Source organism: Notamacropus eugenii, chromosome 3 (genome assembly GCF_028372415.1).
Source record: "Notamacropus eugenii isolate mMacEug1 chromosome 3, mMacEug1.pri_v2, whole genome shotgun sequence".
Taxonomy (NCBI): domain Eukaryota; kingdom Metazoa; phylum Chordata; class Mammalia; order Diprotodontia; family Macropodidae; genus Notamacropus; species Notamacropus eugenii.
In genome coordinates, this window is record NC_092874.1 from 142,877,074 (window position 1) to 143,021,252 (window position 144,179).

A 144,179-nucleotide genomic window follows, 5' to 3' on the forward strand; every position below is an offset into this window, starting at 1 on the left:
TCCCTACTGTTCTTATAGGAACATGAAAGAAATTTCTTTCCTTCTTGTATCCCTTTTTTTCTGCTGCTATTTCAGATGGTCCACAAGGTTATCTTCTTCGTTACATTGCCTTTACTTATGTTTACAAAAACTCATAGGAACTGTCACAGCAACTATAGAAAAAATAACCTGAAAATACAGATCTTTATCAAAATTGTCCTGAATGGATAGAAATTGACCTTTTGAAATCATTCCGGCCATGAAGGATCACTTTCCCATTATTTTAATTTAGCGAAATTGTATGAAAAGTGTATAGTTATATGGCCTAGAAAAGGGTGAAATATTCTGGAACAAATGTTAGCCCACGCATTTAAAAAGCCCTTATCACAAAATGCGTAAGATTCCAAATTTTAAAATGTGTCTATAATGCAACATATGTCAAATTAGTGCCTCAGTTTCTTATATTGCAACAATTTGAGTCAACAGATAATGAGTAGGCAATGGTGAACAGGCAGTGGACCAAGAGAGTGCCTTTACTTTTGCAATAAATAACACCTGAATTATTCAGCTCCTGAGTAAGATTACTTCTTTTCTTTCCCTTCATCTATTGCAGATCTTTGTATGGGGGTGGGCAAGGACAAATAGGGGAGGAATTGTGGAGAAACAGAAGTGAATTGGAATCTCTGAAGGATTCATCATAAACTTATTAAGTATTCACATCAGAATAGAAGCTCTGTTTTCCCCAAGCTTATTCCTTTTAGAAATATTTGTTTGTTCTTAGGAACTATTGAGGTAAGGAGGCTTTACGTTTATTATTAGAGACATAGGCATTTGGGCTACATCACCCTCTTATTACAGCCCTCCCATTGGTGAGCAGTGCAGACTTACTGACTTCTAGGCACTGACCTGTATTGCTTTAGAAAGTCTCTGGGAGCCAATTCTTCTCCGAGTTTCCACGGGATTTATGTGGATATGCACAATGCAAATGCATTTTCCTAAATGCATGAACAGATTCAAATGGCCTGGAAATGTTCCAGATTTAATTTTTGACACATTTCAAGATTAGAATGTCAATGTATGTGGAAAGACAGAGTAGTGCCTCAGTGCCACTGTTCTGGGACCTGCCACTGGGAGATGTCAAGCAGACTGAGCTGGAAATGATCCACTGTGAGTGCTTTACATACTGATGGGGAAATGTTGATATCTTTTCATTTCTGCACTCAGTTAATTTTTGAAACTGTTATAGTGGTTACCTTTTTTCCCTATTGGGAAATGGGCAAGAAAAGTCATTCTATCTTTGTTACTTGGTCCTGGAAGATATATCATTTTGTCTTTGAATTCAGAGTTGCAAAACAGGAAATGAGAACTAGAATAACAATGGTGATATTTGTTAGTTTGCTAATTGCAATTTAGGTGCTATTGTGATGTTAAATGCTTCTTAAGAAGAGTCCAACCATCTGCTGGCATAGCAGGTAACCTTTAGTTTATTTGCTGCTAAGGGATTGGTGAATGATACTGTGGGAACATCCTTAATGAATTAGTATAAATGAATCTAACAAGGTGCTATTTAAAAAAAAAAAGCAGAAAGGAGGGATTTGAAAAAGAAGCATTAAATTGAGACTATCCATTATTAACTACATTTAATAGCCCAAATTGGTAGTAACAAAGTTTTTAGAGTGATTCATAAAGTAAAATATCAATAATTAAAAACATTTTTTAGTTATCTTAAAAAAATTCGTTCAAGGGTTTACTATACCATATCAATTTTTACCTTGTTTTTTAAATGAATGCTTTATTGTTTCTTCTAAGATGGTAATTATATTTTACATTTCAAAAAAAATTCCAGATCAGAAAATTGAAGATATTTTGCTTTTAGAAAATTTGATATGATTGTCACTTATTTTTTCCGGCTGAAATTGATATATTGGCTTATACTTTGGCTTATTCTGAATATAACTATCTCTTCTGGAGGAAAAGAATTGCTCAAATGAGAACAACGTCAATGTGTAGGTAGAAGCCAGATGGGAGTAATGATTTTGTGCAGTATCCAGTATTTTTGGCAGAGTAGATTAAAAATGTGCATTATCAGGTTTTTTTTTTTTTATATTTTGCAGGTTTTCCAGGAAGTGACAGGCAGTTGTTTAGAACAACTTTAGGTATAGTTTGCCTTAAAGATGACTGCCATAAGTCATGGGATAAACATTTAAAAAAATTTTGTATACTCTGCATTTATCCTTAGGGTCAACCTCAGTTCACTTCTTTTTTTCAATCTCTTGCTTCTTAGTCCATTAGATGTTGCAGCTGCGGTCTTAACTTGATTGGGGAAGACCCAAGCCTGGAAGTACTTGTGCTCATATAAAGATTGGCTGCCAGATGTGTTAACAAGGTCAGGAGTTCATTAGCTAAGTACTAACCATGCAAAGCTTTAACTCCAATGATCGACCTTAGCCTGGAATTCTTTGTGTGAAAAGAATACACTGGATGACTGCACCATTAGTCAAAGGTTAAAAGTGAAACCCAGATTCTGGATATCTGTTCAAACAAGGACAGGAGAGGTGGCAATTTGATGAGGGTAGACTTTTATATACCTTGGGGACTGCAGAGAATGTCATTTGTAGGGAAACTATGGGATCTATGTGGACTCAGTTCTAGGGAACCAAGGTAAGTATCCAGATACTAAGAATGTGAGTGTAGTGCAGGAACTGGGTCTTGGAATGAGTACAAAAGGTAATCTCAGAACTAGGCAGGAAACAAAAAAAAAAAAACAGTTGCTAGGGAACTCGATAGCCAAGGTGAGGTTGGGCCCCATGATAACAGTGACTAAGTCAGAGAGCAAATGCCCTAGCTTATGTCTTCACTGCCTAAGGTCAGTCTTGTTCTGGGAGTCTGAGATGGGGTTGACTCAGAAGGTTGGAACTGTATAAGCCCAGCTGCTAAAAGTAAAAGTGTACAGGAGTGGGGAGCCCCAGGCAAGCCATTACTATCAACTTTAGCTAGCCTAATTGCATTGTACCTGTTCCCACCTACTTTGATTTTACACACTGAAAATTTCAGTTTAGTCAGTCAGTAACATGGGTCATCTCAGATGATGGCTGCCATTTTAGATAATCCTTACTTAATACTTGATTTAACCAGTCCTCCAGCTTCTCTTTGAATAAAAATGTTGAACATGTTAGAAGGAATTGGTGCAAGGACAGCATATCAGCTTTTTATTCAGATTTTAAAAACCAAAATTCCAGCATCATGTAAGCAGTCATATCTTTTAGAGATGACAATTTTATCTTGATGCATAAAATGAGATTTAGTTTTCCTATATTTACAAAGCAGGAGGGAAAATCTCCAGGAACAGGAAAATAATCGAGCAAATACTTGTATCTTCATTCGATAAGGATCTTATCAGGTCATATTTCTATTCTGTACATCATTTAAACACTTTTCCAAAGGTGCCTGGAAGAAGGTGCTTCCATTAAGTTCCTTACTCTTTGAAATCTCTTTACAGAGAAAAGAATGCTAGTTGGGCATCCTTCCTTGAACTTTCATTTGACAGATGATTTGCTCACATAACAACAAAAGGCTTCTTTTTTTGTGTGTGCTTCAAAATTTAAAGTGAGAGGAAAAAAAACCTCATATTATTTCTTTTACAATGAACTGTAACTGTAACAAATCTATGAGATAATTAATGAATTACATCTGCCTAAAAAGAATTTAGTTGGCTAAATACAATACTGTGCTTGGGACAAATGGCATACATTTAGACTGTCCCATCCTGCAATTGCATTCTGTCATTTTCTTCAAGAAAATACAGAACATTATGATAAAATGATAAAGAGATCAGCAGAAAAGCTTCCTTTAAAAGATCCCTACAGTTTATTTACCATAAAAGGAGGTTGGTAATGATAACTTAAAAGTAATAGAATTCAGTGCCTTAGTACCTTAGTTGACTTCATCTTCAAATCTTGTGTAGTGGAAGCTAGTTACCGTTCCCTTACATCACATTAATTTGAAGCAACTCACATTTATATAGAGCTTTCAGTTTACAAAGCATTTTCCTCATAATAATCCTGTGGGGTAGTAAAGCAAGGATTATTATCTTTATTTGAGGGAAACCAGGCTCTGAGATGTGAAGTAAGCTATCCATCCAAGGGCTCCCAAGCCACCGAATGTTGGGCTGGAATGTCAAACTTAAGTCTTAACGGATTCCACACATGGTGTTGTTTGCCATGCCACCTCCTACTAGCATTCTGATTTATGATTTATAGTCAGCATTTTATATTCTCAGAGAGCACATAAGATACTTGAAAATGTAGTCCCTGAGAACTTATGTAAGGAATTTAAAATGTATTTAATTGATTAAAAAAATAATGATTTTCCTATCTCTTCTTGTAGAATGCTCTAAGCTATCACCTCCATCTCAGTTTTCCCCCGACTTCTTCCAACACTCAAGAATCAGTTCAAATCCTCCCTATTTAAGAAGAAATTTCTTGGTTTGCCCAGTACCTAAATACCTCCCTCTGTAAGAATGGATCTACTCTGGTTACTTATCTTATATCTTCCTAGTTGTTCTTAGGTTCACTCCCCTATTAGAATGTAAGGTCCTTAAAGATGAGAGTGGTGGTTTTTGCCTTTCTTTGTATCCCTAGGCATAGTATAGTATAGTCCCTTTTATAAATGAAGAAATAATGTGAGAGAAGGTAAGCCTCAGTTTCCTCATCTGTAAAATGAGAATGATAAATGTTCCAAAGTGTCATATTGAGGATCAAATGTGATAAAGGATTTAAAACATTTTGAAAATTTTAAAAAAATATGATGCCTCAAAAATCTTAGCACAATTGAAAACTGAATTTTTGGGAGATGTATAATTAAATCTTGTATCTTTTTTCCCCTATTATATAATAATCAAAATAAATATAATCCAAAATAAAATACAGAATACATGTGTATCTCTGATAGTTCCAGTGACTTTTACTGAGCATAAGATTACCAGATGTTATTACTCCAGGCCTTATAACTGTTTGTGAAGCTTCTGCCTTAGTTAGGAGGCAGTTGGCTTTAGGACAATGTGCTAGTGCACCCTCTAGGAAGCCTGCACTTTGGGCTGTCATCACAGTGTATTGTTTAGCTTACTATATTGGCAGTTAAAGAAGGACAACGTTTGCAAATGCCTCTCCGTAACCAAGTATCATTGCAGATTAGAGTTTCTGTCAAAAAATGAAGTTCAATGCATACTCAGCTCCAGAGTCAAAGTTTTCATTTTTTTTTTTTTTTTCAGCAAGGTTGAATTTTTGAAACCAATGAGCTAGTCTTTTTGTTATCCAATGTTTTCACCTTGAAGGCAGCACTAAAAAAGAACCTTTTAGTTAGCATCAATCCAGGGCAAAATTGTGAAGTAAGTGAAGTTTACTTTGGTATCACTTACCTTGTTTTTCAGCTCTTTCCTTCTTTTTTATTTGATGGTCCTCCCTGCACTTAAATGCCACTGTCATTCTGGTGACTGACAAGAGGAAACTTTCTTTAATTTTTGTATTTTATGAAGGAATGACTGAAAAGGAGACCCAATTAAAATAACTGCTTCTTTAGCATATCTTCTCTGCCATGAATCCTCTACCTCATCTTGGTAACAACTTTTTCTCCCTTGGTTCTTGATAGGACATTGTCTTATACCTCTTAAAAGTACTAACTATATCCCCATTTTAGACCATAAGCTCCATGAATGGAGGGACCATGTCTTTCCACTCCCTTTAGCATTTTGCGTAGTGTCCTGCATATATTAAGCACTTGGTAAATGTGGCATCAATTTTAAACAAGGGGGTAAGCTAAAATGTAAAGCAATGAAATTAATCATGGAGTGTGGATCCGAAAAGTTGACTGATGTGACCTGTAATTCAGCGGATGAGTTATCATCTTGGTGTATCTAAAACTGCAGATATCACTCACATAGATAGACACACAGATAACTCACACACAAATCTGTGTCTTTCTGCCTATGCATAAAGCATAATTTCAAACATAAACGTGTTTCAGGATTTGCTAATTTTCTAAGATATTGTAGGATGTAAGGTATATACTGATACTTGTTTTCTGTGATGACTCATGAACCAGTTGACATGAGAGAAGTATTACTGTTTAGCCTTTCAGATTGCCAACTATGTTATAATCATATTTTAATTAACCCAGCCAACACCTTAGTGATCTAGAAAGATGATTAAGTTGCATTATTCTTGAACAATTGTCTTCAGGGGAAAAATGAAAGGTGAGCTACTGACCTGAGAAGAAAAAGTTGTGGCTGTTATTGTCTTTCTTTAAAAAGTTTGAGTCAAAGAGTGATATCAGGGTTAAAAGTTTCCTGCTCAAAAATCATGCTGTAAATTACTGGGAGAATTGGGAGAAGAGTTTGTGAGCTGATGGCCTGTACACTGAACTACTTTTTCCTTTGTGGCTGTGTATATAATCACAATAAGTGACCTCAGGAGACCAGTGCCCTAGGCAGTGAAGCAGATGGTAGACTTCCCTCTCCATTATCCTTATAGATCAAGAGCCATAAAGCTAACTGTGATGCAAGGCTAAACAAGAGTGAATCAGTAAAAGTTTAAATAATTATATTGAATGTATTTAGGAAACTGTATATTTCCAAAGATTTCAAAATGATTTTTATTAATTTCATTCAAGCTGTTATTTTATCCCAATTCTAAATCACTCGTGCTGCTTTTGTAGCTTCTTTAAGTAGTCAGGGAATGTAACTAATTGGTAGGTAGGTATGTTTAAAACTAGATATAAAATGAGTTGTAGCAATACAACTGGAAGTATCCTACATTTTTTCATAGAATCACAAAGCTTATCATTAGAATTCATTAGAAATCATCAATCATTAAGCACCTCCTATGTGCAGTAGGCCTTGGGAATAGTATTTATGTGTATGAGTATACATATATATATATATGCGTGTGTGTGTGTGTGTGTGTGTGTGTGTGTGTGTGTGTGTACAGTCACTGACCTTTACAATCTCATAGAAAGGATCTTAGAGGATTATATAGGTCAATCACTCATTTTGCACATGATGAATAGGATCATGGACTTAAAGTTAGAAGGGATCTTAGAGATAACCCAGTTTAATGCCCTCATTTTATACTTGAGGAAACTGAGACCTAGAGGAATTAAAGTGACTTACCCAGTGTCATTCAGGTAATAAGTAGAAGAACCAGAATTCTGACTCAGGATCTCTGACTACAAAAATCATCAATCTACTGTACCCATGCTGGTATTCACTTGGGAAACCAAGGCTTAAAAAGTTGAGTGAATTGTCCTAAGTTATGTAGCTGGAACTGAAACTAGAATGCTAGTTTTCTGGTTCCCAGCCTTGAGTCCTTAATATAACACCTTCTTTAGTACCAGCAGAAAAGCATACACAATTTTATAGGGTGCCAACATTCTTATGCATATAATAAGGTATTTTGATTTTTTCTAGCAAATTTCTTTCAAGTAGCAGCTGTAAAACTAAGCCACAGTTATACCTGGTATAAATCATTTCTCTTTGAAATATTGCTGTTGTGTTTGTCTTTCATTCTCGAAGAGGACCTTGACATCAGGGAAATGATGACATGATTTGCAGTTGACTTTTGATTTGAGTGAGGGAGGGCTATGCAAGGTCACCAGTTTCACTTTCTCCTCCAGAGCCATCTGGATCCAGTGGCTTGATACTCATCGGGATGACTGGAGATAGCCCAGCATGCAATGTGGGATCCTGGCTATTTTAGACTAAGGTCTTATCAGATTCTCTTCTGAATGTATTTGTTTCTTGGTATTGCTTATCTAGGGCAAATAGTTGATGCTATATGGTGGATGGAGTACCTGCCTGGCTTGGAGTCTTCCTGAGTTCAAATCTGGCCTCAGACACTAACTGTGTGACCCTGAGCAAGCCACTTAGGCCATTTTGCTTCAGTACCTGTTCTATAAAATGATCTGAAGCAAATGACAAACCACTCCAGTATCTTTGCCAAGAAAACTTGAAATGGGGTCACAAAGAATTGGACATAACTGAAAAATAACAATACAACAACCACAATAAGTGTTTATCTAATCTAGTCACTGACTTACTTTTTGATTTTTCACTAGTCCTAGGTAGTTTTGATAATAAATGTTTTGCTGTAAGATTTGCTGTTTGATAGTGCTCTAACCCCTTGATTTCTACTTTTAAATAATTTACTTAATGTGATTGAATTTTTGTTAATCAGTATGAATTTTATGACTTTCTATATTTGATAAAGTAACCCCCTGATAATTTGATTTGTACAGAATTAAATTATAGAATAATTTGAACAACATCCTACTTTTTAATCATGTCAAAGTGAGCCCAACATGGACTTTTAATATATCTACAATTCAGATTTTTTTTCTCAAATATTTTCTCTATTGATTAACTCCCAGCTAAATGAATTTTGAAACAATTTTAAGTAAAACTTCTCGTTCTATCTTTCCTATCAGGCCTCTGTCAATATTAATCAGGAATATGCTTGATTTTGCAATTTTATTTTGTATCCTGATCCTACACTGAAACTATTGTCTCAGTTTTTCAGTTGATTCTTTAATGTTTTTTAAGTAAACTACCCTGTCATGAGCAACTAGAGATAATTTTATCTCCTCTTTGTAGATGGTTATTTGCTTATCTTTTCTTTTTATTGATATAATTTGCATTTCTCGGATTGTGTCAAATAATAAAGGATAGTGGTAGCATGCTTCATACTTCATCTTGTTGAGAATACTCTAGTCTTTCTCCATTATAAGTAATGCTAACTCTTGGTTTATAAAATGCTTTTGATGTTGATAAGCAAGAGATCCTTCAATTCTTTTCTGATTAGTATTTAACACAAATAAGAGCTACATATCATTGAAATATTTTGATAGGTATTATTTTTATTTATTAATATGATTAATTATGCAGTTGTTTACCACTGATGAACTTTGAATTCTTGGTATTAAAATTAGTATTTGGTATTAGTCTTGGTATTAAAATGTTTAAATATATCGATAGATTTTTATTGATAGTATCTTCAAAATTTTGCATCCATTGATTCATTAGTGATGTTGCTCTTTAACTGTATCTCTTTACTTCAGTTGTATGACCCTTTTCTAAATTATTTAACATTATTAAGGATCAATTTACTTATTGTAAAATTAAGGGGTTGGACTTCATGATTACAGAGATTCCTTCTCTTAATGTATGGTACATATTTATCATAATTCTAACACATCTAGTTTTGTTTTTTTTCACATTATCTTCAGCTCAATAATTTTCTTCTTGTTTTTCTTTTTTTGTTACATTTATTAAATTCTGAAAAAGGATGATTAATGTCACTTACAATCACTATTTTCCTAGGAAGATTCAATTTTCTACTATACTATATACTTGAAAATGTCTATTTAAAATCCTCTGCATTATAAACCACTATACCTAATACTAAGTAAGTACTTACTATATGCAAGGCAAGTCATTGTGCTTGGTTGTAAGGATATAAAGATGAAAATAGTCCCTGTCTCTGAGAGGTGTACAGGGTGGCCCAAAAGTCTTACTTATTTTAAAGTATTAGAGTTTAAAAGTACACTACATTTTTTAAATGAACACCCTCTATTGAGATTCATGATAATTTGAGGAAGGAGAGAGAACTAAAATTAGGAGCTTCAGGAATGGCTTCTTGTAGGAGGTGGCACATAAATTGGACCTTGGAGGAATTTAGGGATTCTTAGAGTTGTAAATGAGGAGGAAGTGAATTCCAGGTGTAAAAAAGAGTCAATACAAAAGCACAGAATCTGGTAATAAAATGCTAAGTTCAGGCACATCCTTTTGGCTAGAATGTAGAGTGCAGGAGGAGAGTATTATGCAATATGTGGGGAAGTTAGGGTAGAAACAGATTGTAATGAGTTTTAAATGCCAAGCTTCAGAGTTGATATTTTATTTTAGAGTCAATTTTGCTTATCAGTGAAGTTACTGAAGCAGGACAGAGGGCTAGTCAGACTTGTACTTTTGGCAGCTATGTGAATGATGAATTGGAGAGAGGAGAAAATAATTAGAAGGATATCAAAGTAATTCAGGGAAGAGTTGGGAAGGCTCTGGAGTAAGATTGTAACGATGTGAGTAAAGAGCAAAGGATAAATGGTAGGGATGTTGTGGATGTTGTGGATGTAAAATTGACAAGATTTGGCAACTAATGGAATTATGGGGGAAAATGAGCCTGAAAGGATAACTTTGTGGTTGTGAGCCTGGATTATTTGAAGGATAGTGGTGCCCTCAATAGTAATAGAGAAGTATAGAAGAATTGTGATTTTATTGGGAGGGAAGATAATGAATTCTATGTTGAACATACTGATCTTGAAATGTATACAGGGCCATGGAAGAGGTGATACCTGATAGGCATGTGGTCATACAGAGCTGAGATTTGGGATAGTGACATGTTTTGTAGATCTTAAAGACCTTTTTTAGGAATGATTATTGAAGTCAGACCAACAGATGAGAACACCAAACTAAAGGATATTTAGAGAATAATGAAGAAGATACAGGACAAAACCTTGAGGAACATCCGTGATTCAGGGCAGAATATAAATGACAATACAGCAAAGGACAATGGAGGAATATTCTCAACTTTGAAGAAAGTATCATGGGGGTGGGGTGGTGTAAATTAATTCCTTTTGCATTTTGTCATTTAGTATTCTAGCATTTCTTTCCTTTCTTAGAAACAGTTCTTAGTGATTGAGATTGTTTAACCTTGATATTGAAACAGTCTCCTCCTTACTGCTAATGATGTGTTTTCTTTCACATTGAAGCTCTGGAACTTGGTGACTCTTATAATTCAGTGAATTAAGCTTCCAGTTTGTTGCTGAGGGCATCATGTAGATTTTTTTCAGCTTATATATCGTGCAACTATTCTGATTTGGTCCACTACAAGTTTATGTAATACAACCTGAACTATGCCCTCATTTGACTAGACTTCCTTATCCCCTCACTATCCCACTCTTTACAGCAAAACTTCCAGACCTTTTCATCCCTCCTCAAACTTCCTGTGGTTCCCTGTCCATCTACTTTCTCACCTGAGAACTTTTGCCTTAAACTCTCCTCAATTCCAAATTCCCCTGTTACTGTTGAAGGGACCATTATCTTCCCAGTGCCCTTGGCTCCTAACTTAGGTGTTACCCTCTGCTCCTCACTATTTCTCACCCCTCCTCTCCAATCTCTTTCACGTCTTGATTATTTCACATCTGCAACATCTCTCATATATGCCCTCTTCTCTTCTTTGATATTGCCAAAACTTTGGTACAGACTCTCATCACCTCACACCTGAACTACTACAATACCCTGCTGATGGGTCTACCTACCACAAGTCTCTCTCTCCAGTAGTTCATTCTCCATTCAGCCACCAAAGTTATTTTGATAAAGCTCAGGTCTGACCATGTCACCCACATACTCAAATTCCAGTGATTCCCTATCGTGTTCAGTCATCTCCAGTCATCCTGATGAATATCTGGTCACTGGATTCAGATGGCTCTGGAGGAGAAGTGAGGCTGGTGACCTGCACAGCCCTCCTTCACTCAAAACAAAGTCAAGTGCAAATCATGTCATCATTTCTCTGATGGCATGGTCTTCTTCTGCAAGGAAGGATGAACACAACATCATGTTCAGGATCAAATATACAATCCTCTGTTTGGCATTCAAAGCCTTTCATATCCTTATCTCCCTTTTTTCAATCTTCTTATACCTTATTGATACATGTTCTTTAACTTAGTGACACTGACTTCTTTCCTGTTTCATGAGAAAAACATCCCATTTCTCAGCTCTGCGTATTTTCTCTGTCTATCCGTCCCTACCTAGAAAACTCTCCCTCCTCATCTCTGTCTCCTGGTTTTTCCAGTTTCTTACACCTTATACTCTTTCCTGTCCCACAGCCACTTTAGTACAGTGACAATAACAACCTTTTCCCTATTTCCACAAGTAACTCCATCTACATATTCAGGATGTTTTCACTGGCTGATTGCCACCTCTTGGTTACCTTGGTTTTATTTAAGCCTCAGCTAAAATATCTCTTTCTACAGGAAGTGTTTCCTGATACTTCTCCATCTACCACTTTTCCTCTATTTATTTTTAATTTATCCTGTATGAAGCTAGATTGTACATAATTTTTTATATATTTACCTCTTCCCCATTAGATTGTGACTTCCTCAAGAGTAGGGGCTGTCTTTTACCCTTCTTTGTATCCCCAACACTTAACAGAGTGCTTGACACATAGTAGATATTTAATAAATATTTATTTAATGACAGGAGAGCAGTCATACACTGAGTTGGTTTTAGGGCTGGTACTAGAATTTGGGTGTATTTGTTCTTTCATGTGATGTTTGTTATTTTTCTCCTGCACTGTGATGCCTCTTTGTTTATTATTTCCACCTCTAGTTCCAAGGACTGTTGGAGAGAAAATGAATACATGTGTATGTGGGAAGGTGACTGTCAACTGAACCATGAGGAAGTGAATCTGCCTTAAATTGTTTTCTCCTAAAATAAACAACATTTTAGAAAATCTATCTCTTTAGACAAGTATTAAATTACTTTGCAGCTCTCTGAAGCTCATAAAGTTGATAATTGTTTTCACTGGTCTGTAAAGAAACTTACTTTAGCAATTAACCCTTTATTTACATGAATGATGAACTCAACTAGGAAATTGCAGGAGGTAGAGCAAAATTAAAGATTAGTTATAGGATAAGAACAACGTACCCCAGAAATATGTGTCCCTCCCAAACTTGTACAAGGGTTAGTAGATACAACAGTAGAAACCAAAAGTTAGTGTAGGATAAACAAAACTATATATACATACACACACACATATACAGGAGTGGTTTGGGTAGAAATGATTTGCTTAAGAATGGAATGGGGAGAGTATTTAGTAGAGTGCTTTACATAGAGTATCCATTTACCAGTTCAGGGGGCAGAAGACCTGGATTCAAATCTCCCTTCTGTAGGTAACTGCTTAGGTGACCTTGTGGAAATCATTTCATTTCCTAATACTTCAGTTTCCTCATCTGTAAAATGTAAAATTTGGATTAGGTGGCTTTTTTGAGGTCACTCCTTCCTTTAAATATGTTCCATATCCCCAAGTTTGAAGATAATCATTACTAGGTGATCTAAGGGTACCAATGTTAGAGACTTTGCGCAAAGATGTAAAAGATTTTTTGATATGCATTGATGGAAGAAGTACTCATACAAACAGAAGCAACAAAAACCTCCACGGAACTGAATTATTGAAGTAAGAAGACAAAATGATTGTCATGATTTCAGAGGGGGCTAAAAGAGTGAGCACTTTCCAAATAACCTGTTTTGTAGTTGGGAACTTGTTCTTTCTGTTTTGGTGCTTCAAAGCTATCCCATTTATAATATGACTGATGAACATCTCGTCACCGGACCCAGATGGCTCAGGAGAAGTGAGGCTGGTGACCTGCACAGTCCTCCCTCACTCAAAAAAAAGTCAAGTGCAAGTCATGTCATTATTTCTCTGATGGCAGGGTCTTCTTCAGCAATGAAGGACAAACACAACATTCATATATATACATATATATGCGTGTATATGTGTGTGTGTGTGTGTATGTATGTGTGTGTGTGTATGTGCATGGCATTTTGTTTAATGGAGAAGGGAGTGTTCCTCCAGAAACAGACATTTTCAGCATATCTTCTGTCTTGTTACCTGGAAGTTTAAATGAACATTTGTGTAGGAACATGTTGTTTGTATCTAGGAACTCACTGGATCAGTACGTGGTATTGGCAGGAGGCACACCCAATCCCTAGCAAGCTTTCTCTCAAATACATATATTGAATTGAGTGCCATCTTGTTAAAACCCTGAAACAGCAATGCAAAGAATCATTCATCTTTTCTTGTTTATTACTGGGGAAAACAGTGACCTTAGTTAATATATTGTGTCATGAGTAAAGATTTTTTTAAAGAAAGGTGGATGGTCGATTAATCTTGTTTTGTTCATATGTTAGTACAAAAAGGTAGATTACTTATCTGTGATAAATATACTACTAAAAACATTTTAGCTTTTTTGGAATTGCTATTAAATGTTATGAGACTCTGGTGCATGTACAGACCCCATCAATTTCCTAGAATGATGTCCACACATATACCAGACTCCCATCACATTGGCTATGCTAGATAAACCAACCAGAAGTTTCATAATTTTCCATAATTCTAACACAGATCGCTTGCTCTTAGATAGACTAATAATTATTTAGGGATAGAGACCATGCTTGTGATTATTTTGGAATAGGGACTTCCATCTGAAATGGATTACTACTTATACTTTTGGAGAGTTGCTTAGGATTTTGAGAGGTTAAATCACTTAGTCAAGGGTCACAGAGTCAGTATGTGTCAGTGATGGTACTTGAACCAGGTCTTCTGACCCTGAGACTAGCTCTATGGCTTCTGTATCAAAAGTTTCTTTTGGTTCTTCAGTAACAAAGTCCCTTTGGATATGGTCCATGTGGACCCTCCTTATACTGGCTCCTCCTCTGTACTAAACTGTGGTGATCATGAGAAAGTAGAAAGGGTTCAGAATTTGGAATCATAGGACTTGGGTTCAAATCATCTGCTTTACTACTTAGTATTTGTGACCTTGGGCAAGACATTTCACTTTTCCTGGTCTCCATTAACCCATCTGTAAAATGAAGCATTTGGACAAGTTGACCTCCAAGGCCCCTTGCAGATAAAAATTTGTGATCAGGGGTCCAGTGTGTGTATAATCCAATAGACATTATACTGTATTTATGGAGCTTTATATAAATTGATCTATTTTGATTTTTCATTTAATTTTCTATTGCATTTAGTAAATATTAGATTTTACCTGTTTTTATAATTATCCTTCACAGTAGAACCAGTATTTGAACTGGAAATGCCTAGGTAAAGTCTCTGTGTTGAATTCGTACAATCACATTGCTGAACCAAAGAGATGGAGAACTCATGATTGATCAATGGCCCTCCAGCTGCACTGAGAATATCTTTGAAAACTTACGCTTCATCTTTTACTAGTTTTCAATCAATTTGCCTTTTTCATTACAGGTGTGTAAATTGCTCTTCTCTGCAGACTGGTTAACAGTCTGAGGAGTGAAATTTAATAGCCCTAGTACCCAGGGCTCTCATTTTGGGAAAATCTACCTTGTCCAGGTACATAATGGAAGGAAATGTTAGCTCATAGAAGCTGCCGTTCACATAATTAATGAGTAAACAAAGTAGACCAAGGTGAAGTTGTGTTTTCTGAATTTGCATTTAGATCAAATCATTTAATGAAGCACTGCTGTATGAAAAAAAAATCCTTGTCAGTGATTATCATTAAAAGGGCTAACTTCAGAGCATCCAAGCCAGGTGGAGGCTCACTGCATCAATAGAGAGTAGAGCACTTAATTGCCATTAAACTATCAATATTCGAAGTAATTTGGCATTTGTTGGGCCCCATGAAAAGGAGGTCAAAACTTAATCGTAGAAGATTCAGCCTTAACACTTTCAAATGTAGAGATGCATGACTTGCTTCATGACTGAGCCAATCATGCCTTTTGTAAAGAGGGTAAGGATGTTTGCAAACATGCAAAAAGGTGTTTTCAAAAAAAGATATGGCGATCTGTTTAGTTCTCATAATTATTCTGTGTATTATGTAAGTAAATAAATAAGTCCATAATGAGTTTTTAATGTGTAGAGAATTGAATCAGTGGGGCAAAGAGAGGTGCAAATCTTAGAAGAATTGCCTTGTGTAATAATTGAAGCATCACTTCAGTAAAATCCCCACTGAACTAGCTTTTGTTGGACGAAAGAATGCAAGTGTATTAAAAATTAATACTTCAGTGTAATTTGAAACCAGTGCTGCCTGAATTATTACGTGCCAAATTAGGTTGCTATAAACAATAACAAAATGGGTGACTGTGCAAATGAAAGCACTGAGTTATTTAAACTTGCATTAGCATGTTTAATGAGATGCAGTGAAAGTGGAAAATGTTTAATTTAGGAACGGATGACCTGAATCAATCTATCCTACAGAAGGATAGGCTTTGGGGCCAATTTTCTGTAAAGAAAATAACTTAATAATTATTACTTTTAGCATAAAATATGGTCTGTTTTATTTTATTTGCTTGCAGTCAGGGAATGGCAGATTTTAGCTGGATGTTTCTGTGACCTTGGTGAAAGCCACTGACATACATTGGCAACGTGGTGTATTGGGAAGAGCACAGAATTATGGGACAGGAGACCTGGACTATAATCCTGACTTAATTCAACAAATTGAGTTCTATCCACATTAATTATTAACTCATCACATTAAACCAAAATTGATTATTGCTGCTTGTATTTATTAAATGCTTGCACAAGGTTCTGTTCTAGGTGCTACAGGTGATACAAAGTTTATATAAAGCAGTCCGCTCTTTTAAAACTTTTATGAGAGGATATAACACATGGAGAAGGAAATATGATATAAAATAAAACATAAGAAATGCATAAAAAATATCACACAGTGTTACATGAAATGCTTCAGCTTCTCATCCCATCCAATCATCAAGCTACCTGTCTAGGCTATCTTGTCATCTACTTGCTACCATGTTCACATACCCTCAGCCTTCCCCCTCACATCTTTCTACCTCTTGTTCAATGTACAATTCGAATCAATATTACTGTACCTTCTAGAAATGGCATATTTAGTTAATTGCTATATACATCAGGTCAGTCTGTCGGTCACCACTCAATTTATTAAGTACTTATGTGTCAGATACTGTGCTAAACACTGGACTGTGTCTTCATAGACTAGAACTCCTTGCTCTGGGCATCTCTCACCTAAGTGAATGGTCTTCAATCAGATTCTTTTTCTTTTAACCTTGAGGTCTGAGACTGTCTTTTTCTTACTTGTATTCCCAAATCTCAGCACAGTGAGCACATAATGAGTAGTTAATAAATATCGTTTTCATTATTCATTCATTCATTCTTTAATCATAGCAAGAGGAAAGCAGCAATTGCTGATGGTAAGGGATCAAGGGAAGACTTTATGATTTCAGGAAAAAGCAAGGAAGGCCCTCAGCAAACTGGGCAGATTTCCCTTATGGAAAACTTATAGGGAAATATGGACAAGAAACACATGGAATAGACAGGCATGAATGAGTTGTGAGAGCTCCCAGATTGATGAGACCATAAATCCTACTGAGTATGTGAAAACTGTGTGAGCAAAGGCATAGAGGGAGGAAAGCACTGTATAATGAGTAGTAAGTTTGTACATGGAAGGGATGAGCACGGTACAAGGAGAAAAAGGTAGAATGGTTTTATATTGTAGAGAACCTAGAATTTTAAGGTAAAGAATTTAAACTTTTATTGCTAGATAGACTTTTAAGCAGAGGAATGATGTGACCAGATACATGCATAACAAAATTTAGTGTAGCACTTATATGAATTGTAGACTGAAGAAGGGGAAATTGTGGGTGTATTATGATAGTCCAGGAATATAATGAAGGCCTAGGCTAGCATGCTGGTAGTGGGAATAAAGAGGAAAGGGTAGACAGAGACATTCTGTAAATAGAATAAATGATAAAATATATAATTGAATGTGGAGAGACTGGGTGAATGATGATGGCAGTAAGAAAAAAGTAAAGTCTGAAGTCAGACTGTAACACCAACTTGCAAGTGTGAACTTTGTGAAGTCACTGCACCTCTTTAGACCTCAATTTCCAGTTCTCTCAATTTCATTCGGATCTTTCTAGTTCTCACACTGTATGGATCTACATATGTCTTCCCTCACCACATGGGGTAAGGGAGGGACAGAAAATATTTCTTTCTTCCTTGTTGGTTGAGAGGTTTATAATATGATTAATTAAACATCTGAAAGTGTATGGATGCTTGTCATTTTGATTAGAAAAGCAACCCTAAAATCTACTCCTTGCCAACTGGCCTATTTCATTCCAGGGAACTACCTTCTTTCTAGTCACCCAAGCTTTCAACCTTGTTGAAATTCTTAACCCTGCTAAATTTTGTCATTTTTACCTCAACAAAACCATTTGTTTCCCACTCTTCACTCACACAGCCAGTACCTTAGTTCAGATCCTCATAACCTTTGAGGCTCAGAAACTGTGTTACATTATACATAGGACCTTTCCTGGTTCTCTTCTGAACCTGAAGTCTCTTGCTCCTCCCAAAACATCTTGTGTCTCTCTCTTTTTATTTTCTGTGTGTTTTGGTATGTGTAGTCTTCCTAGGCTTGAGTACTCCTAGATTATAAGCTCTAAAAGGGAAGAAAAAAAATTCATTTTTATCTTTGTTTTTCTGGTGTCTAGGACAGCGCTTAGTACACAATAAGGACTTAATTCACAATTCATTGAAAACAAAAGTCTCCAGAAAAATATTCTTCCCCAAATGGTCAAAATTGTTTCACAGTATAGATACTGCACCCATCTTTCTTCTCTGGGATGAGGCAAAACACAAAACACAAGAGTTATTCAAGGGACACCCATCAACAACTTTAACAATATTCTAAAATTTCTTAGGTTGTCAAGTATTAAAATAAAAACCCTTGTGAACAGTTAAAATGGAGGAAACCCCAGCTCCAAAAGGGGGGAGCTAGAATGAGCCAGAATTCAGTCATAGTCAAGGTCATAACTGCATTTATTGTCTGAGAAGAAGAAGCTTGCAATCTGGAGCGCTGTGACAATGTTTATATCTGACCAGAGAGGAGTGGGAAAGGGTGAGGCACTTATACATGTCAAGTGGGAAGTGGAGGGTGTGGGGATGAAGATGTATGTAAATATAATAAATTAGAGAGCAGAAGGATAGCTGCTCTTTAGGTACGTCAGAAACCAAGATGTCTATTTCCACTTAGATGAATCAGAAATGGAGATTTTTTTTTCTGCTTTGAGCTGATCAAGAACTCTCTCCACTGGTTTCAACAATTGCAGTCAGTCATCTCTGGATTCAGGTATAGTTTACTTTGCAAAGAATCACTGATATGTCTAACAACCTTGGGTGTCCCGACATCCTTCTGATTGGCTGTTTGTTGGGTTACTCCACTGTCTGGTTCCCAGGTGAAAAAGGGAAGCTCTAGAGTATTAATTAGTTATTACAAGCATTACAAAGCCTATGTTCACACAAGTCATTCGTGATACTATTAATTATTGACCAGGTTTCACTCTAATTAGTATAGCTCTGTCCCTATTCCAAAATGTTAAAACAGTATGAATGAATACATGAAAATAAGAAGCTGCAATCCATCATTTAAAAATGAAAACTAAAAAATATGGACACTGTTTTGACTTGTCTCCAGGGGTGTATCTTTTGTGATACAGTCATTTTATATATTTCTAATGGATCCTAAAAATGGACAAAAAAGTAGGAGAAAGTGACCTCTAGTATCTTTTATAGTAACTTTCTTGTATATTTTTGGAAATGAACTTCTGGTCTCTTTAGTTTTAGAAATACTAACTCTGCTTCTCTTTAATAACTGGATTCTGTACAAGTTTGAGAGTGGCCAATTTAGTAATATTCATTTTTAAAAAGTGAATTATCTGGAGGTTCCACACTTGCTAATTCCTAACTGGTAATTCTCATCAGCAATGAGCCTTTAACTCTTAACTAGTTTAAGTCCAAAAGAACAGCTTAATTTTATAATAACTATACAGATAATTTTGAGTACTCTGTGACTTCGAGAAATACTAAAAAAAACCCAAAAACCTTTTAAATTGAAAACAGCTGCTTAGCATACTGGCTTAAACAAGGAAAAGAACTGAAGAGAGGGTTATGTATGAGCTTACTAGTGCATTATCTAAATCAGGGAAAACTTCTGTTTTTTGTTTTTTTTTTTAAAGTAGTCTTTTATTCCAAGAAGCCTGGCCTTGAAGTATTGTGTAAATTTCTAGGCTTTAATTTCATTCTTGTAAGAAAGAAATTTTTCCAGTTTACTCTTTAAAATGGGGAGACTCCAGTGTATTAGAGTTCATTGTAATGAGTCTGAATAACAGGAAAAGTAAAAAGCATTTATTGTTTTCAGTAATGGCTTCTAGGCTTTGAATAATAAGGGAATGCAGATTTTGTCTTTGTTGCATAGAAGTGTTACTCTGGCTAGACTACAATAGTAAGTGGGGAAGAGGGAAGGTTAAACATTAATTTTGGGTGTGCAGTACAAAGGAGAGCTTTTTTGAATGCAAAAGAATCATAATTTTCACATAAAGTGTTCTGGGTATAAATGACTTAACTGGCATACACCATTTTAAGCTATAGAAACATTACAGAAATGATTTTGCATAAGTCACATAATATTTGACTTGCGCAAAAGGAACTTGATCTTTAAAAGAGTCTCAAGGTGACATTTTTTGGGGAGGGAAACAAATAATTTTCTTCTTTTTCAATTTACTAATTTATCTGTGTTCAGTTTTCAATAATCAGCTCTATAAGTTTCACATTTTCTCTCCCTACCTCCCCACGATGGCATGCAATCTTATATGGATTTTACTCATACATTCCTATTAAACACATTTTCACATTAGGGATGTTGCATAGAAGAATTAAAACAAATGGAAGAAACCAAGAGAAAAAACAAAGTATAACAAGAGAGAAAATAGTCTGCTTCATTCTGTGTTCCAACTCCATAGTTCTTTCTCTGGATGTGGAAGACATTTTGTATCATGAATCCTTTGGAAATTTTTAGGTTGCTGCATTACTGTGAAGTCTAAGTTTATCAAAAACACTGTGGCTCTTAATATGTATAATGTTCTCCTGATGCTGCTTGCTTCTCTCAGCATCAGTTAGTATAAGTCTTTCTAGGTTTTTCTGAAGTCCGACTGTTCATTGTTTATTATAGCACAAAAGTATTCCGTTACATTTATATACCATGACTTCTTTAGCCATTCCCCAACTGATGGGCATCCCCTAGATTTCTAGTTCTTGGCCACCACAAGAGCTATTATAAACATTTTTGTACATGTGGGTGCTTTTCCCATTCTTATAATCTCTTTGGGATACAGCCCTAGAAGAGATATTGCTGGATCAAAGGATGTGCACATTTTTATAGCCCCTTGGACATAGTTCCAAATTGCTCTCCAGAGTGGTTGAGCAGCTCCACCAATAAGGACTTAATGTTCCAACTCTTCCACATCATCTCCAACATTTATCATTTTCCTGTTTTGTCATGTTAGCCAATCTGATAGGTGTAATGTGGTACCTCAGAGTTGTTTTGATTTGCATCTCTAATTAATAGTGATTTAGAGCATTTTTTTTCATATGATTGTAGATGGCTTTAATTTCTCGCTCTGAAAACTTTCTTTTTATATCTTTTGACCATTTATCAGTTGGGGAATGGCTTGTATTCAACAAATCATTTTTAATTATTTTATAAATATAAAATCTTAAAATGATAGTTTAACTGTCATTTTGCTCATGAAAAAATCTCCTTGTTAAAAAAAGATGTAAGTCAAGATGGTAGAGAAAAAGCAGTAACTCATATGAGGTTTCCCCCAAATCCCTACAAACACCTTTAAATAATGCTATAAAATAATTCCTGAAGCAAAAGAACCCACAAAAGGATGGGGGAAAATAATTTTCCAGCCAAGACAGCTTACAAGGTCAGTAGGAAAGATCTGTCTCACCTGGGTGAGAGTACAGTCCAGCACAGACCCAGCCCTAGCAAACCAGGAGCAGATGTTGAGAGCCACTGAATCATCATCATCATCAGCAGCAGCAGCAGCATCATCATCATCATCATCATCATCATCATCATCAGCAGCAGCAGCAGCAGCAGCAGCAGCAGCAGCAGGTGGAGCAGCAGCAGCAGCAGCAGCAGCTGCTTCCAGAGCTGTCAGCCCACAGATGGTAAGGGAATTGAACAACTGGTCACAAGGAAATTTCAGGGGTCTCTTTGCTAGCACTGAGGCAGGACTCTGTTGCCTTTCCCATACTTGAATTTGAGTTACACACACACACACACACACACACACACACACACACACACACACACATACACACACAACCTGAAGAAAATGACATCTTAAAAAACAGACTAGGCCAAATGGTGAAAGATGTACAAAAAGCCAGTGAGAAGAATGTCTTAAAAAGCAGAACTGACCAAATGGAAAATGAGGCACCAAAATTCACTGAAAAAAAAAAAACTCCTTAAAAAGTAGAACTAGCCAAATGGAAAGGGAGGTACAAAAGTTCACTGAAGAAAGTAATCCTTAAAAACTAGAATTGAACAAATGGAAGCTAATGATTTATGAGAGATCAAGAAAGTTAAAGCAAAAGAATGAAAAAAAAAATAGAAGACAATATGAACTATCCCATTGGGGATAAAACAAAAACAAAACAAAAACTGACTTGGAAAATAGATTCAGGAGAGATAATTTAAAAATTATTGTACTACCTGAATGCCATGATAAAAAAAGATCCTGGACAGCATCTTTCAAGAGATCATCAAGGAAAATTGCCCTGATATTCTAGAATCAGAAGTTAAAATAGTAATTGAAAGACTCTGCCAATGATCTTCTACAAGAGATCTCAAAATTAAAAGCTCCCAGGAATATTAGAGACAAATTTCAGACCTCCCAAGTCAAGGGAAAATTATTGTAAGCAGCCAGAAAGGAACAATTTAAATATCATGGAGCCGTAGCCAGAATAACACAAGATTTAGCAGTTTCTACATTAAAAGTTCTGAGGCCTTGGAATATTATATTCTGGAGATCAAAGGAACTACCTAGGAAAACTAAATATAATCCTTCAGAGATAAAAATGGTTATTCAAGGAGACAGAGGACTTTCAAGCATTCTTAAAAATTTTTTAAACTTAGCTTAGAGACATTAACTGGGTACAGGTTGTAAAGAGCTTTAAAAGCTAAAAGGAAGAATTTTTATTTGATTCTATATAAATCAACTAGATTTGATTGAGTAGAGGAATAATAGTCAAATCTGTGTTTAAAAAAACACTTTGATTTAATAAAATGGGGTTTAAGAAGAGAAAAAAAACTTTGGCAGCACAGTAGATATGATTTAAAGAAATGGGATGTGACTCAAGACAGACAATGAGGGAGACTTGCCATAATTCTAAGGGATAGGTGAAGAAGGCTTGAAATAAAGGGGTTACTTTGTGAGTAGAGAGTAGATGTCAAATGGGAGAGATGCTGTGGAAGTAGAAAAGGAAAGATTTGGCAACTGTGGCTCTGTGGAGTAAGGACACTGAGGAGCTGAGAATAATGCCAAGGTTACAAATGAGAAATGAGAGGAATGGTGGAGCCAATCAAAAGATATAGGAAAGTTTGGAAGAGAGGTGGATTTGGGGGAAAACACAATGAGCACCATTTTGGACATGTTGAGTTTGAGATGTCACCAAAACATACAATCTGAAATATTAATAGCCTTTTGATGATGGAAAAAAAGAAAAGAAAGGAAAAAAAAACTTTTTAAATGATTGCTCTGTGCCAGGTTCTGGGCTAAGTATTTTACAAATAGTATGTCATTTGATTCTCACAATAGACCTGGGAGGTAGGTGCTGTTAGTACCTACATTTGGGAGGCAGACAGAGCTTCACTGACTTGTGAAGAGTCATATCACAAGGAAAATGTCTGAGTTTGCATTTGGACTCAGGTTTTCCTGATTCCAAGTCCAGCACTCTACTGCAATACCTAGTTTTTGAAGCTCAAGGGAGAGACTGAGGAGTTACAATCTCCAAGCACCCTCTCAGCTCTAGATTCTATGCTCCTACTTGTACTGCTGATCTCATAGGACTGTTGTGGGGAAAATAATCTATAAGACAGACAGCACTATATAAATATATACTGCTGTTTCTATTAAAAGCTGTTATTGACTAACTCAGAAGTTTTTTTTTTTTATGTTACTACTTCCTTGAGATTTTAAAAAGAAGTTACAGTAAAATTGCTCATTTGGGCTAATTAAAGGTAAGGCCACTTTCACTTACTGAAGATTATGAATTACTTTTATCACTCTTTTTGGGTTAGAATCATGCTAATTTCCTTGAGACATTGAAGGTATTTCCTAAATTAAGGTTATTTATGTCCTTTACATCCTTCAAGTTTCTGTAATTACAGTTGGGAGGACCAGTTTTCTCATGTTTAGAATTAAAAAAGTATGAGTTCATGCCTTTGAAAAGATATGAAGAATTATCCTCTGAATAATTATCTTGGTATCACATCAGCATTACAAATCCTAACTGAATTTCTTACAGGTTCTAAAAAAAATATCCTTATGGAAATTTAAAGTCTCCAACAATCTAATTTAGCATTAGCCCTAAACCTACCAGCCTAGTTGAACTATGTCATATCAGTGGCCAATTTTTTCTTCTCCTTCCCATGTCTCTTAAATACTTCTCTCTCCTTCAGATATCATCCCTACTTATTCCTTTTTATGAGCATTTCCACTAGAACACCTAGGTGACTTATTTGAATAGGATCCTGGGCCTGGAATAAGGAAGACCAGAGTTCAAATCTGTTTTCAGACATTTACTAGCTGTGTGACCCTAGGCAAGTAACTTAATTCTGTTGGCCTCCTTTTCGTCATCTTAAAATGAGCTGGAGAAGGAAAAGGCAAACTACTCCAATATCTTTGCCAAGAAAACATCATGGACAATAGAGTTCATGAGGTCATGAAAGGTAGGACACAACTGAATGATAACAATAAATATCCACTAGAATTCATCTTGATAAAACACGTCAGCTATTAAAATTTTGTCCATGTTGTTTTAGGTATATCAGAGATATACCTAACATACCTGTCAGAGATATCTCATGGGACCCACAACACTCATCTTGGCTGTGTCTGGAACTTTTCCCTTTAGATTTTAGATAATTTAGATAAATTCCTCATATAAGTTTAATATCTCAACATTCCGTTTTAGTAGATAAACCCTTCGTTTGACACTGGTCAGTTTAATTGTACTATCACCCCATTCAGACTTATTCCCTAAGCTAAATCCTATGTGTGGGCCTAATATAGAGACTTCTCTCATACTCTTGAATGATTTTCTAAGAAGCAGTGATTTGTAAGAGTCTAAGAAATGGTTTTCTCTCAACTGGGTAAATCAAAATTAGTCTGTTTTTCTTCTCCAATCGTGTTACAGGTTGGCAGATGCTGGCATGTCCTGTTGATGGAGCCCTACAGTATTGGAACCCCTGACACACAAATCCTTTGTTGAATTCAAAGTTACACAGTACACCTTGGGGTACCACTGTTAGTGAGGCATCACATCTGTATAAGATTTTAATTAGAAAAAGAAGATCTTGGGAAGCTCTATCCCCCTCCCCCAGTATAATTAGTTAATGACTTTTGCCATCATCCTTACATTCAGAAAAGAAGGGAAAGTTCAACCAAGAGATATTGCTCCCAGGGAATAGTTTGTGGGCTTGAACAAATGAAGCACCAAATTGTGGAGCAAGGAAGCTGACCTTTGGTGCCACTCACCTTGAAAAAGGATATATTTGTAAAGCCGCTTGACACATACCAAACTGTGTCAACACAGAAAAAAATGACAACATACTTCAGGTTATGGCATTGACTTCCCTAAAAGTGTTAGTTTGGGAAATAATTCAAAACTGAGAGTTGGGAAAAAGAGGGAAGAAATAAGGTCAATTTGGGGCATTACTCATCACTTTTATCAAACTTGACTGTATTACACTTGCCTTTATTATTTAATAGAGTTTTTTCTACTTTGCTCTTGCATATACAGTTATCAATATTTAAGAGAATGAATAGCTGTTAGTAATGGACAAAGCAGAGGATAATCTGTCTATGCAGGTAACACATGTCTCACTAAAAATATTTTTCTGGATGAAAAGATAATGAGTCAGGTAGCCCCATGATATGTACCTATTGACCTCTTAGTGTTTTCTTCAACAACTACTTCATATTCATTTAAGAACAAAAGACTGAGCCAGGACAATTCTTTGAATATGATTGCATTTTACCTTTAGACATTATGATTGCCCCAAAATACACATTGATTATGAAATTAGGGATTTGTGACATAAGAAACTAAGCAAACTCTTTTTCTTCTTAAGCAAAATGTGGGTCAATGAAAATAACAAATGGCTTCAGGATTTAAGGGGGGGATAGTAAGGAATACAGAACACTAACTGATGTGTAACATGGAGAAAGGGTATAAAGAGTATCTTGTTAATTGAGCCACTATGAAAGATAGCAAAGCACATATTTATTGAGAAATGTTTCTAATTTATTTGATTGCCTTTGTTGTTGTGTTTTTTTAACTCTTAAATTATCATCTTGTTCTGTCACAAGTTCTAAATGAAGTAGAAGAACATTTTAGGCAGTAAAACAATGTGTCCAGAAATCTAAGCATGCAAAACCAGCACTTAAGGATGAAAAGGGCTTTCTAAAAATTTCCTACTTTTGTGATGTGAATTACTCACTAAATGAGGCACAACCTACTAAAAAATAAGTACATGAAGAATCCAGACAAATTATAGGTTGCAGACTATTAGATCTGTTGCTTGCTTCTAGGATGGCTTTCTTTTCCTCTCACTCCTTTAACTGCATTTCTGGATTGGTGTAAGAATGGAGCGTTGTATCTATTGTGATACACTTCGTTCTCTTGTTTTCTGTTATGTTCTGAGCTAGTGCTATGAAAGGTAGAGTCATTTATTGTTTAGTTGAAATGGAACGACTGCAATTCCACAAACAAATTGTACCTCACTTAGGTGCGCTTTGTCATAAATAATCTTGGAGGAGATTGGATTTTTCTCCTTGCTGATGTACTTCAGCTGTACATTAAAATCATAGCATCTAAAAGAAGACTGATTTATTGCAAAGCTGAGTGATCACTAAACAATACCTACCTGTCCTTGTTCTGCTGTCTTGTTGCCATTTCTATTTCCCTAAAGCATATTCAGCAAAAGTTTACGGTAAAGTAGGGCTCTTCACTTTTAAAATTCATTTTGGAACTTTTCTCCCTTCCAATTCCTTGATGCACAGTCTTCTCAGTGAATAATTCTTCACAATTTGGAAAGAAAAGCTATTTCATAGATTGGCTAAGGGTATTTGCTATGGTTGGGTCAGGCGGAATATATATTTTTCCCACATTCAACATTAGGGCATTTTCAAATTTAACAGTGTGTTACTGCCAGCAGCTAGTAATACCTCAGCCCATTTTCATTGACTTGTGAAAATGTTTTTCTCTTCTATTAAAATGTATTCACTTCATTTTGTTTTCAAATATTTGGCCCCGTATATCATCAAATCGTGTGAAATCTGGTACTGTCTTGTTTTTTTTTTTAAGAAAGGTTAATGCTTGTGGTGATCTCCAACTATCTAACCTGCTACAGCAGCAGCTTTGCAATGATTAAACTTGCTTTTGGTTAGCAATTCAACTTCTAAAACATGCTGGTGATGCTTGAGGCTTTTTTGTGAAGAATCTGCAATCATGTTAAGTAGCATCAAATTATGTCCTGTAGCTTTACTGATGTATAAGCATTCCATAAATTTGGCTAGACCTGTAGTGCTCAACTAAGAAATCCATGACAAGGTGAGAATAAGTCATTTGTTTCTTCCTTGACTTAAAAGATGCTACTATTGTGAATTAAATTGGGCAGGCATACCTCATGGCTTATAAAAGTGTGTGTCCTGCCAAGTAGTCTGTAAAGGATATTTTTTTGTTGTTGAAAATCCAGTTATGGGCTGAATGTGTTATTTAAAAGTAACAGTTGATTAAACTTTTTTTCCTTTTAAATGAAACATCTCTTGAAAATATTACCTTATACTTTATCAGTTTATGAGGTTTAACTTTGCATATTACTGAGTTTTTATAAGAGATGGAGGGTAGCTAAAGCAATATATTGCTGTAACAGTAAGGAATATATTACAATTAGACAGGCACACATTAATGAAATGATTTATAATCTTAGTGGATTCTTGGACAGAGGAAATACTTTAAATAATTATTAATGATTATATTTATGTCTTTGTATTTTTGTTGTTTTTCAGTCTTTTTAATCATGTCTGACTCTTCATGATCCCATCTGGGGTTTCTTTGTAAGGCTAATGGAGTGATTTGCCATTTCCTTCTCTAGCTCATTTTGCAGATTACAAAACTGAGGCCAACAGGGTTAAATGACTTGCCCAGGATGATGCAGCTAGTAAGTGTCTGAGGTCAAATTTGAAATTGGATCTTCTTAATTCTAGACCTGGCATTCTATACACTGCACCACTAGCTTCCCTGTGTCTATGGTTGTCTGTCTGTCTCCATATACATGTATGTGTGTGTGTGTGTGTGTGTGTATATGTGTATATATATGGATATATGTTTATATGTATATATCTAAACACATATATACATTTATACATACATTTATATGTATAAGTAATATGTGTGTGTATGTATGTGTATACATACATACATATATATGCAATTAAGGCTATAAAATGGAAGATTGTAAAGTCACAATTCTTTCTTTAAAAAAAGTATACAGTATTACTCTTCTGTCATTAACACATTTAGTATTTTATATTTTGTCAAAGTGTTTATGATTCATATTTTATGAGCTTTTCTGGATTCATTGTGGCATAGTGGAAATAGCGGTGCCTCTGGAGGCAGAGGATCTGAGTTCACATTCCACCTCTGACACCTGTGTGATAAAACAGATCATTTGGCCTTTTTGTACATCAGTTTACTCATTTGCAAAAAGAGGGGTTTGGAGTAGATACATCCTGAAGACCCTTCCAACTCTCAATTTAGGATACACTATTTAACTGTCTAATCACACATGAGTATATTTGTTCATTTAGCTTACGTGATGTTGATGAACAGAGCAGTGTAGAAGAGGCTCCAGTGTTGGAGTGGGATGATGGGCTGAGTAGTGTTTAATTGCTCTGACAGCATCAGACTTGTATGCTTCAGAGGAAAATTTAACAAAGGTAATTGGACAGACTCCTAATGTAAATTAACATGATAGCTGGGCCTACAGGTATTGGTTTTCATAAAAGACTTGACATCAACACAGATTTGTTGAAAAGAAGTGGAACCGTCTCCAACATGAAATAATGTGACTGCCACAGAGATGACATGTTGTGGTGCTTCTCTTCTTGTTAATTACCATATCAGAATGAAACCAATTCTTTTTTTTTTTTTTTTTTTTTAACAGCTGGGCCTTCTTCATTCTCATTTGCCTTGACTGAATCTCACACCTCGGGGGTTTGAAACATGACAGACAACAGGTGCAAATTTGTATTTAATAATTGACTGCAATTCCTTGCTTCCTTAAAGAAAAAGGTTGTAAACATCTGTAACGTTAATAAAAACATCCCTTTTTTTCTTTTGGAGGAAAATAATTTTAAAATCATGTTTAGGCCCTACATCTGAATCAAATCACAAAGTTAAAATAACAATCAAACTATTATCCCAGTTAGAGGAATATTTAAAATAATTATGAGTTCTAGTCATCTTAAATACATCTAGCAAGCACTGTTCATTCATCATAGTAAATTATGGTACTGAATTCAAGAAGGAAATAAAAACATAGCAGTAGCTATGCCACCACATAGAAGTAGTATATTTTGTATTCCTTGATACATTGCAAATTTTCTTGAAGATTCCTTAATGGAAACCAGATTTTGAGTATAGTAATAGAGAAATCTATCCATCAGGAAAGGCAAAACATTAGTAAGGAAACTTAGAAGGATCCAGTCTACTTTCCTTATGTCATAGATCTAGAAAATCATCCTCTAAGAAGTTAACTTAGTAAAAGTCAAAGAGGTGGCCATTAGGAGAGTTGAGATTTGACTCCTAATCCAGTATTGTCTTTATTATGTATGTTATTGAAAAAAATAAGTTGTGAAATTCCTGTGTAGAGTGATTATTTCATTCTTCCTTAAGAAAAAAATATATTGACACACAGACCAGACCAGCACGACTAGGGCAGACCAGCACAACCAACATGGAGCACAGACCAGCATAGAGCAGTAGGGACAGGACCCAGAACAGGATTCAGGGCTCCACCAGCAGCAGTTCCCAGATTCCTCAACCCTCAAATGCCACAGACAGCTTCAAAGGTCAGTGCGAGGGTGCCTTCACCCAGGAGAGGAGAGCTCAGTCTGGACCTCTGTCAGTAAGCACTGCAACAGCAGCTGCCATTTTCAGAACCCTCCACCTAGAGCCCCTAGGAGAATTGAAGGGCTGATCTAATCTCAGCCCTGAGTGGCAGCCCTGGGAGACCTCCAGCTAAAACCCCTGGGGGAATTGAACCACTGATCTGATGATCTGATTCTCAGCCAGATACTTCACCCAGGGGTGAAGAAGAGCACTGGTGGTGGAGCTGGAGGTTGTTGTGGTGAGGAAATTCAATTGCAGATTCTGGACAGAAAAGTTTTTGGTTGCTGCCAGACCAGTGTGCAGTTCAGGAGAGGACTAAAACCTCTCCCTTGATTGTGTTACCTTGGAGGAACTGAGAACTCACAGGTCCCCAGAATATACTCTCCTCTTGACAAAGGTATCAAAAGTCAAGTAACTGGCTGGGAAAATGCCCAAAAAAGGGAGAAAAAATAAAACTATAGAAGGTTGCTTCTTGGTGAATAGGTATTTTCTTCCATCCTTTTGGATGATAAAGAATAAAACATAACATCAGAGGAAGTCAAGGCTTCTGCATCCAAAACCTCCAAAATAAATATGGTTTCAGCCCATGAAAGAGCTCAAAAAAAGATTTTGAAAATCAAGTAAGAGAGGTAGAGGAAAATTTGGAAAGAGAAATGAGAGCCATGCAAGAAAATTGTGAAAAGCAAGTCAACAGCTTGCTTAAGGAGACCCCCCCAAAAAATATGCTGAAAAAAAAATAACACCTTTAAAAATAGGCTAACTCAGTTGGCAAAAAAGGTCCAAAAAGCCAATGAGGAGAAGAATGTTTTAAAAAGCAGAATTAACCAAATGGAAAAGTAAGTTCAAAAGCTCACTGAAGAAAATAGTTCTTTAAAAATTAGAGTGGAACAGATGGAAGCTAATGACTTTATGAGACACCACGAAATTACAAAACAAAACCAAAAGAATGAAAAAATAGGAGATAATATGAAATATCTCATTGGAAAAACAACTGACCTTGAAAATAAATCCAGGAGAGACAATTTAAAAATTAACAGACCACCTGAAGGCCATGATGAAAAAAAGAGCCTAGACATCATCATTCATGAAATTGTCAAGGAAAACTGCTTTGATATTCTAGAACCAGAGGGCAAAATAAATATTGAAGGAATCCACAGATCACCTCCTGAAAGAGACCCAAAAAGAGAAATTCTTAGGAATGTTGTAGCCAAATTCCAGAGTTCCCAAGTCAAGGAGAAAATATTACAAGCAACTAGAAAGAAACAGTTTGAGTACTGTGGAAATACAATTAGGATAACACAGGATCTAGCAGCTTCTACATTGAGGGATCGAAGGGCTTGGAATATGATATTCCAGAAGTCAAAGGAACTGGAATTAAAACCAAGAATCACCTACCCAGCAAAACTGAGTATAACACTTCAGGGGGAAAAATGGTCATTTAATGATATAGAGGACTTTCAAGCATTCTTGATGAAAAAACCAGAGCTGAATAGAAAATTTGACTTTCAAATACAAGAATCAAGACAAACCTGAAAAGGTAAACTGGAAAGAGAAAATATAAACAACTTTCTAAATTTGAACTGTTTACATTCCTACCTGGAAAGATAATATTTGTAACTCTTGAGACTTTTTCCAGTACTTGCGTAGTTACAGGAATTACACACACACATACACACACACACACACACACACAACACAGGGTGAGTTGAATAAGAAGGGATGATACCTAAAAACATAAAATAAAATTGAGGGGTGAAAGAGGAATATATTTGGAGGAGAAAGGGAGAAATGGAATGGGGTAAATTATCATGCCAAGGAGGCAGGAAAAGTCATCTTCTTTGGAGGAGAAAAGGGAGGATGTAAGAAGGAAAAAGGGAACCTTCTCTCTTCACATTTGGCTTGAGGGAATGACATGCTCACTCAGTTTGGTATGAAAGTATATCTTACAGTACAGAAGGGTAGGGGAGAAGGGGACAAGTGAGGTGAGGGGGATGATAGAAGGGAGGGCAAATGGGAGAAGGGAGTAATCAAAAGTAAACAGTTTTGGGAAGGAGCAGAGTAATTAGAAGTAAACACTTTTGGGGAGGGACAAGGTCAAAAGAGAGAATAGAATAAATGGGGGCAGGATAGGATGGAGGGAAATATAGTTAATCTTACACACCATGACTATTATGGAAGTCTTTTGCAAAACTACACTTATACAGTCTATATTGAATTGCCTGCCTTCTCAGTGAGAATGGGTGGGGAGGGAGGAAGGGAGAGAAGTTGCAATTCAGAGTATTAGGAATGAATGTTGAGAATTGTTTTAGCATACAACTGGGAAATAAGAAATACAGGTAATGGGGTATAGAAGCCTATCTTGCCCCACAAGAAAAGAGAGAAGAAGGGGATAAGGGAAAGGAGGGGTGTGATGGAATGGAGGGCATATTGAGGGAAGGGGTGATCAGAATGTAAGGTGTTATGGGGGGAGGGGAGAGATGCGGAGAAAATTTGGAACTCAAAATTTTGTGGAAATGAATATTGAAAACTAAAAATAAATAAACATAAAAAATTTTTTACTCCTGATATGACCCATTCTTATGCAGGGCTTTTAAAAACACACAAATCAGCTAATACTGCAGTATTATGATGAACAATAAAATTGAATGGTTGGCAATCCTCCCCCTACCCCATTCTTCAGTTTTTGTTATTCTATGAGTAGGGCATGCCTCGATTGCTTAATACATGTTGGGCCCTTTCTAAATTTTAAAGTCATCTCTAAATAGCAGCTATTCTCATTTTATAGTGAGAAATAAGGAGTAAAAGGACTATTGGGATACTGTTTTGCTGTTTCACTGATGACTGTAAAACAAAGTTCAAGATCATACAATGTAGTTTTGTGCTTACGTAGCTGTTAATTTTTCAACTCTTTTTGATTCTTCACATGATACAGTTTGACTCTCCCTTGTCACATGATTTGATAACCCTAATAAAATAACTTAAAATCCTATGTATAAAAGGATATAGGTTTTTCAGTTCCCTAAAACATTAAGCTAGTCACAATTTAAGGCACATTTAATAGTGATACTTTAACGGAGAGACTAATATTTACTTACTGGGAGTTAGATTTGAAGATATATTTGTATTTTAGGAAACCATCACATACCTTTTTATAATATATATTTCGTGGTCCTATACTCCACAAGGAGATAGTTTGATATGTGACTTGGTATTTATTAAGTAATTTTTATCACGGGAGATAAAAACATAGGCAAGTAAGAGAAGAAACCTTTTCTTATTTTTTTCTTTCTTTTTTACATTCATTTTTTAAGTATATTTTTCCAAATTACGTCAAGATAATTTTTAGCATTCATTTTTATAAGATTTTGAGTTCTAATTTTTTCTCCATTCCTTCCTCCTCTCCCCTTTTTCTAGAATGGTAGACAATTTGATATGGATTATATATGTGCTTTCATGTAAAATGGATTTCCATATTACTCACAATCGTGAAAGAAGAAACAGATCAAAAGAAAAAAAAAACACAAAAAAGACCAAAATATGTGAAAAAGTATGCTTCAATCTGTAGTTAGAGTCTTTCAGTTCTTTATCTGGATGTGGATAGTATTTTCCTTTATAAGTCCTTTGTACTTGTCTTGCATCATTGCGTTCCTGAGAAGAGCTGAGACATTCATAGCCGATTGTCACACAATGTTGCTGGTACAGTTTACAATGTTTTTCTGGTTCTACTCATTTCACCTTGCATCAGTTCATGTAAGTCTTTGCAGGTTTTTCTTAAACCTGCCTATTCATCATTTGTTACTACATAATAGTATTCCATTACATGCATATACCATAGCATGCTCATTCCAGTTGATGAGCATCCCATCAGTTTCCAATGCTTAGCCTATGAAAAGGCTATGAAAAGGGCTCAAAGAGTATGCATTGCTTGGTTGCCCTTTGGGTAGAGTCCCCAATTGTTCCCCAGAATGCATTGATTAGTTTACAACTCCACCAACAGTGTATTAGTGTCTCAGGGTAGAGGGGGAACTCTCTCATTCTTCTTGTGTTAGGGGCTGCATGTCCAGGCTGTTTACCTGATGCAATACTGATGTTGCCCTCAGGCCTGGAGGGGCCCCTTAAGTGTGGTGTTATGATGAGGAAATGGGTTAGGACAGGGCTGGTGCTGCTGGAAGCTGTAGAGGTCTGACAGCTTACCTGGTCCTGAGTTGGTATTTATGTCTCTCATGTGAGATATTTCTGTGCTTCCCAGGAGTACACCAAAGTATGTGGTGGTCCTGCTGCTGACAAGCTCTCTGTTTGTCCACGATTGTGCTGAAGTAGTTGGTGGGTAGGCAGCTCCCTGTTTTCTTAGTTTACCTATTTTCTAGGCCTACACTGAAGTACATGGAGGTTTTGCTACTGGAGGTTGCCTGTTTGTCTGGGGTTACACATGGAGATTCTTGGAGCTGGAGTGTTCCTATTTCCCTTTTTATGCTGAGGCACTTGAGAGTGGGGAGGGAGGACTAGTTTTGGTGTTTGCTTATTCAAATATACTGGAGCTCAGGATCTACTCCTGGTTTGCTGGGGTGCTTCCTGTCCTGGACTGTTCCCCTTTGATCAAAGTGAAATAGATCTTTCTAGCTGATCATCCAACTTTTCCAGGCTCAAAGATTGTTTTTTCTGTATTTTTGCTGGTTCTGCTGTTCCAGAATTTGTTTTAGAGCACTTTTTAATGTTTATTTTGAGGTGAATATGGGTGAGTTATGGTGATTTACTGCTAATTCTGTCATCTTGATTCCCAGGGCTCAAAGAAGCTTCTATTCTAATCAGATAAATAACACACAAATAAGTAAATGGGAGCTAGAGAGGGTGAAGTTATAGTGATGATGGGAAGTGTCCTGGAATTTCTCTGAAAGATTAAGTGAAGGATCATGTATCAGAGCCTGACAACCCTGGGGAAGAAGTCTGAGAGAGATCAGTGAGGAAGGAGTAGGTAAGGATAATGATTGGAGTAGGCTAGCATGGTTGGAAATGGTGGCCAGCAAGTGACATGAGGGAGATATTTTTGTTTGTAAATCCTAGGTGTCTCATGGCACTAAATGTAAGACAGTCTGATTTAAATGACATCTAAATTTATCCTCTCTACATCTCAGTTTTTTCATAAGTGGGTTCCTAGATGGCCTCTCTGTTACATTGTTGTTTTTAGTCCTCTGATATAGAAATATGAAAAAGAAATGGTATTTAATTAGACAAGAACTATATAGAGTAGACAGAAAATAAGATTTTGAGGTTTTATTATGATATTTTGTAATAAAAATGTCCCCAAAAATGTAGCATGTAGCTTCAAATAATACTATGGGAATATTTGATTTGGTAGGTAATAGGAAAATTTATCCTAGTAGTGTTCCTTTTTTTTTTTTTTAAGGTTACTCATGTGTAATCATGCAAAACAGATTTCATGTAAGTCAATCTGTGAAAGAAAGCTCAGACTAAAAGACCCAAAGAAAAGTAAACATAGTAAAGAAAAAGTATCTTTGATCTGCATTTAGGCTCCACTAGTTCTTTCTCTGGAGATGGACAGCACCTTTCATCAGAAGTCCCACCAAATTCTCTTGGATCATCGTATTGCTGAGAACAACTAAGTTAGTCATAGATCATCCATCATACAATATTGCTGTGTACAATGGTTTTCTGGTTCTTCTCATTTCACTTCGCATCAGTTCATGTAAGTCTTTCCACATTTTTCTGAGATCACCTGCTCATCATTTCTTAAAGCAAATAGTATTCCATCACAGTCACATACAACAACTTATTAAGCCATTCTCCAATTGATGGACGTCCTCTTAATTTCTGATTCTTTGCCACCACTAAAAGAGCTGCTATAAATATTTTTGTACACACAGTATTGTGTACCTAGTAGTGGTATTGCTTTGTCAAAGGGTATGCATGATTTTGCAGCCCTTTGGGTTAGTTCCGAACTGCTCTATGGAATGGTTGAATTGGTATACAACTTCACCAACAGTAAATACATCAGTGTTTTAATTTTCTCACATCCCCTCCAACATTTGTCATTTTCCTTTTCTGTCATATTAGTCAATCTGACAGATGTGAGGTACAGGCTCAGAGTTTAATTTGAATATCTCTAATCAATAGTGATTTAGAGCATTTTTATATGACTATAGGTAGCTTTAATTATTTGTCTAAACACTGCCTGTTCATATCATTGCCTATTTATCAATTGATGAATGACTCTTATTTCTACAAATTTGAGTCAGTTTTCTATGTTTGAGAAATCAGGTCTTTAGGAGAGAAACTTACTGTAAATTTTTTTTCACAGTAATGATTGCCAACTATGTATTTCACTCCATTCTGTTTTTCCCATTTATCTTATTCTATCTCTCCTTTTACCCTGTTCATTTTCAAAAGTATTTTGCTTCTGACTTTTACTTCCCCCATACTGCCCTGCCTTCTATCATCTCCCCTCCACTCTCTTATCCCTTTTCCCTTCTACTTTCCTGTGTAGTAAGATTTTTCTACACCAGAGGCTATATATTATTCCCTCTTTGAGCCAGTTCCCATGAGAGTAAGATTCGTGTTCCCTTCCCTTCCTCCCACATTTTCTCCTCCATTGTAAAATCTCTTTCAGACCTTTTTTATATCACACAGTTTATTCCATTCTAACTCTCTCTTTCCCCTTCTCTTACTTAGTATGTTCTTCTATCTTGTCCCTTAATTTATTTTTTTAGATAATCATGCCATCAACATTCAACTCACATCTCTGCATTCTGTCTATGTATACTCCTTCTATCTGTCCTAAATAATGAGAAGGTTTTAGGAGTTATAAATATCATTTTCCTATGAAAAATGTAAACAGTTTAACCTGATTGAATCTCTTATGATTTCTCTTTTCTTTTTGCTTCTTTTATGCTTCTTTTTCATCTTGTATTTGAAAGCCAAATTTTCTATTCAGCTATGGTCCTTTTAATCAAGAATGCTTAAAAGTCCTCTCTTTCTTTGACCATCCATTCCCCTACCTCATCCCTCCCCTGCTGAAGGATTATACCATATTTTAGTAGGTAGGTAATTCTTCCTTGTAATTCTAGTTCTTTTGTCCTCTGGAATAACATATTCCAAGCCCTCTAATCCTTTAATGCAGAAGTTGTTAAATTTTGTGTTATCTAGTCTATGACTCCATGATATTTGAATTTTTTTTGGCCACTTGCAGTACTTTCTCCTTCTTCTGGGAATATGGCTGTATATTCCTGCAAATTTTCATTTTGGGAATCTCTTTCAGGAGGTGATTGGTGGTGGATTCTTTCAATTTCTATTTTACCCTTTGTGTCTATAATATCAGAGAAGTTTTCATTGATAGCTTCTTGAAAGTCTACATCTAGTCTCTTTTTTATTGTGACTTTCAGGTAGTGCAATAATTATATTATCTCACTGACTATTTTTCAAGTCAGTTTTTTTTTCCAGTGAGATATTTCACATTTTCTTCCATTTTTTCATTCTTTTGATTTTGTTTGCTTGTTTCTTGATGTCTCATGAAGTTATTGGATTCCACTTGTCCAATTTTTACTATAAAGGAGTTATTTTATTCAGTGAGCTTTTTTACCTCCTTTGCCATTTGATCAATTCTACTTTTTAAAGTGTTCTTCTCTTCAGTGAATTTCAAATATCTTTTTTCGTTTGGTCATTTCTGCTTTAGGAGGCATTCTTCTCTTCAGAGTATTTTTATGCCTCTTTTGCCATTTGGCCTATTCTGTTTTTAAGGTGTTGTTTTCTTCAGTATTTTTTGTTTTTGAGTCTTCTCTACTAAACTGTTGACTCTTTTTTCATAATTTTCTTGCATCATTCTTCTTTTTCTTTCTAATTTTCCCTCTACCTCCCTTATTTGATTTTTAAAATACTTTTTGAGATCTTCAGTAGCCTAAGATCAATTCATTTTTTTTTTGAGCCTTTGCATGCAAGAATTTGGCTTTGTAGTCTTCTTCTGAGAATGTTTTGGTCTTTCTTCTCACCATAGTAAATTTCTATGGTTAGATTTTTTTTTCTGTTGTTTGTTTATTTTCCAGCCTATTTTTTCTTGACTTTTAACTCTATGCTAAGTCTGCTTCCCAGATGAAGGGTCACTTTCCAAAGCCTCAGACCTTTTTGTAGCTGTTTTCAGAGGTAATTCTGGGGCCCTGTAAGTTTTGGGCTCTTCCAAGGTAGTATGATGTAGGAAGCAGTGCATTTACTACTCTCCTCTACTGTGTACTTATTCGTGAACGTCCATAAGCACTTTTTTTCAACCCTGCAACTGTGATCAGGGTTCTTGCCACCCTGCAGCTTCAAGCTCTGCTGTGCTAATGTTCCTTCTCACATTAGGACTGAGACCAAGGACTGTAACCCAGATTCAAATATAGGCAACAGAGTCCTACTCCTGGTGCCATCAAATGGACCTCTGTAAGTCTCCTTCTTACCTGTTGTCAAATCACCTTATCATCTCTTGACTGAAAGATCTGAAATCTGCCACTGCTTCTAGCGGTTCAGTCACTCTGTGACCTGCTTCTGGTTTGCTGGGGTCCAGTCTGCTCTGGCATGGCCTGTGCTGCAGTGTACTCCTCTTTTACCCTGGAGCAACAGACATTTCCTAGTGACCTTCTAAGTTATCTTGGGCTAGAAAGTTGTTTCACTTCATTTTTTTGTGGGTTCTGCCACTCTAGAATTTGTATAGAGTAATTATTTAAATGTGTGTGGAGGGTTTGAGGAAAAATCTCAGGTAAATCCCTGTTTTTACTTCAACATCTTGGCTCCTAGTATTATTTATTTGTTAGGAAAATGACTGTGAACATTAAAAGATGGAAAGAATGTGGCAGAAAGAAACTTAGAATGAAAGGAGTTTGTAAATGACAGATGGAAATTCGAATAGGCACAATGGAAGATGTCAGAGGATAGAATCTGGGAAGTATTAGGGCTAAATTGAATTGGGATGAGAGTGTGGGAAAGGTAGAGGGGGGAAAAGGAGCTTTTGTCTTTCCCTGAAGGTGACTATGAATCACAAGGATCAAGAAAATAGCTTGACTTTTGTAGCCAGTAGAAAAAAAAAAAGAAAAAAATTGCTTAAAATATTCAGTTGGTCAAATGAGAGGAGTAATATAATTGATGGTAATGGCAGGAGAGAAGAAAGGAAGAGACTGGATTCCAAGGCAGTGCTTCTGAAGATATGTTTTTTGGCCATAGAAACTTTCAAAAACTATCTACTAAGTCAGAAAGTGATTATGATATGCATCCATGGGAATACCCATTCTTCTGAAATCACAAATTTGTTTAAAATTGAAACGTTTTTATGATTATGAACTAATGAAAATCATGACCTGATCATGACTAATGAAAATATTTGCATGTGGGACTTACAATATATTTTCTCTTAAGGACAGATAAACACTTTTATCAATTTCTACCTTTTACTCCTATTTCTGCTTTTTTTGTCCTTTAAGGTCTAGTTTGAGAGAATTCATGGGGAGAGTTGGAGGAGGAGTTTTACCCTAACTTGAAATCTTCTCCTGAATTTTAGTTTCCCCCCCAAACAAAAAGGGATTAGAGATTTTACTCTTCGGAGTGTGTCCATCTCACCTGTGTTAACAGTCTATAGCATTAAAGCATTTGGCCTATTTGTATGTATGGACAGTTTGAAGATAAATCTACAAACTTAATATGGAAGACAGGCTTATACCTAAAGTAAGCTAGGCACAATGATGTAAAGTTAACTAAAAGAAACGTGAAAGTTGTTACTGAATTATTCTGAATTACTCTGAACAAAGTCTTCTCATACTCAGAAGCAGATTGAAGCAAATAGTCAAAGAAGTGCAATAATCTGTCCTTACCCTTCCACTGAAACTAAACTATATGATTTGTTATGGTTTTTGTGATTTTTGCAAATGATTTTACTAAATGCACTACATTTTGGAAAGCATGCTTTTTTTTCCAATTCAAATTATTTTTACATAATTCCCTTAATTTGTTTTAAAGCCTAATTTCCTCTAGTCTGAAGAAATTGGATTTATATTATGTAAAAGAGGTTTTTTTTAAAAGATGTTTAACTGGAGTGAATCCTTTCCCCCTTCATTTTAAAAGAAATGGAATATACTGACATATGTAAGACATTTGTTCAAATTAGCAACAGAAGCAAAAGAGAGGAATTTATGTAATTGAAAAAAAATTGATATAATAATAACCTGATAAATATTTTTGCCAGATATCAAATTAAAATAACTTATATGTAAGCATATGTTACATACCTGTCAAATTTGTGCATGACACAAAGCTAGAAGGAAGAACTAATATATTGAATGCCAGAATTGGGATACTAAAAGACTCTGCCAAGCTTGAATAGCAGGCTGAATTCAACAAGATGAAATTTAAAGGGATACATGTAAATTCATGTAATTGAGTTTAAAAAAAATAAAACTGTACAAGTACAGGATATGGCACACATAACTAGAAAACAATTAATGTGAAACAGTCCTAGGGGTCTGCTAGACTGCAAGTGAAATATGAATCATTAGCATCACAAACAAAAATCAGAGTGAGACAGATGATCTTCCCGGATGCTTGTTCTTTTGTTAGACCACATGAAGAATATTTTGCCCAATTTTTGATGTCAAATTTTGGAATTGGTGTCAGTTGATAAAGCAAAATCACATTCAGAGGAAGCCTTCCAATATGGTGAAAGGCTTGACAAGAGTGCTAACAGAGAGAGGACTACAGATATAGTTTTTGGAGTTATCAGTATAACACTTGACAATTAAAAGAACCACTGTCTGTGAGATCAGGTATGTTAGAACAAACTGCTAATAGCTAAAACTTTGAAAATATTAACCATAGTTGTTAAAAGGAGAAAAAATCCAGTAAAGGAAGTTGAGATAAAATGAGAGAGAGAGATACATGAAGCAGGATGGAATAGTGTCATGGCAACTAAAAAAATATATACTTTCAGAAAAGTACTGACTAGTCATTATTATCTGGTGTAACTAAGGAGAGTTAATATGATGAAAAAGTTTTCGAAGAAGACCAAAATGACACTACCATGATAAAGTAAAGTTTCAATGTGTCCAACTGTGTCTGATCAGATAGATATGAGCACAGAATGCTCTACTTGCATTTGACTTTGTTTTGAGTGAGGAAGGGCTGTGCAGGTCACCAGCCTCACTTCTCCTCCAGAGCCATCTGAATCCAGTGACCAGATATTCATCAGGATGACTGGAGATCAAACAGGATGAGTCAATTGGGTTTAAGTGACAGGCCCAATGTCACATAGCTAGTGAGTATCAAGTGTCTGAGGTGAGATTTGAACTCAGGTCTTCCTGACTCCTGCTTTGGTGGTCTATCCACAGCAGTACCTAGCTGCCCCTATTCCATAAAATAGTCTTTTTTTGGCAAGTGTACATTTTGCATTTGAACAACGTGGCCAGCCCATTGGAGTTGCACTCTCTGAAGCATAGCTTGAATGCTTGGCAGTTCACATGAGCGAGGACTTCAGTGTCTGGTAACTTACTCTGCCAAGTGATCCTCAGAATCTTCCTGAGACAGTTCAAATGGAAGTGATTCAGTTTCCTGGCATGGTACTGGTAGATTGTTCATTTTCACAGGCATACAACAATGAGGTCAGCACAACGGCTCTGTAGAACTTCAGTTTGGTAGTCAGTCTAATACCTCTTCTCTCCCAAACTTTTCCTCAGAGACTCCCAAACACTGAGGTAGCTATGGCAATGTGTGCATCAATCTCATTATCAGTTTATACAACCCTGGAAAGTACCCTACCAAGGTAAGTGAATGTATCCACAGCATTCTAAACTACTCCATTTGTTGTAACCAATGGTTCCACATGTGGATAGTGTGGTGGTGGCTGATGGAGCACCTGTGTTATCTCAGTGTTAATTATTAGACTAAACTTAGCACAGGCAACAGAGAATTGATCCATACTTTGGTGCATCTCAGCTTTAGAGGCTGCATTAAGTGCAGTCATCTGCAAACTGAAAATCATGCACCAACACTCCCTCCTCTTTGGTCTTGTCTTGTAGCCTTTTCAAATTGAAGAACTTATCATTAGTATGGTAGTTGACCTTGATGCCTTGTTCATCCTCATTGAAAGCATTTGACAATATGGCTGAAAACATCATGCTAAAAAGCATGGGAGCAAGCACACAGCCCTGTTTCACTTCATTGGTAACTGGGAAGGCATGAGAGAATTGTCCATTATCCAGAACCTGGGCAAACATGCCATCATGAAATTGATGTACAATACTGATGAACTTCCCCGAGTAGCCAAATTTTGACATAATTTTCCATAAGCTCTCATGACTAACAATGTCGAAGATCTTCATCACATCTACAAACATTGTGTACAGAGCTTTGTTATGATCCTGGCATTTCTCCTGGAGTTTTCAGGCAGCAAACACCATATCAACTGTTCCTCGGCCTTTTCTGAAGCCATACTGGCTCTCAGGTATTTGACCATCTTCCAGGTGAAGGATCAGCCTATTAAGGAGGACTCTAGCAAGAATTTTACCAGCAATGACTAAGAGAGAGATCCCCCTATGATTGTCGCAAGACAATCTATTCCCTTTACCCTTATAGAGATGGGCAATTGAGGCATCCTTGAACTTCTGGAGGATAACCTCCTCTTGCCATATAACCTGGAAAATTTTAGTCAGCTTTTGTAGAAGCTATGGTCTCCTTACCTTGTAAATCTCAGCTGGAGTAGAATCAGCACCAGGTGCTTTGCCACATGAAAGGAGCCTAATGGCCCTCAAAACCTCTTCTTCAGTTGGAAGTTCAACTAAGGATAGATTGACTTCATCATGAGGTAAATGGTCAATGGCCTAAGCATTGATGGGTAATAGTATGTTGAGAACACTATGGAAGTGTTCAACCCATCTCTCTACAATTATGTATCCTTATCACTAATCAACGTGGGTCCCTTGGCACTGAGTAGTTGTGATGCCCCAATAGGTTTTTGGTTCATAAATAGCTTTCACAGAATCATTAAGGCATTTTGGATTGTTACTATCAGCAGAAAACTCAATTTCATTTGTGTTCCTACTGAGGCAGGAATCCTGCATCTCTCTAAGCTTTGCTTGTACTTTGCTTTTGATGGAATTAATTGCTGCCTTCTTAGAGGTAGATGAATTATGCTGCTGGTATAGCCTGTGGAGTTCTCATTTTTTGTTTAGCAGCTTCTGAATTTCTCCACTATTTTCATCAAACCAGTCTTGGTGTTCTGACCCAGATGAGCAAATGCAGTGCTGTACACCAAATATCTGAAAGCTGCCCACTCCCCTTCTGCTCCATTGTTGCCAACTATGTGTTGCCTCAACTTTCCCTCCAAGTTAACGATAAACTGTTCAAATGCAGAGAAGTGCTCTAATTTGTTGGCATTGATTCTTCTGGTAGTCATTTTGCCTTAGGGAGGCACTTTTGTTGACTGTGAATATTTACCTTGGAAAGGACAAGTCTATGATCAGTCCAGCACCCTGCACCATGCATTGCCTTTGTCACTCTCACATCTTGTCTGGCTCTTCTCCTTACAATCAAATAGTCTATTTGACACCAGCGTTTGCTGTGAGGGTGCATCCATGAAGTTTTATTGCATTTAGGTAAACGTAAAACAATGTTGGTGATAAGAAATTCATGTGATACAGAAGTGTTCAGCAGCAAATGACCATTACTATTGCTATTTCCAACTCTATTCCTCCCTAGGACTCCCTGACAAGTCTGGTAGTATGAGCCTACTCTAGCATTAAAGTCACATAGAATTACAAGTTTGTTCTCCTTTGGCACATTGATGATAAGGGTCTCTAGGTCTTCATAAAATTTTTCTTTGGCTTCATCAGGGTTGGTCAAAGTGGGAGCTTAGACACTAATGATGGTGGCATGCCATTTTCCTGCAAGTGGCAATCACATTGTCATGAGTCTGTCGTTCACTCCTTTTGGCAGGCATACCAGCTTGCTAACTATATTAGTTTTGATTGCAAAACCCATGCCAGTTTCATGGCACTCCCCTTCATTGCACCCACTCCAGAAAAATGTGTATCCAGTTCCAACTTCAGCAAGCTGGTCTTCATTTGCCAATCTTGTTTCACTCAAGGCTGCTATTTGGATGCAATACCTGTTGAGTTCTCTTGCAGCAAGAGCAGTTCATCTTTTAGATATACTGAATTTTGTGTGGTCTCTAAGTGTACACATGTTCCATGTGCTGATGGTGAGTGGAATCATCTTTGCAGATATTTTTGTACATTTTGTACATTTTTTTTGTATTTCAAACATGTAGTGGGATTCCCTGCCTGCTGTGGTAATCAGGCCAGGATTGGGTAAACAGACGATGGTTAGGGCATTTTTCTAGCTCCTTCTCCACACCAGGAGGAGAGCAACACATTACTTAAAATGCTGCTCAGACACCCAGAGGGCTGCAGAGTCCTATTGCTGCTTCCAGTGAGAAACAACTCTGTGGTCTGGGCCGCCTGTGTTCAGGGTTGTGACTATAGCTCCCAGAGTAACCTCACCTGCTGCTTTATAACTTGCCTGTCACCACAGAACTTTGAGGCATGGGTAATGAAAATAGTATGGGTAATGTCTTTTGATTCATGCATAAATGAATTTTAGTGAGGCAGAGTTGCACGAAGTTATCAGCCTCACTCTCTCCTCCAGAGTCATCATTGTCCTGTGGCAGGACAGAGTCAAGATGGCTGGCAGTGGCTCAGGGTGCAGTGGATGACCTTGGAGTCTTTGGTGTCTAACCAAGCTCTAAGCACTCCACATCACCTGCTTCAGCTGCCTTCGTGGCCATTGGAACAAATTGTTCTCATCCTTCCATTCCACTACAGGAAGTCTTCATATGCTTGGGGTAGACACTCCCCTAACTCACCAATGAGTTTGAGACCCCTTGGTTACCCTCAACCTGGTTTGGTCTGCTTGCCAATATGGTTTACCAGGGTGTGGCCTCTGCACATGCTACAACTTCTTGGAGCCATAGGTGAAAGTTGGGTGCAATAGGTGAACACCAAAGGTGGAAAAAGTCCCAAAAAGGGCTCGACCCATCACATCAAGGTAGGTGTTCTTTCTGAACACACCCTACACCCCAGTGTGTCAGTAAAAAGGCAGGAAAAAATAGTAGATTGAGGGTTGAGTTAAATCAAATGGGAGTTTTTAAATTTGATCTCACATTTATCAGATTCTTAGACCATTCAGTATACTGTGCTAAGTAGAGAAAAATAATTTGAGATTCTGATAATAAAAATAATAATGCAGACTCTCAAATTTTCTCAAGGAGTTTACAATGTAAGAAAAGGAAGAACATATTAACAATAATAAGTAATATAAAGCACTTAAAGATTTATTGAGTGAGATATATATATATATATATATATATATATATATATATATTCTCATTTGATCCTTAACAACAAACCTGAAACCTAGGTGCCCTTGTTACCATTTTATAGATGATATAACTGAGGTTCTAAAAGATTAAATTTTTTAAAGAAGTAGAAGGAGGGCATTTGTAGGAATTCCAACTAAATGCCAGGTACCTTGCTTAATTTTGGATACAAATACTAAAAAAGAATAGTCCCTCTTTGCAGTTATCCAATAAATATTTATTAAATCACTACAAGGATTTTATGTGCTACTGGAAGGTCAACATATACATATAGAGCATGAATGCTCTAGCTCACTCTCAGAAGGGCAGGAAGGCTACATCTCCCTCCCAGGGTTCCAGGGTACCTTGAGGATTTTGGGGTAAGTTCTTTTTCTATTGTCATTGGCTTAGATCATCTCTAGGTATATTCTTAAAGATCAGTCACTAGCAAGCCAGTTCTATTTAACCACTTGATTAGCATCAATTGGTTTTTACAAAAGAATATTAGTTCAAAGTTATTAACTGGATCAGAAAAATACAAATATTTTCTCTAGCACCTCCAAAGTATTCTCTTCTCTATACCATCTTGGATTTCAGTGAGTGGGATAAAGTAGGCCCAGTTTAGCTTAATTTCTACACAGCAGTAGTCCCACCTGGTTGATTTTGTAAGGCAGCATCTCTGCTGGATGAGTCCTTTCCTCAGCTCCTTTTGTTAGGAAAACTAAATGTCTTTCTTGGGGCATTGATGCTGGTGCCAGCAACACTCCACCTCTCTGATCCCTGTGTCTTATTCTCAGTTTTGAAATTCCCAAGATCAGATTCATTTCACTGGACACCATGGCTAAAGGAAGAAATCCCTTAGATTCCCTGGAACCAAAAGAGGCAAGGATACAATATTTGAAGATAGCAGTTTATTTTTTAATTCCTCTAAAATCAGAGTCTCCTCTTCAGTATGTGACCAGAACCAGTTATGACATATCAATGAAGTCTTTTTTTCCAAGATCTTTCTCTGATGTGTGTAATGGTCATTTAAAAGGGAAGATCTTTCTCATTCATTAATAGGCCCATGTGACCTGCTTAAATCATATGGAAGCCTAAGTAACATGTGGTAGGAGGAGCTTGTTGATTGGGTAGAATAGCAAAGATGGAACAGAGCTGGGAGGAAGTTAGTAAGAGCAGTTAGGGTGGAGGAGAGAGGGTAAAGGCAAGCACAACTAGTCTTGTGAGTGTTTGCTTGAGGGGAGGCCCCACAGAAGGGGAGGGTAGGGTGGAGTTTGGAATAACTTTGTCCCTTGCAACACTAATGTGAATTGACTTCTTGGCTACTATGATGGATCTGGCTTTCTAGTGTTGGGATTTGGCTTTCTGGTGTGTGAATTAATGTTTTTCTTCTGCCTTCTATATGGAAAGTCTGTTATACTTTGTGATTCAGAACTTCACTGGCATATTCATAGTCACTGTTGGTATTATGAATATTGCCTTGGTGATACTTTGGTCATCATGATCCTCTAAATGTTCCAGAAGTAACTTCTCATTTTTCTACATGGATAAATGCCATCCCAGGTGCAACCTATAGGGAAATATAGACTATGCAACCTATAGGGAAATTAAATACAAGGTAACATTTGAGGAAAAGATATTGTTTTTGGGGAGAATGATGATAGGAAAGGCCTCCTATAGCAAATGGTGTTTGCACTGAGTCTTGAAGGAAACTAGAGGTTCTAGGAAGTAGCAGTATAGAAGGAGAGCCTTCTGGGTATAGGAGACAGCCAGTACAAAGGCATGGATATGGCAAATGAGATATTTGGTAGAAATTGTTGAGTACAAGTTGTTTTCTGGACCACTTTTCTTGGCTCACCTTTATCCAGTTTTCTAGTGACCTTCTGAATATTATACCTGATATATGCAAGCAATCCAATATAATTTTTACTTGGATTTTAGCATATTAATGGGGGTAGATTACAGTTGTCAGTTTTAATATTTATTTATGGTGCTAGTTCAGTTATTGTCTAAGTCAAAAGGAGATAATGCTGATTTATTAGTCATTAATTTTAAGCTTCACTTGTGGAGGTAATTAGCCGTAGGTGCCCTATGAGTACTTAGTGTCTCTTCCAATTATATCATGTTTATTCCATACACTGCTATGGAAATAGTATTCATATATGACTTACAAAGGCTATTTGCTATAAAGTTATGAATGTTGAACAGTTGTCACTGTTGTGAAGATGTACTTTTACAAAAATCAGGATTCCCTATAAGAGTCCAGGTCTGTATAAAATAAGCATTTCCAAGTTTTCCTATATTGTTGGCTACAAACTCTGTTTTGCATTAATATTGTATGTCTACAGAGGAATTACAGGTTAAGGTAGGATGTAATAATATAAATGAAATGACCACTAAAAGGAAACAACTCAGAGTTGTTTGAAACACAGTTCAGATAATGTTGCTGCCCTCACTCCTCATGGCCAAGAGTTAGAGTACTACAAGGTTTGAATGTTTTCTATATTGTCAGGAACTACCACTTACACAGCTGCTATATGGAGAATGGATTAGAGAAAAGAGAGACTAAATGCAGGAAGCTCATTTAGGCCATTGTGAAAGTCAGGTTGAGGAAAACTTGAATTATTAGATGCAAGATGTTAAAAAGATGGAATTTGCATGATTTGGGCATTTGCTAAACATTCAGATTGAGGTGGAGTGAACAGTCAAGGAAGACCAATGGGATCATTCCTTCTTGGCTTTCATTTACATTTCATAAGCATCTCAAATTCCTCCTGACCAAAAGAGATAGCATTTTTAGCACCCTAAAGTACCATATAAATGCTAGCCATAATTATTATCACATCCAAAATAGAATTGTAAGAATACTATTTTGCACTATGAATGTGACCTAAATGTTTTAATCTGAATTGTGATTTTCCAGATGAGATGATTTCAGTAATTTTTAAAATTTGTGACTTTGGTCATTTTTTAAAATTTTACTACCTAAAACCATAACTTCAAAAGAAAACAACAAAAAAACTATAGCTGATTTCTGTTGCAGTGCATGCTTCTGTGTTCTGTTCAACACAGTACTTCAAACCAACTCCAATGGAATTCCACTTTGTGGTACTAGTTATTTTTAGAATCTTTTTAAAAAAAGAAATATCAACAACAGCAACAAAAACTTTGTACCACAAGCTCTTCGTGTTGTCTTTAGCTTTTGTACTTTTTTCCCATTCTTTCCTCTTCCTCTTCACAGTTTAGCCAGAATACAGATTGAAGGAGAAGAAAACAGATGCTCAAAACATAAATTTGAAGTTGTTGTGACTATATTACTTAAGCTTTGGACCTAATAATACTGTGATCCTAGGAAAAATTGGGGAGTAGTCAGTGATTGCCATCTGTGCCCTTCCATTGCCCTTTATGTCCAAATTTAAATTTGATGTTCTAGCTTTCCCAATTCCCCCCTACTTAGTACAACCCACTATTCTTGGTTGCCTAAGGTTCCTTGTTATTATTCTAGATTCAGAATACCTAGTTCCATATTCCAAATCTCCACCTCTGCACAGAAAAACTTACACAGTTAACCTATAAACTTCAAAAAAGTGGTAATGGCTGTTAACAGCTTTGTAATTCAATGAAAGAAACACCAAATTTGTTTCTGCAGATGCAGAACACTGTTCGAGATAATAGTGTGTGACTCTAGGCAAGTCACAACGTTTCCGAGCTTCTGTTTCCTCATCTGTAAAATATAATATCTGGACTACAATTATCTTGTATATATTTTGAATTTATGTTTATATAGGTATGTTGTTTCCTTTAATAGAATGTAAACTCCTTAAGGAGAGGGACTATTTTCCTTTTGTCTTTGTGTCTCTAGTACTTGGAACATAGAAAGCTCTTCATAAATTCTCACTGAATAATTGATACTTACACCTGTTGTTGTAAGTCTCCATGAGGTAATATATGCAAAATATTTTGTCAACATTAACGTACTACATCAATATTAGCTGTCATTATCTCAAGTTTAAATCAGACATGGTCCTTGCCTTCATAGAAAGCATAATTTATTATGGGATATGACATATAAAGAGGATACTTTGTTGAATTATTGGAGGAACTCTGATTTTATACCTTTATGTATCCTTTTCTTTGATGTAGATAATAGTAACTTACACATTTTATGAGTTTCTAATAATAATTTTTTGTGACAGCCAATCATATACTGATAAATCCCTACAAAGTTAGCAGGGCTAATCCATGGACCATAGATTGTGCCTTGGACCATACTCAAAGTCTTTCCAACTTGTTAGGAGTTTATCTTTTCACCTTTACTACCAAATACTACTGTAAAAAGCCTCTGGTAATCCACTCCATTATAAAAAAATAGATAGGATTTTTGTAGAAAAAAATCAATTTTTATAGTGCAGATTAATACATGCTATGTTCATGAGAAATGCATGTTGTTGTGTTAGTTCTATGAGAGAGAACCTCAATGTAATTGAATGCACATTTTAAATTCTTATGGCTTATGTGCAAATCTCTATAATAGATCATAGGGAATAAAGGATGAAAGCTTCCATAATCCTTGACTTCAAGGAGCTTGAAATCTAAGAAGAGAATAGTACATTTATGAAAAAAATATGATGGCACTTTAGGTTGTGATAGGGGATATGAGAGATCCAAATTTCTCTGAGGAAGTTTGAGTGAGGAAATATTTTTCATTTTGGAGAGAATCAGGTAAAATTTTGTAGAAGAGGTGGCACATGAGTTGGTCCTTGAAGAAAGTGAAACTCTTATAGGGAAATACATTTATTAATAATTGTTCAAAACATATTTATTGATGTTGTATCAATGGACTGCCCATCCAGCTTCATGTTACATAGGTAATAGGCATTATTCACGTACTTTATGTTTGCATTTTGAATTTTTAGACTAACCTCTTTTAAAAATTTCTTCTTTGAAAGTAATTTATTTATATCTTCTATTTTTACATCATCTTCCTTTTGAAATATATCCTAACCTTCCCTTACCTAAAGAGCCCTCCATTATAACCAAGAATAAAAAAAAAGGGGAGGGGAGCATTTAAGCAAAATAAATTAATGTTATCAATTGATAGTATATTCAATATTTAACACCTGCAGTTGCCCAACTGTTAAGTGAGAGAGGTATATTTTATTCCCCCCCACATACTTGGAGCCATCCATGTATAGTTTTTTTTATAATTACACATGTAATTATAATTATAATTATAAAAAGGCTTTTCATTTAAAAAAAAGCTTTCAATTTACATTGTTACATTCATTACGTGTATATTTACCTGATTGTCTTTGTTTCACTTTGCATCAGTTATATGTATCTTTCTGTGCTTCTCTTTATTCCTCCAACTAATCATTTCTTATAGCACTTTAATATTCCTTTGTGATTAAATATCTCAACTTCTTTAACTATTCTACAATTGATAGATGTCTACCTTGTTTCTGATGGAGGAAAACTGATTATATGAAAACTACTCATGAAAAGATGGTCTCGTGTTATTGCCATGCCTCATATGTACAGTGAATAAGATCAAATTTACTCGTTTTGCTTAGAAACTTTTACAAGATTAGAACTTTTCTAAGATTGGAACTATCAATCATAGTTATTTTCAAACTCAAATGTTTGCTTTATTTAGAAAAAATGTGGGGTTATATTTCATTTTGTTTTTCATAAAACAAATGCTTATTTTTCTCCTTTAATTTTCAAACTACTTTTCCAAACCTGAGTGTTTCACATACTTCCTTTCATGGAATACGTATTTCAACTCAACTAACTTGCTTGTTGTTCAGTAAGTTGGTATTCTGTGTCTACCTCCATGCCTTGGTATAAGTGGTTCCACATGCTTAGAATATCCTCATTTTTTTGGCCTTCTTTCATTCTTGCCTCCCCCCCCCCCCCCCTTGGCAAGTCCTGATTCAGATACCATTGCCTAATGAAAACCTTTCCTAATCCTTTGATTTTTGGTCATTTATTGTTCCTCAAATTGTCTTCTATTGTCTATGTAAATGCATATTTCCATTAAAATATAAGCTTCTTGAAGGAAGGGAATCTTTTTTTTTTTCCACTTTGTCTTTGTGTTCTTTATGTGACCCTTACTATAAACCTTGGCTTCATTGACTAAAAGTCAGGTGTTTTATTTCAACTCTCTAGTTGGGTCCTTTGGTATGTACAAAAGCAATTGGAGGGTATCTAGGTTCTTTGCAGATGGCTCTAGCCCTCCCAGATGGTGTTCTCTCAAGCGTAGGGGATGGTCTTTTACATCCTAATTCCATTTAGTCACTAATAGTTAGATTAGTTTTTATAGAGACATATTTATTTCAGAGGCATAATCACAAATACGCAGATATACTCCCCAACATGTGGAGCATAATTCTCTCCCCGTACTACCTTAGTCTCCAGGAAGGGTAAGGGCATTAGATTCAAAAGTTCCTATAAAGCACAGTCCTAAATTCCAAGTCCAGAGTACATCTTGGACTTTATTCATAGACACCTGTAACAGGAGGACCCCAACATATATAGGAGGGCTTGCTGTATAGGTTCTTAGATCTGCTTTTCTAAAAGGAAAGCAACTTTTGAGAGGTCAGCAATCTCTTTTAATCAAGCACATATGTCATTCACTTAGTTCAGGGGAAAAGTCAGCACCCTGAACTTTAGGGAAAATACGGAGAAATAAAAACCGACAAGGCTTCCAACTGTCTGACCATAAGTACATAATTACCAGAGAAAACCACCAATATCTGGTTTTTCAAACCTGGCAGGGAGGGGAGAGGGGCTATGCAGAGTCTCATCTGGCCAAACAAACACTTCCAGTGAGTAAGCCCCAAAACAAAACCTCACCTTACAGTATATATACACTTTTCAAAGCCAGAGGGCATCACAACCCTCGAGAACCAGGGCTTCACTTTTAGAAATTAACAAAAGGTGTGGGCCTTCTTACAAAACAAATCTCCCCTAACCAAACTTCCCTTAATGGGAAGGCCTATTAATGAGTGGGGAAGATCTTTAACTCTCATAATCAACATTACAACACCCTGGCATCTTGGGGATTCCCTGCTGAACTGATTGGCTGCAACATCCCTTCTGGCAGGTTGGCTCTAAGGTTGCTATTGCTCCAACTCCTGGTTCTGATGAGTCTGTTGGGGAGGTGGGTCTAGTGGAGATCACTGCCCAGTACATGAAGCTAAGAAATCAAGGACAAAAGAAATAGAACAGAAGCAGAAACCCTAACCCAAGAGAATCCTCTAAGCCAAGGGACACGAGGGAGAGTAAAGAAAGGAATTCTTTTCCTCTCTGACTTGTTCAGTTAATGGTATCAGTGCTGTGGTGAAACATGATCTTTCCTCTCTGGAAGCATCAGGAAAAAGCTTCCAGGAAAAACATGTCCATTCCAGTCTGGCAGTTTTAAAAGATATAGCATGTTCTGACTATACAGCTAATTAAAAGAGGTCTATTCCTATTCCCTTGTTTGAAGGATGCAGAATGCTTCCATGTTAGGCAATATGGGAATGCTCTAAAACCATTACTGGGCAAATCATTTAACCTCTGGGGCATAGGCAACTCTAAGACTACAAATTTCAGAGAAAGTGAATATTTTGATAGAGGGAATTTCCTTACTCATGAGTTCCCTATATCAGTGAAGTCATAGGTCCAACTCTCCTTTTGCCTACTCAGAACCTAACTAAACATCTTGTATGTTGTAGAAACTTAACAAATATAGTAAATACTTAATAATGAAGATGAATACTGCAAAGCCTTTCTTTTGCTAGTTGCTCAAGTTTAAACCTGAACTGATAATTAGTTTCTTCTCCTCTCCTTTTTTTTATGTCCAATAGATCACCAAATCTTGTTAGTTCTATGCATAAAATATCTCAAGAATGTGCTGATTCTTCATTCTGAAATCTTACTGTCTCATGAAAATTGGATATGTTTTGCTTCTTTTGCAACCTTGGTCATGCTATTTCCATGCATCTTCGGGTCTTTCACTTCCTCTTAATCTATTCTACTCTTCCTTCAAGGCCTTGTCTGAGTCTCAATTTATGAAGCATTCATTCTTTATTCCAGTTTATAGCAGTCTCTCCCAGCTCTGAATTGATAATTTATTGTCTGTACCCATCCCTTGGAATCATATGTTGCTGTCTAACATGTCTTTTGTTGATGTACTGTTATTTAAGTTTTGCATGTATATATACCTTGTCTCCCACACTAGACCATAAACTTCTTATGAGCCAGGACCATGTCTTATTCTATATATATAGTTATCCTTAACATTGGATAAATAAATGAATACCATGGACTCAAAGGAACATTCTTTTGATAGGGCTCTCATAGGAATGCTTAAGTAATGAAGAAAAATCAGCACTTATTGCCATTTCATGATTAAAATGTCTGCCCCAAGGTACACATTTCTCTTTCCACATCACCATAACAAATAAAGACTCTTTCACTGGAGCAAATCATTATTTGTTTTCCACTTGGTGAGGTTCAAAAACATCTTCTGTCAGTAGGGAAGGGAGATTATTAAAACCTTTGAATTCCTGTTCCATAAAACTCAAAATAAACTATGTCCAAACTCGCACACTGCTGTCCAGGGTATTTTCTGTAACTGCATCAAAGTGCTCAGAAATAGCAGTGAGTTAAGAGGTTTCACTGAAGCTTATATAAGTTTTGGTGTTTTAGACTAGGGATTTTCCCAAGTAGTTTAGGAATATAAAATTTTCCACTTATTGAGAGAGAAGTTGTAAGTTGTTTCCCATAATGAGTAAAAAAAAAAAAAATACTTCTAATTGCACCTTATCAATATATTTTCTATTCAAATATTGAAACCTGCATTTCATTAATGATATGATATTTTAATATAATATCATGAACAAGTTTTTCCTTTAGTAGAATTCTTGGAAAAAATCTTTCATTATTTTTTCCTCATCCTTAGTTGCTCCCTTGGAAGAAGTTAAATTTTTTATCATATAAATTAACCCTTTAAGTCAGTAGATGTCATTCAAAAAACATTTCCAGCATCCATGCTTTAAATATACTCAGCCAGTGAGCATAGCTTAGTCTCTAATTGTAATTTTTATTAAACAAACATTGATTTTATCTCATAATAATAATGCTGGTAGCTAACATTTATAGAATGCATACTATGTTCCAGGCATTGTTCTAATTAATACATTGTGCTTTATAAATATTATCTCATTTGATTCTCACAACTGCTTTGAGAGGTAGATGCTTTTATTATCTTCATTTTACGAGGAAACTGAGGCAAAGAGAGGTTAAGTGACTTGCCCAGGTTCATAAAGCTAGTCAGTTTCTGAAGCCAGATTTGAATTGAGATCTTCCCAATTCCATGTCCAGTGATCTAATTACTTTGCCATGTAACTGCCCTTAATGCTAGGAAAGGAGATATCAAGTCCAAGCCCAATTCACTAATGACTCATTCAACTATATCACCCATTAATCACCTAGGTTCTTGTGAGTACTTAAAGATTTTTTTTTTTAATGATGTCAGTCTTTGAGTTAAAAGGAAATTATAATTTAAATAGAAATAATTAAGAATTTAATTGAAAGTCCCCCCCCCCATTTTAAGGATGGTGAAAACTCATAAATGTTTTTAACGAAGTATTAACTGTCATCACTGCAGAGAACTATACATAAAATTCCTAAAGGTGATTGACTAGAAGAATTGAATGAAACCATGAGTAACAATAAGCAATTATTTCAAGCATATGAAAATATGAAAGCCTGAAATGACATTGACATTAGAAGATAAAAGAATATTAGTAATGTTAATATTTATTGATAAATTTTGTGTATTTGTATGCTATAATGTGAATAGTAATTTCCTGATCATTTAGTTAAATATAAATGCTTTTACTTTTGTACCTCTATATTTTATTTCAGACGCATATTTTAAATCTTTGGAGCAGTTAAAAATGACTTTTACATTAGGTAGTCATAGCTGTTTATTAGATCTCTAAGTGTAATTTCTATTAAATCTATTTTAAAGATTGGTAACCTTAATTACAGAACCTGTGTTCAGCTTTAACTTCTCTTATATGCCAGTAGATATAAATTTCTTGTGATTTTTTTTTTTGCTTTTTAACTATTTATTTATTTTAAATTTTCCATATTCACTTCCACAAGTTTTGAGTTCCAAATTTTCTACCCATCTCTCCCCTCCACCATGCAAGACAGTATGCATTCTGATTACCACTTCCCCTATCCTTCTATCATACCCCTCCTTTTTCTTATCCCCATTCCCTCTATCTTCTTGTAGGGCAAGATAGATTTCTATACCCCATTGCCTGTATATCTTATTTCCCAGTTGCATATAAAAACAATTTTTAACTGTTGTTTTTAAAAGCTTTGAGTTCCAACTTCTCCCTCTTCCTCACTCCCCACTCATCCCCACTGAGAAGACAAACAATTCATTATAGCTTATATATGTCGAGTTATGCAAAACACTTCCATATCAGTCATATTGTGAAAAACTATATGTCCCTCCAACCTATACTGATCCCCATTTATTCTATTCTCTCTTTTTGACCCTATCCCTCCTCAAAAGTGCTTACTTCTAATTACCTCCTCCTTCCGTTTGCCCTTCCATCACTCCCCTAACCCCACCTTATCCCCTCCTTATTTCCTGTAGTTTGAGACAGATTTTTCTACCAAATGTGATGAAAATAAGGTTCACTCTTTCCCTCTCACCTACCCTGTCTTCCCCTCAATTGAAAAAGCTTTATATTGCCTCTTTTATGTGGGATAATTCGCCCCATTCTATTTCTCCCTTTCTTCTCCCAATATAGTCTTCTCTCACCCCTTAATTTTGTTTTTTTTATATATCATCCCTTCCTATTCAACTTCCCCCATGACTTCTTTCTATATATATATATATATATATAATCCCCCCAACTACCCTAATACTTAGAAAAGTCTCAGGAGATAAAAATATGATCTTTCCATGAAGGAATATAGACAGTTCAACTTTAGTAAGTTTATTATGATTTCTCCTTCCTGTTTACCTTTTCATACTTCTCTTGATTCTTGTGCTTGAACTTCAGATTTTCTATTCACCTCTGGTCATTTCATCAAGAATGCTTGAAAGGCCTCTGTTTCATTGAATGACCATTATTTCTCCTGAAGTATTACACTCAGTTTTGCTGGGTAGAGGATTCTTGATTTTAATCCTAGATCCTTTGACCTCTGCAATATCTTATTCCAAGCCCTTCAATCCCTTAATGCAGAAGCTGCTAGACATTATGTTACCTGACTATTTCCACAGTATTTAAATCTTTCTAACTGCTTGCAATATTTTCTTCTTGAAAGGAAGGAGTTTTCCTTTTGGGATCTCTTTCAGGAGGCAATCAGTGGATTCTTTCAATATCTATTTTACCCTCTGTTACTAAAATATGAGGAAAGTTTTCCTTGATAATTTCTTAAAAGATGATGTCAAAGCTCTTTTTTTGATCATGGCTTTCAGGTAGTCCAATACTTTTAAATTATCTCTCCTGGATCTATTTTCCAGGTCAGTTGTTTTTCCAGTGAGATATTTACATTCTGCTATTTTTAATTCCTTTGGCTTTGTTTTATAATTTCCTGATTTTTCAAAAAGTCATTACTTTCAATGGTCTGGCTAATGAATTTATATTCTACTAAGGGAAGATATTCAAGAAAGAGTTACATAGTCAGAGTCATGTTTTAAGAAAATTAATTTGGCAGCTGCTTGCAGGATAGATTAGAGAGATTAATGACTGGCATTGTAGGCATCTAGATGACTCCATGGATAGAGTGCTGAGCCTGGAGTAGAGAAGATCTGAGTTCAAATCTTGCCTCAGATGCTTACTAGTGACCTGGGCAAGTCACTTGACCAGTTTGCCTCAGTCTGCAAATGGCAAGCCACTCTTTGACAAAAGCAACAACACAAAACCCCATAACAAACTGCACGGACCATATTAGTGTACTCTGATTTGCAGGGTCATGAAGAGTCAGATAAATGTATAACTGAACAACAACCACAATAACTGGAACCAGAGACCCCTATTTTGGAACCTATTGCAATAGTCTAAATGAAGTGATGAAGGCCCCAAATGGAGTATTACCTATATTAGTGGAGAGATAATGGCAGATGCGGAAGTGTGAAAGTAGAATTGAAAAAATTTGTCAGCTCCTCTAACTACATGAAGAGAAAGTGATGTATATAATATATTTGTGAAATTTTGAACCAGACGGGAAGGGTGTTTGTGCCTTCATCAAAAATAAGGAAGTTTGTAGGAATAACGTATTTTAGGAAAATTTGTTAAATTTGAGATGCCTATGGGAAATCCACATGGAGATATCCTAAAGGCAGTCAAAAATGTAAGACTATGGTTCATACAAAAGATTAATGCTGAATATGTAGATGTGGCAGTAACTAGGATGGGGATGATAATTGAACCCAAATCAGCCAATGAGATCAACAAGGAAGAAAGTGAAGAGCAAAAGGGCTCCAGCTTTGGATGTGCCCATTACATGATACATTGCCCAGGCAATATTCATAGCACATAGGGTGATTATGAATATGCCGGTGTAGTTTGGAATCAGTTTCTCCACTTCTTGTTCTATCTCCTAGAGATCACTGTTTCAACCATAATATCTTATGCAGTAGTAGTCAGGGAGGAGTCTTCTTCATTAGGGTTCTGCTCCCTGGCATAGTAAAGTAAGCACTTCTACTTATATCTGTAGAAAAGAAATGATTGTGTCTTGGAAGATGTTTTAATTATCAGGATAAGATATTTCACAAGGATACTATCTCTTACGAGGGATATTTCCCCTTCCTTACTCTGTCCATAGTTATATCAGAAGGTCACTCCTAACACTCTTCCTCAGACTTTATGCAGTGCAAATCTTTTGCTGCCATTATCATTGGGAAATGAAGAATTTTATAGATAACATATATTGAGAATCAGGTATTTAGTGGAAACTCTTCAGAGCAAGGAGTAGATTGGCCTTTGTTTATTAAATACTAAATTTTATATAGAAACTTCTTTGTTAAATGACATATGTTAGTTCCAAAAGATTTTTTTAAAAGGCAAGAAGACCCCAAATACAATGAAAAGCTTAAGTAATAGTGTGAAATATATGAGTCTCTACGTAGCCAATCTGTTTGATTCAATGTTTACCTTTTAGGATTTCCATATCTTTATTAGCAAGTTTTAGTGTGTTTGGATGGTATGAAAATAGAAGAGAAAATTTGTAAAATGAATAGTAGAAAACACATAGGAGAAATGCTAAGAATGTAGTTAGAATTCTTATATTTGGCAGAAACAGCATGAGTATAATAGAGAACCAGTCTCAGAGTCAAGAAGACCTGAGTTCAGGTACCATCTAAGATAAGTTGTGTGCACTTGAGCAGGTCACTTAACTGCTAAGTGCTCCAGGTAACTCAGTACCAATGAATAAAGAATAGCAACCACAATACATAAATAGCATTTATATGGCATTTACTTTGTACCAGGCACTATGCTAAGCACTTTATAATTATTATCTCATTTGATCCTCAAAATAGTTCTGGGACATAGGTGCTGTTATTATCCCTATTTTACAGATGAGGAAATTGAGACAAAAACAAATTAAATGACTTGCCCAGGATCACACAGCTAGTAAATGTCAGAGGTTGAAGTTGAACTCATATATTCCTGACTCCTGACTTGCTACTGTTCCTCCAAGCTGCCACCTCTAAATTATGGATATATAATAGAAAGTTATTTTCCATATCAGAAATTCCCTATGCCAATGAATTCATTAGATTTGATCCTTGTTTGGTCTATCCAAATCAGTGATTCTCAAAGTTTTTTGTCTCAGGCTACCTTTTGTCCCTTAGAAGTTATTAAGGATTTCCCCTCCCTCCAAAAAACCCCAATTTTTTGTTTGTTTAGGTTATTTCTATTTATGTTTACCTTTATATAAATCAAAATATTTTAGTATTGTTATGAAAATAGTCTTGACCTTGAAGATCTCCTCCTGAAAGGTTCTCAGTGACCATGGTCATACTTTGAGAATCATTTGGTAATTGATACCAAAAAATAAAGTTTACTCATTTTTCCATTGAACAAACTCAGTGTATATGGTAGGAAGAAACTCATATTAGATTTCCTTTTAATTTCATTTTCCTGATACTAAGCTTAAGACAAGTTTCAGAATCTGTGGTATCATGCCCTATGACCCATATATCTGCATCTCTTTCAGTGTGTGGCATGATGCATTATACATTTGTCACTTCAATCAACTGATGAATCTGTGATATCATCAAGGTGGGTGCTCCTTCTATACACAAATGCAGATCTCAGTTCATCTGTATCCTCTCATTCTATGTGACTCTTGCTCATATGTTCCTGTAAATTGTTCACAATGTGTTGGTAGTCTTCAAAAGTGCTAAAGGTCTTCCTCTAGATTTTTCAAAAGTTCATAGATACCATCAGAGTATATGAGCAGTTCAATATTATCACTATATGATCAGTCTACCTGTCTTTCCATATTATATATCTCTTTGATAAAATCATATATTAGGCACCCAGAAAATCTTTAATAAACCTAACAAAGAATCTTTTCCTAAAATAAAGTATTTTTTTATCCACTACATATTTATGGTTTGTAGGATGTAAGCTTTTCATAAGCAGCAACAATCATGCTTTTGTATTTATACTTCAAGCACTTAGGACAATGCCTCGCATGTCATAGTGATTTAAAGAGCTTTTGTTGATGGGCTAATTATCTTTAAAAATAACTGACCCATGTGTACCTAACCTAAAGGAAATCAGACAGGGTTGCAATATAATTCTACTCTTCTTTCTATCTCTTGTTGATTTTCATTAGAGCCTATTTGTCCTGCTTGTTATTTCTTAACTTCCAGATTTTGAGGATAATTTTTGGTGAAGTATGGGTAAAACAGAACAAAGCAAAACCAATAAGATAGATTGGATTGAGATTTTTTTAAATGAAGTTTCAAATGAAGTTATTTGAACCTATTAAGAACCTCATAGTGGCTTCTAAGATAATTTTTAGTGGCACTTTACCATGCCTACAATAATTAAATCCACCTTTAAACACTGAACATTAGAGGATCACTGTTTAGAGTATCAATAAATTCTTGTGCAATTTATTTTGGAGTCAGATGGGTGACTGGAATTTGGAGTCAGAGGGTGAGGATTCAAATCCAGCTTCCATCACTACCTTTGTAACTTTGATTAACTTCCCTGGGACTCAGTTTCCTTATTTGCAAAATGATGGAGTTTAGATTAGACAACCTCCGAAGTCTCTTCCACCTCTAAATCTCTGACATATGCCCTTGAGATTTAATGTGGTTCACCAGATAGAAAGATCCAGTCTAAGTCCAATGTATATTTGTGAATCCAGGGACACTTAGTAATTTAGTGAACTAGAAATAGATATGCAGAGTACTATTTATTGCATGCCTGTGGAGCAGGAGTTGAGTTCTGGTAGGTCTATGAGGGACATCCTTAGAATAAGGAAGGAAATATGAGAATCAGCCATTGGAGTTAACACTGTATTCATAGTATATTTGAGAAGGACATCTGAATGTAAATCTTCAGAACATATTCAATGCTAATTTGCCGGGATCAGGTTCTAGAGACAGATAGGAGTCTTTTCTGTGAAATTAGTAAGGTTCAGAATTTATGGGAGCCAAGATGGTAGAGTGATCAATAATTGCTATCTCACTCACCTTGTTGACCTTGAAGAGCCCAGAGAATATTTCCTCAGGAAAAATAATGGAACAGTGGGATCAGTAGAAGGAGCAAATAGTCTCTTAGCCTGTGAGGCTAGGAAAATCTCTAAGGAGGGTCCTTCTTGCTGTGACTGAAGGGGACCAGTGCAGGACCAGCTGTCCCAGACAACCCCACCTCAACAAACCAGGAGAAGATCCTGAGTCCCAGGGGGGTGAAGCCTGTAACCACAAACACCAGGACCCCAGGCATGCCTCAGCACCACAGGGGAATCAGGAAGACACTAGCACAGATGGGTTCACCAACCTCTGTGCTTGCCTATGCTCTAGCTCAGCAGAGGAGACCTCCTGTGGTCAGACAACCCCTCCCCTACACTTTATGCAGCTAGCTTCAGGGTAACTCTGGGGAAACCCAGAAAGACTTTACCTGGCCTCTGCTTTCCAGCACCAGCCAGCTAAAAATCAGGTAAGCTGCAGCATTTTAACTTCCAGCTGAAAGAACCAGAGGCCACAACACACAAAAACTCAAGTTCTAGGTACAAGAACTGTGGGACAGAGCCCCTTGTACCCCAGAAGCAGAGATCTACTTTAAAAGTCAGGAAATGGATAATCATCATGAGTAAGAAGCAAAGTAGAAAAGAAGAGACCATAGAATATTTCTATGGGGACAAGGACCAAAACATGACTGCCAAAGAGGTCAGCATTGAGACTATATTCTCATCTGAAACTTCAGAAGGGGATATGAACCTAGTCTCAAGGCCAAAGAGTATTCTTGGCAGAGTTTAGGAAAGATTTTAAAAGGCAAATTAGAGAAATAGAATAAAAACTGGCCAATGATTTTTAAAATGTGAAAAAAAGAAATCACAGAAGTATTTTAAAGGAAAACTGGACAAACGGAAAATGAAGTACAAAACCTAACTGGAGAAAATAACTCCTTTAAAGGAAAAATTGGACATATGGAAAAGGAGATGCAAAAGGTAACTGAACAATTTGATAAAAATTAGAATCAGGCAAGTAGAAGCTAATTACTCTATGAGACATCAAGAATCAGTCAAACAAAATCTAAAGAATGAAAACATAGAAGAAAATGTAAAATATCTAATTGGAAAAACAACTGACATGAAAAATAGATCCAGGAGAGAAAATCTAAGAATTATTGACTTATCAGAAAGCCATAATTAAAAATAGAGCCTGGAAAATATCTTCCAAGAAATCATGAAGGAAAACTTCCCAGAAGTTCTAGACCTAGAGGGCAGAATAGTCATTGAAAGAATCCACCGTTCACCTCCTAAAAGGGATCTCAAACCAAAAATACCAATGAATATCATTGCCAAATTCCAGAACTACCAAGTGAAGGAGAAAACACTGCAGGCAGCCAGAAACAATTCAAATATCAAGGAGCTACAATTAAGATCACACAAGACCTTGCAGCTTCTACTTTAAAAGATCAAAGGGATTGAAATATGATATTCTGTAAGGCAAAGGAGCTGGGACTACAACCAAGGATCAGTTATCCAGCAAAGCTCAGCATAGTATTTCAGGCAAGGAGATAGACATTCAGTGAAATAAGGGATTTTCATACCTTCCTGGTGAAAAGACCAAAGCTCAAAAGAAATTTTGATTTTCAAACACAGGTCTCAAAAGAGGCATTAAAAGGAAAATGGGGGGGAGGGAATCTTGTTATTCAATATGGGCAAACTGTTTACATCCCTATAAGGGAAGATGATACTTGTTAATCTTGAGAATTATATATTTATTGTGATGTATGAAAGGGAGATGGATAGAGGGAATGGGTATAAAGAAAATGATGTCATGATAAAAATGTAATTTAAGGGTGCAAAGGGACTGTAACAGGAGATATGAAAAGGAGGAGGCAGAAAAAGGTAAATTGTATCACAGGGAGAGTCACAAAAATATATTACAGTAGAGGGAAAGAGGGGAAGAAAATGAGCATTGTTTGAGAGTTACTCTCATCTGGTTTGGTTCAAGGAGGGAACAATAAACTCCGTTAAGTATGGAAATATAACTAGCTCTATAGGTAGGAGGAGAGGAAAGGGAAAGAAAAGGGAGGGGAGGTTAAGAGGGAGGGAAGAAGTAGTAAGGGAAAAGAGTAGTAAAATGGAGGGGTGCTGAAAGAAAGGAGGGAGGATTGAGGGAGGTGATGGTCAAAAATTAAAACTCTGTTATGGAGGGGTAGGGAGAAGGGAGAACTAAAAGCATAAATGAGGGGGAAAGGGGATGGCAAGACACAGATAGTAATCATAAGTGTGCATGTGAATGGGATGAACTCTCCCATAAAACAGAGATGGATAGCAGAATGGATTAAAAACCATAATCCAACAATATATTGTTTTCAAGAAACATATTTGAAACAAGGGCATTCACACAAGGTAAAGACATAAAAGGTTGGAATAGAATATATTGTGCTTCATCTGATGTAAAAAAAAAAAAAATCAGGGGTAGCAATCCTAATCTCAGACAAAGCAAAAGCAGAAATAGATCAAATGAAAAGAGATAAGGAAAGAAACCTGAAAGGCACCATAGATAATGAAGCAATTTCATTACTATACATATATGCTCCAAGTGGTATAGCATCCAGATTCTTAGAGAAGAAGTTAAGGGAGTTACAGGAAGAAATAGACAGTAAAATTATACTAGTGGGTGACCTCAACCTCCCCTTCTCTGAACTTGATAAATATAAACTCAAAATAAACAACAAAGTTAAGGAGGTGAATAAACTCTGAATAAGGTAGACATGATAGATGTCTGGAGAAAATTGAATGGGGATAGAAAGGAATATACCTTTTTCTCAGCAGTACTTGGCATATATACAAAAATTGACCATGTACTAGGCCATTAAAAACCTCATAATCCAGTAGAGAAAAGCAGAGATAGTCAATGTATTCTCAGGTCATAATGCAATATATGTCATCAAAGGCCATGGAAAGATGAACCAAAAATTAATTGGAAACTAAATAATCCACCCTTAAAGAATGAGTGGGCTAAACTACAAAACATAGAAACAATCAACTATTTCATTCAAGAGAATGACAATAATGAGACAACCTACCAAATCTTATGGGATACTACAAAAGCATTTCTTAGGGGAAGTTTTATATCTTTGAATGCCTACATGAATAAAATAGAGAAAGAGATCAATGAATTGCGCATATAGCTGAAAAAGCTAAAAAAAGAACAAATTGAAAATTCCCAAGTAAATGCCAAAGTAGAAGTACTGAAAACCAAAGGAGAAATTAATAAAATTGAACTAAAGAAAACTATTGAAACAATAAATAAAACTAAGAGTTGGTTTTATGAAAAAAAACAATAAAATTGATAAACCTTTTGTCAATTTAATTAAAAAAAAGAAAGAAAACCAAATTACCCATATCAAAAATGAAAAAGGTGAACTAATCTCCAATGAGGAGGAAATTAAAACAATAATTAGACATTACTTTACCTAAATGTATGCTTATGGATTTGACAATCTAAATGAGATGGATGATTATTTTAAAAAATATAAATTGTCCAGATTAATAGAAGGGAAAGTTGAATACTTAAACAACCCAACTTCAGAAAAAGAAATTGAACAAACCATCAGTGAACTTCCTAGGAAAAAATCTGTAGGGCCAGATGGATTTACAAGTGAGTTCTATCAAACATTTAAAGAACAGCTAATTCCAATACTATATAGATGATTTGGCAAAATTGGGGAAGAAGGAGTCCTACCAAATCCTTTTTATGATACAAATATGGTTCTGATACCTAAATGAGGAAGAGCCAAAACAGAGAAAGAAAATTATAGAACAGTTTCTCTAATGAATATAAATGCAAAAATTTTAAATAAGGTATTAGCAAAGAGAATACAACAACTTATCATGAGAATAACACATTATGATCAGGTAGGATTTATGCCAGGAATAAAAGGCTGGTTCAATATTAGGAAAACTATTAGCATTGTTGATCATATCAGCAACAAAATTAACAGAAACCACATGATTATCTCAATAGATATAGAAAAAACTTTTGACAAAATACATCACCCATTCCTATTGAAAACACTGGAGAGCATAGGAATAAATGGAACTTTCCATAAATTCCATCAGGCAGTATTTACCTAAAACCATCAGCAAGCATTATATGCAATGGAGTTCAGCTAGATTCATTTCTAATAAGATCAGGGGTGAAACAAGGATATCTATTGTCACCACTGTTATTCAATATGGTATTAGAAATGCTAGTTGTAGCAGTAAGAGAAGAAAAATAAATTGAAAGAATTAGAACAGGCAAAGAAGAAACTAAGTTATCACTCTTTTCAAATGATATGATGATGTACTTAGAGAACCCCAGAAAATCAAGTGAAAAACTCCTTGAAACAATAAAGAACTTTGGCAAAGTTGCAGGTTACAAAATAAAACCACATAAATCATCTGAATTTCTACATATTACTAACAAAGCCCAACAGCAAGAGATAGAAAGAGAAATCTCATTTAAAGACAGTAGACACTATAAAATACCTGGAAGTTTACCTGCTGAAAGCAACCCCTTGACTATATGAACACAATTACAAAACACTTTTCCAACAAATGAAGTCAGATCTAACTAAGTGGAAAAACATCAGTTGCTCATGGGTAGGCTGAGCTAATATAATAAAAATGACAATTCTACCTAAATTAATTTACGTATTCATGCCATACCTATCAAACTACCAGATAATTATTTTCTAGAGCTACAAAAAATAATATCAAAATTCATCTGGAAGAACAAAAGGTCCAGAATATCAAGGGAACTAATGAAAAGAAATGCTAGGGAAGGTGGTCTACCTCTACCGGATCTCAAATTGTATCATAAAGCAGCAATCATCAAAACCACCTGGTACTGGCTAAGAAACAGAGGGGTAAACCAGTGGAATAGGTTAGGTACTCAAGACACAGTAGTCAATGAATATAGCAATCCCCTGTTTGATAAACTCAGGGACTCCAACTTCTATGATAAGAACTCACTGTTTGACAAAAATTGCTGGGCAAACTGGATAACAGCATGGTAGAAACTGGGCATAGACCAATGCCTAATACTGTATGCAAGAATAAAATCCAGATGGGTACATGATCTAGGTATAAAGATCGATACTATGGAAAATTAGGGGAGCAAGGAACAGTGCATTTGTCAGATTTATGGAGAATGGAGAAATTTTTGACCAAACCAGAGATAGAAAACATTATGAAGTGCAAAATGGATAATTTTGATTACATTAAATTGAAAAGTTTTTGCACAAGCAAACTCAAGGCAACCAAGATTGGGAGGGAAGCAGAAAGCTGGGAAAGAAATTTTGCAACTAGTGTCTATGATAAAGGCCTCATTTCTAAAATATATCAAGAACTGAGTGAAATGTACAAGAATGAGAGTCATTCCCCAATTGATAAATGATATGAATAGGCAGTTTTCAGAGGAAGAAATCAAAGCTATTTATAGTCATATGAAAAAATGCTCTAAATCATTATTGATTAGAGAGATGCAAATCAAAACAACTCTGAGGTACCACATCGCACCTAACAAATTGACTAATATGATAAAACAGGAAGATAATAAATGTTGGAGAAGATGTGGGAGAGTTGGAACACTAATTCATTGTTGATGGAGCTGTGAGCTCTCATTTTAAGAAATGAAAGAATAAAACACATTTGTTGTTGGAAAAAATTAAAAAACTTCATTGAGAGTCCTCAATCGTTCCTAGAACAACAATCATGGGTCCCTGGCATATAAACAACCTTGGCATAGAAATGAGCCCTTTATGTCTCTCAAGAGGAACAAAGACTGCTCAGTGAGAAACCAAGGAACCCTTAATTTGATCTGACTTTTATTAGTGAGACTGTCTTCCTTGTTCTATATTTGTTTCTACTACTTTGCTTTTCCTCTGCAATTGTTTCCTTCCCTTTTTTCTAAGTCTATCCCTTTGACCTGCCAATAGTGCCTCATGATACCCACTAGCTTTCTTTAGTCACATTTAGCGGTATTGAGGGTGCAAATTATATTCTGAAATTTGGTCTAGAAAATCAGTCATCATTTTATAAAACCACCTATGAAATTACTATACATTTGTTGAATTCTTTCAGTACCTTAGAATCATCACCTGGGCAGATAACAAAATGTTTTATGATTATTCAGTACTTTAAAACTCCTGAATAATATACTGAAGTACACTGAAGCCTTTCTGTTATGCCATTTTCATGTTTATGATGACTAGCTATGCACTATGTAAGATCATAGTGTAATCCTTCTATTACTTCTGGTAATTAAATTTTTGATTGTGTTCGTCCTTCTTTGCTGAAGAAGACCATGCCATCAGAGAAATGATGATATGACTTGCACTTGACTTTGTTTTGAGTGAGTGAGGGCTGTGCGGGTCACCAGCCTCACTTCTCCTCCAGAGCCATCTGAATCCAGTGACCAGATACTTTGAATGGAACCCAGAATGGGCAAATTTCATACCAAATTTCAATCTGTGACAATTGCATTAACATAAGCATTTGCTTTTCTGATGGTAATGCAGGAAGAAAGAAGGAAAACAGAGGAGATGGAGTAGGGAAGTGTTCCTATAGAAATCTTCAATAAATTGACTTATGCAAGATATTTTGACAAGTAGATATATAAAAGTGATTATGCCTTCTAGTAGACTGTAAGCCCCTTTGATCCAGGTGCCATATCTCATAACCTTGAGTTCTTACCCTTTCCCCAGGAACAAACCCATTATATCAAATATAATAGGTCTTTTAAAAATGTTTGCTCAATTGACAATTAGCAACTTGATGAAATACTACTTCCATGACATTATGATTTTTAAAGGAGAGATTAAAAAAAACTTAAATAAAGTCAGCATAATTTTATATGTCCTCTTCCCTCCTCCCTTTTATTGTTCACATTAATCTCTTAATACATAATTTTCTCTAAAATTTTCAAAGTATTATTGTTCCTTGAATAATTACAGAACTCAATCCAAGTTCTTCATTTTTCAGTTCTCACATGTAGCAATGTTACTTTTGACATAATCCCACTTAAAAGATTATTTGTCAGTTTTATTTTCTTATTTAAATTTCATAATGCCAAATGGCATTATTTATGTACAAACCATAGCTGATTAATGCCAGAGAATTAATTTAAAGCAAGTTAATTATTTCTGACAGCTGTAGTTGTTTTTTCCCTTATCTTAAATGTGTTCTTTGGCTATGAAGAGATTAAATTGAGAGGAACTACAATGTAGAAAGATGAATAGCAATAGAGAAACCTGGAAATTTACAGGAGAGAAAAATCCAAAAATAAAACTTTTTCCCTAGATGACTGTCCACTAATGGACAATATGTGAGAAACAAGGGAAATGACTTAGTAATTTCTTAACATTAAGTGATTAATCTCATAGGTATCATTAAGGCTTGGTGGTATGAGACTTCTCCCTCTCCCCCTTCCCCCACCCCATAAGTAGAATATTTGCTCTGAAAGGACATACATTTTCCAAATAGAATAAGACAAGTAAAAGAGGGAACAGATTGCTAGCTCATATACATCATATATATACTCATAAGGAAATACAGGCACTGGAAGAGTGCAATGATTGAGAAAGAAACAGAAGCAATATTACACCATTATGCAGTCTACCTGCATAGAAAAACAACATATGAGAAGACTTTAAAAACAAAGTACAAACTTGGACACCTGCTAGAGTTCACTATTTCCCCACTGTCTGTCTCTCTGAAGCAGAGATCAGTTATTTTCTGGCTTAGGCATTTTCTAGACTTTTAGTCTATTCCTATAAGTAGGAATTACATTGCTTAAAGTTCCTTAGAGAATAGTGGTAGTTGGAATAGGTGCCTATTCTTTTTTCCATTTCCAAGTTTTTTGGCTTCAGCATTTTATTTAAATAGGTCAGGTTGCAGTTGTATTCATTTATATGCCAAATTGTATTGTTTTAATACTTCTTGTATTGATTTTAATATTTTCTCCACTAAGTCATATTTAAATCAGGCCTTTTAACTTTTTTAATTTAGTTAACCTAAATTAGTGTTTGATAACTGGATTTCAATGGAATCAGCTTCCTTTTTTAATGCTATGTGTTTTATTTTATTCATTTAAAAGGATTATTCTGAGAAGTGGTCCTTTGACCGCTAAATTGCTAACCAAGGCTTTAAACATTTACACACACACACACACACACACACACACACACACACTCCTTATCTATTGTATATAGAAAACTGGATTAGAAGGGTCTCTCACATTGGTAATCAATCATTTCCTGTCTGCTAAAATGGAGTCAATTTTGTAGCATATTTTGGTAGCATATGTATTTTTTGTAACATTATTTGGTATTTGATTTGCCATTTTCAGCATCTTTTCACTCTCTTCTTGGAGAAAAATATTGTTGACCTAAATGGTGGAGGTTTTGAATAGTCTATGGACCTTTAGGCTTTGTTTGTTTCTTACTCATGAACCATTTTTCCAACAATATTTACTTACCTTCATTTGTTCATCTTTGAATTGCAATCTTCTCAGTATTACAGTATTTCTTGTTTTAAGAGTTTTGTATTCTTTGCGGAATTTTTCTTCTCATATTGGGCAACATGTATTGGTAATTAAGCTACAACTTTTTTTATAGTAATCTTTTTCCAAATGTTTACCACAAGCATTGCAGTATTTATGAGATAACCATGATAAAGAAGTTAGCTAGCATTCAGTCTGTGCTTAGTATTTCACAGGCACTTTGCCAAGTGCTTTATAAATATTATCTCATTTGATCTTCATAACAACTCAAGAAGGTAGGTGCTATTATTATTCCAATTTGACAGATGAGGAAATTGAGGCAGGAAAAGGTTTAATGACTTGTCAAGTTTCACACAGCTTGTGTCTGATGGCAAATTTGAACTCAAGGCTTCTTGAATCCAGGTCCAGTGCTCCATTTATACACCATCTAGCTGTCTCTTAATAGTTGTTTGCCCCCTGAAAATCCCTATCATCCTCATCAACATCATTGGCTTTAGTAGATTTCAAGCTTGATATGAGTAGACTAGAAGGCAATCCAGTCTTAAGCTATACCGAGGAAAAACATCCAAGATGTGGAAAGTGATTGAAAATTGTTCTGCTGCTCTTTGTCCTGGTCAGATTATGTCTAAAGTACAATAATCAGTTAGTTCTGGGCACCATATTTTAGAAAGGATATTAACATCCTAGAGCAAGGATTCTTAAGCTTTTTTGTATTCTTTAGCAGTTTGGTGAAACCTGCAGACTTTTTGTCAGAATTTTTTTTTCCTAAATGCATAAAATAAAACATAGGGCTACAAAAGAATCAATTATATTGAACTAAAGATGTCATTTTTCCTCAGCCAAATTCATGGAAACCCCTTCCCCAGGATGTGTCAATGATTGTAGGTGTGTGCCCCAATTTAAGAATCCTACTCCTAGAGAGTGCAAGGTCTCAAATTCATGTCATATGAGGATTGGTTGAAAGAAAAGTGTATGTTTGGTCCAGAGAAGAGAAGATTATTTAAAGAAATAATGCATTTGAAGGGCAATCCCATGAAGGAGGGATTATACTTGTTTTCTTTGGCCCAGAGGTCAGACTTTGAATCAAAGGATACAAGTTGCAATGAGGTAAATTTAGATTTAAGGTAAGGAAAAATTCCGTTACAACCACAGCTGTTCAATAGTAGAATGGGGTCCTATTTAGTAGAAGGTAGAAGTTTTTACAAATAGTTTGAGTATAGGTAGGACTATATAGTCTTTTTGTGGTCCTTTTTAATTTAAATATTTAGTGATTTATTCTTTTTACCTTTTTACTTTTTTTTTCAAGAAGTTGACAGATTTGGTGATAGATTTTGTAGAGTATTGTATGTTTGTGCAACAATTTCCCATAATCAGCTCATTGTGTAGAAAGCTGATATAAGCTGCAGAAGATTAAAAAAATAATTTACAACCTCAAAAAATGGTAACTTTTCACTGGAGTTATGATCTCTATGAAGGCCAAATACTGCTTAGAATTCTAGTGTAACCAAGTAGGTTAATACCTCTTAACCTAAATAAATAATAGAAATCAGGCCAGGTATGAAATTTTAAGCTGAAAGAAGAACTACAGGGAACAATTAAAATTAAGCCTACAGCCTATAAAATGTGAAATAATACTGAAAATGCAGATTTACTGTATAATTAAGCATGCTACAAAATAAAATTGAGTAATCTATAATCATGCACTGGGATTAATAATACAGAAGGCTGAAGTACATGGTTTGGCTTAGTGAAAAATGTTTTCAGGAGCTTACAATAGCAAAACTTGCTTGAATGCTCTAAAAATAATTAAACATTTTCTTGCTAGGATTCTTTATGGGCCTTCCTTCTCAGCCAAACCCCGGAAAGATCTGAACTCAGGTCATCATTCCTTTGGTTAGCTTTTAGCATAGATAGTCACTCCATTTTAAGTTCTCCATTGGTGCTTGGCTGCTTTCCCAAATTCGGCTTAAGCTAGTAATTTTGGACATTCACTGTTTCCACTTTTCCATTATTCAAATAAAGAATAGATTTAGCACATTGTATATAAGCATACTTCTGATTTTGGATTTCTCTTCTCTCCCATTAAAATGTAAGCTCTTTATGATTAGCGATTTTTGTGAAAGCCCTAGCACAGTGCTTGGCACATAAATGCTTGTGGAACTGATTAGTTTGTAAAATAATGTCAGAACTTGTTAACAATATATTTTGATATGTGTGAGGAGGAATGGGGGAAAAGGGAATTATATTCCATTTTTTTAAACTTCAGCTTGACTTCTACTGGAATGACTTTGAAACCTGGCTTTTCAGCCCTGAACTTTCTGTCCCAACCTCCATATCTATGGATGTTTACAGCTATCTTCTGCATCTCTCAGGGCTTCCCTATTTTCTAATAAAGACAGTAGAAAACCTTTGTAGCCTGATGTGCAAGATTTACCTCATTGTCATACCAATCTCACTCATGTTTTTCCCTTCACAATTTCTTCCAGAAATTTCTTCTAGCCAAATTATTTTATAGGCTCACTGAATATATTCTAGATTTTCCCATGTTTCCACTTTTGAATGGATTGTTGACTTTGCCTCACACTCTTGCATGCCACCCTCTAGTTTCACCTGCCTAATCCCTGTTTATTTTTCAAAGCTGGGCTTTGAAAGGGAAAAGTATTTATTAAGTGCATCCTGAATTCAGAGCACTGAACTAAGCGTTGAGGATACAAAGAAAAAGAAAAATAGTTACTGTCCTTAGGTGCTTCCGTTCTAACAAGGGAAGACAACACATATAAGGGAGTGGTGTCTAGGGAAGGGTGTTTTGGACTGGAAAGTCACAGAGGTGGTAACTAGAACCATTTCTTCTATGCATTCTTTTCTGATATCTCTATCTTCATAAATGGAAGTAGCAGAAGCATAGATTTCACTCGAAGGTATGGAAAAATTTCCTGACAGAACTGTCCAAAAATAGTCTGATACCTTAGAGGTTTGTGGGCTCCTCATCACTAGGTTAAAAGCTGAATAACTGATTGTCAGAAATGTAGAAGGAATTGTTGGTGGGGCACAGCTTGAACTCACTATCCTCTGATATCCCTAACATTATTAAAATTCTCTTATTCTGTGACTTATACCTCTTTTCTTGTATTTTTACCATCTATTTATTGTCTGTTACAGTGGTTGGTATATACATTCTAGTTCCTGTACTAGTCTACAACTTCTGAAGGAAAAGGACTGCTTCTTTTTCTTCTTTTTATTGTTTCAATTGAATTAACTTAATCCAATTAATCACACCCTTAAAAAGTATGACACTGTGTGTCAAACATTGCGGTGGTGTTCTGTTCTGTTATTATTTCAGTTACGTCCTAGTTTCCATGACCCCATTGGCCAATTCTTTCTCTAGAACACTGTGGTAGGTGCTAAGATACAAGAGATTAAAAAGACATAGGCTCTGCTTTCAAAGAGCTTAAGGTCTAATAAGGAAGTTAGAACAGGTACATAAACAGAGGCAGCTGGTGTTTTAGTGGTTAGAGCACTGGGCCAGGAGTCCAGAAAAACCCATGTTCAAATCTAACCCCAGACACTTATTCCTTGTGTGTCCTTGGGGAATCACTTAAATCTTATTCACTTCAATTTCTTCATCTGTAATATGGAGATAAGTATAGCACCTACCTCCCTGGGTGGTTGTGGAGACAAAATGGAATATTTGTAAAATGTTTTGTCAAAGTTGAAGTACTGTATAAATGCTTAGCTATTATCATTACAGAAAAGTATCATACAAACTGAAATGTTATAAGGACAAAAGAGAAACTACTTTCAGCCTGCATGGGGACAGGGATCTCAGAAGTTTTTGTGAAGGAGGTGGAATTTAAAATAAACCTTAAGGCATTATTAGGATTTAGATAGGCAGAAATTAGGAGGAAATGTTTCCTTGGCATAAGGCACGACCTATGTGATTTTGGGGAGGTAGGAAGTTGTAGGACAATTTTAAGGAACAGCTAGTATTCTGGTTTGATTGGAACACAGGTTCGATGAAGAAGAGGATTGTGAAATAAGATTTAATGGAGTTGGGAACCAGATTTTGGAAGGCTCAAATCTTCAGAGTCTGCATTTTACTCTGTGGGCATTCAGAGGTTACTGAAGGTTTTGAGCAGAGGAGTAACCTGATCAGACCAATGCATTCCAAAGCTAATTTTGGCAGGTCTTTAAAGCACAGATTGGAAAGGTACAATATTAGCAACTGGGCTTCCAAGTAAAAAGTGATGAGTACTTGGTCTAGGATGATTTCAAGGTGAGGTAGAGTGTTGAGGGGAGAGATGGGAGAGATATTTTTGAAGTTAAATTCACAGGACTTAGGGACTGATTGCAGGTGGGTGCTGAAAGGAAGCAAGGAGAGATCACTTGGTGCTTTCAAATGTGCATGCTACCAAGAGAAATGGGAAAATGGAGAAACGGAGGGAAGGGATGATACATTCATTTCTAGACATGTTAAGTTTGAGTGACTGGTGGGACATTCATGTGGGTATATTTCACCAGTAATTAGAGATATAGTACTAAAGTTCAGAGAAGAGATTGGGACACTTAATAAATGCTAATTGAATTGGATGAAAACCCTAAGGGGGAGAATGAATGAATTTTTAATTGATATTTTGTAAGATATCTTTGATAGTTCTAATGGGAAAACTAGAAATAACACAAATTTATGGTTGAAATTAGTTTCTTACTATGCTGCTTCTAACTTATCTTTCTATTTTAGTTTTTTTCTCCAAAGATAACAATATTTCCTAATAGCATGTTTCCTACAAGTACATTTCTGGTACTAATATATATTGGTCCAAATGTACCAGTACATTTCAGTACATTCCTACTCACTTTATGGTCTATTCCACCTCCATACCAGATGCTTTGCCCACTTGAGGATGACTCCTCCCCGAGGCCACTTTAATAATTGATGAGTTCCTGGCTGGCACCTCCAGGAATCCTAACTACACTTCCCATTTTCAGATCCATTTCATATCTACAATGATTGCCTTACCTTCACAGGTACTCACATTATCCCTCTCTCCACCCTACTATGCACTTCCCCTTTTATGCAATGTATTAACCTTTTAGAATACATTTTTTGAAAGTAGAGATTGTCATGTTTTCTTGTGTTTGTATATTTAATACTTGGCACAATACCTGGCACATAGTAGGTGCTTAATAAATATTCCACTCATATATCCTACTATTATGAGAATGAAAAGGCATTATAATTTTGTTTTTGAAATTTCATCATAAGCTTAACATAGTTAAGTATATTGATGATCCTGAAATGGATTTTTGTAGGTTTCACCCTATCTATGTTTGCCTTTCCTATGTGAATCTTCTCTATGTTTTCCTGTAAATTTCTTACAGGGGATCAATAAAGTGTTCTGGGACCCTTGCTTATTTTCTCCTAACATAAGGATACCTATAAATGCCCTTGAGTTTAAGGAGATGAGCAACACAACTTGGTACTCCGGGTGTCCATATGTCCTCATCTCTACCCTGACTCTTTTCTGCCATTACTCTGCCATGGCTCTCCTCCCTTCACCTTTCCCCATCTAACTCTTACTTTGAGAACTATAGTCATATCAGCATCAGTATTACTTCTATGAAGAGTCCATCAGCGGAATGCTCTATTGCTCCATTAATAGTCTGTGACTTCTCAGACCAAAATCAAAAGCAGCATTCTTCTCTGCCAACACCTTCTACATGCATTATCTCTCCCTTCTAGAATATAAACTGTTAGAGGCTAGGGGTGATCTACCATTTATATGTGTATGCCTAGTTCACAACATAATGCTTGGCAAGTAGAATGCTATTCATTCATTCCATGGTTACCCATTGGTTGTCTCTTACTCTTGCCATGTGCCCAGCCTATGTTCCTTTTATGATTATTCTTTTGCCTGGTGACACACTTTACTATAGTTTTTGAGGTTTTGGTTTATTAAAAGTTATAGCTTGATACATTTACCATGAAACTCTATTACCTTATATGTGATCCTCATTTTAATTCTTTGGAGACTGTATTGTTTCATGATACACAATCGTATGATAGCACCAGTAAAATATTTTTTAAAAAAGACATTAAAAAAAAAAGAAGGGAGAAGTTTGGAGTCTTGTAGTCATTAAAGAAACTTTACAATTGCCCATACATACACACCCACCCACCCACCCAATGTGTGTATGTCATATGTACATGCACATGATATATGTGTGTACATATATATACATATACATATGCACATGCATATTATGTGTGTATACATGTATATACATACATATTGGCCAGGTAGGGATTTAAAAGGAATATAAGGTTAATTGTCCCTCCTCCTCTTCTTCCTCCTCTTCCTCCTCCTCCTCCTCCTCCTTCTCCTCCAGTGTTCCACCCCCAAAAGCTGCCTTTTTTCCTCTGGGTTTACTGGCTACATCTCTTGCTCAAAGATCAAGCTTCAAACCCAGTTCACTTTGGAGCCCATAGACTAGACAACAAGTCCCCACCCATCTAGCACAGAGTGCATTTAAGTACTAAATAGTAATAATTTCTCTTTTACTCAGGAACCTTGAGGGTCTTCTCTCACTTTTTTTTTTTTTTTGAATAAAGGGGCCATCTCTTGAGCAACTATTTAAAGAAGCCTATTCATTGAATGGGTGTATCTCACTCAAAGTGAGATTGCTATAAGACCTTAGCCTGAAAGGGCCAGGGTCTCACATTGAATCCTGGGCAACTTCCAGTCATCCTGATAAACATCAGGCCACTGGACCCAGATGGCTCAGGAGAAGAAAGTGAGGTTGGTGACCTTGCACAGCAGTCCCTCACTCAAATCAAAGTCAACTGCAAGTCATGTCATCCTCTAGAGGTCATGGTCCTCTTTGAGAATGAAGGTCAAGCACAGCAACTAAAACAACAACAAGGTTAACTGACTGCCTTTGGAAAACAGCAAAGTTCCTTTAATATATAATATGCATCATCATATCGTGTGTGTGTGTATATACATATATACATACACATATGCATGCATATTTACATATAAATACTCACACATACACATTGATGGATAAACACTAGAGATCAGAGGTTTCAAATACTTGGCCTGCAACACTTGATTAAAATTTAATTGGGAAATATTTGACAAAATAAATAAAAACACAATAGAACTTAGATAATGCTAATATATGGTTTTCTAAGATGATATGCAGCTGGCAGGAATCCTTAGGTACAGTTTAGTGACCCTCATTTCTATTTTATTTTCGATACCACTAGTATAAATCACCCATTCAACTTCGTGTCATCTGGACAATAGGTATTCTTTAGCCACCACTGGTTTTCTTCTGCATGGATTTTAGGCCAAATTCTTTTGACTTTGGTATAGATCTCTACCATGAGGACCAGCAATGTTTTGGGGCTTGATGCAACTAAAATGTTATCATTCACAAAACACCTAAAATCTCTCACCATTCATAAGGAATCCTTCTTCAATTTAGACTCTGCATGCTAGATTTATTTACTGAAAATGAGAAATATATTTCGTGACCATATATTTGTCTCCTTGCTTTGTTTTGCTTTTTGCCTTGCCTGATTTTTATAACCCGAAAATTATCAAACAAGGTTATCTCTGCTGTTATAACTTGTGATGAAGACAAGCCAAAGCTATCTTGGAAAAGCTGGGATGTAACCTATCTTTCCACCCTTTGTCTGGTTTATCACAGATCCCTCAGGGTCATCTTGTGATTCTCTAGAGTGGCAAAGCTTCCATTTTGTTGACCTCTACTCTAAACCTTTAAACACAAACAAGCTCAATGAATGATTAGCATTCTAAATCTTTAAAATGAAAATTTCAAGATTCATTCAGTCTTCCTAGATATTTAGGAGGACAGGTCTTAGAAACATTCAGGTGACAAAGTCAGTCCTCATCTTTATTATATCAGTTCAGGCTGTGATGCATTTAAAGAAAAAAAAAACATGGGGGGAAACAGCTGCCACAATTTTGAATAACATCATTTCATAGATGTGAATAGTTGAGTCTTTAAATCAGTCCTCAGTCTTTTCCCTCCACCTTAATATCTTTAGGTACTTTTGCCTTTCCAAATAAGTCACATTTGCACCTTCCTTATGACATTTGGAAGCTTTCTGATATATTCTCTACAGGTTCCAAATATTTTTTAGGCTGTAGAGCTACCTGTTATCTCCATTTTAACAAACAATTTGTGGGGATAAATGTCTTACTAACATGAACACTATTCCCTTTCTTCTCAATCTGGCAATCCAGGTGGCATCAGAAAGCCATCAGGAAAGTGTAACTGATGCATGTCACTGTTAACTGGTCTGTGACATTGACATAACTAGCTGTAGCATGAATGCTGGTCAGGGTGAAAGGCATATGGATAACCAGCATTTCAGATGTCAGTTAATTCAGAATGAATGGTATAGAGAGAATACAACTTGGTGGGTACTTTTGAACAATTGAAGTTCTGATGACTTTTGTTGATTTAATGAAAATACACTGGTAAAATGCATTTTACCGTATCTGAAAGCTCGCTTAATTCCAGCTGAGTATATGGCATTAGCAGTTTCTTTGATTCGTTTCAAAATTCTCAGGGGTACCTTTCCTTTTGCTGATCGGGGGCTGATCAGTATAGCTCCATTAACATTATAATAGGAAAGAAGTGACAAAAGTCCTGAAACTTCACCCCTATGAGCTCAACCTTTGTTTAATTAAATCTATTGAGCGCAAAGCACATAAGCCCTATAGGTGCATGCATCCTGGCATTACAGGCATCTCATGGGGAAGACATTTATTCTCATAAGTGTTGTGACATTTATATGCTTTGTATAGCTTGAAAGAGAATGCACAAAACTGTAGGACGTGTAAAACATTGATTCACCAGGCTTGTATAATGCCTAACAAAGGGAACCTTTGAAACTAGATTGGTGAGGTTTGGCCCCCAGCATCGAGTTTTTGTTTATATTTGATATTTATATACAAAGACCATTACATCCCTGCTTTAAAAAAAAATGCCCACTGCTTGTTGGAGGAAAAGGATGAATAGGAAAAAAAAATCATTATTGGGCTTATAATTCAAATCTTCTCTTGACAGCAGAAGCCTGCACATTTTGCTAGTTAATTAAGGCAGAACAAGGCAATGGTATTTTTTCCTTGCTTATCATTTTGAAAAGAAAGCAGAGAACACAGAAATATTGCTGCTTCTGTGTACAGTTTTCTTTTTTTTTTTAGGATACAAAATCTGAAGAGTATTGCACCTTTATTAAATAATTTTAGATCTCTATATTCACAGCAAGTAGCCATCGCGACTGGAATTGTGTTTTTTCTTTCTTTCTTTGATAATGAAAAATAACCTACCACTGAGTGTTGGTTGTTATTTCATATCCAAGAATTTTTCCTGCTCATGGTAGAATTCCCTTTGCATAGCTCATCCTTCAATTTCTGGTAACTTGATTTTTGAGATGAATGTTTGTGTCAATTCCAGAAATCATTGTAACTCGCTTTTGCTTGAAACCTTCCTCTTAGGATGTGATTGCGTGTGTCTCTGAGCTCAAGGAACATTTTTTGTGTTGTATTATAATTTATGTTGCAGTTATGTGACAGTGAATAGAGTGTTAGAGTCAGAAAGAGCTGAGTTCTAATTACACCTCTGAGACATATTATCTGTTTGACTATGAACAAATTGCTTAACCTCTCTTAGGCTTTCTCTATAAAATTAGGATAACCGCATCATTTGTACCTCACAGGATTGTTATGCAGATAAAATGAGAAAAATTAATATGTCCTTTGTAAACCTAGAAGTGTTATATAAAGGTTAGTTGTTATTATGAATATGCATTTGTTTACTTTTACTCATGCCTTACAAGATAAGTCTTTTGGTGTCCCTCTTAATTCCTTGCCTATAATAGGTGTTTAGGGGTAGGAAAAAGGATGATGGGTAAAAATAGGATACTAGGATGCCCATTGTTCAGTCATTCAGTTACATCCAATTCTTTGTGACCTAGTGGACGATGCTGTCAATGAGGTTTTGTTGACATAGATACTAGAATGGTTTGTCATTTCCTTCTCCAATGTATTAAGGCAAACAGAGCTTAAGTGACTTGCCCAGGGTCACACAGCTAGTAAGTATCTGAGGCTGGACTAGATGATCTCTAAGTTCATTGCTAGATAAAAATCGTATCAATCTAGGAATAATGCCTGAAATTCTACCAAATGCTACTAGTGATACTATATAGTAAAGCTTTGGCCTGTGGTTAGGCTTCTTCCAGGTATATTTAAGTAGGAAAGGGATAGGGTCTGTGTCTGTGATTTCATTGGATATGGGTAAGGAAGCTTCCTCGATCAATGGAAGTTGACATCTTCTCTGAAACTTAAAGAGTTAGTTCCCCAATTCACTGACAGATTTAAACAACTTGCTCTGGGTCACACAGCCAGCCAATGTCAGAGATTTGAATTAAAGTCTCCTTGGCTTTGAGTCTTGCTCTATCAGTCATGCCATCCTACCTCTCAAACAAGAGAGAACAGATAGTAAAATTCACAATCCTAATGTTGACACTTTTCTATAAGAATATTTGAAAAAATCAAATAATGATACTAATATTAATTAAATGTCAAATACTTACGTTTATACATTTAGAAAAGTACCATATGAAGCCAAATTTAGATAAATACCAGCAGGACTCCTTTTTATTCTCTAGCTCTTTGACCTTAGCTTGATGTAAGTCTAGTGATTTGCTGGCCTAATGAGAACATATATACCTGAAAAACTGTTACAGCATAGCTTAAGGTCATGGTTTTTGCAGATACTTCAAGCATCTTGCCTTCCTTGGCTAGTTCTGTCTAACAGAGGCTGTAGGAGTCACAAGTTGATAGGAACTCGTCATCTAAGTAACTCTAACAGCTGCATCTAGGGCTTTGTTCCTGAGTCTGAGACTTTCTCTCTGGTGAGCAAAATAATACTCCCTTTTAGTTCAGTTAGAAAGAAAGCAAAACTGACAGAAAGTGTGCACACACACACACACACGTCCACACATATATATTGCATCAAACATTTAGTGTTCACTTTATTAGCAAAAGCATATCACACTTGTGCAAAAAGAGCTTTCTTCCAGTGAACAAGTTTTTGATATTTCATAAATGCTTTCATATCTCAAGTCTCCTTTCCTCCCTTGATCTTTTTCTTCTCACTTTTCAATGTTCTCTCTCCCTCTCCTCTCCTCTCTCTCCTCTCCTCTCTTCTTTCTCTCCTTAAATATGAATCTATATTTTCTTATCTTTGAACACTTTAAAATATGTTGTAACAGAATAGAACATAGCAACACAATATTTGAATGAAGAGATACAAGATATTGACCATTGCATTACTACAAGTAAGACACTAAACTTTCGGTAATGTTCATCAGACGTTTTCTGAGATAGTTACAAGGGGATGTAAAGCCAAAGAAGTTGAAGTAATATGCAGTTCCCCTTCAAGTCTGAATTGGATAGCTCCCAAGAACAAATATGTCACTATGCATTACTCTAGTACCCTTGATAAGCAAGATGACTTGTCAAAGGAAGACCATTTCATTCATTTACTGATGTTTATTATACAATTTACAAAGTAAGGAATATTCATTATTTTTTCTAAATGAAATAAAAAAATTAATAATTTTTAAGTTGAGAAAGACATTCACTGTTCAAGGGCACTAGTAAATAGGGAGAATTATGAACGTTGTATGATGTTGGCACAATGCTGTGTATGTATAAACACATGTTTCTCTTGCAAGCTCCCCCTGTTCAATGTTATTTCAGTTCAGATAAAGAACTTGTGTTAGATTGTGAAATTCTAGGAAAACTGATGAAATCTCACACTGCATTGATGTGTTACAGTTCTATTTCAGGGATATACTCAATCAAACATGTATATATACATACATTTTGTATACATACATATATATATACATATATATATGTACACATTATATATTCAACATAAGAAGACTTGGGTTCCTGTTCCTCCAAACATTTGCTAGCAGTTCACTAAGCTTACTGGAGCTTAGTTTAATCATCTGTAAATTGATGATATTAATGTATATGCTATCTATCTCATAGGATGTCTCTGGGCAAACTGCTATTTAAGTGTGAATTACTACTATCAGAAATGATTCATAATAAAATTATATTTTTAATCATAAAATAAATCAGCATTTAAAAAATAATATTTTGGCCACATTTTGGATTCAAATTATGTCAACAGCATGAATTTCTAGGGGATAATAAAAAAGAAAATTAGACTAATCAAGATAGGCAATGATTAAGGTGTGGGAACAAATTTCAGCAGAGGAGGAGTGGAGATTGTATAAATTCTGGCAATTGAGTTGACAAGTTGATGAGCACATTTACAAATAAGAAGTGTGGGAGGCAAAAAGATGACCTCAAATTTTTTGTATAGAAGCCAACTTTTAAGTTTTTATTAAGAAGAATCAGAGTAGAATTTTACTAAAGGAGTTTCTAGAAGGGAAGAAAAACTAATGTATCATCAGATCTCTTCTTTATTGGTGGGATTTTATCAGATCTGTTAATGTTTTCCATACCCTTTGTTGTTTGTTCTACTTTCAGGAAGAAGCAGAGAGGAAAAGTATGAATATTTGCATTGTTAGAAGATTAGAGTCAAAATTTCTATATTTCTCACCTTAATAAGTTATAATTGTATAACACTGATGTGTACGTTTGCCTTTCATATTGGAGTGGTAACAAAGCATTTTTCGTGTGTTAGTGAACTTACAGGGGTCCCAATATTACATTTTATCAATATGAATACTGTTATATTCAAATACAATGGAATCCTCTTAATGTGCTGAGGTTCTCACAAAGGCCTAATATTCATTTTATAAATGTTTATACAGGTTAATTGTTTCATCTAGATCAAACACTACTAATCCATGTCAGTCAACAAACGTTAAATAATAAATTCTCTCAAAATAATTGTGTATAAAGAAACTCTAGACGGGATAAATTCAAAGTAATCAATAGTGATGATTAGGAAATGCTTTTTCTTGAAGATGGGATTTTAGTTGGGCCTTGAAAGAAGCTAGGGAAGTGAGGAGGTAGTGATGAGGACGGAGAAAAATCCAGGCTTGGGGGACAGCCAGAGCAAATGCCCAGATTTGGGAGATGAAAGGTAGGGAATGCAACACAAAAGGAACCTTCATTTGGAAGAAGGCATGAGTACTACCACTTAGAGAGAAAATAACCTCAAATACTGTAGTCTATTTCCTTCTAGTAGAATAGAGATATTAGGTTGTTTCTTATTTAAACTAAATTTACTGCTTTGTTATCATGAAAAATTTGCTATTTTCTGCTGGGGTTGGAAGCTCAATTCCATGTGGACAGTCTTGGGCAGGTAAAGGTGAGAACTTCTAAATCTTAGAGTTCTCACGAGGCCCCCCAGGAAACGACTGGGAATCGAGGTGAACCGAGCTATCTCGTGTATTTCCGCCTCTTCCTGTGAGAAACGTGATGGGAGAGAGCTTTCCCCGCCCTCGAGATTGTCCCGGATCTGGGCACACCCATCGTTACCTAACAGGCTCGGTATTGACGTGCAAACTACGAGACGGGAGAGCTTAAGTAGGGTCAGGAAAGCCTGAAAGTTCTCTTGGGCGGAGGGGCCACGTGTGAGGACAGAAGGCTCCACTTTTCCTCTCTCCGCTCTCCCCTCCCCCTCTCTCCCCACTTACACTTCTACTTCCAATCTCTTATTGTAAGATCTTTGCCTCCTTGGGAGATTCTTCGCTCCCTCCTAAGGAAGAATTCCCCTGCACTTGTAACCAGAACCCTGAATAAAGCTCAATCCTTGTTCGATTCTGATAGGTCTCTTCTCTCATACGAGTATCTGGTTTGGCCAGCCGAAGACCTGCGATAGAGGTAAGATAAGACTCGGGTAGCCCACAGGCCTCTAGGCCTGGCAATTTTCAAACATCCAAAAAGCTTGATTAGCTAGTACAGGCATAATGGAGTTGGGGAGGTGGGATTGGTAACAGAGAGACAGTTTTTAGAATAAAACATGCACACATATATATATATATGTATTTTTGTATATGTAAATGTATAAATACAAATATGTATATATATATGTGTTTGTGTGTATATATCTATGTATACTTTTGGGAGAAAATAGAATTGAAGCTCGCTTGCTTTCCTCCCAAGAAACAGGCCTTAAAGCAAGGATTTTTAACCATTTTCCCATCATAGACCCCTTCATAATTTGAGGAAATCTATACACCTTTCTTAGAATAATATTTTTAAATTCATTAAGTAGAATATACAAGATTACAAAGGGAATCAATTATATTGAAATACAGTGTAACTAATCACAGCACACCTGAGGACTGCTGCTGTGAATAAGTTTAAGAGTCTAATTGCATGGTATAATAAACTTTCTACTCATTCAGCAAAAAAATAAATATTGTTTAATAAAGTAAAGCATGACATTCATAGCAACATCCTTAAGCAAAACAGATCATCTAATACACTTATGTCTCGTAACACTCAATATGTTATATGGCACATGGGGTATATCATTGCATCCCCAAAGTCAGGGGGTCCCAGACTAGGGTGTTCCCTAACACAAGGTATCCTCAAGGGGCAGTAAAAAATACCACACCATCCACCCCTAGGTCACCTTAATCAATACACATTGTGCAGGTGAAGTCCTCTCTCATCTTGACTTGAGGCTGACTTCCAAACCCCACAGTTCCTCCTCAGTGGGCTGATGACTCCCAGCTCTTGCCTGTGTTCACACACAGACAACTATACTCCTGCTCCTTGTCTCAGCTCACAGGCACTGTCCCACTCCAAACTCTTCTTGCTTCTGCCTGACAGCAGGCTCCAGGGGCTCCTTCCCACAGCTTCTCTTTCTAGGAAAACAAAGCTTAACAGGGCTATAAGAATATTTGCACACATTACCAGAACCATCAAGACAGGATTTCTGTCTGAGAAATTAGCACTGACCAACAGAGGGAGTGCTGACATCACAAACATTCTTTCTATTAGAACTTCCCGTAAGCAAGTTCCCCTAGCCTGCTCATGCTCTTTTCTCTTCCCAGCTCTGATTCTCTCTCTACTCTCTCTTCTCGCTCCACTCGGTTCAATTTATATTCTGTTTCCAGTCAATGACTCTTGATTCAATCAAAGGCACAACTCAATCAAAGACACTTGATTGGCTAAAGCTCAATCCAGAAGTCATCTTTTGCTTAGTATTTTTGCTGTGATACTATACGTTTGAGTCAGATTTTTCTCACTTAATACATTACATAATCAACTAGATATTATGAAAAGTACAGCTAGTATTTTCAGTTAATCCATAAAATGTACAGAATGGTACAGCTAAAAGCAACCTTTAATATCATCTTATACAAACTTTTCATTTTACAGGTAATAAAACTGAGGCCAAAAAGGGTCAAATGGATTTTATAGGCCATATATATAATCAGCACCTTCCGAATAATATGTATATCTATATATAAACATAAATATACATATATGTATATATACACATACACATGTGTACACATTTATATATACATAAACGTATACATTTGTACACTTTTACATGCACACACACATACACACACCCCCCTTCAAAATCATTTAATCCAAACTCTAGGTGCACAGAGAGCTGGGTCAGAAGTCAAGAAGATCTGAGCTCAAATTTGGTGTCAGATTCTTACTGTGACCCTGGACAAGTCACTTCCTCTGTAATTATCTGTTTTCTCAACTATAAAATGGAAATAAAAATAGCCCCTGCCTCCAGGGTTGCTATAAGAATCAAATGGGATCATATTTGCAAAGCACTCAGCACAGTGGGTGGTAGGAATTTTTAAAAGGCTATCTTCCTCATCATCATCATCAAGGTTAATATTGACTCAGGTGTCTTGACACCCAGTGTAAGCCCCTTCTGAAAAGTCAGTGCCCTGGACTCTACTCTTGGACTGCTGAATTTGGGTAGCTCATTCTCCTAATCTTTGGAAACTCACAAGGCTATAGCTTTCACAAATATGCGCCAAAGTAAAGGGGCAAGGCCCCATGTTAGCCTCAGAGGGAGAGGGCCTGAGGCCTGTCTCCTTAAAGCACTTGCTCTCTTCTTTCAATAGAACACTGAATAAGTCAGACCTGGAAAGGAGGGTGAGGCTCCATTTGACTAGCGACTTTTGAAGGCACTCCAGTCACGTGGAAAAGGCTTATTTTTACCACACAATTAGCAGATTGGAACTTACAGAATAAGTATGCCCTAAATTCTCTCCAAGGAACTTCCATTATACCTCATCATGACTGCCCCAGAGGCAGGCTGCCCAGCCTCTTCCTCTAGAAAAATTGCAACCCACAGTTCACTGTGATTATTCATAAGAACTGGGCTTCTTATGAAAGTCCCTCATTATACTTATATAGATCTTTCCCGCTGATGAACTCTTGGAAATCAGTACTTTATTCTTTGCAACTGGCCAATCATTTATTACAGGTAGACAGCTAGATGACTATGTAAATCCATAGATAAATGGGTGGGAGAAAGTTCTCTACATGGGAAGGTCTTGAGATACAGGTAAAACTAGTAAAAACTGTCGCTGTTGTCTCTTTTCTAGCATAGTATTGTACTGAAGGAACTGAAGAAGCTTGTTTTATTTCCCATGACCAGAGATGCTTACTGTATAGTGGTATTTATACCTGAAAGCTGGCCGCAACTTGGTCCTGATTCATGCTATGTTTATTTTGCTCATATGTGAATCATCCACAAAGTACTTTATAGGTTCATTAATCCATCCAGTAGCCACTAATTGGCCATCAACAATACAAACTATGTGCTATAATATATGTTTAGCAAACCTATAAGCATGATATGGAGTGTTTTGATCTGTATAATTTTTATTTAGATTCAACTTGAGCATTTATAGAAAATTTACATTTTTTTTCCTTTCCCTGTTTTGGATTAGAGAAAAGTATAGCTGCTGATAATGTACTTAACATTGCATAAAGCAAAGGAAGATTGATTTAATTTAATATTGATGGAGTTACTACTACAAATTTGCCTTTCTTTATTCTTATAAAATTGTATCAGTAAGCAGGAAAATGATACTCTAGGAAAAGAATACTGATACTCAAAGATAAAAGACTGGAGGATAGGGGAACCTGCTAGGGAGGAAGCAAGGTCAAGAAATTGCTGTTTAACTTGTAAATTGGTTTTGCATGTCTTCATCCATGCTTTTAAGACTGAGGTGCCAAATAGCAAACATTAAAAAATATGGTTATGACCAAATATTATTTGATTGTTTGAAATATATGAAACTTTTTTCCATTCTCTTTCCTTACCTCCTTTGGTTCCACATCTCTTTCTGTATCCTTTTGCCTGCTGTTGAATAGGTTATGGAGTATCACTGAGATCTATACATTTAGCTACTTTGGTGCTTTAGGAAGGAAAAACAAATGGTTTTGTGAAAGGGGAAGTTAAAAGTGGTGACTAAAGTATTCTATGGTAATTTTCAGTGAATATTGACTACTTAAGTTAATAATTTATGGTCGAATCATTCAGGTTTTCCTGATTTAATTATTCTGGTTAATTGAGAAATGGGTTAACATTGGCTAATTCAGTATCCTCAGAGCTATTAAACTTAGATACCCATTGATCCTGTGATACCATTAGTAGGTCTGTACCGCTAAAGAGATCAAAGAAGAAAAGCACCCATATGTACATGATGTTTATAGCACTTTTTAAAAATGAGAAACAATTAGAAACTGAAGAGATGCCCATTAGTTGGGGAAAAGCTGAATAGGTTATCACATGAATGGGACAGAATATTATTGTGCTTTAAGAAATGATGAAGACAATTTTGATTTCAGAGACATCTGGAAAGATTGTATGAACTGATATAAAAAGAAATGAACAGAACTAGAGAACAATTTATACAATAAACTGTAAAGACAAAAGAAGTTTTATAATCTTGGGAATTTTGATCAACACACTGACCAAATACAATTCCAAAAGAATAGTGATGGATTATGGGATCCTCCTGCAGAAAGAGAGTTGATGGATTCAGAGTACAGATTGAAGCATACATTTTTTGGGGGATGGTATGTATTTTGGGGGTGATTTTTTGGTAATTGGTTTTGACATGGCCAATGTGAAAATTTTTCTTTACTATTCATTTTTGTTACAAGGGTTTTGTTTTTGTTTTCAAAGGGGAAAGGAGGGAGAGAAAATTAATGTTTGTTAATTGAAAAAATTAAGTAAAAAACTGGTTAGTTCAATAAAAAATTGCAATATAAGTAATAGGATAAAATATTCTGATTTTAAAAAGGTTTTGATAATTTTAAGTCAGAACCTTTTTGTTTCTGTTATTTTGTTATTATTGTTAATGAAATAAAATCAACAATAATTTTGCATTTAGATTACACATTAACAGTCACAAAGTATTTTTATCATAACAGCCTTATCAGGTAGATAGCACAGATATAGGTATACCCATTTTACAAGGGAAAAAAACTGAGGGTCAGGTAGGTTAAGTGACTTGCCCAAGACTATACAGCTCATAAGTATAAGAACAGTGATATGGATCAAAGTTTTGTGATTCCATGCCAATACTCAAAATTTCTATCACATCGTGTTACGTCAGGAACTTATATGTCAAACTCCAGATGGACCTCCTGCTTTAAAGAATTAAAATAAATGAGCTCGATACAGCTACGGGTTCCCAGAATATATATCTGGAAGGGGCATAGAAAAGAGAACTGGAGGGAGAACCTCCAAGGACTAGATATCCTGTGAAGGACATCTTGCCTGCCAACAAAAGCAAAAGGTAAATAAATGTTTGAAGGTAAATATCAGTCCAGATCCTGAATGCCTGACTGAGAATCAGCAATATATCCATGAATCTTAGAACGAAAGATATTTGTCAGGGCCTTGTTTTAAGGGAATTAGCCACTTGAACACGATGTGCTGTTGTGGATGAATACAGCACAATTAACATTACTGCAAGAAGGCTTGCATAGGTTGTACTGTCAACCCCAGTGTAATGTTGACAGCCGTGTTCACAATAGCCAGTGTTCCTAGAGCTGCTTTCACTAGGCAAAGTCAAGAGTTTCCATTGTTGCATGTCGCAGTGCTTGACTGGAAGAGAAAGCTTGTGTTCTGACTGCCCTAATCAGTTAGAATTGACTTTGTGACTTGGGAGAAAGAGAATGGATGGAGAAATAGTGGAAGACCATAACTTTTTTTCAACAACCTATTGAGCTGTCAATTCAGTTCAACAAAGATTTATTAAGGACTGGAAATTTAAAGGGAAAAAATAAAATAGTTTTTACCCTGGAAGTACTTATTTTATACTGGGGTTAGCAGGAGGAGTATAACACATAAACAGATCAAGACAACATACATAAAGAGAAGTAACAACTAGGCTGTCAGAAAAGGCCTGCTGTAATGGATAGCAATTTAACTGAGTCTTAAAGACAACCATGGATTTTTGACAGGGAGATATAAGCAGGGAGAACGTTCCAGTCATGGGGTGGAGTATATGAAAGTCATAGAAACAGGAGATGAAATTCCATGTATGAGAAATTACAAGTAGGTCAGTTTGGCCAGAACAGATAATGTGTTGAAGGAAAGTAATGCAAAATCAGCAGGGAGAGATCTTCTAGAGTCAGATTGTAAAGGGTTTAAAATGCCAAAATGTTTGTATTTTATCTCAAAGGTAAAAGGCAGACAATGAAGCTCCTCAAGCAAAGGGGGAATAAAGTCAGATCTGTGGTCAGGAATACGAGGTTGTTAGCCATGGAAAAGACGGATTAGGAAAAGGAAGAACTAGAATCAGGGTTACCAATGAGAAGGCTGTTGTAGTAGTCCAGGAAAGAAATGGTGAGAGCATTTCCACATGGATGTTTTGCTGTCGCCACAGAATCACTGTCGAAATGAAGACTTCCAAAAGGGTAGCTAGGTGTTTCAGTGGATAGAGTACTAAGAGTCAGGAAGACTTCTCTTCCTGAGTTCAAATCTGTCCTCAGATAATTACTGTATGACCTTGGGCAAGTCACCTAACCCTGTTTGCCTCAGTTTCCTCATCTATAAAATAAGTAAGAGGAGGACATGGCAAGACATTTCTTTATCTTCGCCAAGAAAACCCCAGATTGGGTCACAAGGAGTCAGATGTGACTGAAAAACTACTAAAAACAAAAACATCTCCTGCGAAGAAACTAGTTCTCCCTTCCTTAAATAAGTGACCTTATTTCACTCAGACTGTCTTTTTTTTCCTCTCAGTTGGACCATCATTTTTTTTTCCTGATACTTGATCACAGGTATTTTCATTATCTTTCTGCAAGTTTGATCTTGAATATATAAATTTTCTAAAGTTGTATTGTTTTCTCTTTGAAAGGACCCTCACGATAATCCTTTCCTTTCTATTTCCACTGCCCCAAATGAGGACTGACCCTTGTCACCTCATACTCACATGTTCCCTAGCATCCCTGTTTATAAGAAATCCCTGTATAAGAAATTCCTTTCCAATCAGTTCTGAATACCACTTCCTAAAAACCAGCATGTCACTCCCCTGATTAAATATCTCCAGTGGTTCCTCTTTGCCAATAAAATACATTCTAAACTCCTCATTTGGGCTTTTAAGGCCTCCTTTGTTTTCCTTTTTTTTTAAGATTATTTGGCCCCACTTTCCAACATGAACCTTCTGGTTCAGTCAAGTCACTCTACACAACATTTTCTATACCCATTACATTCAATTGTCCAATTCTACCTCAATGCTTTCCTCATACTTTTGTATTTTTCTACTGTTTTTAGTCTCTTGCCTAGTCCTACTTGCCTATCCAAAAATCTATCCATCCTTCAGCATCTAACTCAAGTCCCACCTCCTTTGGAAGTCTTCCTTGACCCCTCCGGCCTCTTTTGTGAAATCAGGCTAGCCCTGGCTGGTAAGATCTTTTGCCCTAACTTTAGTCCTCTTTCAAATTAGGGCATTGGGCAAGATGGCTACCAGCTCCTGACCTATGATCCTGGCCTCCTCATGAGCATATGTTCATCTACACAATGCATTTTGTCATTGTAATCACTGATTCCTCTATTGAAGACCTACCCTGAGGCATCCTCATAATATGGAGGTGCTATCCTAGGTTCTCAAAGACCATATCAGTGTAGCACAAACTGGAAGAGTCCTTCCATGGAGTCTGCTTTCAAGCCCAGTGTCTTGTTGCTAGCTTAGTTCATAATAGCCAATAGTCTTACTGTTCTCACTATGCAAAGTCAGACTGAGAGCACAAACTTTAGTATAACTTAGCAAGTCAGGAAGGCTTTGAAGGTAGGCTTAGCAATAGGGACTCTGTTATCTGAGGACAGGGGCCTAGCTGAATTCAGATCATTTAATCACCAAGAGGTATCTGTTTGATTTGTGAAGAAAGTTTAATCTTGATAATGCTGTAAAGTGTTTGGACACTTCTGTAACGTCTAGCATAGTACTAGGTTTTCAGTATCCCTGAATACTTATTAAATTGAATCAAGATCTTCCACTATCCTTGAAGTTTGCTTGGGAGTAGAACATTTGATTAGACTCATCACCATCCTGTGAAGTTTTCATTGACTATTAAAGAGTTCAGTTGGAGATTTTTACCTCCCCTCTTTTGAAATATTTAATCCTTTCAGCTGTGGAACTCTCACCCTGGTATACCTCCAGGCCTAATTGATGAATGCCTCCTACTGTTCCCATTATCCCTACTTCGACTTCATTTTCCAGTTCTGGAAACATAATCAAATCAAACATGGCCATTGCTACTAGAAGTGCGCCAGTCTACTGCTTTAATGATACACACCATTCAGCTAGCTTTGTAAACCTAGATAGCTCTCCCTCACAACCACTCTCCCATATACCTTGTCTCTTGTGTTCATCCAACATTGCCAAAGAAGATCATGCCATCACAGAAATGATGACATGACTTTCACTTGACTTTGTTTTGAGTGAGGGGAGGCTGTGCAAGGTCACCAGCCTCACTTCTCCTCCAGAGTCATCTGAATTCAGTGACTAGATATTCATCAGGATAACTGGAGATGACCCAGGATGCACTGGGAGACTTTGGAATGAAAACTCTTTGAGGTCAGGAAACCTCTACAACTCTGTGTTTGTATCCCTAGCACTTCCACTGCTTTTGGCACACAGAAAGTATTCAATAAATGTTTACCCTCTCTTCTTCCTTCCTACTTTCTTTCCTTCCTTCTTTTCTCACCTCACTGTGCAAATAAGAAAGTTGAAGAGGAAAATGAAACTGTTTGCCTAAGGCTAATGGTATAGCTGGAAGTATAAGGTAAGACCTTCCAAAGTAAGGCTAAATCCCCTTTCCATTCTATCAGGCTGCTTCATATTTACCAGAATAACCATGTGATCTAATAAGAGGAACTGCAAACTAAAAATTGTCTGAGCAATGGTTTTGTGTTGTGTGGTATCCTTGGTCCTTCCTTGTACAGGAGGTAGAAGAGAGATGAAGCTGATATTCATGACAGCTAAGACAGGTAATCGTAAGTACCATTTTTTAACAAGATGTTATTTAAAAGAATTAAAGATGACAATAACTGCAAGCATTGGAGATAGACTCTAACTTCAGTTCCTTAGTCTGAACCAGGCCTGCACTACCTGCAGTCCATGAAAAATGTAGAGTGTGTTTTCCTCTACATTTTTCATGGGCCACCTGAAATCCTTTGGCAGGCCACAGGTTGTGCAGGTCTAAATGAATATTGTCTGTACATATGAGGTGAATTAAGGCATTTTCTGCATCACTTTGCACATAAAAAGATAACCAGAGCTATGTGTTAGGCAGCAAACATACCACCTGCTTCCCATTCTGTTTATCTCTTAGTTTTCAAACATCCCTCACCTTTAAATATTTAATTAAGGAGGAATCCTTTATTATTAATAAATGATGTCTTAGCTCCTTTCAGGAAAGGGAAAATCTGGAATTACTTCTCGTACTTCCCCCTCACCCATTCAGTGAAAATTTTGATGTCTTTTTTGTATTTTCTAGTTTTTCAATTGAGAGTACCTGACAAATCTTTGTTTAGCAGTTCTACTGAATGTCTTTCTTTAGGAATAACAGGTTTTTTAAAATAACAGCCTAGATGACTAGATTACTAGACAAAGGCATGAAAAAAAACCCCCTGCAAAATCAGCTTGCTTATAAAAATGTAATTGTCCATTGGCTCTTGAGAAATGTGCTCTGAAGGCTGTGTTTGATGGGGCAAAAGTACTGGTGGGAATCAGTCTGTGCATTTAAGCCTTGAAGGCACTACAGTGAAGAGGTAATCTAAAAAGTCTCCAAACATATTCAGCCTTCAAATGAATTGGGTAGACTGGGAGTAGCCTAAAGTCAAAGAAGTGCCTTTCTGTCAATTCTGGTTAAAACTGATGCTTGTAGACTGCCACAGAACATCCCAGTGTAAGCAAAAATTGTGCTGGTAATCAGCCTATATAGACAACATACTGGTAAAGGCCATCCTGATATGCTTTGAATCCACATAGGACTGATGTGACCCTATTCTTGAAATCATAGATTTAGACCTAGAAATGACCCTTAGACTAACCCCCACATTTTACATTTGAGAAAATTAAGGCCCAGAGAGTGAAAATGATTTGCCCAAGGTCACACATGTAAATGGAAGAGCTGAGATTTGAACTGAGCTCATTTGATTCAATCTAATGCTTCTTCCATGTCTGCCTCTTCGGCTCCTTTTGTCTTCACCCTCTCCTTTCCATTTAAATTGGTATTGCAACATCACAATGATAATTATGTCTTTAGTAATAATAGCTAGTATTTATACAGTGCTTACTATATAGTAAGCCAGGCACAATGCTAAGTTCCTTATCAATATCTGATTTGATCCTTACGACAACCTTGGGAAGTAGGTGCTCTTATTATTCACATTTAACAGTTGAGGAAATTGAGCCAGATGGAGGTTAAGTGATTTGCCCAGGGTCACACAGCTGACAAATTTCTGAGGTGGGATGTGATCTCAGGTCTTCTTTACTTCAGAACCAGTGCTCTATCTACTGCCACACTGATCTTCCTTTAGGAGTTGTTTTAAGAAATTTATTGGAAATAAAATCATATGCTCAAGGGAACTCTGCCATCAAACAATAATCATAGTAGCTCACATTTATATCATGCTCTTCATTCCACAGTGATTTAAAAGCACGTTATCTTCTCTGATCTTCACAATTCATGAATTAGGCAGGATTCATTTTATCCACATTTTATCAATGAGAAAATTCACTTCAGAAAAATACCCAAGTCACCCAAAGTTATGCAATGGTAATGGCAGAGGTGGGACCTGAATTCAGATCCTCTGGCTTCAAATCTAGGTCCTTTCATTGGAAACACCATGTTGCCTCCTCCTTAAACTATTTTTAAGGCAGTGGGTAGAGAGTTGGCCTTAGGAACAGGAAGTCTATGCTCAAATACTATTTCTAGGCAAGTCTCCTAAGCTCTCAGTGCTAAAGGCAAATGGTTTAACACTATAATTTGCAGAGAAGGTACAGAACTACTTTGGTAGAGAGAGTTTCTTATAACAATGAAATCACAGGTCTGGTTCGTTAACTTGGGCATATTATTTTAAGGGATTAATTAGTTCTTAGGAAGTACAACCTATACACATACTTATCCCATGGCCTCTGTGGAAGACGTACTGTGGAGATAGGGCTGGCCTTAAGCAATATTGCATGAAATTTGGTCTTTGGTGATATTCTCCCACCCTTTCCTTTTTAGTGATCTGCTTAGTTTTTACCTTTTTCCTTGCCCTGTTCTATCAGGTACTCTTGGGAGTGATTCTACTCTTTAGTTGCCTTTGTCCCTTTCATTCATACTCCCCATGCAGGCCTTTCCTCAGATATCTTCCTTAATTGTTCAGTCATTTCAGTCACATCCCACTCTTCGTGAACACATTTGGGGTTTTCTTGGCAAAGATACTGAAGTAGTTTGACCTTACCTTCTCTGGCTTATCTTACAGATGAGAAAACTGAGGTAAACAGGGTTGAGTGACTTGCTTAGAGTCACACAGCTAGGAAGTGTCTGAGGGGATATGAACTTAGGTCTTCCTGACTGGTGTTCTATCCACTGTGCCACCTAGCTGCAGTTAGGTAATACACAAATGAAAAAATTAACAAATTACTAAAATTAAAATCCTAAAACTAATGAAAGTAAAATGAAAGGGCACAGGATTTGTAGGCAGTGAACCTGAGTTCAAATACTCCTTCTATTATTTACTATTTATGTAACTTTGTCCAAAGTCACCTGATATCTCTGAGACTCCATACCATATTTACAAAATGAGGGAGTTAAATTAGATTGCGTGTAAGGTCCCTTATAGGTCTAAATCCTATAAATAATAGCTTTCTACTGATACCATAGGAGTATTTAAGCAATAATGAAGGATGCTTATGTTAGCTCAAACAACGACATTGCAGTCATGAAGTTTAATGTAGTGTTGCTGACAAGTGAAGAAATGTCGTGATAGGGAAGATCTCATTTGTTTTTTCTCTCAAATTATAGCATAAAGTCACTTCTACACATCTTACATGTCAGACCTATTCATGTGGGAGTTGTCGATTATATGACAAAGAGAAAGGTCAATGGCAGATTTTATTCATTCAACAAATTTATTGATTACCCATTTCTTTTTACAGGACTGTAATGTGATGCAACTGGTACAAAGAACAATTCAAATCAATATGAAAAATCTATTTCAAATGTACTATGTAGAGCCTGGAGGAGATCCCTCCCCTCATGAAGCTTACAACCAAGAAGTAGAGATAAAGTGCACACACACACCACACACATACATGTACATGTATCTACGTATGTATGAATATATGCCTATAAAAGGAGGTGTAATATTTTTCAGAAAAAAAAGCAAGTTTCCATGTTAGTCCAGAAAAAGAGTACTTCCTTTGGGAGGAATCAAGGAGGGCTTAGTAGAGGTGATGATATTTGACGTGATAGGAAGGTACTGGATAGGTGGAACTGAAGATTTTGTGCATTTCAGGTGAAGAAAGTGATTTATGTTCAGAGTATAGCAAATTACTCAGTCTGACTGGATCACAGAGGTCATGAAAAAGAGAGTGGGAGACAGGTTTGGTAGGTTAGCACCTGATCAGTTAGGGTTTTTTGGAATTTATGCAGAAAGCAATGATTTTAGGCAGGCTTTGGAACCAGAAGCTGATCAGAGCTATATATGTTTCCATAAGATTAATTTGATAGGCGCCTGTCACATGAATTAGAGTAGGGAGAGACAAGAGGCACAGAAATCATTAGGAGGCTTCTGTGGTAGTTCAGAATAATGTCTTATCCATCTCCTCTACATTGTCTATCACAACACTTTGCATAACATAGTTACCTGATGAAAATTTATTGGATGAATGAATTAGAGTGTGAATACTGCAGATGAATCAGAAGGAGACACTTTGTGAAAATTAGTTTGAAGCCTTTACAGAGTGTCAGTTCCCAGTTCTCTCCCTTTGTCTTGCCAGAAAGATGTAGAGAGTACTAGTGTTTTTCCTTCCCTTCCTCCTCACCCCCATTCGTGGGATAGGGTATGGCCAGAAGCTCATACAATATTCACAAATCTCACTAGTACTTTCCCTAGTAATTCATCCTAATGTCTTCACTGCTAGAAAATTTCTTTCTTTATGTATAACCTAAATGTGAAAACACGCTGTTTATTCTTTTATATCAATTCTTGTATTACTAGCTTTGTACATTTCTATTTTTGGTTAAACCTACTCTTCATTATTTTAAAGGAGTGTCAGTTAAGGGGGAACAGTGTGATTAAGGAGATACAAAGCAATTGTCATGGCAGGGGTATTGCTTTGTTGTATGTACCTTGAGTTTCTGAAAAGAAGAAAAGGATATATTGCAGCAGTCACAGGGTACAAGGGGAATACTTCATGCCCATAAAGTGGGGAGCTGCTTGAAGGGAGTTAGAAAGATAGCTTATGGAATCTGCTTCTCTGAAGATCACTGGGGCCTCCCATCTGTTTAGAGAAAGGGAATGCTTCCTACAGCCAGCAGGATGGATTAGGTAGCTTCTGAATGAAACTCCTTTCCAGCCCTATGGCGAAATGAGGCCATAGTTGGAAATTTTTAAAGATAACTCTCATAACTCAGTTGGAACAATCTACTTTGCTTAAATTTTTATAATTTTCAGTATAAAGGTGAAAAGATAAGTTGCCTTTATTCTTTACATCATGAACTTTGCCTCATGTGTTTCTTTGAGAGTTAATTGTAGTTAAGAGGTGCTAGAAAATAAAGAGGCTGTTTGCCAAGTTAGGGTCAGGAACACCTTAGATCAGGAGGAGTAAGGAAAGCATTGTGGATTCGGCTTCCAGAGTGAATAGGGTAGGACTGAAGAGGGAGGCTTTCTAAAGCCAAGGGGAGAAGACTGAAAACCAACATGTATTTGGGGACCTTTCTCATTCCTCTTGCTCTTTGTTCCCATAGCCCAGCCAGCCTGGTTGCCTGCTAAATCTTAAAACTAGTAATCATAATTAAGAGGAATTAGGTCATCTGGATTTAGAGCAACACGATTTGGGTATGGAAAAGAAATAATTGGACCATAACTTAGAAATTCCTTGGTATATTATGTCAAAAAAAAAAAGTATTCTAAAGAAAAAAAATCTCCCTTTCAGTGAAAATTGAGCCATCATTTGGGATCATTTTAAAAAGTCATTTTATCAGAAAAAAATCACCCTGCTGAGCAATCTCAACATTCATTGATTGGATTTTTTTTAGTTCTTTTTCAATTAGGCCAATAAGTATCTTAAGGTTTTATTGATAAATGAAAAAAAATGAAATCAAAAACTAGCCTTCCCAACTTTGTAAGCTATGACTACATAATGGTCTTTGATTTTAAAGTCACTCCTTTTCCAACTGCCAGAAAGTAAAATAAAATTTCAGTCTTCTGATTTTTGGCGCTTTCTGATCAAAGCTGTTGTTCAGTAAACCAACTTATTTTATTTTTGTTTGACACTATATATACACAAAGGCAGGGCTCATGGTTCTAAGGCAATGGATGGTTAAAGTATTTGTGCATAAATCTGCCTCCAAGGATAATTAGATGATTATAATGGTACTTGCTTTGAGATAGCTAATTAAAAATATCTATTGCTCCCAAACCTAATTATATGAGTAATGATAACATATTATCAACTGTGAAACTTCAGTTACAATCTCAATTGTTTTTTTTTAAATAAAGGTGAATATGGTAATAAGACTTTGCCACAAAACCTCCAAAGGGTGACAGCTCTGCTGTTCTTTTATCTTATTTCCCACATGTTCCTTGCCCAGAAACATTTCTGTCATCCCACTTCTGTATGCTCTGAGCCACTGGCATATGCCCACACAAGCATATGTATCTTCCAAACCTCTAATTGGTATGTCTCTTTTTGCTCATTTCGGCTCCCATATCCAAGTCACTTGCTTCCTTGTTAAGTCCTAGAACCTGTAATCCTATTTTCTCCTCTGCCTATAGTTTGATCTCTCCCCTCTTTCTGAACCTTTAAAGAAGATTGTTGTGATTAGACTTCCTAACTATTGAAAACATTTCATAACCAAAATGTGAAAAATCAGGTGGTTAGACTACAGAGTAATCGAATGACAAATCTCCTTACTATAACTCGACCATGAAATCTAACAGTTTAAAAGGTTTATTAGGATTGTCTTGATTCTTCATTCTAATCAGTCATGAGCTTTATGATTAAGAACTGTTTCTGATTTTACTCTTACATTTTTACAGAAATATCTGAAATAAAAATGTCCACAAAACTTGAAAGACTTTCTTTCCTCAAAGAATCTTGAAGAAAATCTTGTTAAAATATCACCAAGTTGGAAAAGACCAAAATGAATGCTTTGTAGTGAACTTATAAAACTGAATGTGTGATCCATGCAATCAATAAAACACCCTAATAGACTCTGTTTGAAGGCATTACTTCTTGATTGGGAGCTGTAAATCAGCAAGGATTGAGCCTTAGCATTTAATGGTAGTTTATTTTGTTAGGGGGTCCTCTGAGCTGAGAGCAGTTGGAAGAAGAAAGTAGATGTGTTGTGAACAGTCTGGCTGGATTCCATTTGTGGTAAATTGTTGATCAGCTAGAGAATAGTGGACTTTAATTTATTATGATGACCATTATTTAGTGAAGAAGAGACTGACAGAAAAGATGATGGTCTAAAAACCAATCTTATAAAATAGAATCAGTGAAAACATAATAGTATAAATGTCAGAAATGCTTGTGTTTCAGAGAAAGCAAGTTGAATGGTTTGTTTGCAGCTGTTTTAAGTTATGTTGTAGAACCTGGAAATGATAAATGTGCGACAAATGCATAAGCATGATGATACAGCTCATTGGCAAGGATAAAAGAAAGCAAATGCCAGTCCAGAGCTGTACATTAATGATGGTTTTCTTAAAGGCAAGCATCCATGGAAATTTTTAGATTATGTCAAAATTGCATTAAAGAAAGGAGATTATTATCCAAGGTTGATCATAATAGATGTTTCTTATATGTACTCAAGCAATGCATTTCGTGATTTCTGCTTTTGTATTCATTGCTATCATATATGTGTGTCTACTGGGGGTATTGTAGTGAACAAAAGTTCTTGAGTAATTTCTATGATAATAAAATATAACTTTGATACAAATATAATTTAAAGGAAAGCATTATCACAAGTTAAGGATGTAATAAACATTTGCTATTTTTCTTCCTCCTATTTTATAAATTTTTTGGTGGATTAAACAAAAAGGCTACAAAAGAATGGTAGCTACAGATGCCTAAATTTTAGACAATCTACTTAATGAAGCCTAACAACAGAATAGTTGCCCAAACAAAAGAGCATATTTTTGATTTGTCTTTTCTAGAAGTGAGGAATTTGGGTCCTTCATTTCTTGCTGAGGTGATTACAATTGACAGATTAGGTGATGCTACTGAAAAAAATTACTTTTGAAAATATAGGCACAGAACAGGGAAGGAAGTCAAGATGTGTATATCTTTGTATGTGTATATTGATGCATATGTATATATGTGTGTATATGTACCTGTGTGTTCAATAAACATACATACACATATGTATATAAATATATGTAGATCTTCACTTGGAGATCCCATCAACTCCTATGGACTTAATGACCATTTCTATGCTGATGATTCTCAAATCTATCTATCCAGCCCCAAACTTTCCACTGACCTCTACTCTCACATTTCTAACTGTTGTTCAGACGTCTGAAACTAGATGTCCAGTAGATATCTTAAGTTGTATGTCCAGTAGACATCTTAAAATCATAATGTTCAAAATGGAATTATCTTTTCATTTAACTGCCCCTACCTCCAGTCACCATCTCCGTTACCACAGAGAGTACCACCTCCCAGTCCCTCAGGTTCACAACCTGTGAGTCATTTTGGGTTCCTCATTAACTTTCATCCTCTTTATGCAAGCTGTTGCTAAAACCTGTGAGTTCTTTGCAGCACCTCTAGAATATTTCCCCCTTCTCTCCTCTTTTACTGCCGCCAGTCCAATGCAACCTCACACCTGCCTACTAGTGGGTCAGCCTATCTCAACTCTTTCCCACTTAGTTGATATTCCATTAAACCACTAAAGTACACTCCCTCTGCCCCCAATTTAGTAAACTCCAGGAACAAATACAGAATGCTATGTTTAACTTTCAAAGCCCTTTATAACCTAGCACCATCCTACCTTTCCAGTCTCCTTACATTTTGCTCTCTGGTACATACTTTTCCATCCAGTAGACTCCTCACTGTTCCTTATAGAAGGTGCTCCACCTCTTAGCTCCAAGCATTCTTTTTTCCTGGCTGTCCCCAATGACTGAATGTGCTCTTCTCTTCCTTCTCTCCTACTGTCGATGTACTTGGCTTTTTTTAAGTCCCAACTCAAATCCCATCTTCTACAGGAAACCTTCTCTAACTATTCTCTATTCCAGTGCCTTTCCTCTGTTAATTATTTCATGTTTATTTTTTAGCTTTCCATGTATTTGTCCATTGCTTTCCCTTTTAGATTTGAGCTCCTTGAAGGCAGGAAGTATCTTTTGTCTCTTTTTTTGTATCCCCCAGGGCTTTAGCACCATGCCTGGCACATAATAAATGTTTATTTATTGTTGTATGTGTCTGTATATCTTGATATATAAGCATATCCATATACGTTTTAGTAAACCAGTCAACATGTATTATACAGCTACTCTGCATAGAAGGTTATGCAAGGTGGTGTTATATTTTAATCAGGAACAATTTTTCATATGCGTCATAATGCAGGGGTGAATGCAAGTGCTTTGGGGTTCATTATAAACTAAAATGAAATTTCTGGTATGTGCCTTGGGCTGCGTATTTTAATTTATTTGAACAGGAAAGGAATTTCAAATTGCATTTAAAAGTAGACTCTCCTGAGATGTCTGCATCAGTGAGTGTTATGGACTTGCTGTAGTAATTTCAAAATGATTCATGACAGGATGTTTCCTCCATTGAAGCATTTTTTGGACAGAACATAGTACCTTTTCACCCACTTGAAAGGTAGTATTATAATAATGATGGATTATTATATAGATGAATGATTTATCTCCTAGATGAGTGAAATCTGGAATGGTTAGGTTTGAAGACTGTGACTAAGTTAGTTTCTTCTATTGAAACCATGATATCACTTGTTTCAGGGTGTATGGAGTGTTCAGTGCGGATTAGCATCTCTGATGTGATGGCTTGCCAAGAAGCTTTTTCCAGGGCTGCTCATCGAACTTTGGAGTCTCCCTATCACTTAACTGTCACCTGGGGTTCCAAAAAGCTGTTATATTCTCAGTGAGCACAACCTGCCTGGTAAAACCATCTCAGCAGATGGGATAAACCAGGTCATGGGTAACTGACAGGCCTTAAAACCATCAGTGAGTTAGGGAGATGTCTACCCAAGCATGTGAAGACTCCCTCTGTCAGAAGGGGTGGATAAGAAAAATTTGTGGAGCACTTCAAACATCAAAGATGCCAGTCATCCGCTGGAACCTGGTCTATTTCTAGTACTCTTGATTTTTTTCTTGCCACTGCACTTGGACGACTCTGGAAGACAGAGTGAGTCTGATGACTTTGTGCAACTCTGACTCCCTTAAATCCGATTCATGCACAAGTCAAGACACCACTCTTACAATGTCATTGGTCGCCTTAGAAAACTAAGGGCAAACAACAATACTTAATCATAACAAAGATTCTGTAAGAATAGGAAGTGTAATAACTCTAAGGGAAGGGGAAGAGAAAGGAAGAAAATAAACATTGATGAAGCACTTCCTATGTGCCAGGCACTCTGCTAAGCACTTTGCAAATATTATCTCATTTGATGCTCACAACAACCCTTTGAGGTAGGTGCTCCTATTATCCTCATTTTAAAGAGATTAAATAATTTACTCAAGGTCATACAGCTAATAAATGTCTGAACAACTTGAATTCATTTTTTCCTTACTGGAAGGCCAACACTCTATCTGTTGTACCACCCATCTATATCTAAGGTACTGCAAATCATAACTGAGAGAGGTCATATGCTCTGTAGCTTTTCAGGAAAATAGGTAACTAATATAGAGGATAGAGAAGCTTGGGATCCAGGAAGACCTGGTTTCAAGTCAGGCCTCTGACACATACTTTCAAGTTACTTAAGCTCTTATTACTCTAATGAAATCCCTCACTTGGAGCTCCCTTCATCAATGAAAGAATAGTCTTTATCCCTATGGCAACTCTCTTACTGAGATTCCATTGGTATAGTTTGGTGCATGTCTTGTGGAGGCTCCTACTTGTGCATCTGCCTCTTCCTCTGTTCCTCCTCTCCTCTTCTACTATCCTCTCTTTTCTTTTCCTTTTTTCTCCCTTCCTGATGCAAAAGAAGATACAGAAATAATTAAGACAAGATGACCTTTACTCCTTGTTGGAAAGCTGACAGTCTCCTATGTAGGATCTTTTCCCTTCTTCCAGATATATCAGTTGTACCCAAAGTTAAATGACATTAACAGTTTTTTTAAACTAAAGCTTACATGTTGAATCAACAATAGAAGTATAAACCCAATTGACTTATGAGTAATAAATTACTAAAGTTTTCAGGCTAAATCTACCAATCTTTTTAATAGCTCAGTCCTCTTCAAGATTTTTTTTCTCATACAGTGTTACTTCAGTTTACTCTCTGTCAAACAGTAATCTTTTTTCATGAAAAAAATAGTATTTAGATCAGTGTAATTGCTATGATTTTTTTCCTTCTATAGGTTCATTGCTTTTTAAAGCAGAGTAACTTAAAAGGAAGCAATTTTTTAAAAATAATTATTTTATAAGCAATTTTACCTTGAATATTGATTAAAAATTTCTATCCTAGACTATTTTTTTCTCTCCTACTCCTGATTTTATAGATGTGAAACAGCTTTTACCTTTCTTAGTTACCTTTTTAATTGTCTCACTCTTCTCGTCAGTTTTGGTGGCTTGGGACAAGGTGTGAACTCTTAAATTTGCAGAATCTAAGCTTGCCCAACTTCATGAATAGCTGCGAAGCTAAAGCACAAAATCATATGCATAGAAGTCTCCTTTAGATTTCTACTAATCAACGTATATTGGATCAACTAGTTCCTATGGTGAGGTGACTTATTAACATCCTGTGCCCTATTCCTAAAAAGAAGCCATTCCATTTCCTCAGAGTCCCCTGCATCATAGGCTCTCTGTCCATTTGATGCTATATTTGATCAGTTTCAGCTACTTTGTACAGGAGAGTCAATTCTACATATCCTCTCCACTGTCGATCATTAGAGCACAGCAACCTACTACAAAGTGGAGAAACTTTAATCGCTGGCTGGGTTCAGGAGTAAAACTGACTGTGAGGACACTCATCTTTGCCCCAATCTGGTGTATCTGTGGTAGATCAGCCTACATGATAGGCCTCCCTGAGGGGAAGGAAGCCGCTTTCATAGCAGCAGAAACCTACATGAGAGAAAGCTATAAGGGCACATAACAATTTTTGTTGTATTTGATTCCTGGAACTAGAATTCATAGGATAATTGTTAGATAGTGAAAGGGACAAAGAGGCATGCATTTCGGTTGGTAGCTTTAATATCAAGATACATTTACATTTTGTGTGGGATTTTAATTGCATTAATTTTTTTAAACTTACAACTTTTCTTTTTAATTCAACAGAAAAAAGTGTTTGTAAAGTGCCTACTATGTGTAGGATATTATTGCATTGATTTCTTTTCTACAAAACCTGGAAGTCTTATAAAATGAGAACCGCAAAATTAAAGGAAATGAAAACTCTTTATTTGACATCTACATGTTGACCTTTGAAATTCTCTTTGAGGTAAATCCCCTTTTCTCTGGAGGGTTGTATTTACATCAGTATTTGTGTTTATCCACATAAATAAAGAAACTACTTTTCAAAAGTAATGCTTTGACACTAGTATCTTTCTTTTCATTATCACTGAGTAGATGATAGATAATTATAGAAAAAAATGTAATAAATTGCTTTCCTGAAATTGTAGCAATTGCCTTTGAATTCTGATGTGACACAATGAAAGAGCCCATTGATTTTCATCAGCAGTCCAATGAAGCTAGAATCTAAATTTATATTTAATGATATGCTTATGTTGCAGATATGTCTGCATGTTTCTAAGAGCATAGGAACCGCATCATACTTTTGCTCCTTTGGCAGAACTACTTAAGAATTGTGCCCATAGTTATTTATGTAACGTGCCAGTGCTTCAGCTGTTGATTAGTCTATTTGTAATTTGGCCTAGATTACAGACCAGAGGAAAGCTGAAAGAACAAACATACTTAAGAACAAAAAGGTCAGCAAGTCAAGTACATAAGCATTTATTAGTCATTATGTGCCAGACGCTGCTATTTTCTGGGGGTACAAAGAAAAGCAAAAATAGTTTCTACCCTCAAGGAGCTTACTACCTAATTGGGGAGGCAGAAAGCAAACAACTGTACAAAGCTATGTGATCCTGGGCAAGTCACTTAACTGTTTACCTCAGTTTCCTCATCTATAAAATGATCTGGAGAAGGAAACCACTCCAGTGTCTTTGCCAAGAAAACTCCAAGTGGGGATCACAAAGAGTCAACACAACTAAAAAATGCCTGAATAAGTATATCTATCTATCTATCTACACACACATATGCACACATATACATATATATATATACATACATACATATATACACATACATATATTTAGATAGATACATATATTTATATATAATAAACTAGAGATAATTAGTAGGTACATGCTACTATCCACTGATAGTACTACTATCTATACCACTACTGCTAGTGGTATACCAGTAAGGAGAAAAAATGCTTCTGGTCTCCATGGAACATTTGTTGTGATGTGCTGTGATGGATAGGATTTTGAGTTTCTGTGTAAGCAAAACTAGTTTTACTCATCATATTACGTGATCATTTCACATATAGTAAAAAAAGAAATTGAGACAAATCCTACCCAGTTAAATTGAAGGACTTTCTATTCTCTGCTGTGGTACTACACCATTTTAGAGGTGTCGTTGTCCTTTCTGTTGAGGAAATACAGTAGCGTGAATCCAAATACATTAGGAGCTGAGTGTATTACATAACTTGATGTGACAAGTGATAGGTTTTGAGAATATGAGTTCGGTGATAAGGATGTAGAATGAATCAGACTAGAAAAGAGATTTTAATCTTCTGTTCTCTCTTTTTCTGTAATGTTATATATCAGTGAAAAGAACTTTTTATGCCTTTATTAAAACCTCAGAATCCGCATTTATATTTATGGTGGTAGAAACATAAAATTGAAACCTGAAAGTTGTGAAGGATATAAAGTCATGTTTTAATAGACAAACTCAATTGCTCCTTCAAAGAGCCAATAAAGCTGAAAAGCATTCATTATAAATGTAATAAAAGCTTATGAGTCCCATTTTATTAAAACTACTACCCAGTTTCCTGATGGGGCCAGCTCGCTTAGGGGGTAAACTAGTGACTTTTTATTTCTAGCAACATATTTATATGTTCTATGAGGTCTACTGAAATGAGATTGGTGGCTTTAACATGATCCCTAATGGACAACTGTTTGCATTGTCAGCTTACAAACCTGAATTGGGCAAAATTTGCTGCTCCTGATGATAAGTCCCAAATCAAGTTAATGATAATATTGAATTAGTTTTATTTTATAGTTCTTTCATTAAATAGAACCTCAGTGAAAGAAAAAAAACCTTAAGTTTTCCCTAATTAGTATTTTATATTATACTGTTGCTTTTATAGGTGTTAACTCAAATTATTTATATGGATTGACATTAAAAATGGATTCTTTTAAAATATTTTCATTTTCTCATGCTTGGTGGGGGTGGCTGTCTTTTTTTTCTGGTCTGGAATGTTGATTGATTTAATAGGTAATAGGAGTCTTGGATTTCTACATAAATTTCATGTTTAAAAATTTTTCAACATTTATTAGATATTATTATATTATATATCTTTTCAACTTTAGGACAAAAGTGCATTATTCATTGGCATGTGACTACTTCATTTCATCCCAGCATAGTCCCTGAACTAATGGTGAACTGTACTGTCCCCTAACTGGGTCAATCCTTTCTTAATAGACATTGGATATTTCATATACTTAAAAAATACATGTACAAGATGTCTTTGTCTTCAAATCTTATCATATACAAGGAAACAAGGTTTGTTTTTAAGAAGAGGAAACCTGAAACAGATAAAATGTTCAATACAAAAAATGATTCTGTGGATTTAAGCAGCAGATTATGCTGGCACATCAGATATCCATGTTAAAAACCGTATAATTCATATTGAGCTTTCTTTTTTTTAAGTGTTAAGATGCTAATTTGGAGTTGCTTGAGCACTATCCAAGAAGCCTTGGGCAAGTTATTTTACTCCCCTGGAATCCTTAGTTCCTCCTTAATAATAACAGTAAAACCTGCCATATACAGCTTTAAAGTTTACAAAGCACTTCATGTACGTTATCTCGTTTGATCCTCTGAGCTAGATTTTATGCACATCACATAGGAGGAAACTGACTGGGAGATTAAATGACTTGCTGATGTTCCAGATAATAATTGAGAAAGGAGGAGGATACCTCAGGAAGATTACATTATATTGTGGGAAAAAGCTGTCTCAGAATTAGAAGCCAAGGGTTCAAGCTGAAGCTACAATAAATGTTACCTATATGACCTTGACCAAGTTACTTAACCCTTTGAGCCCAAGTTTCCTCATTTCTCCGGGGGGGGGGGGTTGATGATACTTGTAATCTTGATATCACATGATTATTTTGAGGAAAGTAGTTCTAAACCTTTAGTGCTATACACATGAAGCTAGTTATTTTTATAATAGTTTCCTTTAAAGGAATGTTGTGTAGATCAATTAGCCCTGTATTTCCATACAAATGTTAGTCTATGACCAATCCACTGAAGGAAACCCCTAGCTAGTTTTCATTGATTTCTCTGTTTTGTGTAGTAATAATTCCTTTTAAAGAATTCTATTTGAAAATTCCAAAGAGAAAAAAAAAGAAAATTTCATACAGAAAAGAATTATTCAATCTGTCTCCTTAGATGATACATTGGTGTGCTTTATACAATTGAATGGATGATAATCAGGTGGAAAACTTTTGGGAATCATTAAGAAAAATCAAAATTAAAATGGTGCTTGTTATCAAAATTAACTAACTGCTGTTCTATTCTTGTATAATATTTGTCTAACTTCTATTTAGTTAAACTTTGATGAATTTTCTTCCATTTCAATATTGTTTTGCATAATAAAAGTTTGTATTTCTAGAGTACATTAGGTTTACAAATAATTTTGCACGTATGATTCTTATTCTTCATAACAGCCCTCTGAGGGAGATAGCATAAGTTTTGTTGTTTTTATTTAACACACAAAGAAACTGAGACTCTAGGAAGCTAGCTAACTTGCCCATAATTACCCATGATTAAGAGGAAGAAATGAGTCTTGAACCTCAGTTCTCTGAGTTCTAGTCTAGGGCTCATTAGTTGGTAAATGTCCATATCAACTCAAAGCCAACAACTACTACTAATACTAATAAATAGAATTTATATAGTCATTTAAGGTGTTCAAGATGCTTTATGTACCCTGTCTCTTTTCATTTGTATAATCCTCTGAGTTGTTAGTTAACTGTTAGTTAAGTTGTTGATCGGTCATTTTCATTCACGTCTGTGTCTTTGTGAGCCCATTTGGAGTTTTCCTGACAAAGATGCTGGAGTGGTTTGCCATTTCCTTTGTCAGCTCTTTTAACAGCTGAGGAAACTGAGGCAAACAGGCAAGTCATCGAAGTGACTTGCCCAGAGTCACACAGCTAGTAAGTGTCTGAGGGCAGATTGGAACTCATGAAGATGAGTCTTCTTGACTCCAGGCCCAGCACTCTATCCACTGTGCCACATAACTGTCACTTAGTGAAGAGCTATTATAAGAGCTGTATGATAGCTATTATTAAGAGCTATTATTATTAAATCAATTTTACAAGTGAGGAAATTGAGACTTAGAGAGGTTAAATGATTTGCCCAGGCTCACACAGTAATAAGTGTTGTTTGAGGGAGAATTCAAACTCAGGTCTTTCTGACTTTGAGTGCAATACTCTATTTATTTTGCTGTCTGAGTAAACAAAGTTAATGGAATTGTATATACTAGCTCTATTGATTTTAATATTGAATCTTAAAAATCCTTTCATTTTTAATTCCCCTTTAAAATTTTCTTGTATTAGCTTTACCATTAAGTAACAGGCTAGTTTCTGTAGTAACTTCTCTCTCAGATTCTTTCTTGATGTTATTGAATTTATTCCCTCAGGTGCTAAAGAGATGTTAAGCATAATTATGATGCCTTGAATTCTGATTATTTTATCTTTATTTAGGTTTTTCTAAGATAGTATTTTTTTCAAAGACTTTGCTGCATTACCCTGCATTAGCCCCTTCCCTCCTTCCTTTAATTGTTCTGTTCATTTACAGATGCAAATGTCTGGCTTGTTGGACATTAGTAAGAGTTGCCACTTTTCATCAACATTCTCATTAATATCTAAGCCTCAGGATCATGTAAAATAATGTATTATTGTATCAATTCTCTAGTGAGGTTTTCTGAAAACTCAAAAAAATCTCATGTTTATTAAATAAAGATTAACTAGTAGGAAACCTACCAAGGTTTGCTACTTAATAATCATTAATATTCCATTAAGTTATAGTTACCTCATCAAACAAAAAGCATTTTTTGGGTGCCTACTTTGCTAGGTGATGAAGATAACAAGACAAAAGGTTTCTAAACTTAAGGAGTTGACAGTCTAGCCAAGTGAGGCACCTGCTATATGTACCACATAGACACACAAGGGAAGATACTGGAAGACAAGTAAAGACCTGAGTTGATCTTTGAAAGATCTTTGAAAGAATCTAAAGATTTTGGGAGATGGAAGTGAGGAAGGCATACACTCCAAGCTGGAGGGAGGAGGATAGCCAGTGCTATCAGATCAGGAAACAGGAGGTAGAGTTATATACAGGAAAAATAATGGAAAAGACAGTTTGGTTGTACTGCAATGCAAATGAAGAGGAGTAGTATGTAGTAATAAGACTGGAAAGGTAGGTTGGGGTTAGGTTATTATGATCCAATTTGAGTTTTAGAAAAATCACTTTGACTATTGTGAAGGTTTGATTGAAGTCCTGAGAAATTTGAGGCAAGACAGTGAAACATTCCTCAGGATTTGGCTGACTCGGTTGACTGAAGACTCAGACTTTTGAAGTCACTGTTGCCAGATCAAAGAGCAGCAATGAGGTCCTGGAGCACTCTCAGATATTTGGCCCCATTGGCTTCACTCAGCTGCATCAGCAAAAGGGAATTTGCCTGACTTTGTTAAATAATCCTTCTACTGTGGATCTGTAAGTCTTCTTCTGCTAAGTGTTGAATGACTGATTAGTGTCTCATTTTATTTCAGTGTCAGTCCTCAACTACTAGTGGTTTTGCTTGGTACATTCCAGAACAGAATGTATACAAAAGATGTTGTGGGGGAAGAAGAAACAAGAATTTTTGACTAACTAGATATGTTAGGTTATTGAGAATGAAGAGTCAGAACCTACATGACTGGGAAGATTAGTATTGCCCTCAGCAAGAAATAGTGAAGTTTAGGCGATCAAAACAAGCTTCCTTTTCATTGTGACATATAGTTACCTTAATATACCAAGTTTTTCACATTTTGATTATGAGTTGGGGGGGGGTGGTTTTAAAGCCATCCCATTCCATTCTCACCTTGATATGCTTAGCATAATGTCTGGCACAAGGTAGATGCTAAATAAATGTTGATTGATACTTTTACTAGGTGACAACACCTATCAATCCATCAAAAACATTAGATTAAGTATGAAAAGTCTTTAAAATCAGGAGGAAGAGAAATGAAGAGGGTCTTAAAAACCTGGAAAGAAAACTGGCAAACCCTTGAGCAATACTGAAGAGAAATGGGAAAAGCTTTGTTTCCAGTTTCAGCAAAAGTCTTCTACTTCCTCCTTCCTGACTGAAAAGGGATATCAAAGGTCTCAAGGATTTTGGACTTCCTATCTTCTTCTCATTGTCCTAGCATCATCCTCCTGGAATAGCATCAGTTGGAGGCAGTGTCTTCAGAAACCAAGGGCAGACTGGATGCACATGTAACCTGCCTACAGGAAACTTGTTGAGCATCCCACAAGTGGGAGAAAAGAACTTGTAGCAACTAGAAGCTTTGAGTTACCTTTTGCCCCATGTACTCTTTAAACCTGAGCCCACTTTCCCTTGGATTCCAGCTGGATTTTCGAGAGTGCATAACAAAGTTTTGTAAAAAATACAACAGTTATTACTCCTTTCTTAAAGCTATTTAAAGCTGTCTCACTTAAATGATTCTTATCTGATAATATTGGAGAGAACACAATAGTGGGGGTCCAAACTGATAGCATTCAAGAAGAAAAGCCAGGGCTTCTTAGAGGTACTCCTCAAAGTTTGAGGAGATGTAGCCTTGCTCTGGAAACCCAGTCTCCTCTCTAAGAGTGGGAGATGGGGCAAAGATACTCAGAGCTTAAATGAACTAAATATAATATGCTTTTTGAAAGAAGGAATAAATTGCACCATTATCCCCGTGATTCTGGTGTTCTAACACTAAAGGTCAGAATTACAGGAAATATCTTGCTGATTCAGTTCTAAAAGATTAATTATCTTTATGTATTTAAGTTCCTATAACACCAGGATCAAATTAGATTAAAAAATTAAACAGGGTTACACATTGCAGCATTCCATGTAAACTTTGGCAAATTGAATTTAGCAAGTTGGCCAAGGATTAGATGTACTTTTAAGAAATTGAATTCAGCCCTTTCGGTTAAACTTTAAAATGAAATGTCACATCTAAATGTAGTACAAACCTCTTTTTTAAAAATTCCATTTATAATATTAAAAGCATAATCACAGAGCAGTTCATAAAATAATCTTGATAAAAAATTTGTAACAAATTGCTGGCCCTTTATGTTTGATGACTACATTGTGTTTTTTTCCCTTATGGGCATTTCTTGAAAACAACTTCTATCAGGTATATTGATAAAATTATTAGATAAAAAAGAATAGACAAGGTTCCCCAAATCCATTTATAATAGCTAATCTAATATTCAACAGTTATTAATGAGTTCAGTTTTATTTACTATATTCATTGCTTTAAACTAAATGATATCCATTAGATCTAAGGAGAGATGCTTATATAACCTCATACACATATAAATGCAAGCTTCAGACTTATAATCTGTTATCTAGTGCTCCTAATATATATTATGGAAGGTATATTTTGCATTCTAGACACTGGATAATTCTGTATTATATTTTAAATAATGCAACTAAACCATGAGGATTTTAAAAGTATTGTTTTTCATCTTTGCAGCAAATTCATATTTTTTCCCCAAGCTCATTGAAATATATTAACCCTTGTCCTTTAAGTTGTACTCAGAAAAAAGATTTCCTAGAAACTGAAAATCAGCTCAGAAGTAAGATTTAAAATTTAAATTTCGTTGTAACTTTAGTGATATATTTAAAGAATGTCACAATGGACTGAAATTCAGTGCCTGTAAGCCCTGAACCTTCCTGTGGAATTTGATGGGTGACCCTGAGCTAAGTAAGTGGAATCGATGGGAGTTTTTTTTTATTAATTTCTAGTCTAAGGATAAAAATAGTGCTGAATCTGCCTTCTTGAGCTATTGTGAGACATGATTTATAAAAGTTATAAAATATTCTGTATATGAGGCACTGTGTATTGTTTAAACTTTTTTAAATTGAACCTTGGTAGAAGCAAATTAACTTTTGAAACAATAAATCTCATTTAATGATTTATATTTTCACAATGATTTATCTAATTTAGTTACATATGATTATATATGATTAAATAAATATGTAAGATAAATATATATGATAGAGAAATATATATGATTAGATTAATATTTATGAGTATGTCAGTGGCAAAGGTGTTAGAATGTTGAATTGGTAAAGAAAATCTTTTCCTAAAGATTTGTGAAGGATAAACTTTGGTCCCTAAACTTTTGATATTTTAAGGATTATCAAGTCTTCCTGTCTCTTTGTGACAGTTTTCTCAATTGGTCAAAACCAGAGTAGGTAAAATGCTGATTAGAGTTCTCTAGCAGGAAACCTTACAGGTAGAATTTATGGAATAGTAAAAGGTTCATACTATTAAAAAGCCTAGTGAGTAGAAATAGAGCATCTGTATCTGAAATAAACAAAAAACATGTATATGTGGAATGAAAAATGGGAGAACATAAATCAGAAAAAAATCAGTTATGTAAGCAAAACCATATGACATTAATAAAGGGATGAGGATGCAGTATATCACTATTTACTAAATCCAAAATGAAAAATAAAATGGGATGTTGTTTATTTGCCTGCTAGGGAACTAGTTTAGAAATGCTCTGGAATAAAATAGAGAAACTTTTGAGGGTCAATAATGTTTTAAAAACCATTGTATTACTTTTTTCAGGAGAACTGAAATCAGTGGGTAGAATACAGTTTAAATAATAGGTAATACATGATATAACTAAAAAAAAATTCTCATGCCAGGTACAAGTTGGTGAAATCAAGAGTGATCTAATTGCTGAGACTTAAAAATAATGTATTATTGTAACTCTTGTGTCAGAGAATATCTGACCTAAAGGACTGAGGTATAACTTTTTAGAATTTTTTTTATTCTTAGCAAATCCCAAACAAAAGGAGAATTTCCAGGTACCATCCAGAACAGAAAGAAAGATTAAATATGACTTTATGAATCTCTGTTATATAGAACTTGCTTTTCTTTTCAAATATGTAATAAATTCAGTGTTTTATTTTCAAAGCTGTCCTGCTTGTCTGTTTTTTTTTTTCTTTCCTGTCCTTTCTTCTGTTCTCTTCTTTGATTTCCAGGTGAGCTTTAAAAAATATTTTCTTTCTCTTTGCTCCTATTTTCCAACCAGAGAATCTGAGAAAATCTCTCCATAGTATCTCCTTTCATACTGATACAAAAACCTTACTTGTAAACATGTATTTCACAGAATTTCAGATTTTCTTAAAAATTTGAAAACAAAACTGGCATTCACAATAGTGGGCTTAGAAAGTATACAAGTATCTTGTGATTAGCAATTATCTCCCAAATTACTTTGCAAAATTTCATGACTGCACAGGTTCCTCCAATGAGGCTGCCAGACAGTATGACCTGCAAACCTTCTAAAGGTTTTCTTAGCTTCCAACTGTCAGTGGCCAAATAATTTACTCTCTGTCATAGGTCTTTTATTTTCCCATGAATTTCTTGTGCACATCTTGATCACTCCCAATCTAAGCAGATCTTTTCCTGTTCTTGGGTAGTCTTTGTATCCACAAAAGGGAATGTCTCCAGAGGTTCTCCCCCACCTGCCAGTAGTCCATCAGGACAATTTTTCACCTGCCAAATTCTCCTTTTCTGTATAATACCAGATTTTTCTCACTGAGGTTATTTACTTTGGCCATTATCCTTATAGGAAGGAAACTTTGCCCAGGAAGTAGGACCCCTCCATCTCCATCTTCAAAAGAGTTCTGGTGTTCAACTACAGGTTTAGATATATAGATGACAAAGTTTTATTCTTTCTCTTGGTCTTGGGGAATATTGTTCCTTTGTGTACCTAAAATTGTTCCCTAATTATTGGTTTTAAATCCCAAAGGATTGCACTTAAGTGGATAGGATTATTCATAAAATCCCATTACCAGATAGAACTGGAGAGTATCAAAGTGAAAAGTGTATACTCTAAATTTTCCAGCTGGAATTCCCCTTGAAGACATACTTGTTGAATGGGAACTTATGGAGTTTGGGGCTATGGATGAAGAAAACGTCTCAATTTCATTACCAAAAAAGCACCAATTTTACAAAGTAAAGGCTCTAACTAGGTTAACCCTAGCTTTAATTGTATTACCTTTAGATCATTTACCACTAATATACCTTCTGTTGTCAGACTTGATTCTCTTGTATTTCTTGAGGGAAGTCTCATCTGGAAGGGAAACAATCTAATAGCCGCTCTTAGCAGCGGCTATTCCATTTCCAAAAGAGAATCGTAGGATTTCAGTGAAATTAAAGGTATTCTTTGAAGAAAATAGTTGAAATCCCTTTCTCAGATTTTCAGTTCCATTGTCAGTGCAATTATTTGCTAATTCAATAAGATTTCTCATACACCAAAACATTTTTTCCCTTAAATTCATATAAAGCACGTGTTAAATTCATATAAAGCCCAAATCATATTAGAAAAATACTAACATATACAGACAATACTTGATTTTATTGTGGTACAAAATGTAATAGAATATTTCTGCCACAAGAAATGACAAATATGATAACTAGTAGAATGGCATAAATATATCACACCTACTATGTGCAAGTATTGTGCTTAGCAGCTTTTAAAAATATTTCATTTGAATTTCACGACAACACTGTGAGGTAGGTGCTATTATTATTTCCATTTTACAATTGAGGAAACTGAGGCAAACCAAGATGAAATGACTTGCCCAAGGTTACACAGTTGAGTTCAGTTTTGAACTCGACTTATTAAACACATTTTTACATTAGTCAAGTTGCATAGAAGATTTAAAACTAATGGGAGACACCATGAGGCAAACCAAACCAAAACACAGTACAAGAGAAAATAGTCTACTTCAATCTGCGGTCCTATTCCACAGTTCTTTCTCTTGGTGTGGATGGCATTTTTCCTCAGGAGTCCTTTGGGATTGTTTTAGATCCTTGCATTTCTGTGAAAGGGCTAAGTCTATCAGAAACAGTGCTTGCACACTGAGGCTGTTACTGTTCATAATGTTCTCCTGGTTCTGCTCATTACACTCTGCATAAGTCTTTCCAGGTTTTTCTGAAGTCCAACTTCGTCATTTCTTATAGCACAATAGTATTCCATTACGTTCATATACCACTTGTTCAGTCATTCCCCAATTGATTGGCATTCCTAAGTGGGTAATTTCTTAAAGGGAAGTAACAGTGGCTCTGAGAACCCCTTAATCTGTGCCCAGTGCTTCCAAACACTGTGACAGTCCTTTCCAACAAAATATGCCAATGGAACTTTACCAAAAGAATACCCACTTCCTATGATATACTCATTTGAGATGCACAGTAAATATTAAATTAACATTTAACTTAAACAGAAAGAATCTGGGTTCTGATTTTTTCCCCAGACTGTTTTTGTTTTGCAGTCACTCACTCATTCTTAGAAGTTTCAGGAATAAACAGATTCCAAAATCGTGCAACTTTAGAAGCTGTACTACTGACCTAAAATATCCCCTAGTCTGTAGGAAGGCGTACAGAGTTCTATGCCTTCAGGGCTTTTGCTTTTAGGAATACATTAAAACATCATTGCCAGGCAAGTTGGTTTCTTTTTCCCAAGTGGTATTTGAGTGGAAGTAAGATTCTCTGGTACATGTTTAACTATTTCCTGAGGAATCTTGTTAGGAACTATGTCTACAAGACAACTAATTTACTGTAAACCAAAGAGTTTAACCTCCTGTGTAAGGTTAGGCTTGACAGTTAAGCTTTTTGTCCCAGTTTTATCATCTGCATTTTCAAGAAAATGTTATTAAAGGAGCACTGTAAAGAATATTTAATAACCTGCAAGCCTCATTCAAAAGGCAAGATACTTTAAATCCTGGAGAGCCCAAATCTTTAATTATGTCTAACATTTGTAAGGAGACCCAGCCTTGGGCAAAACTCTGAACTACACATTCTATTTTATGCTCCCAGTTTCCTCTTCTGAACTCTTCCCCCTCTGGTTCTCCCTCACCACATTTTAATTCATTTATTTTTAGAAATAAGATTTCTTTATTTAATTATGGAATAAAATTAGCCAATCATTGCATTATAAACAATTAGGAACATTTGAGGGAAATATGGTTTTAGGGGTAAGAGATGCTTGAGATGGATAAGGAGGTGCTAAAAATCTCAGAATATAGCAGGGGTTCTTAACCTGGGGTCAAAGAAGTTAAAAATATATCTATATCTATCTATAACTATTTCAATTTAGTTTCATTTGTAATCCTATGTATTTTATTTCATGCAGTTAAAAACTTTATTGTGAGAAGGTATCTATAGACTGTGAAAAGGAGTCTGTGACGTAAAAAGTGAAAGTTGAGAATCTCTGATGTTTGAGAAGATGCTTGTTTTTAAATAGTCTTCTAATAAATTCAGTCTGATTAGACTTGTGTCATTTCAAAATTAAAATGCAATGATTATTTATTGATAATAATAGTATCTGTAATCAATGTATTCCTACAGTGCTCAGCTTCCTAGAATGATACCATTTGTGATGCTGAGAGGGGCAGCTGATGCAGTAGAAAGGGCAATGGCTTTGGCCTAAGATGACCCGATACTAAATCCTAGCTCTTCTATCTCTGTGACCTTGGAAAATTACCTTTTCTCAAAGAGCCTCAGTTTCCTTTTCTGTAAATTCTGGAATAGATGATCTCTAAGACCTATTCAGCTCAGACATTTTCTGGAATAGTGATTTATTAAATGTAGAAAATGACCCTACTGATAGCCCTCAGAGAATTCCGAGTTGCTTTTGGATTGTGCTGATCTATCAACATTCCTTTGCTCCTTATGAGGACTGTAATTGAGAATTGGCTGATGCAGGATAAAATTAACAAATATTCTCTCATTGCAAAGAAAACTAGCTAATAGCCAGATCAAACCTGTGATCTTGGCTCTACTGGATCTAGACTAAAACCAAAACAAAGTAAACTAACTAACAAAATGAATTAACTGGCCAAGACTCATTTTAGACTCTTTCTAGAAAGCAGTCTATTACTATAGCTCCTTTTAAACTATATCATTGAATTTAGACCTGGAAGAGACCTTTGAAATCACTTTGTTCAGTTCCTTCATTTAACAGATGGTACAACTGAGGCCTTAAGAGTGGAAATGGCTTGCCCACCCGACTTCCTGGGTCGTTAAAATATCATCAGTTTGTTTCTAGGCTCTTCACAATCATTTGTGTTTACTTTTTCATTAAAAAAAGACTACCTTTGGAAGGTTTAGCGGAAATAGCATTAGCATCTCAGTGCATTTTCTTTCAAAGAGCTGTTGGTTCACTGATGCAGTCTGTGATATTTGTTTCTATTTTATTATCTGTGTTCCAAAGACTTAGAGAAAATATCAGCATTGTTTTTCTTCGGTGTATTGGACAACTGCTGTGGATATTGGTGCTGTGTTATTTCTTGGTTTTCTGCCCAGTCAGGATTAAATTTGAGTTCTGTTTGGTGGCTATTTATTATATAACTCTATGTTGTTATTGACAAAGAGGTTGTTATATATTTTTCTTACTTAGAATGGTAACGTGCTGAAATAAGGCACATCTAGAGCAAAATCAGATTCTAAGCTAGGGCAGAAAGTTTTAAAAAAAAAAACTTCTTGAATCTCACTGTTTTCAGTTATGTATCAGTCCTTTTGCTCCTTATCTTCCTTTAGTTTAACTTCTTTGACTTTTATTTCCTTAGAATGGATTTACCATTACATCTTTTAATCATAAAATAAGGTGAAAATAAGGAAGAAAATCAAGGTGGTGGTTGAGAATTGGTCACTCTACCTTATATCAAAAGTAGCTGATGTCTAGTTTATGCATCAGGGAGAGTTCATCCTCACTTCTAGGGCTCATGAGGGACTAGCCCACAGCAAAGCTATCAAAATGTTTTTACTCACTCCTTTTATAAACTGAAAGGACATACATATTGCCTTCTTTTACTTCCAGGATTTAAACAAAACAAAATAAATTTATTATGAATTTCATAGGAGAATACAAGATTTTTGTGGGCAGCATCTTTGTCTTGTTCGGGCTTTATACTCAGCACCTACAACAGGATCTTGAACCTAATAAGCACTTAATAATTTTTTATTGATTTAAACTCAGTAGTGGAAAATAACTAAATTTAATAACAGAAATGAAGAAGTAAAATCTTACATTAAAACCTTGGCATTTAACAAATTAAGCTCTGTTCATTTACTCATGCTCATCTATATGCAAGGTACTGTTCTAGGAGCTGTCAACACAGAAACAAACAAAGTCAAACAAAAATCTTAAAGACTTTGCCCTTTAGGAACTTAGATGCTACTTGGGAAATGGGGATGCACCATGTATACAAATGAGAACATAGAAAATACTGAGAATACTGAGAGAGCATTAACAATTGAAGAGGTCAAGGAAGATTCTGGGTAGAGGAGATAAGCCTTCTGAGAGTCAGTGGACTGACTCAGAGGAGGGATTGCTCCTTCAAATACCCAAAGGCAGTAGAGTTCAGAGAACTGTTGCAAGTCAAGTTAGACTGGATTATAATGTTTCTGAAAGGAGAGTAAAGTTAGATAAAGTTGTAAATGTAGATTGGAAGCAAAATATTAGGACCTTAAACACCAGACTAAGGACTTCATATTTTATTATGGAAGCAATAGAGAACTGTTGAAGTTTTATAAGCAGAGTATTGGCAAAGTTCTGACATATACCCTAGGTAGACTACTTTAATACCTATATAAAAAATTTATTGGAGAGTAAGAGGAACAATTAGGAAGCTATTATAATTGTACCCTTCAAGTTAATGAGGAATTAAACTAAAGTGGTAGCTGTGTGAGGGAAAATGAGACATATATGAAGGGAGTTATAAAGATGGAGGTTATAAGACTTGACAACTGATTAAATTGGGAGTAGGTTGGGAGGTAGGAATGAGACAAAGGGAAAGGAAAATTCAAAGATGATTTTAAGATTGCAAACCTGGGCATCTGGAAGTATTGTAGAATCTTCAACAGCATTAGGCAAGTTTAGAATAAGGAACAACTTTGGAGGAAAGATGACTAATTACGTTTTAGACATTTTGACTCTGAATTCCTTGTAGGAACATTCATTAGGCAGATAGTTGTTTATGTGGCATTGTGGTTCAGGAGAAAACTTGTGGCTTTTGGTTTTGGAGTCTTTCGAATAAAGATCATAATTGAGCACACACAAAAAAATGAAAAAGAGTCACCAAGTAAGACATGATAGAGAACTACAGAGAATCCAGGATAGAAACTTGAGATGGGTGTGAAATTAGCAAAGCTATGTAGGAGAAGCTAGGTAGGAGAAGAAGAGAGCAGTATGACAAAATCTAAAGTACACAGGAGGAGATGGGTTCAACATCAAAAGCAATGAATTCAGGCTTATTTATGTCTGAAAAATGGTCGTCAGATTTGGCAGCTTGAGCTGTTTCAATGGATGCAGCTGCAAAGGACACATTTGAGAATTAACATGAATTTTGAATGAATATAGTGACATGGTTGTATGTCAGGATGTGGAGACTTGTTGGACAAAGCACAGAATTTCAGTGTGAAAGAAAATATGCCATTGAAGTGGTCGTTTGTGTGATAAAGATGCAACCATTTCATCAGCCTTTTCATATATGGCTAGCCTGTCTCTTTCCCTAATCATATATTTTTCCTCAGAGTATCTTTTGCCCTACTTTTTACATTCAAGTCATCTTCAGTAATGTACTGAAACTGATTTTCAAGTGTACATTTTCCCATTGTTCCCTGGATCACAGGAAATTTTGTTTTTGTTATTGTTTTAAGACATGGTAATATTGTATGATTTATTGCCAAATAACACTGGTGAGCTAGTCTTAGAGTCAGAAAAATTGAATTCAAATCTGACCTCAGATACTTACTAGCTGTATGATCCTAGGCAATTCATTTAATCCTATTTGCCTCAGTTTCCTCATCTGTAAAATGAGCTCAAGAAGGAACTGGCAAACCACTCCAGTAGCTTTGCCAAGGAAGTCCCAAATGGGATCTTGAAGAGCTAGATAAAACTGAAAAACAGGTGAACAAGCATCACAGAGAATATTGCTGTTCATGAATAGGTTTTTGTGCTAGGAAGCAGGTTACAACCTTTGAAAGCTCTGCGAAGTTTCTGAAACTGAGTCCATTGGAAAGTATCATGACGATTTTCAAATATTGTCATCTTATTTGATTATAGGCCCAACTCATTGTTCTCCTGTAGTATCTATTCAAGATTCATGTACAGTTGGATTAATTCAATGAACTGCCTGCCAATTCCTTGTATTTATACAGAACTATAAAGAATGTAAATTATTTTACTTATTTCATGATCATTTATACTTTGTTTTTTGAATATGCGGCTAAAATATTTTCTTTATTAGCAGCTAAGTGTTAATGTCTTTTGGGTAGGAGGCTACTGTGATTTTAAAAAATCTCTAAAAGATTATTTAAGTTAATGTTTGAAATAAAATGAGTCTGTTTTTCATCTGAAAGTCTTAAAGTTTTCCTGGCATTACAGTTAGTCCTGATTTTTGAATCCCAGGAAATGTTACATGTATCCAAATTTGCACTATTTAAATTAATAATTATTTGAGGTCACTTGAGATGGTAGATAGGAAAGCATTAAATTAATGTTTAAAAATAAAGGATGCTTTGCTACCATGTGATTCTTTTAAAGGTCAGATACTGGGTCATTATTTAGGCATCTTTTGAAAGAGATAGGGTATCTTTAGGCCTTTATGTTCTAGATTCAGTTGTTCTAGATTATAAGCTCCTTAAAGGAGAGAGAGCTGTGCTTTTTAAATTTTTTATTATCCAAAGAACCTTGGGTAGTGCCTCCCACGTGATGAATGCTCAGTAAATGTTGAGTGAAGGAATTTCCATTGATGCTTAGAGGTTGTGGAGGCTATTCATTGCTTCATGGTGTGGAGCTTCTTCATTCAATGGACATTTGTAGTGCTTTGCCCAGTCTAGTTTTACTTGTACTAAAAATGAATGTGTTGTTTTTTTCTTTCTCATGGTTTTTCCCATTCATAATAGTTCTTCTATGCAACATGACTAATGTGAAAATGTGTTTAATAACAATGTATGTGTAGAGCCAATATCAGATTGCATGCTGTCTTGGGAAGGGAGTTGGGAGAAAGGGAGAGAAAATTTAAAATTTATGAAAGTGAATATTGAAAGCTAAAAATAAATAAACTGGAAAAAATTGAATGTGTAAACCATTAATTCATATACATGACATTCTTTTTAAAATGAAATTTAGTATTTCTTAGTAGTAGATTTCATTTGTCTTAAACTGAGTTATCTAAGTTTTTAAAGATGCATTTTTCAGCATCTTGTCCTTCAGTTTGGTTCCCCTTCATCTAACTGAACAAATGTTGAACTAAAAATAATTTTGTATGTATGTATGTATGTATGTATGTATGTATGTGTGTGTGTATGTGTAAATTTTTATTGCCTATGAATTTTCCTTTTCCTAACCAACTCATATTCTATATAGAAACTGGAAAAGCAATTCTTATTCCTAAATACTGATGTTTAGTTACTCAATGAGCATGTAGTATTTGAATATGTAAGTCGTTAGATATATCTTTCTCACTTTTATTAGTTGCATGTGTGTTACAGTACTTCCTAATGTATAGGCTTTACTTACTTCCTTTGTTGTCTGCTTTAGGCAGCTGCTCAGACATCATTACATTCTGTCCATCAAACAAATCTCTTTCTTTTTGTAACAACAAATCATTTAAGATGATTTATGTCATCCCTCATTTATTTCATTTTATAAGCTTTTTGAAAAAAAGAATGTTTTGTATTTCTTGGTATTCCCACATGGTGCCTAGCAAGCATGGTGCATTAATAATGAGTACTTCATAAATATCTTTTGAACAAATGAGTTTCTTCTTTCCCTGTATTTTTGTTGTTAAATGACTTTGTTAGAAGATGAATATAAGAGAACAAGCAAGTTTTTATTTATGGCAAAAACGTTTTTATAAAAGTTGGACTGTTTTATAAATGGAAGCAGGCTAGTAGTCCTAATTAGTTAACACAATTTTAGAGATTTCATGTTTTAAAAATTAATTAATAGTGATTAGTGAATTCAGAGGGGAAAGATCACTTTATTAGTTATCAGTGTTTACCTTGAGTTTGAAAAATAGAATACATAGGTAGAAAGCTAAGAGAAATAAAAGATAATAACCATCATGCTGTCATGGAAATAAAAGGAAATGATAAAACATACATCTGCTAGCTCAGTGATCAGTGCTTTTAGCTGCTGGCCAGACATTTAATTTAGTGTACAAAATGGAGTGAGACGGTGCTTTAAAACATAAATCCACTGATAGTTCCTGTATCACCATTTATTTTGACTTACTGACAACTGGCTACTTTAATTTCTACTGGTAATTCAGCTGAAATTATCACCTCAACATATCCATCACCTCCAACTTGACATTTCGAATTGTCCTGTAAACAAAACCTAATTATACACCCATAGAGCTTGATGTAGTAAGGCTAATCTGTAGTAGCAGTTTGTCTGAGTAAGCATTTAGCTTGGTAAGGTGTCCTTTCATCTTAAAGGATACAGCAAGCCTTCAGGGGAAAAAAAAGAGAAGCACCTTAAGCTAAAACAGTTCAAGAACATTAAAGACCATGAGGAATAGCAGTTTTGGCAACTTTTCTATATTAAAAAGACCATCCTCTCTTTCTGTCTCCTTTTGTCCTAGCAACTCAGTGAAGGATGTGATGGAGTCTGGAAGTAGAGTTTGTGGAGTTTGTTAGAATGCATGACAATACATCTTTTATTTGATCACTTTTATACTGGAGTTATCAACAATATGAAAGATAGAGTGGCATCCAGGAGCAGAGTTACTGTGCAAGTCTTAAAGGAAAGCTGCTGAGAAAATAACTCTGTCTTATTTATTAAGTGTTAGTGGAGTTTTACTGGTTATTAATGTTGAGCTAATTTCCTGTCTGGCAGGCACTGGCAGTATTTCACTCTTTCACTTAAAAAAAGGAGCTGAAATGAAAGAGATGATGTTTTTTTCATAGTAATAATTGTTGCTGTAGAAGCTTAAGAAGCTTCCAGGATCTTGTGATAAAAGTACTACTTTTGAGTCATGTACCTCTTTTTAACTTCCCTTCCAAACTGGATCTCATTGTTTTTAATTGGCAATGAGATGTTCCACTCCCCCCTCCCCAACGTAGAGGAGCAAAAAAGAAAGTAGCCCCTCATCTTGTTCTTTTGGACAAGAGACGATAGAGTGCAGGTACTTAGAATGAGAATTAGATCCTCATGAATGAGGATGAATGATCCATTGAATGATCCAAAGAGCAGTCATGAATGGGCTCATGGTAACTTCTGTTAAAGTCTACAATGGTAAGAAACCCAGTAATTTGTCCTTAGCTCTGTACTCTTCAGTGCTTTTATCATTGATTCCAAGGAACACATAAATGACATGTATCAAAATTGCAGATAATATGAAATTAGAGGGGATCCTTAGCATGCTGGATGATAGGTCCTGACCTCAAAAGATCTCTGTAGGATAATCAAATATAATTACATAATAATATATGTCAATGGCTAGAATAGAATAATATTTAATTTAGTGTGTACAAATGTAAAGTTCTATCAACTTTTCAGGATAGGAAAGGCTTTGCTAATCAGCAGTTCATATAAGAAAGGATTAGGGTCTTTTAGTGGACTCCAAAATCGGTCAACCATGACAGAAGGAAACAAAAGAAAACAAACAAGCTAACAAAATAACCAAAGTGATTCTGGTTAGCATTAAAAATGACTGAATATCCAGAAAAAAGAAGAGGTTAGTTCTACTATAATAATACTACTATATGATACTAATGCTATTTTAATCCTGTGAATCTTCCTTGGCCATGCCCAGATCTGGAGTATTGTGTTCATTTCTGAGACAGCATATTTTAGGGATAACTTTGATAAGCTGTAAGACATAGAGAGGAAAGCAAAATAAGACGGTGAAAGACCCAGATACCACATTATTTAAAGATTAACTAAAGGAATGATTTTTCTATTGTTACTGTGTTTTAGTTTGGAAAATAAGACTACTTGGTTGCAAGGTGGAATGTGACTATGTGAAAGCTGGCCATGCAGGCTGGGGGATTGGATTTATTGTGTTTGGCACCAGAAGTCAATACTTGTGAGTAATGAGTGGAAGTAGCTGAGTAGTAGATTTTATTATGATATGAAGGAAAAAAAATTCCTAATAATTAAAGCTCTCAAAAGGTATGTTCCTTGAGAGCTGGTAGGTTTCCCCTCATCAGCCTTATAATTAAAAATTCTTGTACCTAATGGAAACTTAGTTGAGGAGGGTAGGGCAGCACCAGCAAGAACTCTTGCCACCTTGTGAGCCCTAAATTCACACCATTACCTTTTCTTCTATTTTTCATGGAGTAAAGCATTTCTACTTTTTTTCCCTTCTCAAAAGGCAAACATTTCTGAGAACAGTAACTCATTAAGTCCCAAACCTTATTGGTAGAATAATTTTATTAATGTATTTTCCTTTAAATGATTATAAAGTATGTGAAAGGTAACCCCACTGGTACCCTAAGAAAGGAGAAGGAAGATGATCTCAATAACAGTGATAAAAGCCAAAAGAGGAAAATTTGTTTACCAAAAATGAAGGTAAGGGACAACTGAGACCGATTTTTGCCTACTTTACAATTCTTGTTCATGACATGTGGAACAGATAGGTTCTTGAAAAGTTGAGCCTAAAGAAAGATTTCTGTATTGCCTATAGAACTTTGTTCCATCATGGATACACCATAAAATTAGAAACGTAGCTACATATTAAAAAAAAAAGCTAGAAGAAATCAATGTATTTTGGGTAGAGAGCGAAGACAAAGGGATGAAGGTGAACTACGAAATAAGATGAGTACCAGGGAGAAGAAGCCACTGATGAGTAGGAGTTGAGTGATTGGCAACAAGCAACAGTTTTGTGACAGGCAGATGGTTTACTGCTTTACTCATAGGTCTTCTGTAGGATAACAGAGCTGTAGGCACTTTAGGCTATTTTCTTCTCTTCTGCTCTTTTCTGGAAAATATCTTCTCAGAGCAGAGCAGTATAATGAGGGAACTATGCATTTGTTCATTTGCTTCACCTCTGAAAATTGTATGATTTAGAAATGCTCAATTCTACTTAAGTGAATATAAGGGGCATGAAAGAAGCAATAAGGCACAGTAGAGAGAGTGCCCCTCTTATGTCAGAGAGGCTTTCCTTTGAATCTCTTCTTAGATACTATCTTATGTAACCTTGGGCAATTCTTTCTTTCCCTGGGTCTCATTCCCATATCTATAAAATGAAGTTTGACTTGATGCCCTCTGAAGTCCTTTACAACCTACAACTAATCATCCTGGAATCTTTTTCTGACATATGTTGTACTAAATCCAATTTTTGCATATTGAATTTCTTTGTTCTCAGGGATACCTATAGTACATTTTCAGTTTTTAAATAAGGTGGAGAAAGTAGTAAGAAAAATTTCTTTAAATCATTATAAGCTTCCTTCATTTTCAATCTTAACTACTTTAGCTCTCTTGTAATACCCCTAGATGAAAGAGCCGTTTTTAGATTTAAACATTGTGGGACCAGGCTGTATGCCCCTCAGAGGTGATAAAATATATTTTCTTTTTCTCAGTGTGGATTTATATATTTAATCCTCATCTGTATTCCTGGGAGAAAAGTATACAAATCCTTATGTGTCAAAATGCTGAGGTATTCATGTGTACTTCCACCTCTTTTATTGTTTTAACTGAAACACTTATGTCCATTGAATTACAGATAATACATACCAAAAAAAGCAGCTGAGTTATGAATATGAAATGATGTAGTATCTGACTTTGTTCTAGTCTCCTGCCATGGTTAAAAACTATTCTTTATATTAGATTATGGAAGTAAAAAAAAAGGAAACAACCTTTTCTTCCCCCTTTAGCTTGCAAATGTTCTCTTAAAATGTGTTTCAAGTTTGGAACATTGGTAATCATACTGATATTTACTTACACATACTTATCTTAAATATTTTTATATTTCATTGTTTAAACCCCATATGGAAGGTAAAGATCCTTAGAGGACATCTGGGAGATTGAAGAGGCAAGGATATATAGATTTTTCTTTCTCTTTAGATCCTTGGCTCTTCATACCATCTAACACATCTAACATGCATTTATTTTTTTCTCAAAAGTTTGATTTCTAGTTGCTAAATGCAATGAACACAGTCAGACACAGTCAAAAAGAAAAAGCTTGTGAGTTATGGCTGATTGCTTTTATGTATTAACAGTGCCTATGGAGGGTCTCATTAACACTCACAGCATGGGAGATATCTGCAGCTATCATACAGAGCTCAAACAAATACAACTGCAAAGCAGACTTTATTGCTTATGTTGCCCTGATTTAATTCAGAACTTAAAAGGGCATGAATGCATCCTTGGGACAGGCAGGATGCCATGTGGTATAGGAATTGGACAGTGCCTACAAACATAATGGTCTAGAGAAATTTCTCTTTATTTTGGGGTTTGACCAGTTTATTCTTTTATTGTGCATTATTTTCATTCAGAGTTGCTGTCCACATATATCAGCAACAAACCTACTTGGGCAATGTGACATATTGGGCTGTTTTAAAGAGATGCAAACGATCCAGGAATAAGGAATTAGTAGTCTACCTTTCCTAGTCAGAATGAATGTGTGAAATTGTAATGATGACGACGATGATGATAACTTTTATATACTACATACTAGGAACTGTCCTAAGTACTTTACAAATATTATCTCATTTGATTTTTACAACTCTGGGACGTGGGTGCCATTTTACAAATGAGGAAATAAGTAACTTGCCCAAGGTCACTATAGCTAGTATCTGAGGCTGTATTTGAGCTCAAATCTTACTGACTCCAGGCCCAGCACTATAACCCACTACCCAGCTGTTTCAGTAGTTTAGGAAGGACATTAATAGACTGGAGACCACCCATAGAAGGGCCAACGAGACGTTGAAGGACTTTTAAGTCCATACAGTATGAGGACTGATCATGGGAACTAGGGATGGAGCAAAGAAGACTCAGGAGGGGCTCTATTCATCATTTCCAAATATTTTGAGGTCCATCATGTGGAAATGTATGGGACATAGAGGTCCTCTCTTGAGCTGAATTGCCAAGCTTTCAAACTGTACCAAAGAATGCAAATGTGATGGACTGGCCACATAGCCTAAATGCCAAATGTGTGCTTACCTAAAAGACTATTTTATGAAAATCTCTCACAAAGAAGGCAAGAACTCCCACGGTGGTCACAAAGAGCAGTACAAGGATACTTTCAAGGTCTCTCTGAAGAATTTTAGTATATGTTGTGAGACAAGGGAGACAGTGGTATAGGACCATTCAGCATGATGTGCCTTCAGTCAAAGAAGGCGCTTTGCATGAGCAAAGCACAAAAGAAACATGAGTTATGCAGATCAAGGGATGTCCCCTTCCCAAATGTTCTAATGGATGACTTGTGCCTGACCTCTGGTAGAGCCTTCCAAACACATATTGGACTTTTCAGCCACAGCTGAACTCATTGTACCCTGATCCCCACATTGAGATGTCACTTGTCCTCTTGGAAAATGAAGTACTGAAGGATGAACAAGCACAGAACATCAGATGTGGAAAACATTCGATTTTTAAATTGGCCTTAGAAGGCAATCAAGGGCAAAGGGAGAATGGTGTGAAGAGGCAAATGTAGGCTTGACATCAGAAGAAAAATTTTAAAAACCTTCCTAACATCTAGCAGTATGAAAACTTAGGATGGGCTGCTCATTTATCCTCATTATAGCAAAGACAAGAAAATCACTGGGTTATATTGCAGTACAGGTTCTGTGGGGGAAGTTCAGTTGTTTCAGGTATGTCTGCCTAATTTCATGACCACATTTGCAGTTTTCTCAATACTATAGTAATTTTCCATTTTTTTCTCTAAAGTGATGTGTTTACTGTCATTTCCTGATTAGTCCCATTTTGTAATAGGTCTTTTATAATTAAATAAAGCTAATAATGTACTGACCTCCTTTGGAAGTGTATTTACTATTTCACTTCTGTAGCACCTCTATCTTTCTATTAAAAAAACAAAAACAAAAATGATTATCTCTTTCTCCAACATCCACCTAAATGAAAAGCAAAGCAAATGTTTTATAATAAACTTGTATAATCAAAAGAAATTCTATTAATGGATATTATGGATATACTAAAATATATATGCCCAACTCCACTATTTAAATCCATCACCTCTCTCTATAAAATACCATGTTTCATTATCATTGTCTGAGATCAGGATTGCTCTCCCTGATTTTTTTTTTACTTCATCTGAAGCACAATATACGCTTCCCCTACATTCCCCTACATCCCCATCCCTTACATTTACTCTGGAATCATGAACAGTTATTATATTAATCAGACAAGGCAGCTAGGGGGGCACAGTTAAAAGAATGCTGGGACTGGAGTCAGGAAAACCATGCAAAATGGACAGAGCATAGATTGTTATCCAGAAAAGAAAACTAAGGAAGGACTACACAGGTAGGCAGAGAACCAGGAAAACAGAGTCATAAAAGGGTGAAAAAGCACACAGAATTTTTAAAGTGAGAGAGATTTGTGCATGTTTGTAAGAAACATGGAAAGATCCAGTGGACTAGAGAGAGAGCAGGAGAGACAGACACACACACACACACACACACACACACACACACACACACACACACACAGAATAATCAGAGGGACAGATTCTCAAATGAGAAGGAAGAAGACAAAACCAAAGGTAACAGTAAAGGAGTTATCCCTGTCAAATAGAAGTACCATGTTTTCCTCTGAGAGTGGAGCAAAATAAGAGAGTATGAGGAATTATAATGAGGGATCTGAAATATAGAATATAGAAATATAGAAGAGAAAGCTAATTGGGTCACTTTAATCTTTTTTCTCCAAATATTTTAATTTAAAATTTAAATTGATTAATTTTAATTATTTAATTTATTAGATTTTTATTTTATTAAAATAATGAATTAAATTTTAAATTTATTTTTCCTGATTACATGTCAAATTTTTAGCATTCATTTTTAAAAGATTTTGAGTTCCAAATGTTTCTCCTTCCCCTCCCCTCTTTCTAAAATGGTAAGCAATTTGATAAAAGTTATACATGTGCTATCATGTAAAACATATTTCAATATTAGTCACAATTGTGAAAGAAGAAACAGATCAAAAGAAAAAATGAAAAAGAACAAAATAAGTTAAAAAAATATGCTTTGATCTACTTTCAGAGTTCATCAGTTCTTTATCTGGAGGTGGATAGCATTTTCTTTCATTAGTCCTTTGTATTTGTCTTGGATTATTATGTTGCTGAAAAGAGCTGAGTTATTGATCATCACACAATGTTGCTGACCCTATGTACAATGTTTTCTTGGTTCTGCTTATTTCAAACTTTCATCATTTCATGTAAATCTTTTCAGGTTTCTCTGAAATTTGCCTGTCCATCATTTTTTATTGAACAATAGTATTCCATTATGTGCATATACCACAGCTTGTTCATCCCAGTTGATGGGCATCCTCTCCATTTCCAGTATATTGACACCACAAAAAGGGCTGCTGTAAATATTTTTGCACATGTGAGTCCTTTCCCCTTTCTTATGATCTCTTTGAGTTATAGATCTTTTGTTGTATTTCTGGATCAAAGGGTATGCACAGCTTGGCTGCCCTTTGGGCATAGTCCCAAATTGCTCTCCAGAATGGGTGGATCAGTTCACAACTCCACCAACAGTGCATTAATGTCTCAATTTTCCTTCATCACTTTCAACATTAATCATTTTCCTTTTTTTTGGTCATATTAGCAATATGATAGGTGTGAGGTGGTACTTCGAAGTTGTTTTAATTTGCATTTCTCTAATCAAAAGTGATTTAGAACACTTTATATACATACAGATAACTTGGATTTCTTCATCTGAAAACTGCCTATTCTCATCCTTTGACCATTTATCCATTGGGAAATGACTTGCATTCTTATAAATTTGACTCATTTTTCTATATATTTGAGAAATGAGGCCTGCGTCAGAGACATTTGCTGTAAAGATTGTTTTCCAGCTTTCTGCTTTTCTTCTAATCTTGGTGGCATTGGTTTTGTTTGTGCAAAAGCTTTTTAATTTAATATAATCAAAATTATCTATTTTACATTTTATAGTGTTCTCTATCTCTTGTTTTGTCATGAACCTGTAATTCATTTAAGTTCTCCTTTAAGAATTCACATGTTATACCACTTGTTAAAGTATGTTCGGTATTGATATTGCATTATTGTCTATGGTATCTTTAGCAAGATCTAATTTCCTTCCTTATCACTTTTAGTTAGGTCTAATTTTGCTTTTGTCTGAGATCAGGATTGCTATCCCTGATTTTTTTTTTTACTTCATCTGAAGCACAATATACGCTTCCCCTACATTCCCCTACATCCCCATCCCTTACATTTACTCTGTGTGTATATCTCTGCTTCAAGTGTGTTTCTTGTAAACAACATATTGTAGGATTCTGGTTTTTTGATCCTCTTTGTTATCCACTTCCATTTAATTGGAGAGTTCATCCCATTTGCATTCATAATTACGATCACTAACTATATATTTCCATCCATCCTTTCTTTCTTCCTGTCTGGTCCCTCTCAACTTTCATACTTTCCTACCTTGACTGTGTTTTGTTTCTGTCTACTATCTCCCCCAGTCTGCCCTCTCTTCTGTCAACCCCATCCCCATCCCTTTACTTAATAATCTCCCCTCCTATTTTCCTGTCAGGTAAGATAGATTTCTATATCCAGCTTATTGTGTACAATATTCCCTCTGAGCCAATACAGATGAGAGCAAGGTTCAAGCATTGCCCATCACCTACCCTCCCTGCCTCCCTCCATTGTAATAAGTTTTTCCATGCCTCTTCATGTGAAATGAGTTCCCTCCTTCTATCTCCATTCTTTCTGCATCAAGTGTACTCCTCTTTCTCATTCCCTAATTATTTTTATATCATTCCCTCCAATTCACCTTATACCCATGCTCTTTCTTGCTGAACTATTAGTGGCATGATTTTTAAGAATACAGGTATCATCTTCTAACTTTAATTTTCTTTAGACAGTATGAGGTATAGTTTGGTCTGCTTAGAGGGAGATAGGAAGGGATAGTATAAGTGGATTTAAGAAGAAGGTATATATTTGGAGCAGACTCTGATACATACAATAAGGAATCCAACAGGAAAGAGGAACAGAATTGTCATACAGTAATGAGTACCCAGTTGAGATTAGAAATTATATATTTGTAGGAAGGAATTGGAAATCAAGGCAGGGGGAGACTATGGAATTAAAAATTAAAATAAAATTAAAATAAAAAAAAAGAAATGATGTATTTGTGATAGATTTAATCATCACAGCAATGTATCTTCTACAGTGCCATCTGGTAGCTCCATAACTATACCAGAGAATGTAGATGATAAAGGGTAATTCAGAGCTGGTGTTGAGAAAAAAAGGAAGTTAAGGATAGAGCAGGGGTAATGGAGTGAGGAAGCAGAAGTGATATCATGGGAAAACAGGATTTTCTCCTCATTGCCTGGGAGCCAGGGTATGTGTATGTGTCCATTGCCGAGGAAGACCATGCCATCAGAGAAATGATGACATGACTTGCACTTGATTTTGTTTTGAGTAAGGGAGGGCTGTGCAGGTCACTAGCCTCACTTCTACTCCAGAGCCATCTGAATCCAGTGACCAGATATTCATCAGGATGACAGGAGAAGACTCAGGATGAGGCAATTGGGGTTAAGTGACTTGCCCAAGGTCACACAGCTAGTGAGTATCAAGTGTCTGAGGTGAGATTTGAACTCAAGTCCTCCTGACTCCTGGACTGGTGCTCTATTCACTGCACCACCTAGCTACCCCAGGAGCCAGGATATACCAGAGAGTTGTAATATCAAGTTCTGGAGTGAGTGGCGAGATGATGTAGTGTCTTTTGGAAGGAAGCAGGGTCTTATGATTGCACCAATGTGGATGGACCATGAGAAGAAGACATCTAATAAGAAGGTTGGCTTGTAAACAATAGTAAATCATTTAGAAAGGAGGGCAGAGTAAAACATGGAGTAGGTTCAAACTAAGTTGTCCCTATATGAGGGAACTGGGAAGAGTAGCAAGGAAAGGGAGATTCTGCTTAGATAACTTAAATCCCTGAGAGGGGGTAGAACAGAATGTTTGCTAGGCATAGAACAATGTATTGTCATGTTTCAGGTTTCTTTATATCTAGGAAGTTTTTCCTTATGTCAAGCCTAAAATTAACTCCAACTTCTCCCTATTGTTCCTACTCCTATTTTCTGTGCCTTAATGGAACAATTTGAATATCGCTGCCACATACCTATCATTTTTATACTTGAAAATCCCTAAGATGTCACATCCTCCAGCCACTTTCAGGTTAAACATCAGCATTTCTTTAAACCAGTCACCATGGCAGGAACTTGAAGCTCCTTGCTATCCTGTATTTCCTTGCTGTGGGCTTGCTCCTCCTTATCACCATCGATCTCCTTTCTGTCTTGCCCAGATCTAGCACAGTTTTCCAGATGAGGGTTGATGAGGATGATGGACAGGAGAATCATCACCTCCCTAGCACTAGATGATATGCTTCTTTTTATGAAGCCTGAAAAAAATTTTTTGAATGTCACATTAGCTTGTCACTTATATTGGTTTTGTAGTATGCACACACACATTAAAATTAATTGTTTTGAAACCCACCACCTCCATCTCATACTTGAATAGGTCACCTCTTTTTGTAGTTATAACTTTATTTCATAGAATATATATTAGTACTTAATAATCATAATAATCACACCTCATATTTCCATATCAAAGGCAGCATGGTACAATGGAAAGAGTGCTGTACTTGGGGTCAAAAAGACAATGGTTCGAATTCCAACTAAGAAAATCATTTAAATTCACTGAGGTCCTTTTTCCTCCAACCTCATTGGGTCATTGTGGGAATCAAATTCTTCACAAACATTAAAGCTTAAAAAGGTTTATTGAAACACTTTGTAAAGTTGTTGTATACAGCTTCAGATTTATTATCACCTTCAGACTTTACAAGAACCCTTTGAGGTAGATAGGTACTATAAGTATGATTATATCAATATTGAAACTGCGGCACAAAGTGGAAATGTGACTTGTCCATTGTTACACAATGAGTATTTAACAAAGAGGAGACTTCAGCCAAGACTTTCCTTCTTCCCAGTTCAGCTCTCTAGCCAGTAAAGATACCATACTGCCTTTCTTTTCCTGATGGTTGTTTGTAATATGCTGAAGTCTACTCTTGCACATCTATGATTCTCTGCTGCATCTTGGGTGACCTGCAACTCCATTGCTCTGTGGTAGTCCATGCTTCTCTACCCGAGAGATAGCATCACCAGAAAAACATTGGTGTTACAAAGAGGGAGTAAGTTCAGGAGAGAAGGCTGGTCTTATTAAAAGCATTGCATACTATCCCAAAGACAGTCCCACTTGATCCATTTTTGTCTCCTCCACATCCTCCTATTCAATATTGGGTTGAGTTATGTATCTGTCTGAGGTGTATGTTCAAGATATACACACTGATGGGTCAATTCTATATGCCATTTATCCAACTGAATATCTCGATAACATGTATCCTTTATCAAAGTAGATAATATTTGTAACATGAGTTTAGCATAGTGCCAGGCACATAGAATGCGCTATATTGATTCATATTCCTCTTTCCTTGCCTTTGTCTGTTTGACTTTTCCTGGCTGGATATTTAAATAATATTTTTGAGTGATTATGGATCCAATTTGGAAGGCTTTGTCCAGTCAAGTCAACAAATATTTATTAAATGCTTATTCTGTGCCAGGTACCCTGCTAGACACTGGAGACACATACACAAAAAAAGGCAAAAAAAAGTCTCTTCTCTCAAGGATGGCTTTACTCATGAGATCAGAAGCTAAGTAGTGAAGTAGGTAGAGTGATGGACTTGGAGTCAAGAAGACTTGAGTCTGAATCCTGCATCACATATTTACTAACTGTGAGGCCTAGGGCAAGTCACTTAACCTCTTTAACTAAGCTTTAGTTTTCCTATCTGTGAAATGAGGATAATAATAGAACCTAGTACTATTATTACTGGAGTACTAATAATAGTACTCCAGTTCAAACTAGATTTCTAAGAAATAGAAAAACCTAGCATTTAATACGTTAATTACTTACCTTTGAAAAGTAGCATGCTTTAGTAGAGAGGGCTTGGAGTTAGGAAAACCTGGGCTCAGATCATTCCTCAGACTCTTAGTAGCTATGAGATCTTGGGCAAGTCATCTAACTTCTCCATGGCTCAGTTTCCACATCTGTAAACTTAAGAGAGGCTTACTAATTGGCCTTTGACATCTCTTTAAGCTCTAAATGTTTGAGCCCATGATCCAATGATTAATACCTGACAAAGTATCAACGATTTAAGCTTTTGTGCTCTAGCTGGGCTGGTTGGATCCAGCTCATTCCAAGGTTTTCAGCTTTTCAGTTTTCTCCCTTCACAGAAAACCCCTCTCCTAGCTAGAGGCATCAAAACAACCTACGATGAACACACTGAATAACCATTCTAATGAAGGCCTAGAGAAAGAAATACTGATTATGGGGCACGGCGTATGATTCAGGAAACTGTCACCCAGACTCTAACCTCTATTCTATTCTCGTTTTTTTGCTTGTTCCAGTTAGCCTCTGAGACATTTGCAGTTATTTTAGTTTACATCTCTCTATGGATAGTATCTGTAATATCAGAAATGAAATTATACAAGTACCTCACAGTAAAATCAAGCAGAGGAAGTGTGGCCCAAAATATTAAGTGTTTTTTAAAAAAGTCATTTCCTTACTGTGCTTGCTAATTTCCATAATTAGTCCAAGGCAATTAAGCGCCTTAATTAGTTTGATCTTTATGGAATTTCCAGCATATTTTTGTTTTGTAATAAGAACTAAGATTGGGTGTATGACTAATATCTCTTAGAATGGTGTCTATTAGCATACATAAAAATGGTTTACTTCCCCAACAGGATGAAAATATTTTATTGCCATTATGTTAACATGCATTTCATGAAAACTTTATACATGTGTATATCTCATTTGAAGTGTCATGCATCTTTAGACAGCATAGAGTTAAGCAGAAAATTACTTCATTATGAGAGAAGTAAGTATGTCTCTCATTCATAGCCAATTAATATTGGGGGTGGGAGGATTCAGGTATTTTTCTTTACTATTTTCTCATTTAGAAATAAATCTCTTAGGTTATTCATCCAGCCTCCGAAGAACATTGTTGATAGATGAGATTGTCCAAATCTTTGGGGTACATGTTTTTCAACCTCCTACCCAGTTGGGTAGGACTCCTTACAAGAAAATCTAATCCAAGTGGAATTCTTACCCCACCTGACTGGGTAGAGGATAGATACTTCTGTATAAATTGCTGAAGGTAGAAGTAGTCTGACTTGAGGTGTCTCTCCTTGTTCATAAATGGTATGATCATAATCATGTATCAGCCCCTCATTAGAATGACTGCCTCTCATTATATTTATTCTCTCAATGTTAGCCAATCAAAGTTGATTCTCACCTATGGGTAACACCCACTCTTCCAAGGGTTTATGGGGGTCAAGAGGCCTCCATAAAGGGTCTTTGCTTTACTACAGTAAGCCAAATGACCATCCTCTTATTAATTATTTGCTAAACATAATTAATAAAATGATTAATTACCCTGAAATTATGTCTCTCAAGCTTGTCAGATGTCACAATTAATTTTGCTCAAAGTATATAAAAAAATGTACAGTTTTAGGAAACTGATTATATACTTAACATTTCTTGAGTACAAAGTATATACATGATGTTAAATTTTAGGTACAAAGCTTTAGTAATGTTTAAAATTTCCATGTTGTACAATGGACATCAATTGAACAGAAAAATGACATGTCATGTGTGTAAAATTTGGAAAGTTTCTAGGACAAATTAAAATTGAATTGGTTGGAAAATTGTTGTATTCTGAGTATGTTTAGAAAACTGCGCAAGAGAACAGAGACATTGTGGAAACTGATGTGGTCTCCCTTGCTTTTTTCTTTATATGTCTCCTCTTCTAAATACATTGAACACAACATTTGACTCTAGTCTTTTCTCCATTTGTTTCTTAAAATAGTTCTCTGAACCCTGTCTTCTCTATCTATTAATTTTCTAAAACCAAATCTGACTTTTTAATTGATTGTTCTCTTTTGCACCTCCCCCCCACTCTTTTGCCAATGTAGTATTTTTTTCACAGTACTCAATTTCCCAGGTCTCCAATATCATCCTTCTTTTTTTTTTTTTTTTTTTTGTACTACTTGGCTTGTTAAGTTAACTGTCAGATCCTTTACTGAATGAATACCTGTGGGTTACTGGCTCTTGCTTCCATGGGTTCTGATGATCTCTGAATAAAAGGATCGGTTGGGGGTAGCTGGCATGTTTACTATTCTGAAACTGAATCCTATTCAGAAGTTAATCTGGCCTTATATTCTTTGGGTCCTAAAGGCGGGATCCCCAAGGAGCTGTTTAGCTACTCGATATAGATTAGAGTCCAGGAAACAAATTATTAATTTGGCTCCTCAGATTTTGTCAGGGAACAAGCAGATGGGAAGTGTATGCCCTAAAGTTATGTTGAGCATATCTTACCATAGAAGTTTCAAGATTTTAAATTAGTGAGCAACTGAACAGCAACTGCTAGTTTTGAGGAGACTTTCTATGTATTATGCAAAGAAAGTTGAAAAGAGATGATCGATCAAAGAATCAGATAATAAGTCTTTCTTAATGTGCCGGGTTCCAGGAATTGCTATGTGTTGGGATTACAAAGACAAAATCGAGTAGTCCTTGTTCTCGAGGAACTTCTAGTCTATCAGGGGAGACAACATATATATTTGTAAGTATAAACAAAACTAAGTGAAGAAAATATTGAGTGGGAGCATCGTAGTATTTGGGAATATGGAGAAGGCAGTGATGAAGAAAAAACTAAGAAACCAGCCATTCCAAGCATTTATCATTTAGTGACTCATTAGACACCTTCTGCATCTCCTTATAATTTTGCTTTTTTCCTTGTAATTTCCTCTCTTCTTACATGGATGAAAATATGTGTAAGTCAAAATGTAAATCAAAATGGAAGTTGGAAGGCTTTTGTTCAATAATGGTCCTAAACAATAGCAAGGTTTGATGACATCTAAAGTGACAAGAGAGCTGGTTGGAAATTTTATAGGTATTGAATTTCTTGTGAGAAGTAATCAATAATTTACAGTCTTCTTCATCTTAGCTTATGTTATATTTTTAAATAGATATGTGGAATTGATATTCTCTTATAATATTCTTAGAGTTTAAGTATTTCAGGTCAATGACAGTATTCTGTATCATTTATAGTAAGTGGTACGATGACAATTAAAAAATTCTACATTTTTAGTCAGGAGACACAATAGGTTCCGATCTCTCTTCTAACACTTAACTAGCTGAGTGACTGTGGATGAGTCACTTAACCTTGTTGAGTCTTAGTTTCTTCACCTGGAAAATAGGATTAATAATGACTATTATATGATTATAACAACGCAAAGGGAAAGAGTAACAAAGAAAAGGAAAAGGGAAGCAACAGTGAAAAAAACCAAATGTCGTATAACTATGATGAACAACAATGATCCCAAAGAAGAAATGAGAACATGTACTTTCCTTCTTTTTTGAAGAGGTGGAAGACTAGAGAGGTATAGCATTTCTTGATCCTCACAATTTATGGTCCCTCCTCAACTAGGTTGGATTTATTTTGTGTATATTTTATATTTACTTCTCTGTGTCGATGTTAGTTCCTCCAATACAAGGTCCCAGAGTAAGGGACTGTTTCACGTTTGCCTGGCATATTCTAAGGTCAGCATTTGATAAATACTTATGGACTGATGTCGACGTTCAAAGTGATTAGTGGATAAAGAGTAAACCTAGAAATCAAGAAGACCTGGGTTTAAGTCCTCTTCTGACACATATAAGCAGAATGGCCTTGGTCAAATCACTAAACTTCTCAGTTCCCTACCCTTTAACTTGCATTGCAGTTGCTGATCTGTATTGTTGAAGGATGTTTCTTATTTGGGAGTTTCCTGTAGCAATAAAATCACAGGTCTGGAATGAAAAATAAAAGACAAATAAGTAAAAAAAAAAGAAAAGAAAAGAAGCAACAACAAAAAGAAAACCTCTTCTTCAAACTTGGGATGATTAAAGCATCATGTTTCCTTTCATAGTGTTGGTATATGTAGTAGGAGCTTAATAAATACTTGATGTTTTGAATTGAATCTTGTGCCTTCCCTCTTCCCTTTACCCCTTGCGAGGCCATATTTTTATGATTCCCTGAAGGCTATTTATGGACCAAAAAGCTATGGTGCATCACAACTACATAGTGCTAATGGAGCCACATTGATTAGTGATAAGAACATGATCCTAGACAGATGGGCTGAACACTTCCACAGTGTTCTCAACAGATCATCATCAATCAATACTTTTACCTCAGGTTGAAGTCAGTCCCTCCTTAGCTGAGTTTCCAACTGAAGAACAGGTTTTGAGGGCCATTAGGCTCCTTTGATGTGACAAAGCACCTGGTGCTGACTCTATTCCAGCCGAGATTTACAAGGTAGGGGGCCCATTGCTTCTATAAAAGCTGATTGAAATTTTCCAGGTTATTTGGCAAGAGGAGGTTATCCCCCAAGAGTTCAAGGATGCTGCCATTGTCCATCTCTATAAAGATAAAGGAAATAGGTTGTCCTGTGACAATCACAGGGAGGTCTCTTAGTCATTGCTGGCAAAATTCTTGCTAGAGTCCTCCTTAATAGGTTGATCCTTCACCTGGAAGATCATCATATATCTGAGAGCCAGTGTGGCTTCGGAAGGGCCAAAGGAATAGTTGATATGATGTTTGCTGCCCAACAACTCCAGGAGAAATGTCAGGAGCAGAACAAAGTTCTCTACACAATGTTTGTAGATCAGACCAAGGCCTTTGACACTGTTAGTCATGAAAGTTTATGAAAAATTATATCAAAATGTGGTTGCCCAGAAACGTTCATCAGTATTGTATATCAGTTTCATGATGACAATGTTTGCCTGGGTTCTGGATAGTAGACAGTGCTCTCGTGCCTTCCCAGTCACTAATGGAGTGAAACAGGGCTATGTACTTGCTCTCATGCTTTTTAGCATGATGTTTTCAGCCATGTTGTCAAAAGCTTTCAATGAGGATGAACAAGGTGTCAAGGTCAGCTATCATACTGCTGGTAAGTTCTTCAATTTGAAAAGACTACAAGCCAAGACCAAAGTGGAGTGAGTGTTGGTGCATGATTTTCTGTTTGCAAATGATTGTACACTCAATGGAGTCTCTAAAGCTGAGATACAACAAAATATGGATCAATTCTCTGCTTCCTGTCCTAATTTTGGCCTAATAATTAACACCAAGAAAACACAGGTGCTCCATCAGCCAGTACCACACCATCCACATGTGGAACCGTCAGTTACAACAAATGGAGTTTTGAATGTTGTGGATAAGTTCACTTACCTTGATAGTGTACTTTCCAGGGAAGTACACATTGACAATGAGGTTGATGCATCCATTGCTCAGCCCTGTTTGCGAGGCTCTGAGGAAAAGTATGGGAGAGAAGAGGTATTAGACTGACTACCAAACCGAAGGTCTATAGAGCTGTTGTGCTGATCTCATTGTTGTATGCCTGTGAAACCTGGACAGTCTACCAATGCCATGCCAGAAAATTGAATAGCTTCCATTTGAACTGTCTTAGGAAGATTCTGAGGATCACCTGGCAGAATAAGGTACCAGACACTGAGGTCCTTACTGCCAAGCATTCAAACTATGCTTCAGAGTGTGCACCTCCGATCGGCTGGCCACATTGTTTGAATACAAAATGTTTGCTTTCCAAAACAACTATTTTATGGAGAACTTGCATGGGGAAGGTAATCACATGGTAGTCAGAAGTGATACAGGGACACTCTCAAGGCCTCTCTCAAAAACTTTGGATTTGATTGTGTGATGTAAGAGACACTGGCATAGGACTGCTCAGCATGGCATGCCCACATCACAAAGAGTGCTGTGCTCTATGAGCAAAACAGAATTGAGACAGCACAAAGGAAATGTAGGATGCACAAATTTTGGGTATCCATCCCAAATGTTCACACAGACTATCTATACCCAATCTGTATTAGAGCATTTTGAGTTTGTATTTGTCTCATCAGTCACAGTCGGATACATTGAAACTTCAGTTTATCGTAGTGATGTCATTTTGGTCCTCTTTGAGAATGAAAGAAAACAACCAACCAACCAGCCAGACGTCAGCTAGTGCTCTCACAACTAAACCATGTGCAGAGGCAAAAGTTGACACTAGAAGGTAGGAGAGCTTCCTAAAGGATAAGAGTAAATGTGTTTGCTGACCCCTCCTTTGCTCTGATCTAGATCATTCACTTTTCAGGGCCACAGAATTGGATTTAAATTTGGGTACAAAGAAATTAGGGAGTAAAGTATACATTCCTCAGTATGTAAAGTTATTGGTCATTCTCACAAGGAAAGTCACAGTGAAACAACATTCCCCACCCCCCAAACCCCAGTGTTATTAAGACAACGTGATTATTTGACTACCTAATGTATGTATTAATTGTTTACTGATGATAATAAGATGATGGTAGTAATGACAATATGTTAATATGTTCTGATTATGTAAATGCTAAATGTAAATACTTTTACAGAACAATAATAATGAGATGATTGCAATAGCAGTAATAGTATGGTAATATGATTTGCTTATTATGCAAAGGCGAAATGTAGTTATTTTAACTCACAGCAATGACGTCTCCCTGTTACAGGCATATACCTAGCTTAAAACCATGAGGGCATATTATTTGAAGCATATTATGGGTTTAATAATTTTCCACTCTTTACCTACTTTTTAAAATTCTCATTGTATCACCAGAAATCTTCATTGTTATGTAAGAGTTGACCAAATACAGAAAGTGTCAGTAATAACAATTTATCAGGATAAGAAGCAGTAAAGAGAAAAGGATTTTGTTTATTTTAAATGAGTCCATAGCTTGTCAGTGCTTTTACAAAGTGTGTTTTGGCTTTCATTGGGTTTTCCATTAATTTGAAAACATGAACTAGAGATTTTTTTTTGTTCATTTATTAAGAAACGTTTCACTATACAGATTTGACCATATATTTTTATATGAACAAGTATAAAACAAGTGTCTGAAAATGGTTGTCCCAAGATCTCATTTGCATGAATAATATGCATAATATAGTCATAAAAATGAAAGATAATTTTCCATACAATGAGACAGACATTTCTCTCTTTAAATTGTTTGAAAATATATTTAGTGACATAATGTCAGAGATACTACATTTATAGATAATAAAATAAATCTTTCTGATATTTATGATTCTGAATTTTATTCATTTTGTAGGTTTAATGATTTGTGTAATATAGGTTTCTGATTTATTTTCCATTTCTCCTGATAAAAAAGGATCTATCTGTCTACCTACCTATCTACCTATGTATCTATACATATGTGTGTATATAAATATATGTATATATATATTGCATGTATAGGCATATACACATATATTAATATTTGTATGTGTGTGTAGTTTCTACTTTCCCTGATGATAGGTACCGCCATTCATACAAATATATATATGTATATATATATATATATATATATACATATATATGTATAATTTGTAAATATGTACATTATTGCAAATATATTTATTCTTTATACATACTCACACAAACACTTTAAAGATGCAACATAGCACAATATATGTAAATAATTCCAAATGTTTGAGTTCAAATTATAATAAAGATGATAATCAAAATGATAATTCCATTATAATTATATGATGTATAACATCTATTTTCATCTAAATAAATAGAGAAATTCCTCTCCTGCTTAAAAAAAGCCAATTTTGTAGTAAATGTATAAAAGGGAAGAAATCTAGAATCATAAGCCTCAGATTTATTTTATTGTATAAATGTGGTAACTGACTTTTTTCACTAAATATATTTTCAACCAATTTAATAAGAGTAATTTCTGTTACGTTGTTCAGAAAAAAATGTTGCATTTCAATATATTTATTATGTATGTTACTTATCAACATATCAGCATCATATATGATGTGTACATAATAATATATGATATGGATATATACATTGATATATATGTATTTATAATATTAGCAACCATTCTGGCAAGCATGGAAGTAGAGAAGAGAGTAGAATATATTTAAGAAAGAGAAGAGACTGCAGATCTTGCAATTTATTTCCCCTAAGGATGTGTAACATCTATATGCAGAATGACTTAGAAACAATTATATGGCTACATTTGGAGTATTAAGAGTAGCTACACCAGAGAAGGAAAAAGAAGAGATAGACTTCTTTTGGTCTTGATAGGAAAATTTAAATATTGTTAATATCAAATGTAGTATTTTCTTCTTTATCAAAAGATCATCCTGCCAGTAAGAGAAACCCCACTTCCTCTAAAAAATCTTAGGAGTGTTGTTTCATTCCTATTTCACAGGCGCTTATTCTCAACTAGGTTCGACTGGACCCTACTCTGGGATCTTTAGCTCATTTTATCCTGTAAAAGAGACAAGCTTAGGCTACCCACAACTACCAAATTTTCCTTGCCCCCTCATTAAGGTGTGGGGCAAAGAGGATCATGAAAGGTAAAACAACCAGAATGAATTGAGTTTTCTTGCTTGGAAGATTGTCAAGGGGAACTCGGGCCTCAAAACCATTCCTTACTTCTGTCGACCTAAAAGTTTGGTTAAGAAAAGGCAATCAGGTTAAATGCATCGATTTATATGATCATGGAACCAGAAGAAAATTCTGACTGACTAATACAAGAATGACCAGGCTGAAATCTCTTTAGAACAATACAAGGTGGTCTGTGTCCTTCAAATTTATGGTCTCCATGAGTGATTAACTAGACCATGAGAAAGGAATTTCTTAAATTGATTAGGTTGTAAATACAATAAGATAACAGACCTGACAAAGTTTCAATTGAAATTGCAACCCAAGATATGTGTTTTCTTTAACATTAACATGTCATAACATAGGATATGTCCACAAAATATTAAGATATGGAAAACGTCCCATTATTCAAGATAACGTCTTGGGTTAAGGGTTTTGTAAGGAATGCTAAGTCAGCTCCATCTGGCTTTGTTGACATAGGAAGAAGTATTATCTGAGTTTATTTCAGAGAACAAAGAGATTGTTAGGTCCAGGCTCTTCTTAATTCAAGCTTTGGCCCTTATTAAAGTTCAAAGTTTATATTAAATGATTATCATTCCCTCCTTTTGGTCAAAGGCAAACTGAAGGCTTTATCTATAGACCAAGAAAGGTATGAAAAAAATCTCTAAATAACCAGTCCTGGGTATAGGGAGATAGTTGTTCTTTTTGGTCCAGACTCTTGGGAAAGCTTTCCATATCTGATGTCATCTTTTTCAGGCTCCTTTGAAATTGGAGGGCAAGATCCACCCAGGAACAGGGGCAATGGATGTGACAGATGAATCTAAGAGTCTATACAGAAGAACTTGACAGAGGCTCCCAGAAAACACATGATTTGATAATTGAGAGGAAACAGTACAACATAGTTAGTATGGCTAATGGCACATAGAAATAGTTCAGTTTCCCAGCCACACAGGACTAGGTTCACACAACACAATCAAGTTTTTCTGACTGTTCACAAAATTGCATTGTTACATTAAGTCAGGTGCAGATTAAACTTAAGTGGCTCGCAATAGACTAGTTTTGAGAAGGGAGAATTACATGTTGCCAATATAAACAAGAAAAAACATGAACCACACAAATAAATGGAATCATTATTTCCAATGTTATTTAACATTAAGTTCTTTGTATCCCAATAATCTATTCTTAATGTCCATTTAAATATCACTTTTTGAATCCCAGATTTCTCATGTAGATGTCTGATGCCTAGATATCCTTTCTTTGGCAATAGGTTTTACTCTTGAGACAGTTAAAAAAAAGAGTTCTGTTTCTCTGGTTCAGATCTAG